At 55.8% G+C, this 143,264-nt stretch overlaps 3 long non-coding RNA genes across 3 annotated transcripts; all 3 read right to left on the bottom strand.

Annotated features, from left to right (window-relative positions):
• Positions 1 to 39,293: 39,293 nt before the first annotated feature.
• Positions 39,294 to 139,409, bottom strand: LOC142057008 (uncharacterized). The gene is made up of 23 exons (XR_012660517.1): positions 139,364 to 139,409; positions 131,951 to 132,044; positions 130,621 to 130,775; positions 125,729 to 125,879; positions 100,835 to 100,944; positions 96,099 to 96,290; positions 95,730 to 95,839; positions 90,991 to 91,182; positions 90,621 to 90,730; positions 85,876 to 86,067; positions 85,506 to 85,615; positions 80,393 to 80,502; positions 75,231 to 75,340; positions 70,483 to 70,674; positions 70,113 to 70,222; positions 65,308 to 65,499; positions 64,938 to 65,047; positions 59,765 to 60,326; positions 54,723 to 55,284; positions 49,746 to 50,307; positions 44,619 to 45,180; positions 39,863 to 40,054; positions 39,294 to 39,602 (listed from the first exon to the last, which is right to left on the bottom strand). It is a non-coding gene; the product is annotated as an uncharacterized LOC142057008 (long non-coding RNA).
• Positions 109,469 to 113,429, bottom strand: LOC142057010 (uncharacterized). Its single transcript, XR_012660519.1, has 2 exons — positions 112,567 to 113,429; positions 109,469 to 110,059 (listed from the first exon to the last, which is right to left on the bottom strand). It is a non-coding gene; the product is annotated as an uncharacterized LOC142057010 (long non-coding RNA).
• Positions 117,579 to 118,565, bottom strand: LOC142057009 (uncharacterized). Its single transcript, XR_012660518.1, has 2 exons — positions 118,245 to 118,565; positions 117,579 to 118,044 (listed from the first exon to the last, which is right to left on the bottom strand). It is a non-coding gene; the product is annotated as an uncharacterized LOC142057009 (long non-coding RNA).
• Positions 139,410 to 143,264: the final 3,855 nt, after the last annotated feature.

Genomic DNA, 143,264 nt, shown 5'->3' with positions numbered 1-143,264 from the left:
GGTGCCTTTTCAATCACCTAAACAAAAACAACAAAAATACACACACAGCAGCCCTCTCAGCCAGCATCCCATCACTCCACAAGGACCTACCCCCGCAACGTCCCCCACCTCACGCGCGCCCCGGCTGCTCCGCTCACCCGGCTGCTCCGTGCCCATTCCGGACGAGGACGAACGCCATCCCCTGCGGCCCCTAGAGATACCACAGGGCACACAAGTTACCGTCGCTCCGCCAGAAAAGGAGGAACGAACCACACCAGCCCCGGCGCCCCTCCCCTCTGCGACCCAGCTCACCTCAAACGCGCATCCAGGCCCAAAGGCAGCCGGCGCACAACCTGCAAAGCCAGAGACAAACGCTTCAACTGAGTGGCCGTACGACACCTTGCTCTCAACAGCCGCCTCGCCTTCAAGCCCCTCACCTCTCGGACCTCTCGTCGGCACGCGGCGTCTCCCTCCGAAGCCTGCGTGCAGCACCTGCAAGAACCCAAGCAAAAAAGGACCCGCTCACGTGCTGCGGGAGTCTCAGGATACCCGCACAACCCCCCCCCCCCCCCCCATCTCAGACACGCACCTTTTCCTCGACAGCTCACCTGCCCGGCCTCCAGCAGATCCGGTTGCCATCTTGAGGCTCGCCCACCCACCTGCAAGAGCCAAACGCACGTTGCTCGCAACCACCTGCAACGCGACCCCTCAGGACGAATCGCTACGCTTCAGCCCACCCGTCACCGCTCACCCCGTGCGGCTCCCCTCCGGTGCCCCAGATCCCGCTCGGCTCCTCGCATGCGCCCAGAGAAAAACACCATAATGGACTCATAGAGCCAACAGCCACATCTTCCCTCCAGATACACCGCACACCAACTCACCTGCTTACAGCGCCGTCCTCCATCACCCTGCACGACTCCTCCCTCGGCACCTGCCAAACCGATGCAAACAAGTCACCTGCATGCACAGCGACAGCTGAACCACGACGCAGGTCTCGATCGCACGTAGGAACACCCCTCGAGAGCCCAACTAGGGCGGCTCTTAAACATGAGCACAATACATCAAACATTAAGCCCAGCACACAGACAAGCCAGAACACCCTTGACATGCTACCTGCTCAGCTAAGACTCTAGCTCCCTCCCCCAGACACCTACGGTTGTTCCCTGGGGGCCCAACAAAACCCAACAGGAATTACTTCCCTCACCCACCGACAACAGCCAGTCGATCCAAGACGGCTGCAAAATTCCTTCCCCCCCTCCCCCCTCCCAAAAGCCCGGGCGCATCCCCAGATGCCAGCACCACCCACCTCGCCCTGACTCTACATCCCCGGGCAGGGCGGCTCCAAGACAAACACAGAACAACGCTACACAGAACGCTACAAGCAATGCGCCCCGAAGGATGAGAGGCAGCTCTCGGAGAGAACGACGACACCCAGACGGAAACCCCCCGTCCGGCAAGACCGCCTGCGGGACCCCGACGGTGACGTCGGCAGGCCCTACGACAACGCCAGAGAACGCCGTACAGCTTTGTGGCCCGTTGACAAGAGCTTCCTCTCACAACCGAGACGACAGACTCGCAACCAGCCCGGCCTCAAGAACCTAACCGCCTAAGGATGCAAGGAAGAAAATGCCAGTCCCAAAAAACTCACAGCGACAGAGCGGCGCTGCTCACGCAGCCGGGAACGACGATGCCCAAGACGACCGTCCGAGACGCCAAAACGATCCCACCGCCCGAAGCTTGCGACGCCAAAACAGAAGCGCCCGATGGGCGCCGAGCCCACGACTAGGGCCTCGCCGGGCCCTACTAACGCTGCCGACGCACCTGCCTGGCTCCTAAAGAACAAAGAGAGCAACCAAGACCCCGAGGAAGGTCGGAGACACCCAACACAAAACACACACACTGCACAATAACGCACACAGCCTGGAACCGCCCTGCCCGGCACACGTTCCCGTCACTTGAAGAGGAACCCGCTCCTTTTCCCTGCTCTCAAAGGGGGACCGCTTCCCGGACAGCCCGCTCCCGCTGCACCATCCTTAAAACCCCTCCCTCCCCCAACCCCTTCCTCGGCACCGTTGCCTCAACTTAGCTTTCAAGGGGCCGAGAGTCTCAGTCCACCCATCCTTCAGAAGAACAAGCGCACGGTCAGCCCACTGCATCGGTCCTCCAAGGGCCAGGTGCCTTTTCATCACCTAAACAAAAACAACAAAAATACACACACAGCAGCCCTCTCAGCCAGCATCCCATCACTCCACAAGGACCTACCCCCGCAACGTCCCCCCACCTCACGCGCGCCCGGCTGCTCCGCTCACCCGGCTGCTCCGTGCCCATTCCGGACGAGGACGAACGCCATCCCCTGCGGCCCCTAGAGATACCACAGGGCACACAAGTTACCGTCGCTCCGCCAGAAAAGGAGGAACGAACCACACCAGCCCCGCGCCCCTCCCCTCTGCGACCCAGCTCACCTCAAACGCGCATCCAGGCCCAAAGGCAGCCGGCGCACAACCTGCAAAGCCAGAGACAAACGCTTCAAACTGAGTGGCCGTACGACACCTTGCTCTCAAACAGCCGCCTCGCCTTCAAGCCCCTCACCTCTCGGACCTCTACGTCGGCACGCGGCGTCTCCCCTCCGAAGCCTGCGTGCAGCACCTGCAAGAACCCAAGCAAAAAAGGACCCGCTCACGTGCTGCGGGGAGTCTCAGGATACCCGCACAACCCCCCCCCCCCCCCCCCATCTCAGGACACGCACCTTTTCCTCGACAGCTCACCTGCCCGGCCTCCAGCAGATCCGGTTGCCATCTTGAGGCTCGCCCCACCACCTGCAAGAGCCAAACGCACGTTGCTCGCAACCACCTGCAACGCGACCCCTCAGGACGAATCGCTACGCTTCAGCCCACCCGTCACCGCTCACCCCGTGCGGCTCCCCTCCGGTGCCCAGATCCCGCTCGGCTCCTCGCATGCGCCCAGAGAAAAACACCATAATGGACTCATAGAGCCACAGCCACATCTTCCCTCCAGATACACCGCACACCAACTCACCTGCTTACAGCGCCGTCCTCCATCACCCTGCACGACTCCTCCCTCGGCACCTGCCCAAACCGATGCCAAACAAGTCACCTGCATGCACAGCGACAGCTGAACCACGACGCAGGTCTCGATCGCACGTAGGAACACCCCTCGAGAGCCCAACTAGGGCGGCTCTTAAACATGAGCACAATACATCAAACATTAAGCCAGCACACAGACAAGCCAGAACACCCTTGACATGCTACCTGCTCAGCTAAGACTCTAGCTCCCTCCCCCAGACACTACGGTTGTTCCCTGGGGGCCCACAAAACCCCAACAGGAATTACTTCCCTCACCCACCGACAACAGCCATCGATCCAAGACGGCTGCAAAATTCCTTCTCCCCCCTCCCCCTCCCCAAAAGCCCGGGCGCATCCCCAGATTGCCAGCACCACCCACCTCGCCCTGACTCTACATCCCCGGGCAGGGCGGCTCCAAGACAAACACAGAACAACGCTACACAGAACGCTACAAGCAATGCGCCCCGAAGGATGAGAGGCAGCTCTCGGAGAGAACGACGACAACCCAGACGGAAACCCCCCGTCCGGACAAGACCGCCTGCGGGACCCCGACGGTGACGTCGGCAGGCCCTACGACAACGCCAGAGAACGCCGACAGCTTTGTGGCCCGTGACAAGAGCTTCCTCTCACAACCGAGACGACAGACTCGCAACCAGCCCGGCCTCAAGACCTAACCGCCTAAGGATGCAAGGAGAAATGCCAGTCCCAAAAACTCACATGCGACAGAGCGGCGCTGCTCACGCAGCCGGGAACGACGATGCCCAAGACGACCGTCCGAGACGCCAAAACGATCCACGCCCGAAGCTTGCGACGCCAAAACAGAAGCGCCCGATGGGCCGCCGAGCCCACGACTAGGGCCTCGCCGGGCCCTACTAACGCTGCCGGACGCACCTGCCTGGGCTCCTAAAGAACAAAGAGAGCAACCAAGACCCGAGGAAGGTCGGAGACACCCAACACAAAACACACACACTGCACAATAACGCACACAGCCTGGAACCGCCCTGCCCGGCACACGTTCCCGTCACATTGAAGAGGAACCCGCTCCTTTTTCCCTGCTCTCAAAGGGGACCGCTTCCCGGACAGCCCGCTCCGCTGCACCATCCTTAAAACCCCTCCCTCCCCAACCCCTTCCTCGGCAACCGTTGCCTCAACTTAGCTTTCAAGGGGCCGAGAGTCTCAGTCCACCATCCTTCAGAAGAACAAGCGCACGGTCAGCCCACTGCATCGGTCCTCCAAGGGCCAGGTGCCTTTTCATCACCTAAACAAAAACAACAAAAATACACACACAGCAGCCCTGTCAGCCAGCATCCCATCACTCCACAAGGACCTACCCCCGCAACGTCCCCCACCTCACGCGCGCCCGGCTGCTCCGCTCACCCGGCTGCTCCGTGCCCATTCCGGACGAGGACGAACGCCATCCCCTGCGGCCCCTAGAGATACCACAGGGCACACAAAGTTACCGTCGCTCCGCCAGAAAAGGAGGAACGAACCACACCAGCCCCGCGCCCCTCCCCTCTGCGACCCAGCTCACCTCAAACGCGCATCCAGGCCCAAAGGCAGCCGGCGCACAAACCTGCAAAGCAGAGACAAACGCTTCAACTGAGTGGCCGTACGACACCTTGCTCTCAAACAGCCGCCTCGCCTTCAAGCCCCTCACCTCTCGGACCTCTCGTCGGCACGCGGCGTCTCCCCTCCGAAGCCTGCGTGCAGCACCTGCAAGAACCCAAGCAAAAAAGGACCCGCTCACGTGCTGCGGGAGTCTCAGGATACCCGCACAACCCCCCCCCCCCCCCCCCCCCCCATCTCAGACACGCACCTTTTCCTCGACAGCTCACCTGCCCGGCCTCCAGCAGATCCGGTTGCCATCTTGAGGCTCGCCCACCACCTGCAAGAGCCAAACGCACGTTGCTCGCAACCACCTGCAACGCGACCCCTCAGGACGAATCGCTACGCTTCAGCCCACCCGTCACCGCTCACCCCGTGCGGCTCCCCTCCGGTGCCCAGATCCCACTCGGCTCCTCGCATGCGCCCAGAGAAAAACACCATAATGGACTCATAGAGCCAACAGCCACATCTTCCCTCCAGATACACCACACACCAACTCACCTGCTTACAGCGCCGTCCTCCATCACCCTGCACGACTCCTCCCTCGGCACCTGCCAAACCGATGCCAAACAAGTCACCTGCATGCACAGCGACAGCTGAACCACGACGCAGGTCTCGATCGCACGTAGGAACACCCCTCGAGAGCCCAACTAGGGCGGCTCTTAAACATGAGCACAATACATCAAACATTAAGCCCAGCACACAGACAAGCCAGAACACCCTTGACATGCTACCTGCTCAGCTAAGACTCTAGCTCCCTCCCCCAGACACCTACGGTTGTTCCCTGGGGGCCCACAAAACCCAACAGGAATTACTTCCCTCACCCACCGACAACAGCCAGTCGATCCAAGACGGCTGCAAAATTCCTTCCCCCCCTCCCCCCTCCCAAAAGCCCGGGCGCATCCCCAGATGCCAGCACCACCCACCTCGCCCTGACTCTACATCCCCGGGCAGGGCGGCTCCAAGACAAACACAGAACAACGCTACACAGAACGCTACAAGCAATGCGCCCCGAAGGATGAGAGGCAGCTCTCGGAGGGAACGACGACACCCAGACGGAAACCCCCCGTCCGGCAAGACCGCCTGCGGGACCCCGACGGTGACGTCGGCAGGCCCTACGACAACGCCAGAGAACGCCGACAGCTTTGTGGCCCGTGACAAGAGCTTCCTCTCACAACCGAGACGACAGACTCGCAACCAGCCCGGCCTCAAGACCTAACCGCCTAAGGATGCAAGGAAGAAATGCCAGTCCCAAAAAACTCACAGCGACAGAGCGGCGCTGCTCACGCAGCCGGGAACGACGATGCCCAAGACGACCGTCCGAGACGCCAAAACGATCCACGCCCGAAGCTTGCGACGCCAAAACAGAAGCGCCCGATGGGCGCCGAGCCCACGACTAGGGCCTCGCCGGGCCCTACTAACGCTGCCGAGGCACCTGCCTGGCTCCTAAAGAACAAAGAGAGCAACCAAGACCCGAGGAAGGTCGGAGACACCCAACACAAAACACACACACTGCACAATAACGCACACAGCCTGGAACCGCCCTGCCCGGCACACGTTCCCGTCACATTGAAGAGGAACCCGCTCCTTTTCCCTGCTCTCAAAGGGGACCGCTTCCCGGACAGCCCGCTCCGCTGCACCATCCTTAAAACCCCTCCCTCCCCCAACCCCTTCCTCGGCACCGTTGCCTCAACTTAGCTTTCAAGGGGCCGAGAGTCTCAGTCCACCCATCCTTCAGAAGAACAAGCGCACGGTCAGCCCACTGCATCGGTCCTCCAAGTGCCAGGTGCCTTTTCATCACCTAAACAAAAACAACAAAAATACACACACAGCAGCCCTCTCAGCCAGCATCCCATCACTCCACAAGGACCTACCCCCGCAACGTCCCCCACCTCACGCGCGCCCGGCTGCTCCGCTCACCCGGCTGCTCCGTGCCCATTCCGGACGAGGACGAACGCCATCCCCTGCGGCCCCTAGAGATACCACAGGGCACACAAAGTTACCGTCGCTCCGCCAGAAAAGGAGGAACGAACCACACCAGCCCCGCGCCCCTCCCCTCTGCGACCCAGCTCACCTCAAACGCGCATCCAGGCCCAAAGGCAGCCGGCGCACAACCTGCAAAGCCAGAGACAAACGCTTCAACTGAGTGGCCGTACGACACCTTGCTCTCAAACAGCCGCCTCGCCTTCAAGCCCCTCACCTCTCGGACCTCTCGTCGGCACGCGGCGTCTCCCCTCCGAAGCCTGCGTGCAGCACCTGCAAGAACCCAAGCAAAAAAGGACCCGCTCACGTGCTGCGGGAGTCTCAGGATACCCGCACAACCCCCCCCCCCCCCCCCCCCCATCTCAGACACGCACCTTTTCCTCGACAGCTCACCTGCCCGGCCTCCAGCAGATCCGGTTGCCATCTTGAGGCTCGCCCACCACCTGCAAGAGCCAAACGCACGTTGCTCGCAACCACCTGCAACGCGACCCCTCAGGACGAATCGCTACGCTTCAGCCCACCCGTCACCGCTCACCCCGTGCGGCTCCCCTCCGGTGCCCAGATCCCGCTCGGCTCCTCGCATGCGCCCAGAGAAAAACACCATAATGGACTCATAGAGCCAACAGCCACATCTTCCCTCCAGATACACCGCACACCAACTCACCTGCTTACAGCGCCGTCCTCCATCACCCTGCACGACTCCTCCCTCGGCACCTGCCAAACCGATGCCAAACAAGTCACCTGCATGCACAGCGACAGCTGAACCACGACGCAGGTCTCGATCGCACGTAGGAACACCCCTCGAGAGCCCAACTAGGGCGGCTCTTAAACATGAGCACAATACATCAAACATTAAGCCCAGCACACAGACAAGCCAGAACACCCTTGACATGCTACCTGCTCAGCTAAGACTCTAGCTCCCTCCCCCAGACACCTACGGTTGTTCCCTGGGGGCCCACAAAACCCAACAGGAATTACTTCCCTCACCCACCGACAACAGCCAGTCGATCCAAGACGGCTGCAAAATTCCTTCCCCCCTTCCCCCCCTCCCCCCTCCCAAAAGCCCGGGCGCATCCCCAGATGCCAGCACCACCCACCTCGCCCTGACTCTACATCCCCGGGCAGGGCGGCTCCAAGACAAACACAGAACAACGCTACACAGAACGCTACAAGCAATGCGCCCCGAAGGATGAGAGGCAGCTCTCGGAGAGAACGACGACACCCAGACGGAAACCCCCCGTCCGGCAAGACCGCCTGCGGGACCCCGACGGTGACGTCGGCAGGCCCTACGACAACGCCAGAGAACGCCGACAGCTTTGTGGCCCGTGACAAGAGCTTCCTCTCACAACCGAGACGACAGACTCGCAACCAGCCCGGCCTCAACACCTAACCGCCTAAGGATGCAAGGAAGAAATGCCAGTCCCAAAAAACTCACAGCGACAGAGCGGCGCTGCTCACGCAGCCGGGAACGACGATGCCCAAGACGACCGTCCGAGACGCCAAAACGATCCACGCCCGAAGCTTGCGACGCCAAAACAGAAGCGCCCGATGGGCGCCGAGCCCACGACTAGGGCCTCGCCGGGCCCTACTAACGCTGCCGAGGCACCTGCCTGGCTCCTAAAGAACAAAGAGAGCAACCAAGACCCGAGGAAGGTCGGAGACACCCAACACAAAACACACACACTGCACAATAACGCACACAGCCTGGAACCGCCCTGCCCGGCACACGTTCCCGTCACATTGAAGAGGAACCCGCTCCTTTTCCCTGCTCTCAAAGGGGACCGCTTCCCGGACAGCCCGCTCCGCTGCACCATCCTTAAAACCCCTCCCTCCCCCAACCCCTTCCTCGGCACCGTTGCCTCAACTTAGCTTTCAAGGGGCCGAGAGTCTCAGTCCACCCATCCTTCAGAAGAACAAGCGCACGGTCAGCCCACTGCATCGGTCCTCCAAGGGCCAGGTGCCTTTTCATCACCTAAACAAAAACAACAAAAATACACACACAGCAGCCCTCTCAGCCAGCATCCCATCACTCCACAAGGACCTACCCCCGCAACGTCCCCCACCTCACGCGCGCCCGGCTGCTCCGCTCACCCGGCTGCTCCGTGCCCATTCCGGACGAGGACGAACGCCATCCCCTGCGGCCCCTAGAGATACCACAGGGCACACAAAGTTACCGTCGCTCCGCCAGAAAAGGAGGAACGAACCACACCAGCCCCGCGCCCCTCCCCTCTGCGACCCAGCTCACCTCAAACGCGCATCCAGGCCCAAAGGCAGCCGGCGCACAACCTGCAAAGCCAGAGACAAACGCTTCAACTGAGTGGCCGTACGACACCTTGCTCTCAAACAGCCGCCTCGCCTTCAAGCCCCTCACCTCTCGGACCTCTCGTCGGCACGCGGCGTCTCCCCTCCGAAGCCTGCGTGCAGCACCTGCAAGAACCCAAGCAAAAAAGGACCCGCTCACGTGCTGCGGGAGTCTCAGGATACCCGCACAACCCCCCCCCCCCCCCCCCCCCATCTCAGACACGCACCTTTTCCTCGACAGCTCACCTGCCCGGCCTCCAGCAGATCCGGTTGCCATCTTGAGGCTCGCCCACCACCTGCAAGAGCCAAACGCACGTTGCTCGCAACCACCTGCAACGCGACCCCTCAGGACGAATCGCTACGCTTCAGCCCACCCGTCACCGCTCACCCCGTGCGGCTCCCCTCCGGTGCCCAGATCCCGCTCGGCTCCTCGCATGCGCCCAGAGAAAAACACCATAATGGACTCATAGAGCCAACAGCCACATCTTCCCTCCAGATACACCGCACACCAACTCACCTGCTTACAGCGCCGTCCTCCATCACCCTGCACGACTCCTCCCTCGGCACCTGCCAAACCGATGCCAAACAAGTCACCTGCATGCACAGCGACAGCTGAACCACGACGCAGGTCTCGATCGCACGTAGGAACACCCCTCGAGAGCCCAACTAGGGCGGCTCTTAAACATGAGCACAATACATCAAACATTAAGCCCAGCACACAGACAAGCCAGAACACCCTTGACATGCTACCTGCTCAGCTAAGACTCTAGCTCCCTCCCCCAGACACCTACGGTTGTTCCCTGGGGGCCCACAAAACCCAACAGGAATTACTTCCCTCACCCACCGACAACAGCCAGTCGATCCAAGACGGCTGCAAAATTCCTTCCCCCCCTCCCCCCTCCCAAAAGCCCGGGCGCATCCCCAGATGCCAGCACCACCCACCTCGCCCTGACTCTACATCCCCGGGCAGGGCGGCTCCAAGACAAACACAGAACAACGCTACACAGAACGCTACAAGCAATGCGCCCCGAAGGATGAGAGGCAGCTCTCGGAGAGAACGACGACACCCAGACGGAAACCCCCCGTCCGGCAAGACCGCCTGCGGGACCCCGACGGTGACGTCGGCAGGCCCTACGACAACGCCAGAGAACGCCGACAGCTTTGTGGCCCGTGACAAGAGCTTCCTCTCACAACCGAGACGACAGACTCGCAACCAGCCCGGCCTCAAGACCTAACCGCCTAAGGATGCAAGGAAGAAATGCCAGTCCCAAAAAACTCACAGCGACAGAGCGGCGCTGCTCACGCAGCCGGGAACGACGATGCCCAAGACGACCGTCCGAGACGCCAAAACGATCCACGCCCGAAGCTTGCGACGCCAAAACAGAAGCGCCCGATGGGCGCCGAGCCCACGACTAGGGCCTCGCCGGGCCCTACTAACGCTGCCGACGCACCTGCCTGGCTCCTAAAGAACAAAGAGAGCAACCAAGACCCGAGGAAGGTCGGAGACACCCAACACAAAACACACACACTGCACAATAACGCACACAGCCTGGAACCGCCCTGCCCGGCACACGTTCCCGTCACATTGAAGAGGAACCCGCTCCTTTTCCCTGCTCTCAAAGGGGACCGCTTCCCGGACAGCCCGCTCCGCTGCACCATCCTTAAAACCCCTCCCTCCCCCAACCCCTTCCTCGGCACCGTTGCCTCAACTTAGCTTTCAAGGGGCCGAGAGTCTCAGTCCACCCATCCTTCAGAAGAACAAGCGCACGGTCAGCCCACTGCATCGGTCCTCCAAGGGCCAGGTGCCTTTTCATCACCTAAACAAAAACAACAAAAATACACACACAGCAGCCCTCTCAGCCAGCATCCCATCACTCCACAAGGACCTACCCCCGCAACGTCCCCCACCTCACGCGCGCCCGGCTGCTCCGCTCACCCGGCTGCTCCGTGCCCGTTCCGGACGAGGACGAACGCCATCCCCTGCGGCCCCTAGAGATACCACAGGGCACACAAAGTTACCGTCGCTCCGCCAGAAAAGGAGGAACGAACCACACCAGCCCCGCGCCCCTCCCCTCTGCGACCCAGCTCACCTCAAACGCGCATCCAGGCCCAAAGGCAGCCGGCGCACAACCTGCAAAGCCAGAGACAAACGCTTCAACTGAGTGGCCGTACGACACCTTGCTCTCAAACAGCCGCCTCGCCTTCAAGCCCCTCACCTCTCGGACCTCTCGTCGGCACGCGGCGTCTCCCCTCCGAAGCCTGCGTGCAGCACCTGCAAGAACCCAAGCAAAAAAGGACCCGCTCACGTGCTGCGGGGAGTCTCAGGATACCCGCACAACCCCCCCCCCCCCCCCCCCATCTCAGACACGCACCTTTTCCTCGACAGCTCACCTGCCCGGCCTCCAGCAGATCCGGTTGCCATCTTGAGGCTCGCCCACCACCTGCAAGAGCCAAACGCACGTTGCTCGCAACCACCTGCAACGCGACCCCTCAGGACGAATCGCTACGCTTCAGCCCACCCGTCACCGCTCACCCCGTGCGGCTCCCCTCCGGTGCCCAGATCCCGCTCGGCTCCTCGCATGCGCCCAGAGAAAAACACCATAATGGACTCATAGAGCCAACAGCCACATCTTCCCTCCAGATACACCGCACACCAACTCACCTGCTTACAGCGCCGTCCTCCATCACCCTGCACGACTCCTCCCTCGGCACCTGCCAAACCGATGCCAAACAAGTCACCTGCATGCACAGCGACAGCTGAACCACGACGCAGGTCTCGATCGCACGTAGGAACACCCCTCGAGAGCCCAACTAGGGCGGCTCTTAAACATGAGCACAATACATCAAACATTAAGCCCAGCACACAGACAAGCCAGAACACCCTTGACATGCTACCTGCTCAGCTAAGACTCTAGCTCCCTCCCCCAGACACCTACGGTTGTTCCCTGGGGGCCCACAAAACCCAACAGGAATTACTTCCCTCACCCACCGACAACAGCCAGTCGATCCAAGACGGCTGCAAAATTCCTTCCCCCCCTCCCCCCTCCCAAAAGCCCGGGCGCATCCCCAGATGCCAGCACCACCCACCTCGCCCTGACTCTACATCCCCGGGCAGGGCGGCTCCAAGACAAACACAGAACAACGCTACACAGAACGCTACAAGCAATGCGCCCCGAAGGATGAGAGGCAGCTCTCGGAGAGAACGACGACACCCAGACGGAAACCCCCCGTCCGGCAAGACCGCCTGCGGGACCCCGACGGTGACGTCGGCAGGCCCTACGACAACGCCAGAGAACGCCGACAGCTTTGTGGCCCGTGACAAGAGCTTCCTCTCACAACCGAGACGACAGACTCGCAACCAGCCCGGCCTCAAGACCTAACCGCCTAAGGATGCAAGGAAGAAATGCCAGTCCCAAAAAACTCACAGCGACAGAGCGGCGCTGCTCACGCAGCCGGGAACGACGATGCCCAAGACGACCGTCCGAGACGCCAAAACGATCCACGCCCGAAGCTTGCGACGCCAAAACAGAAGCGCCCGATGGGCGCCGAGCCCACGACTAGGGCCTCGCCGGGCCCTACTAACGCTGCCGACGCACCTGCCTGGCTCCTAAAGAACAAAGAGAGCAACCAAGACCCGAGGAAGGTCGGAGACACCCAACACAAAACACACACACTGCACAATAACGCACACAGCCTGGAACCGCCCTGCCCGGCACACGTTCCCGTCACATTGAAGAGGAACCCGCTCCTTTTCCCTGCTCTCAAAGGGGACCGCTTCCCGGACAGCCCGCTCCGCTGCACCATCCTTAAAACCCCTCCCTCCCCCAACCCCTTCCTCGGCACCGTTGCCTCAACTTAGCTTTCAAGGGGCCGAGAGTCTCAGTCCACCCATCCTTCAGAAGAACAAGCGCACGGTCAGCCCACTGCATCGGTCCTCCAAGGGCCAGGTGCCTTTTCATCACCTAAACAAAAACAACAAAAATACACACACAGCAGCCCTCTCAGCCAGCATCCCATCACTCCACAAGGACCTACCCCCGCAACGTCCCCCACCTCACGCGCGCCCGGCTGCTCCGCTCACCCGGCTGCTCCGTGCCCATTCCGGACGAGGACGAACGCCATCCCCTGCGGCCCCTAGAGATACCACAGGGCACACAAAGTTACCGTCGCTCCGCCAGAAAAGGAGGAACGAACCACACCAGCCCCGCGCCCCTCCCCTCTGCGACCCAGCTCACCTCAAACGCGCATCCAGGCCCAAAGGCAGCCGGCGCACAACCTGCAAAGCCAGAGACAAACGCTTCAACTGAGTGGCCGTACGACACCTTGCTCTCAAACAGCCGCCTCGCCTTCAAGCCCCTCACCTCTCGGACCTCTCGTCGGCACGCGGCGTCTCCCCTCCGAAGCCTGCGTGCAGCACCTGCAAGAACCCAAGCAAAAAAGGACCCGCTCACGTGCTGCGGGAGTCTCAGGATACCCGCACAACCCCCCCCCCCCCCCACGCCCATCTCAGACACGCACCTTTTCCTCGACAGCTCACCTGCCCGGCCTCCAGCAGATCCGGTTGCCATCTTGAGGCTCGCCCACCACCTGCAAGAGCCAAACGCACGTTGCTCGCAACCACCTGCAACGCGACCCCTCAGGACGAATCGCTACGCTTCAGCCCACCCGTCACCGCTCACCCCGTGCGGCTCCCCTCCGGTGCCCAGATCCCGCTCGGCTCCTCGCATGCGCCCAGAGAAAAACACCATAATGGACTCATAGAGCCAACAGCCACATCTTCCCTCCAGATACACCGCACACCAACTCACCTGCTTACAGCGCCGTCCTCCATCACCCTGCACGACTCCTCCCTCGGCACCTGCCAAACCGATGCCAAACAAGTCACCTGCATGCACAGCGACAGCTGAACCACGACGCAGGTCTCGATCGCACGTAGGAACACCCCTCGAGAGCCCAACTAGGGCGGCTCTTAAACATGAGCACAATACATCAAACATTAAGCCCAGCACACAGACAAGCCAGAACACCCTTGACATGCTACCTGCTCAGCTAAGACTCTAGCTCCCTCCCCCAGACACCTACGGTTGTTCCCTGGGGGCCCACAAAACCCAACAGGAATTACTTCCCTCACCCACCGACAACAGCCAGTCGATCCAAGACGGCTGCAAAATTCCTTCCCCCCTTCCCCCCCTCCCCCCTCCCAAAAGCCCGGGCGCATCCCCAGATGCCAGCACCACCCACCTCGCCCTGACTCTACATCCCCGGGCAGGGCGGCTCCAAGACAAACACAGAACAACGCTACACAGAACGCTACAGGCCACGCGCCCCGAAGGATGAGAGGCAGCTCTCGGAGAGAACGACGACACCCAGACGGAAACCCCCCGTCCGGCAAGACCGCCTGCGGGACCCCGACGGTGACGTCGGCAGGCCCTACGACAACGCCAGAGAACGCCGACAGCTTTGTGGCCCGTGACAAGAGCTTCCTCTCACAACCGAGACGACAGACTCGCAACCAGCCCGGCCTCAACACCTAACCGCCTAAGGATGCAAGGAAGAAATGCCAGTCCCAAAAAACTCACAGCGACAGAGCGGCGCTGCTCACGCAGCCGGGAACGACGATGCCCAAGACGACCGTCCGAGACGCCAAAACGATCCACGCCCGAAGCTTGCGACGCCAAAACAGAAGCGCCCGATGGGCGCCGAGCCCACGACTAGGGCCTCGCCGGGCCCTACTAACGCTGCCGACGCACCTGCCTGGCTCCTAAAGAACAAAGAGAGCAACCAAGACCCGAGGAAGGTCGGAGACACCCAACACAAAACACACACACTGCACAATAACGCACACAGCCTGGAACCGCCCTGCCCGGCACACGTTCCCGTCACATTGAAGAGGAACCCGCTCCTTTTCCCTGCTCTCAAAGGGGACCGCTTCCCGGACAGCCCGCTCCGCTGCACCATCCTTAAAACCCCTCCCTCCCCCAACCCCTTCCTCGGCACCGTTGCCTCAACTTAGCTTTCAAGGGGCCGAGAGTCTCAGTCCACCCATCCTTCAGAAGAACAAGCGCACGGTCAGCCCACTGCATCGGTCCTCCAAGGGCCAGGTGCCTTTTCATCACCTAAACAAAAACAACAAAAATACACACACAGCAGCCCTCTCAGCCAGCATCCCATCACTCCACAAGGACCTACCCCCGCAACGTCCCCCACCTCACGCGCGCCCGGCTGCTCCGCTCACCCGGCTGCTCCGTGCCCATTCCGGACGAGGACGAACGCCATCCCCTGCGGCCCCTAGAGATACCACAGGGCACACAAAGTTACCGTCGCTCCGCCAGAAAAGGAGGAACGAACCACACCAGCCCCGCGCCCCTCCCCTCTGCGACCCAGCTCACCTCAAACGCGCATCCAGGCCCAAAGGCAGCCGGCGCACAACCTGCAAAGCCAGAGACAAACGCTTCAACTGAGTGGCCGTACGACACCTTGCTCTCAAACAGCCGCCTCGCCTTCAAGCCCCTCACCTCTCGGACCTCTCGTCGGCACGCGGCGTCTCCCCTCCGAAGCCTGCGTGCAGCACCTGCAAGAACCCAAGCAAAAAAGGACCCGCTCACGTGCTGCGGGAGTCTCAGGATACCCGCACAACCCCCCCCCCCCCCCCCCCCCCATCTCAGACACGCACCTTTTCCTCGACAGCTCACCTGCCCGGCCTCCAGCAGATCCGGTTGCCATCTTGAGGCTCGCCCACCACCTGCAAGAGCCAAACGCACGTTGCTCGCAACCACCTGCAACGCGACCCCTCAGGACGAATCGCTACGCTTCAGCCCACCCGTCACCGCTCACCCCGTGCGGCTCCCCTCCGGTGCCCAGATCCCGCTCGGCTCCTCGCATGCGCCCAGAGAAAAACACCATAATGGACTCATAGAGCCAACAGCCACATCTTCCCTCCAGATACACCGCACACCAACTCACCTGCTTACAGCGCCGTCCTCCATCACCCTGCACGACTCCTCCCTCGGCACCTGCCAAACCGATGCCAAACAAGTCACCTGCATGCACAGCGACAGCTGAACCACGACGCAGGTCTCGATCGCACGTAGGAACACCCCTCGAGAGCCCAACTAGGGCGGCTCTTAAACATGAGCACAATACATCAAACATTAAGCCCAGCACACAGACAAGCCAGAACACCCTTGACATGCTACCTGCTCAGCTAAGACTCTAGCTCCCTCCCCCAGACACCTACGGTTGTTCCCTGGGGGCCCACAAAACCCAACAGGAATTACTTCCCTCACCCACCGACAACAGCCAGTCGATCCAAGACGGCTGCAAAATTCCTTCCCCCCCTCCCCCCTCCCAAAAGCCCGGGCGCATCCCCAGATGCCAGCACCACCCACCTCGCCCTGACTCTACATCCCCGGGCAGGGCGGCTCCAAGACAAACACAGAACAACGCTACACAGAACGCTACAAGCAATGCGCCCCGAAGGATGAGAGGCAGCTCTCGGAGAGAACGACGACACCCAGACGGAAACCCCCCGTCCGGCAAGACCGCCTGCGGGACCCCGACGGTGACGTCGGCAGGCCCTACGACAACGCCAGAGAACGCCGACAGCTTTGTGGCCCGTGACAAGAGCTTCCTCTCACAACCGAGACGACAGACTCGCAACCAGCCCGGCCTCAAGACCTAACCGCCTAAGGATGCAAGGAAGAAATGCCAGTCCCAAAAAACTCACAGCGACAGAGCGGCGCTGCTCACGCAGCCGGGAACGACGATGCCCAAGACGACCGTCCGAGACGCCAAAACGATCCACGCCCGAAGCTTGCGACGCCAAAACAGAAGCGCCCGATGGGCGCCGAGCCCACGACTAGGGCCTCGCCGGGCCCTACTAACGCTGCCGACGCACCTGCCTGGCTCCTAAAGAACAAAGAGAGCAACCAAGACCCGAGGAAGGTCGGAGACACCCAACACAAAACACACACACTGCACAATAACGCACACAGCCTGGAACCGCCCTGCCCGGCACACGTTCCCGTCACATTGAAGAGGAACCCGCTCCTTTTCCCTGCTCTCAAAGGGGACCGCTTCCCGGACAGCCCGCTCCGCTGCACCATCCTTAAAACCCCTCCCTCCCCCAACCCCTTCCTCGGCACCGTTGCCTCAACTTAGCTTTCAAGGGGCCGAGAGTCTCAGTCCACCCATCCTTCAGAAGAACAAGCGCACGGTCAGCCCACTGCATCGGTCCTCCAAGGGCCAGGTGCCTTTTCATCACCTAAACAAAAACAACAAAAATACACACACAGCAGCCCTCTCAGCCAGCATCCCATCACTCCACAAGGACCTACCCCCGCAACGTCCCCCACCTCACGCGCGCCCGGCTGCTCCGCTCACCCGGCTGCTCCGTGCCCATTCCGGACGAGGACGAACGCCATCCCCTGCGGCCCCTAGAGATACCACAGGGCACACAAAGTTACCGTCGCTCCGCCAGAAAAGGAGGAACGAACCACACCAGCCCCGCGCCCCTCCCCTCTGCGACCCAGCTCACCTCAAACGCGCATCCAGGCCCAAAGGCAGCCGGCGCACAACCTGCAAAGCCAGAGACAAACGCTTCAACTGAGTGGCCGTACGACACCTTGCTCTCAAACAGCCGCCTGGCCTTCAAGCCCCTCACCTCTCGGACCTCTCGTCGGCACGCGGCGTCTCCCCTCCGAAGCCTGCGTGCAGCACCTGCAAGAACCCAAGCAAAAAAGGACCCGCTCACGTGCTGCGGGGAGTCTCAGGATACCCGCACAACCCCCCCCCCCCCCCCCCCATCTCAGACACGCACCTTTTCCTCGACAGCTCACCTGCCCGGCCTCCAGCAGATCCGGTTGCCATCTTGAGGCTCGCCCACCACCTGCAAGAGCCAAACGCACGTTGCTCGCAACCACCTGCAACGCGACCCCTCAGGACGAATCGCTACGCTTCAGCCCACCCGTCACCGCTCACCCCGTGCGGCTCCCCTCCGGTGCCCAGATCCCGCTCGGCTCCTCGCATGCGCCCAGAGAAAAACACCATAATGGACTCATAGAGCCAACAGCCACATCTTCCCTCCAGATACACCGCACACCAACTCACCTGCTTACAGCGCCGTCCTCCATCACCCTGCACGACTCCTCCCTCGGCACCTGCCAAACCGATGCCAAACAAGTCACCTGCATGCACAGCGACAGCTGAACCACGACGCAGGTCTCGATCGCACGTAGGAACACCCCTCGAGAGCCCAACTAGGGCGGCTCTTAAACATGAGCACAATACATCAAACATTAAGCCCAGCACACAGACAAGCCAGAACACCCTTGACATGCTACCTGCTCAGCTAAGACTCTAGCTCCCTCCCCCAGACACCTACGGTTGTTCCCTGGGGGCCCACAAAACCCAACAGGAATTACTTCCCTCACCCACCGACAACAGCCAGTCGATCCAAGACGGCTGCAAAATTCCTTCCCCCCCTCCCCCCTCCCAAAAGCCCGGGCGCATCCCCAGATGCCAGCACCACCCACCTCGCCCTGACTCTACATCCCCGGGCAGGGCGGCTCCAAGACAAACACAGAACAACGCTACACAGAACGCTACAAGCAATGCGCCCCGAAGGATGAGAGGCAGCTCTCGGAGAGAACGACGACACCCAGACGGAAACCCCCCGTCCGGCAAGACCGCCTGCGGGACCCCGACGGTGACGTCGGCAGGCCCTACGACAACGCCAGAGAACGCCGACAGCTTTGTGGCCCGTGACAAGAGCTTCCTCTCACAACCGAGACGACAGACTCGCAACCAGCCCGGCCTCAAGACCTAACCGCCTAAGGATGCAAGGAAGAAATGCCAGTCCCAAAAAACTCACAGCGACAGAGCGGCGCTGCTCACGCAGCCGGGAACGACGATGCCCAAGACGACCGTCCGAGACGCCAAAACGATCCACGCCCGAAGCTTGCGACGCCAAAACAGAAGCGCCCGATGGGCGCCGAGCCCACGACTAGGGCCTCGCCGGGCCCTACTAACGCTGCCGACGCACCTGCCTGGCTCCTAAAGAACAAAGAGAGCAACCAAGACCCGAGGAAGGTCGGAGACACCCAACACAAAACACACACACTGCACAATAACGCACACAGCCTGGAACCGCCCTGCCCGGCACACGTTCCCGTCACATTGAAGAGGAACCCGCTCCTTTTCCCTGCTCTCAAAGGGGACCGCTTCCCGGACAGCCCGCTCCGCTGCACCATCCTTAAAACCCCTCCCTCCCCCAACCCCTTCCTCGGCACCGTTGCCTCAACTTAGCTTTCAAGGGGCCGAGAGTCTCAGTCCACCCATCCTTCAGAAGAACAAGCGCACGGTCAGCCCACTGCATCGGTCCTCCAAGGGCCAGGTGCCTTTTCATCACCTAAACAAAAACAACAAAAATACACACACAGCAGCCCTCTCAGCCAGCATCCCATCACTCCACAAGGACCTACCCCCGCAACGTCCCCCACCTCACGCGCGCCCGGCTGCTCCGCTCACCCGGCTGCTCCGTGCCCATTCCGGACGAGGACGAACGCCATCCCCTGCGGCCCCTAGAGATACCACAGGGCACACAAAGTTACCGTCGCTCCGCCAGAAAAGGAGGAACGAACCACACCAGCCCCGCGCCCCTCCCCTCTGCGACCCAGCTCACCTCAAACGCGCATCCAGGCCCAAAGGCAGCCGGCGCACAACCTGCAAAGCCAGAGACAAACGCTTCAACTGAGTGGCCGTACGACACCTTGCTCTCAAACAGCCGCCTCGCCTTCAAGCCCCTCACCTCTCGGACCTCTCGTCGGCACGCGGCGTCTCCCCTCCGAAGCCTGCGTGCAGCACCTGCAAGAACCCAAGCAAAAAAGGACCCGCTCACGTGCTGCGGGGAGTCTCAGGATACCCGCACAACCCCCCCCCCCCCCCCCATCTCAGACACGCACCTTTTCCTCGACAGCTCACCTGCCCGGCCTCCAGCAGATCCGGTTGCCATCTTGAGGCTCGCCCACCACCTGCAAGAGCCAAACGCACGTTGCTCGCAACCACCTGCAACGCGACCCCTCAGGACGAATCGCTACGCTTCAGCCCACCCGTCACCGCTCACCCCGTGCGGCTCCCCTCCGGTGCCCAGATCCCGCTCGGCTCCTCGCATGCGCCCAGAGAAAAACACCATAATGGACTCATAGAGCCAACAGCCACATCTTCCCTCCAGATACACCGCACACCAACTCACCTGCTTACAGCGCCGTCCTCCATCACCCTGCACGACTCCTCCCTCGGCACCTGCCAAACCGATGCCAAACAAGTCACCTGCATGCACAGCGACAGCTGAACCACGACGCAGGTCTCGATCGCACGTAGGAACACCCCTCGAGAGCCCAACTAGGGCGGCTCTTAAACATGAGCACAATACATCAAACATTAAGCCCAGCACACAGACAAGCCAGAACACCCTTGACATGCTACCTGCTCAGCTAAGACTCTAGCTCCCTCCCCCAGACACCTACGGTTGTTCCCTGGGGGCCCACAAAACCCAACAGGAATTACTTCCCTCACCCACCGACAACAGCCAGTCGATCCAAGACGGCTGCAAAATTCCTTCCCCCCCTCCCCCCTCCCAAAAGCCCGGGCGCATCCCCAGATGCCAGCACCACCCACCTCGCCCTGACTCTACATCCCCGGGCAGGGCGGCTCCAAGACAAACACAGAACAACGCTACACAGAACGCTACAAGCAATGCGCCCCGAAGGATGAGAGGCAGCTCTCGGAGAGAACGACGACACCCAGACGGAAACCCCCCGTCCGGCAAGACCGCCTGCGGGACCCCGACGGTGACGTCGGCAGGCCCTACGACAACGCCAGAGAACGCCGACAGCTTTGTGGCCCGTGACAAGAGCTTCCTCTCACAACCGAGACGACAGACTCGCAACCAGCCCGGCCTCAAGACCTAACCGCCTAAGGATGCAAGGAAGAAATGCCAGTCCCAAAAAACTCACAGCGACAGAGCGGCGCTGCTCACGCAGCCGGGAACGACGATGCCCAAGACGACCGTCCGAGACGCCAAAACGATCCACGCCCGAAGCTTGCGACGCCAAAACAGAAGCGCCCGATGGGCGCCGAGCCCACGACTAGGGCCTCGCCGGGCCCTACTAACGCTGCCGAGGCACCTGCCTGGCTCCTAAAGAACAAAGAGAGCAACCAAGACCCGAGGAAGGTCGGAGACACCCAACACAAAACACACACACTGCACAATAACGCACACAGCCTGGAACCGCCCTGCCCGGCACACGTTCCCGTCACATTGAAGAGGAACCCGCTCCTTTTCCCTGCTCTCAAAGGGGACCGCTTCCCGGACAGCCCGCTCCGCTGCACCATCCTTAAAACCCCTCCCTCCCCCAACCCCTTCCTCGGCACCGTTGCCTCAACTTAGCTTTCAAGGGGCCGAGAGTCTCAGTCCACCCATCCTTCAGAAGAACAAGCGCACGGTCAGCCCACTGCATCGGTCCTCCAAGGGCCAGGTGCCTTTTCATCACCTAAACAAAAACAACAAAAATACACACACAGCAGCCCTCTCAGCCAGCATCCCATCACTCCACAAGGACCTACCCCCGCAACGTCCCCCACCTCACGCGCGCCCGGCTGCTCCGCTCACCCGGCTGCTCCGTGCCCATTCCGGACGAGGACGAACGCCATCCCCTGCGGCCCCTAGAGATACCACAGGGCACACAAAGTTACCGTCGCTCCGCCAGAAAAGGAGGAACGAACCACACCAGCCCCGCGCCCCTCCCCTCTGCGACCCAGCTCACCTCAAACGCGCATCCAGGCCCAAAGGCAGCCGGCGCACAACCTGCAAAGCCAGAGACAAACGCTTCAACTGAGTGGCCGTACGACACCTTGCTCTCAAACAGCCGCCTCGCCTTCAAGCCCCTCACCTCTCGGACCTCTCGTCGGCACGCGGCGTCTCCCCTCCGAAGCCTGCGTGCAGCACCTGCAAGAACCCAAGCAAAAAAGGACCCGCTCACGTGCTGCGGGAGTCTCAGGATACCCGCACAAACCACCCCCCCCCCCCCCCATCTCAGACACGCACCTTTTCCTCGACAGCTCACCTGCCCGGCCTCCAGCAGATCCGGTTGCCATCTTGAGGCTCGCCCACCACCTGCAAGAGCCAAACGCACGTTGCTCGCAACCACCTGCAACGCGACCCCTCAGGACGAATCGCTACGCTTCAGCCCACCTGTCACCGCTCACCATAGCCTTCTCTGAAGTCTCATCACCACATTGTGTCTCTCCCGCAAAGCCTACATGGAACGTGCAAAAACTTAAGAAAGAAGATACATGCTACGATATTACCCAGAACAGCAACCTACCCACGCCGAATCCCATTCTCACACATCTTTTCTTTGACAGCTTGCCTGCCCAGCCTCTGTCAGTTCCAGCTGCCACTTTGAGGCTCACCCATTATCTGTAACACACAAGTAACAGAGGTCACTTTTACCTTCGCTATCAACACAACACCTCAGAAAGAACTGCTACTTCAGCACACCAATCACCTAGCTCAACTCCCCTCCTGTGTCCAGCTCACACTTGGCTCATTCCTTACTGCCTTCTAACTCCCCAAAACACACTGCAGAGTCATTCAGCCATCAGTCACATCTTCCTTCTATATACCACACACCGTCCTACCTTCTTACAGGATTTCCTCGGCTTTCCTATGTCACCCTGAACAACTCCTCCTCTGCCTCTGGAAAAAAAGGACATGGTAGAAGTCACCTGGATGCACAGAAATAGCTTAAACGATCCATAGGTCTTGCTGTCATGTAGGAATACCATGTAGAGCCCAACTACCACCTGCCATTAAAGGACATACGTTAACTCAAGCATTACACCCTATACACGTACAAACCTGAAGACCGTTAGCATGTACTCTCAGCTAGCACTCTAGCTGCCAGCTACAGTCATCTTCTTAACATCTACAAAATACTACTAAAGTTACTGACCTTTCCCATTGCTTTTGGCTATTGGCTCTGCACAAGCCTACACAGGGTTTTACAGAAGTCTATTGATATTAACTATACACTTGTATTGCTCTTCTTTTCTTAAAGAAACTGCATATATAGATTCCCATACATAAATGCATACAGAACACTCACCCTAACCCCTACCACATCTTATCAATACCCTTAACAGTTAATGTCAACACCTTCTAGATTACGCAAGAGAGTTTATGAAAATAATTTTGATTCAATAAAGTTGAGAATTTCAATAATAAAAAGAAACATACTCAAAACTAAAAAGAAAAAAATAACAGAACAACATACTATCAAGCCATCTTACCACACCTGAACCTCCAATGCAGTATTAGATAAGGAAAAACATATAAGTTTAGACACAAATGATCTTTCAAATTTAAATGCCACCAACCCTTATTGAGTTCTAAAAGCCTTACCTCTCACAAGCATCTGCATGGCTTTAAATATCAAAACATACCTATCCAAAAATATTTAAACAGCTCAAAACTTACAATTAAGTACAGGAACACCAAAGCACCCACACTGGAGAAACCCAGGAGGGAAGGGAGCTCCCTCACCAGAGGCTGTGGCTCTTATACCCCGGGCCCCGCCCACCAACCTTCCCACAATCACCTGGGAAAGGGGAGGGGTGAACCACCACAGGGTATAAAGGCAGCTGAAGGAACAGCAGGGAGTTTTCTCAAGTGCTTTATATTAACAGCATAGAAGAAGACAAAAAGAGTGGTTCTTACTGTAATTGTACTACTATTTGTTTTTCTTCACCTACATGTATTGCATCAGCAATGTGGCCAGGTAAGAAATTAAACTTCATTTTCCTGGGATGTATACAGGGGAAAAACCATGTCTTACTAATTTATATAGAAGAGCAGCTCCTGGATTATAATAGCACTATTATGACCATTAGTTCTATGTTTTACTTTTCTGTAAAACAGAAGAGTTATACCATTATGGTTCATTTCTAGCAAAACCACACATACTATCTACATACTAGCAGAGCTATAGTCTAGATATGACTGAATGGCAAAGTGAATTAAATCTCTGGTTCAAATGAAATTATTTTCTATAAATCACTGATAATTCAGAGTAATTTTGACACTCTGATTTCCTTAAGAGACTGATAGCAGTCTCAAAGGACAAAAATTTAAAAAGGGAAATACAGGAATGGTATCAAAAGTTATATGAAGTGTCCTAATGAGCATATAAGCAGCTAAATAAAGAATAAATGGGGAAGTGCAATAAAAACTCATTGAGACATGTGTTGCTAAAAATAGATCCAGGCTATTGATTCTCCAAGAATCTCAAGAGAAGATCAGAGCCACCCGTAGATATTTTTGGGGTACCAGATAGCAAAGAGAAACATACTATAAGACAGAAAACAAATTAATTACTGCGGAGTACAAAGATGGCTTTAGGAAAGGTTCTGGCAGAACAAGAGGCGTTGTCACAGGGATAGGAATAGTTTCTAATGGACCAGAGAAACTAAAGCAGTGGTGAGAATGCAGGAAGCTCAAAAGGGAATTGACCAAACTAACAGATATTCTTGGGGGAGCTGGAACAGGGGGCAGCAAAGAATTGAGGAAAGAAAAAAGTGATCGGGGTAACAGATACCGACTCAGGAATAGAGCTGGAGGGTAAAGAGGAGTGAAAAGTGCCCTTCTGAGCTAGAACAGGGCCCTGGGCTATCTCTATGAGGGGATGTCTCGTGGGAACTCAGCAAACGGAGCAGAGGAGTCCCGAGGGAGCCCAAGACACCAAAGAAGCCTTGGAGCGGGAGCCTGAGGAGAGTCTAGGAAAGGACTGTGACTAGGATAGAAGATGTCCTGAGGAAGGCAGAGAGACAGAAAAGTATTTGGGGATGTGACAATTACATCCAGAGGGCATCTGAGCTCAGTAAACACAACATGAGAAAGCCAGGGAACAAATAGAGGCACAAACAGAAGGAAGAAAGGACAGAATGACTGCTGTGCGCAGCATATACAGACTCAGGAAATCTTCAGATGGTGAGAGAGGGGTGTGAGTGCCACGGCAAAGCTAAAAGCGCGCAGAATGTGACCTCAAAGGGGCCGGTAGGTGTTGCGGTGCCCTGAGGGGTCCTGGGTGAGGCGCAGAGACAAAAGAATGCTCTGGGAAACGAGGATACAGTCTGGAGGGGTGTGACCAGATTACAGATCTTCTCAGGAGCTGGGGACCGGCTGGAGGTACCGTAGTCAGCAGACGGTATGCTAAGAGTGCTCCGAGGCACAAGCAAACCCGACGACTGGGTTCAGAGATAACAAGGGAAGACCAAAGTCTGCTACTGAGCTAAAACAGGGTTGTGGGACAAAAAGGGGCTCTCTGGACACACGGTGACTGGGAGCGGAGGGGTCACGAAAGGCTCGCGGGATAAGAGATTGAAAAGGAGAGTAAATGCTACCAAAATGCTGTGGAGCACAGGGAAGGTCTCAGGAGGCATCCTAGATGGCATAGAAAAGAAAAAGATTGCTCTTTTTTGGGAACAGATGTCTTGGAGAGGTGCGATTGTGACAACAATGTGCTGCTGGGGAACGTCTAAGACGGTGAGGTAAAAGGCCTATGAGGTAAAAGATGACATTTTAAAAGCTGCGACACTAACAAAAGACAAGAAATTATTCAAGTGTTAATACAGCCAATGGATAACATTAGGCAGAGGAGTTAAAAACTGATAGTAAAGAAATAGGGAAAAACATAAAACACCAAAGGCCAAGTGACTTGGAGATGTAGGGGAAAAAAAAAATCAAGTGCGGGATGTTAGAAAAACAAAGAGAAAAATGAAAAGATGGACAGGAAACTGAAACGGGAGCGGAAAGAAAGTTAAAATGCAGCAGTACTAATGAAAGACAAGAAATAATTCTGAGAAACAGCAAAGGGAATAAAAGTAGACAGAACATTTAGGAAGCAAGAGATTAGGAAAAGGAAGGGCAAAAATAGATAGGGACAGCCATCTAAAAGAGACAGCAAATTTTAAAAGCTGTGACGCTAAGGGAAGAGAAGAAATAATTTTAAAAAGACAGCAAAGGGAGAAAAATTGGCATAGAAAAGGTTTAAAAAGCAAGGGGGATTATGGAACTAAAGATAAAATTTAAAACATAGGGACAGCAAACAGATGGATGAAGAAAACTGGTGAAGTGATGGTGTTAAGGGAAGACATATACTTGAAAGAAAACAGAGCAAAATAAGCACAGGAAACGGGCTAAAGGAAGAAATCTAAAAAGTGACAGGGATTAGGGAAACCTAGAGCAAACTATTAATAATAGGGATGGAAAATAGAAAAATATTATAACAGCAAAGGTACTGCTACTAAGGACAAGAAATAACTAAAACAAAGACACCAGATAAAATTGTACAAAATTTTAGAGGAAAATACGATTCAAGAAATGAGGGAAAAAATTAAAAATAGCAACGGTCAAGTAAAATGGAAATGTAGAAAGTAAGTGGAAAAAGCAAGGTCATTAGTGAAATAGAAGAAATAACTTTTTAAACTTCCAAAGGAATGAGAGTTAACTTATAAATAACATTTAAAAAGGAAGGGCTTATAGGGAAATAAAAGAAAAAATTTAAACAGAGACTGTAACCTAGAAGGGAGGTAGAAAGGAAATGGAAAAAGCGAGGCCGCTAAAGAGAGATGAGAAATAATTTTGCAAAGACAGCAAAGAGAACTGAGGTTGCTGTAGAAAGAAAGCCTAGCCAGCAGTGCGTATTAGGAAATAAAGACAATCTTATGCAATAAGGACAGTGACCCAAAACAGATGTGAAAAGGAAATGTAAAAAGCGAGAGCGCTATGAAAAATAATTGAGAAGTAACACCGGCGAACGAGACAAAAGTAGGAAAGTTTAAAAGCCGAGGGATTAAGAGACAATAACAACTAAAAAATAGTAATAGAAATAAAACACAGACATAAAATTTTAAAAGTGATGGTGCTAAGGAAAGAGCTGAAAATGAACAAATGACCACAGTAAAGGTGATAATAGTACACAAAAAGAACACAATAAATGCAAGGGTGGTTAGGGTACCACTGGAAAAAAATTAAAAGGGATTGAATAAGGAGTTCATCTATCTCAAAGGGGGAAAAGCATTCTTCCTTGGGAATTTGCAGGGCTTAGGGAGGTGGCTTTAAGGGAGACTTGGAGGGGAAGGGATATAGCCAGGCTCGCTAAAGAAGAGCCTAGGGGCGGCATGCCGAGCTCGAGGGTGAAATCAATATCCCACCTTGAGCAGGTCTACCCCGATGCACACAGCATAGATGCCGTAAGGCAGGAGATAGAAGCTGTTGTGCAGCGGGATAGCTTTGATTTTCTTGCCATCGCAGACATCGCAGAATCGTAGAACGTTCTGGGTCAGAGGGGACCCACGAGGATTAGAGTCCAACTCCTTTCCCTGCACAGGACAGCCCCAAATTCACCCCATGCCTCTGATGGTGTTGCCCTAGTGCTACTTAATTATTGTCAGGCTTGGCGCTGTGCCTGCTTCCCTGGGGAGCCTGTTCCGTGGCCCTCTGAGTGAAAAAACTTTTCCTAATACCCACCCTAAACCTCCCCTGGACCATCCTCCTGCCGTTCCCTCAGGTCCTATTGTTGGTCACCGGAGAAAAATGATCGGCGCCTGCGCCTCCTCCACCCCTTGTGAGGAAGCTGCAGAGGGATATGAGGTCTCCCTGTCTCTAGGCTTAATAAACCAAGTGACTTTAGCTGCTCCTAGTACGGTTTCTCACCAGATGCGGTGGGATGCCTCGTACAATTCGAGTGCTGCGATGGATGGCTCTAATCTCTTACGAAGGGTTAGGCAAGGAAGGAGATGTGGTGGGGTGGCTCTGTACGTTAGGTAGTGTTTTGGTTGTAGAGAGCTCAATGACTGGGAGGATGAGGTTGACGGCTTATGGGTAAGGATGAGGGGAAAGGCCAATGAGGCAGATATCCAGCTGGGGGTCTGCTGTAGACCACCTGACTGCAATGAAGAAGTAGCTGAAGAATTCTACAGGCAGCTGGCAGAACTCTCCCAGTTGCTATCCCTTATTCTCATGGGGCACTTGAACTTACCAGATGTCTGCTGGAAAGAAAACGCAGCAGAGGAAACTGTCTAGGAGGTTCATGGAGCACGTGGAAGGTAACTTCCTGATGCAGCTGGTAAATGAGCCTACTGGGGAGGTGCCTCGACTGACCTGCTCTTTAGAAACAGAAGGACCGGTGGGAGATGTGGGGGTTGGAAGCCATTTTGCGCCTAGCGACTGCACCCTGATAGAATTCCTGATGCCTGGCAAAATAAGGAAGGGGGGGGCTGGCAAAATATATACTGTGGACTTGCGGAGGGCAGGCTTTGGACTCTTTGGGACACTGGTTGAAAGGGTTCCTTGGGAGGAAGTCCTGAAGGGCTAAGGGGTCCTGGAAGGCTGGACGTTGAAGAAGGAAATCTGGAAGGTGCAGAACCAGGTTGTCCCTGTGTGCAGTAAGACAAACGGGCAGGAAGATGACAGGCCTGGCTGAACAGAGAGCTTTTGCGGTGGCTCGGGGGGGCAGGGAAAGGAGAGTTTACTGCTTTTGAAGAATGGGTAGGCAAGTCAGGAACAGAACACAGAGCTTGTTATGCAAACCAGGAAGGCAAAAGCCCAGCTAGAACTCAACTGGCCACTGTTATTAGAGATGGCAAAACATGCTTTTACATATATGCTAACAGAAAGAGAGCCAAAGAGACTCCCCAGGCTCTACTGGGGGCCGGGGTGGGGAATGCTGCCACTGAGGACTAGACTGAGGTACTTGATGCCTTCTTGGCCTCAGTCTCTAGTAGACTGGCTGTTTATCACCAGGGTAGTAATGGTTCACCTTCAGTGCGCTCACCAGGCATGTACAGGATGACCAGGGGATCAGGCCCAGACACCGCAGGTTCTGCCTGACCAACCCAGTCTCCTTCTATGACCAGGTGACCCACCTAGTGGATGAGGGAAGGGCTGTGGATGTTATCTACCTGTACTTCAGTAAAGCCTTTGACACTGTCTCCCACAGCATTCTCCTGGAGAGGCTGGTGGTTCCTAGCTTGGACAGGTGTACTCCTTGAGTACAAAACTAGCTGGATGGCTGAGCCCAAAGAGTAGTGGTGACAGAGGTTAAACCAAATTTGTGGCTGGTCATGAGCGCTGTTCCCCAGGGGTCAACTTTAGGACTAGTCTTGTTCCATGTCTATATCAATGCTCTGAATGAGGGGACAGTGTGCCTTCAGTAAGTTTGCAGATGATACCAAGTTCGGCGGGAGTGTTCATCTGCTCGAGGGTAGGAAGGCTCTGCAGAGGAATCTGGACAGGCTGGACCCATGGCCTGACGTCAACTCTATGAGAATTAACAAGGCTGAGTGCCGGGTCCTGTGCTCGGGTCACAACGACCCCATGCAATGCTACAGGCTTGGGGAAGAGCGACTGGAAAACTGTGCGGCAGAGAAGGACCCGGGGGTGCCGGTTGACAGCCGGCTGAACGTGAGGCGGCGGTCTGCCTGGGTTGGCAAGGAGGCCGATGGGGTCCTGCCTTGTATCAGAAATAGCGTGGCCAGCAGGAGTAGGGAAGTGATCGTACCCCTGACTTGGCACTGGTGAGGCCGCACCTTGAGTATTGTGTTCCCTTTCGGGCCCTTCAGTACAAAAACGACATTGAGTAGTTGGAGTATGTCCAGAGAAGGGCAACAAAGCTTGGGGAAGGGTCTGGAAAACAAGTCTTATGAAGAGCAGCTGAGGGAACTGGGGTTGTTTAAGTCTGCAGAAGAGGAGGCTCAGAGGAGGTTGTAGTAAACTGGGTGTAGGTTCCTTTTCCCAAAGAGCTAGCGATTGGACAAGAGGAAATGGTGTCGAGTTCCATCAGGGAATGATCAGATAGGGTATTAGGAAAAATTTCTTTACCCAAAGAGTCGTCAGGTATTGGAACAGGCTGTCCAGAGAGGTGGGGCAGTTGCCCTCCCTGGAGGCGTTCAAAAGATGCGTATACGTGGCGCTGTAGGAGGCACGGTAGTGTTGGGTTGATGATTGGACTCAATGATACCACAGGCCTTTTCCAACCTTATTAACTCTATTAAAAAAAAAAGTCACCTTGATAAAATATTTTAAAAGCAATGGGGTGCATGACCAACAAATAACCCTTAAAATTAGGGATTGGCAGCTTCGTAAAACTAAACCTAGAAAAAGAATTTTAAAAGCAATGGAGTAAGGGTCAGACAGGAAAAAGTAAGAAATAGGGACCGCAAACTAAATCAATGAAGACAAACAAAATTGAAAAAGTGATTTAGTTGAGGACAGGCAGGAAGAAACAAACGTGGACGCGGAACTGAACGTAGACAGACAGCGCAAATGTAAAAATCAACGGGGTTCTGGCCATGTGGGTAGAAGTTAAATATCAAGAGAGGGAGACAGATAGATGGCCACAGAGAAAGGATGTAGGAAAAGCAAGCCGGGGCAGAGCAGAAGGAGTCACTGAAATGGAGATAGGTCGCTGGGTAGAGGCAGACCTAGAAATGCAATTTTTACAAGTAATAGGGAAGAAAAAAATAATAGCAGGTGTGGAGCCAGAAAAGGAGAGGTATAGAAAGGACACATAGAAGGTGATGGGGTGCAGGGCAGTGTTGGCAGAAGACCAAAAAGCTTTGGTGAGCTGTGCAGCCTGAGAAGGAGACAGAGGCAGGGACAGGCAAGGAGGCAGGCAGACACTGGGAAAAGCATAGCAGGGATAGGCCCAGATGCATGGGAGGAGCTGTGCGACTCACTGCAGCTCCTGTTGTGGGCAGGACAGCTTCACAGCCCTGAGGTTTCTCTCTCTCCCTCTGCCCCTTCCCCCTCCACAGTGCTGGCTGCCCAAACCATGCCCCTCCTGGAGCAGGAGGCGGGTACCCCGAGACTCCTCTCCGACCATGTTTCCTGGACACACAGGGGCCAACGCACATAGCCAGCAGAGCTGCTGATATCCTGTTACCTTGTGCTGGTGGCGTGCTCTGGCCGGGATGGATCCTTCCTTGCTCAATGACACGCTGTTCCTTGCTGGAGGCACCTGCCTGTGCAACACCCTTCCTTTCACTCCTCAGCCAGCTCCTGCAGGCAGGAGTGTCCAGGCAGCCCTCTCCCCAGCTAGAGCCCCTTGGCACAGCAGGGCCAGCCCTGTCCTCGGACTCACCGGCTGCATCCAACAGCACATCATCTTCTCCCTTGGACCCAGCTGCAGCCACTCACCCCGAAGCCCAGGGGCTGCAAACGCATCTGGGAATGCGCAGGAAGCAGCAAAGCCTTGTCCCTTCACGCGCGTCAGATATGGTTGCAGTGAGCTGGCTACCAGGGTCAGCACCCAAAAGCAGTGTGACAGAGGAAAAAGAATAAACAGGGAGGAAGGACAGAGGAAAGAGCTGGAACAAGGCACATGGAACAAGAAACAAAGAGGTGAAGCGTACAGGGCAGAACTGGCAAAAGAGCAACAACTTTTGGGGCACCAGAGAGGTAGGTGGACCAGAATCGGGGATTTGGGGGTGTATTAGTGCTGTGGTAGCAGCTCTCGCTCTGCGAGCGCAGCCCTGCAGGAGCAAGTCACCAACTGGGAGGATGGGCCTTGACTTGGAGCGGAAAAGGAAAAGGGATAAGGGGCAGCTTTAGAAAGCGCTTTTATAACTTCAGTACGTATGAAGGGGGGGGTTGAGCTTCTGAAACCGTTCTATAAATAGTGTTTTTCTTAGTGTTGTAAAAATCCTATATAGCAGAGATATTTACACTGAAGTATCTACTTAAATATATGTATATTTAGGGAATACATAGATGTTTTATAACTTAATATCTGTTTACACTAGCTATTGTGACTATATCTATATACATCTATAGAATATTTATGCATCTATTTAGACATACCGATCAACACTTTTATCAGAACTTCTATTTAGCTATCTGTTTAAACTTACATATATTGTCACTAATGTTACACTTCTCTATTAAGACTGAGATATCTACTTATCTCTATACCTGTTTATGCTTATTTTATTATCTTTATTTAGATTACATAGGATATCTAACAGAAGGGTTGGACTAGATGATCCCTGAGAACCTTCCAACCTGTGACCCTGCGGTAGGCTTATTATAGAACACACACTAAATTCAGATAGCTTTATCCAGGCAGACAACTTCTTATATATTTTGAAAACCAATATTAACTTATAAATAAAGAAAAAACCTTAAAAAAAACCTTTTACCTACTGTATAGTACAAAGAACTTTAAATTTTTTATATTCCAATTAGAAACATGTACAGGCTCTTAAAAATATAAAAAACTCGTATAGACATAAAATAATCTTTTTGTGCATTTTAAACTCTATAGAGGAAGGAATTCAAAATAGGAAAAAAAACCCTTTTCCTTTATTGCAATGTCACACACCCATACTTATAGTTTATAATATTTAATAATCCCCCCACGACTCTTTGGGGAGGGACCCCCCATTACACCCCCATCTGTAACAGGTTAGCAGGATTCCTATGCACAAAATTCACCCAACATATGATATTTCAAAAGCACAACAGTATTTATTGCTCTGTTAGAGCCTTGCAGAAGCAGTTACTAGCATATTGTTTTCCCCTCATCAGAGTCTGACCAACCCGACTATACCCGAGACACCGCCGAGCAGGACGGTGACTGTGAGCAAGGTCATCGTGGAGAAGGGAGGTAGGCGTGGCACCTTCAGGGTGTCCCCTGTGGTTCCCAGAGTGTGGTCTGTCTCCCCCCCCCCCCCCTCTGCTTTGAGCCACCCCTTTTTATACCCTCAGCAGATTCAAGGCAAAAGTACTGCCTAGACGTTGCTGCACGCGTGGCCGGCACATGCAACAAGGCCTGCCAGGTACGTGCTCTGCCAGCTAACGGCGGTTCTGGGGTTGCAACAACATATTGTGCAATGCCAATCCTCCTGCTTCCCCCCTTCAAGGTTGCGTTCTCACAGCTGTGTTCAGCTTGTGATTCTTCCACTGTGGCCCTACACTGACCACCATCTAAAATCCCTCACACACCATCCCCCCTCACCTGCTCCTCTGCTGCATCATTTCCCCCACACATAGGTGACATTAGTGTGCCCCGAGTAACAGGAAGCAAGCATGGGTGGGGACGTATTTACTGAGCATACCGAGATGCTTTCATCAAGATGTTGGAAAAAAAAATCTAACTATATGTCACCATATTAAAAAAATGGGAGCAGATGAAAATACAAACTGTTGTCAGCCTAAGGCATAGTATATTAGTTCAGTCAAAGGAGGTTTCTAAGTAAATGGATCAGCTTGAAACACAACATATCCTTTACAGCTTAAGTGAGTAGAACACTTAAACACTATTAACAGCTATTTATACTAAAAATCTGATCAAAATGGTACCACACTAAACATTCTTGCTGGTGTTAGAAAAAGCCTCATCCCTTCCTTACGGCACTGCCGCAGGGAGATAACCCTATGAGACTGCAGGGCAATGCTACAGTGTAACAAGAATCTATGCTTACCGATTCACCACCACAGCTACAGCTCTTCCGCTGCTGCTGCACATCATGCTTACTCAATGAAGCCCAAAGTGTCAAACCTAAAGGAATAAAATCAGGGGAACACAGCTGCCCTTCTGAAGGCAGGCTGCCTGGGGTGATGGGGGCAGCTGTGCGTCAGGGCGCAGGGCAGCCAGGCAGACCAGATGCCAGTGGCTGACCTGCAAAGGAGTTTTACACTGCTGATCCTTGGGCTTCATTGGCTCGTCAGCACCTCGCCTCTGCACTGCCAGGACCCTGCTCTGCTCATCCAGCATAAGCACAAGGCTTCAGCGAGCACACAACAGGAGAGCAGGGTAAGTGAGGGCATGTCACCAAGAAAAAACCCACACAGGAGAAAATCTCATGCAGGAGGCCCATTTCAGTGGAAGGGAGGGCACAGACACATGCAGAGGAAGGGTGGGGGAGGAGACAGACACTGCTGGACCGGGGCATGTCTGGGCAGACATGCCATGGGGAACGTGCATGGGGATGACTGACACCAGGGGGTCCCCCCAGGATAATCCACAACAGGCAACTCACCTGGGATAACGATCCGCTCCAGATAACTGACCCACTGCAGGAAACCCATTCCAGACAAGCCCCAGAAATGCCCTTCCAAATGCAGGTCTTTCACACCTAGTAATCCCCAAATTAGGATTTTCATGGTGTTTTTTTTTTTATAGGGTTGGGTTGGTCAATTATTGCTTTGGGGTTTTTTTTTTTGTTATCTTTGGGTTGTGTTGTTTTTGATTTTGCTGGGTTTCTTGGGGATTTGTGTTTTGCGTCCTTTTTCTTTTCCCCATAATATAAAACTTGGGGTTGTTCTTCAAAAATATTGTATAAAGTGGGGGTGTGTGTGTTTTTGAACCACAAAAATTGGTGATTGTCAGTTTGTTTTGTGGATGAGAGTGGCTGGTCCATGGGTTTCTTCATTTGGAGTTTTTTGTAGTTTTTTTTTGTGGTGTGTGTTTGTTTTGTCACTCCCCAGCCCACCTACCTGATGTGCAGAAAGCAGACTCCACAATCTGTAAGATTGTGAAGTAGGTATGTTTATTCAGCATGGGGGGTAGTCCCACCAAAGTCATGCGCACCTGTGTGATAGTTTGTCTTCCATTTATATAGTAAAGCATTACAGATACATACAATTTCCCAATACGCCTATAGATATGCATGACCTTTCCCCACGTCATATTAAAATTAGCCAAACAAGTAGTTTCCATAAATCTTTCCCAACTGAGCTTGCACAGTGCCTCCTCGTGGTGGTGATCAGGGGTAGTAAAGATGAAGGCTGCTGGCTCCTCTTCATCACCGCTAGTAACCTTTTGGTTTTGCGCAGACTCAGTTATCTCTTGACACTTGTCCAAACTACTGTTTTTACCTGGTTCTTTAGACAATTTTCTATCCTTCTCAGGAATTTGTCCTTCGCAAGTGGATTCCAGGCCTCCTTGCTAATTATTTTACACAGCAGCTAGATAAGCGTTCCGCAACAATTAACCTTCAGCTGGATAAGCATTCAGAGATAGAACAGTTAACGTCTGGTTTTGCATCTTAAGAGCCCCTTCCCCCTTTCATACCCCCCAGCCATTTTCTTTCTTTCCAGCTGCACAAATCCACCTGGAGTTGACTCTTCCAGTTTTCTTTCCCCCAAAACTGTTTGGGTTTTTGTTTAGTTTTTTCTGTTTGCTTCGGTTCCACCACCCCCCACCACTGCAGACCCAGACTCAAAAGGTTTGGGGTTCTTTTGTGCCCTGGCAGCAGCTCCCACTCTGCATGTGCGGCCCCATAGGGGAAAATCCCCATTTGGGGGAATCAGGCCCACACTGGGATAGGAAAAGGAGAAGGCGAGAGGGGCAACATTTGAAAGTGCATTTGTATCTTCAATTGATGGGGGGAGTTGAGGGGGGTTGTCAAATTTATAAATCCTGTGTATAAATAGGGTTTCTTGGCATTTTAAAAACCTTATATAGCATAGACATTTACACTTATGTGGTCTACTTACACATCCATATGCTTATGGAATACATATATTTTACACATATCTATTTAGATATGCTTAGACTTGGCTATATTTACACTTACACAGAATAGCTATTTACACATACCTGTTTAGACTTACATATCAATACATATATAGAACACCTATTTAGACTAGCTATCTGCTTACTTATACTTTTCTGACACTTTCATCTTTTTCAACTTCTCTATTTAGACATCTACTTACAATTACATGTATTTAGACTTATTTATTTCACTATATATATAATCTCTATTTAGATTAGACATCTACTTAGACTATGTAACACACAGTAAGTGTAGATGCTCACTCTAGTCAGACTTCCTTCTGACTTCCTGAGGTCCCTTCCAACCTGAGATTCTGTGATTCACCCCAAGAAGGGCACTAAACAAGGGAATCTGCTCCAACCTGCAGCTCATTAATAGTGCCATTTACAAAGGTACACACACCCACCCCCCAAAAAAAGGGGAGCTCTGCTAAAATCTAAAAGGTGGGGCAGCCCCCCCAGCCCCTGTCCGCAGGCTAGCGGCCACCCCACGGCAAAGCAGGAGCGTGCCAGAGGACGGTGTCACGTCTCTCTCGGGCTCTGCTCGGCCATGTTCCCGCACTGGGACAGGCTCCCCGGGGCGCCAAACAGCCCCGGTCCCTGGGGGCCCCGATTCTCCCCACCAGGCAGCCCTCGCGGCCGCACCTGCAGGGCACCCGCTGGAGACAGAGCCAGGAGCCTCCAGGCAGAGGGATGGCCCCTTACCTTCACCACGCTTAATGACCGGCAGGCAAACCCAGGCCAGGGGGCATCTCTTGAGCATCACGAGACACTTAGAAGACATCTGAAAAACAGAAATCCCAAACTATATTTCAGCACGTTAATAAAATAGCACAGAAGAAAATGGAGGAGCTCAGTCAACATAAGGGATAGGAAGGAAATTGAGCCGCAGCAAGATTCTAGGTAAACGGGTCATGTCAAAACACAACACATCCTTTAGAAGCTAGAGTGATTGGAACACTTGAAAATGGTATTAAGACTAACCGATACCATTTTGAACAGATTCTTCGCGTAACACTGAACGCTCTGGCTGGTGCTGGAAAATGTCTCATCCCTTCCTTATGGCACCGCTGCGGGGAGATAACCCCGTGAGGCTGCGGGGCAAAGTTGTACCGTAACCGGAACCTCCGCTTACAGATCCACCGCAGCAGCTACAGCCCTCACCCTGCTGCCGCACGTCTTGCTGCCTGGCTCCATGAAGCCTGAAGTGAAGCGTGTCAAACTTGAAAGAGTAACGTAAAAAATTAAGAATAAGTCTCAGTAATTCACTTTGTGCTGAGAAGGCAGGCACGTGTTTATGCACATCCAATATGAATGTCTATGCTATAAAAGCTTTTTATTTTCCTTCTGTGTTCATTTAACTCGCACAGCCGTTCACGCGCGCCATTCCATTATCTATCTCCAAAATACACAGTAGTAATGTGACTAGGGGGTTTTGACGTGTTATGGAGTCAGGAGGGACATCCGCCCAGCTGCCCTGCCCAAGAGATGCTGCTGAACTGCCAGGGAAACGCGCATCGAAAGCGAGACTGAAATAAAATACTTAAGAGCGCTCCCTCAAAATACTGGCAGGAAAAACACCCCCCACAACATTCAGTCGCCCCTCATTAAATATTTACAACAAATACCTACCTGCTTAAGCACACCTAAGAGCAGGACACAGACCAACAAAGGAGGAAGAGGAGCAGGCTGGAGACGCACAAAGAACCTGGGGCAGGCAGCACGACAGCGAGGGAGGAAAGAAGAATAGGGGCAGGAAGCTGGACCGAGCGCGATGGAGAAAGACAAGATAAGCGACAAGAACAGGGCAGAAAGGGAAGAATGAAGCCACGGGGACAGGGAGCCGAGACAGCCAACGACGGAGGGAAGGGGCCGGGGAGGGAACACCACAAAACAAACCACGGGGCTACGTGGTACAGAGCATGAGAAGGCAGAGAATTAAGAATTAGGGACAGGGAGCCAGAAAAACAACAACAAAACAACACCCAAAACAAAGGGAGATGGGGAGCAAAAGGAATCGCAATGCGTACAGAAAGAAGAGAGAAACAATTCTAAAAGAGGGTCACGGGGAAGCCAGAGACAGCAAGATGGAGAAAGGACAAAAGAATAGACACAGAGAGCTGGGCAGAAAGAGATGGAGAAAGGCTGAAGATCACACGGCCGACAGGGAAGAGAGAAGAGAGGGAGGAATTTTAAAAACAGGGGCAAGAAGCCAGAGAGAGGGAGAGGGAGGCAACACTAAAATGGGGACAAGCACAGGGCGGCGAGGAGGGAACCGATGAATAAGAACAGGAGACCAAAGAGAACACAACGTAGAATGGAAAAAAGGAACAGCGGCCCAACAGGGAAGGAGGAATTAAAGATCAGGCACCGGGAGGCAGACAGAGACAAATGAAGAAACAAGTGGGGGGGGGGGGAAAGAAAAAAAAAAAACAAAACCACAACAACAGCAATGGGCTACAAAGACAGACAGAGAGGGAAGAAATAAAACATAGCAGCAAGGAGCTGGACAGAGAGAGATGAGGACAAACAAATAGCACGGGTCTACGTGACAGAGAACGTGGAATTAGAACACAGAGAGAGGGAGCCGGACAGAGAGAGAGGCCGAGAGAAAAATCTAGACGGGCTACAGCGGGCAGAGGCAGGAATTAAAACCTAGGGACAGGGAGCTGGACAGAGAGAGACGGAGATCACAGGGAACAGCGGCGGGTGCAGGAAGAACAGGAATTCATGAATAGGGAAAGGGAGCTGGACAGAGAAGAACTCAGAAAGGCAAGAACAGTAGCAGGGTACAGAGCAGAGCAGACGAATTAAAAAGCGCGGCGGGAGCGTTGAGGCAGACAGAGAGAGATTAAGAAAAAAGTCACGGGCTACGTGGCAAAGCAGGAGGAATTCAGAAACGGGGATGGCAACCAAGGGAGAGTGAGCTGGTGAAGGATAACGGGCATTCAAAGTGAGGGACGGGGAGCTGGGAAAAGCAAGGCAGAGAAAAACAGAATCACAGAGAGAATCAAACAAAGCCAAAAAGAAGAAACTGAACAACAGGAACAGGTGTAACCAAAGCGATGACATCAACCAACCAGAGACGGTGTTCCATTACGGGAACATGGAGCGTACGAATCAGTGTATCTGTCGATCTGCATTTTAGTCACTAGGCGATCGTTAACGTCAACAGAACAACAGACAACGTGCTTCTGTCAGAAAAGGATGACAAAACGCGCTTTCGTGGAGCGGACTGAGAAAACTAGCCAAGACTGCCAAGATTAAGAGCCAAGAAGGCAAAAGGCAATTCTGGCAGGGGGAGATCGCGACCACCGACTCACGGACCACCACCGAGCCTGCGCAGTAATTTACATACGGAACGAGCAAGTTTGTACCGATCAGTAGACAGGACCATAATGAATGTGTACGAATACCTACAATTTTGATCTACAAATTGAACGGGAAAGGTGTGTGAGGTACGCACGCCACGAGGAGCGATCCCCCGTGCGTCTGGCGCCGTGAATAAACAACGCCTGCTCTTTAATACTAAATTGGCGTTGAGGAGTTGTTTCCGATTTTACCGCCTTTTTCGGTAACGCAGGGAGTCAGACCAAGAGGGCCAGAGAAAGACACAATACCGACAGGCTACAGGACAGAGCAGGAGGAATAAAAAATAAAAACGGAGCCAGAGCCAGGCAGAGAGAGGCGGAGAAAGAAAAAGTAGCCACAGGCTACAGGACAGAGAGAGGGAGGACTGAAAAGACGGGGAGGCAGGGAGCCACTCAGAGCGAGATGGAGAAAGAAGGTGCGGGGAGCGCAAAAAAAAAAATAAAAAAAAATTTTGCAGCAGGTAAGGAAAGAGAGGGGGCCAGGGGAGAGACAGGGAGGGCCCAGGATGCACAAGAGAGGCAACGGGGCCCCAGTGGCCCAGGACTCACCGCGACTCTCGCTCTCAGCGCTGCTGGCACAATTTAGCCGTTCAGATGCTTCTTTCCCCTCCTCTCCTCCCTGCCTCTTCTGCAGCTCCAGACTCTAGGCCGACCTCCACCTAAAGAGGATACATGGGTGTCTTACCGCTCTTACGAGATGAGGCTTCCTAGGCACGTAGCCTAGCTCGCTCGTGCCCTACACGCCCGTACCCAACTCCGGGTTACGCGTACAGACCCTGCGGTGCACGTTGGTGGCCTGTCCCGCTGCGGACTATGAAGGGGGATCCTTCCTCCCTCACCTGCAGGGACAGGCTCTCTCTTGCCTGCAGCAGGAAGGCAGCTGGCAGCCAGAGCGCGCCTTCAGTTTCTTCTGCTTTACCTTTCGTTGGCGTCTCCAGCTTCAGCCGAGGCAGCTCCTGTCCACAGCCGGGAAGGGCTCTGTGTGTCCCTTTTTGCCCCGGCGCTGCGAGGATGGCAAAGCCGGGCAGAGAGAAGCCACGCAAGCCTGAGACGGCCGCAGTCAACGGCATCCCCGGGGGAAGGACAGACAACCACGTCCTCAGCACGGTCTCTGGGAGAGGGAAAGAAGAAACAGCGACCGTCGTTACCGTCGATCGACCCTGACCAAAGCCTCTCCTTGCGCAGGGGCTTCTGGACACAGCGCCCCTTCCCCGCGCTACTGCTAAGGGCCCCTGCGCCGAGGGGGAATCCAGTGCGCTTGAGGGCCGGCTCGCTGCCTTCACGACAGGGCCTGGGGGCGGCCAAGGGCTACGCAGCACGCTTCAGGGGAGGGGCCGGGGCTGGGGGCAGGCGCACGGGGCAAGGGGGGGCCAGGGGAGGCTGAGCGGGAGCTCCGGCGAGCCGGGGAGGCGGCCATCATCTGCGCCCTGGGCAGGGGGAAAAGGTCCTCCTCCTTTCCCTCTTCCCTTCTGTCAGCTCCCGGGGAACTCACCGCTTCTCGGGGAGCGGCCGCACCTGGAAGCCCCCAGAAATCAACACGAATCCAACCCCAAAAATACACCGCGCGTCCCGTACGCGGCACGGCCGCCCGGCACCCGAGCACCGGAAGACCGCGCCTCCAGACACGCCCCGGCGAACCACGTGACAGGGCCGGCAGCCACTGCGCCAGGACTACGCCTCCCGGCACGCTCTGCGCCACAACACGGCCGCCCGCCAGCCACTGCGCCCCGCAAGGACTACACCTCCCGGCACGCTCTGCGGCACAACGCGGCCGCCCGCCAGCCACTGCGCCCCACAAGGACTACACCTCCCGGCACGCTCTGCGGCACAACGCGGCCGCACGGCCAGCCGGCAGGCACACCACCACAGCTCCCGGCACGCCGCCAGCCCGCCCTCCCCGCTCTCGGACCCTGCGGGGCACCGTCCCTCCCGCCGATGCACCCGGAAGCCCCACCGAGCCCTCAGCACAGCCTCGCTCTCCCCACCGCCCGCTCCGACCCGGCGCTGCCCCGCCGCAGCCCTCCTCGGGGCTTTACCCGGGACGCAGCGGTCCACCACCCAGCCCCCGCTCACCTCCTCCCTCGCTACAGTCGCAGCCCGCTGACGCTCGGCCACAGCTCCGCTCCGCTCCGCCCTCGGCTCACACTGGCGCCCCGGAGCCGGGCACCACCCCTTTTCCAGGGAGGAGCCGGCACCGTCAGCCCCACTGCCCGCACCTGGGGCCCCTCCATCCAGACCCCGCCCACAGCTGAGGCGCAGCAGCAACGGGGGGCCCCCTCCCCTCACCCCCACAGTGCACCACCTCCTCCCCTGGGCTCCATCACAGCCCCTTGCCCCACGCAAAGGCAGCGCAAACGCAGCCCTGAGGGCAAAGGAGAGGGCAGGTGTTTGTGCAGGCGCGCACGTAACAAGTCCCAGGAGCCATTCGTGGCTCAGGGTCCCCAACGCTCCCCCCCTGCCCCAAGGCCACCTCGGCCGCCGTTGCCGCAGCCGCACGGAGCTGGTGTTGGCTGGGATAGTGCTCATTTTCTCCACAGTAGCTAGGAAGGGATACGTTTTGGATTTATGCTCAAAACACCGTTAATAATGTAGAGATGTTTTGGTTCTTGCTGAGCACTGCTTCCACAGTCAGCGCCTCTTCTGGTTCTCTCAGTGCCTCACCAGCAAGTAGGCTGGGAGAGGACACAGCTGGGAAAGCTTTCCCAGCTAACTGACCAAAGGGATATTCCATACCATTTGACATCATGCTCAGCACACGCAGCTGGGGGAAGAAGGGGGAGTCCTTGGGGGGCGCGGGGGGGGGGGGGCTACGGCATTTCTCTCCCTACGTAACCGTTACACATGACAGAGCCCTGCTTTCCCAGAGGTGGCTCAACACCTGCCCGCCGAAAAGGAGGAGTGAATTAATTCCTTGCTTTGCTTCCACGCACAGCTTTTGCTTTACCTATTAAACAGTCTTGATCTCAACCCATGATTTTTCTCACTCTTACCCTTCCAGCTCTCTCCCCCAGCCCACTGAGGGTGGAGCGAGCAAAGCAGCTCCCTGGTGCAGAGTTGCCAGCTGGGGCTAAGCCACGGCACGCGCTTGTCCTGGTTTGGCAGGGAACGGACCGTCCGTCGCCTGGCTCCTGGAGCGACGGGCTGCTGGGCAGAGGGGGAGGCCACCAAAGGTGAGGAGCAGGGCACAGGACAGTAGGAGGAGAGAAGAGAAGAGCGGCATCCGGCTGGACGGGGGCGGGGGGGCGTGTGTGCGTGTAGCGAGAAGGCACGAGGCAGGGAACAGGACGGCCAGAGAAGGACAGGGAGCCTGACGGAGCTGGAGATAAAAGCAGCAGAGAGAGGGGAAGAGAGGCAGCAGAAAGAGGGAAGAGCAGGACACAGACCAACAAAGGAGGAAGAGGAGCAGGCTGGAGACGCACAAAGAACCTGGGGCAGGCAGCACGACAGCGAGGGAGGAAAGAAGAATAGGGGCAGGAAGCTGGACCGAGCGCGATGGAGAAAGACAAGATAAGCGACAAGAACAGGGCAGAAAGGGAAGAATGAAGCCACGGGGACAGGGAGCCGAGACAGCCAACGACGGAGGGAAGGGGCCGGGGAGGGAACACCACAAAACAAACCACGGGGCTACGTGGTACAGAGCATGAGAAGGCAGAGAATTAAGAATTAGGGACAGGGAGCCAGAAAAACAACAACAAAACAACACCCAAAACAAAGGGAGATGGGGAGCAAAAGGAATCGCAATGCGTACAGAAAGAAGAGAGAAACAATTCTAAAAGAGGGTCACGGGGAAGCCAGAGACAGCAAGATGGAGAAAGGACAAAAGCTACAGGCTACAGGGCAGAGAGGGAAGAATTAATGAATAGACACAGAGAGCTGGGCAGAAAGAGATGGAGAAAGGCTGAAGATCACACGGCCGACAGGGAAGAGAGAAGAGAGGGAGGAATTTTAAAAACAGGGGCAAGAAGCCAGAGAGAGGGAGAGGGAGGCAACACTAAAATGGGGACAAGCCACAGGGCGGCGAGGAGGGAACCGATGAATAAGAACAGGAGACCAAAGAGAACACAACGTAGAATGGAAAAAAGGAACAGCGGCCCAACAGGGAAGGAGGAATTAAAGATCAGGCACCGGGAGGCAGACAGAGACAAATGAAGAAACAAGTGGGGGGGGGGGGAAAGAAAAAAAAAAACAAAACCACAACAACAGCAATGGGCTACAAAGACAGACAGAGAGGGAAGAAATAAAACATAGCAGCAAGGAGCTGGACAGAGAGAGATGAGGACAAACAAATAGCACGGGTCTACGTGACAGAGAACGTGGAATTAGAACACAGAGAGAGGGAGCCGGACAGAGAGAGAGGCCGAGAGAAAAATCTAGACGGGCTACAGCGGGCAGAGGCAGGAATTAAAACCTAGGGACAGGGAGCTGGACAGAGAGAGACGGAGATCACAGGGAACAGCGGCGGGTGCAGGAAGAACAGGAATTCATGAATAGGGAAAGGGAGCTGGACAGAGAAGAACTCAGAAAGGCAAGAACAGTAGCAGGGTACAGAGCAGAGCAGACGAATTAAAAAGCGCGGCGGGAGCGTTGAGGCAGACAGAGAGAGATTAAGAAAAAAGTCACGGGCTACGTGGCAAAGCAGGAGGAATTCAGAAACGGGGATGGCAACCAAGGGAGAGTGAGCTGGTGAAGGATAACGGGCATTCAAAGTGAGGGACGGGGAGCTGGGAAAAGCAAGGCAGAGAAAAACAGAATCACAGAGAGAATCAAACAAAGCCAAAAAAGAAGAAACTGAACAACAGGAACAGGTGTAACCAAAGCGATGACATCAACCAACCAGAGACGGTGTTCCATTACGGGAACATGGAGCGTACGAATCAGTGTATCTGTCGATCTGCATTTTAGTCACTAGGCGATCGTTAACGTCAACAGAACAACAGACAACGTGCTTCTGTCAGAAAAGGATGACAAAACGCGCTTTCGTGGAGCGGACTGAGAAAACTAGCCAAGACTGCCAAGATTAAGAGCCAAGAAGGCAAAAGGCAATTCTGGCAGGGGGAGATCGCGACCACCGACTCACGGACCACCACCGAGCCTGCGCAGTAATTTACATACGGAACGAGCAAGTTTGTACCGATCAGTAGACAGGACCATAATGAATGTGTACGAATACCTACAATTTTGATCTACAAATTGAACGGGAAAGGTGTGTGAGGTACGCACGCCACGAGGAGCGATCCCCCGTGCGTCTGGCGCCGTGAATAAACAACGCCTGCTCTTTAATACTAAATTGGCGTTGAGGAGTTGTTTCCGATTTTACCGCCTTTTTCGGTAACGCAGGGAGTCAGACCAAGAGGGCCAGAGAAAGACACAATACCGACAGGCTACAGGACAGAGCAGGAGGAATAAAAAATAAAAACGGAGCCAGAGCCAGGCAGAGAGAGGCGGAGAAAGAAAAAGTAGCCACAGGCTACAGGACAGAGAGAGGGAGGACTGAAAAGACGGGGAGGCAGGGAGCCACTCAGAGCGAGATGGAGAAAGAAGGTGCGGGGAGCGCAAAAAAAAAAATAAAAAAAAATTTTGCAGCAGGTAAGGAAAGAGAGGGGGCCAGGGGAGAGACAGGGAGGGCCCCAGGATGCACAAGAGAGGCAACGGGGCCCCAGTGGCCCAGGACTCACCGCGACTCTCGCTCTCAGCGCTGCTGGCACAATTTAGCCGTTCAGATGCTTCTTTCCCCTCCTCTCCTCCCTGCCTCTTCTGCAGCTCCAGACTCTAGGCCGACCTCCAGCTAAAGAGGATACATGGGTGTCTTACCGCTCTTACGAGATGAGGCTTCCTAGGCACGTAGCCTAGCTCGCTCGTGCCCTACACGCCCGTACCCAACTCCGGGTTACGCGTACAGACCCTGCGGTGCACGTTGGTGGCCTGTCCCGCTGCGGACTATGAAGGGGGATCCTTCCTCCCTCACCTGCAGGGACAGGCTCTCTCTTGCCTGCAGCAGGAAGGCAGCTGGCAGCCAGAGCGCGCCTTCAGTTTCTTCTGCTTTACCTTTCGTTGGCGTCTCCAGCTTCAGCCGAGGCAGCTCCTGTCCACAGCCGGGAAGGGCTCTGTGTGTCCCTTTTTGCCCCGGCGCTGCGAGGATGGCAAAGCCGGGCAGAGAGAAGCCACGCAAGCCTGAGACGGCCGCAGTCAACGGCATCCCCGGGGGAAGGACAGACAACCACGTCCTCAGCACGGTCTCTGGGAGAGGGAAAGAAGAAACAGCGACCGTCGTTACCGTCGATCGACCCTGACCAAAGCCTCTCCTTGCGCAGGGGCTTCTGGACACAGCGCCCCTTCCCCGCGCTACTGCTAAGGGCCCCTGCGCCGAGGGGGAATCCAGTGCGCTTGAGGGCCGGCTCGCTGCCTTCACGACAGGGCCTGGGGGCGGCCAAGGGCTACGCAGCACGCTTCAGGGGAGGGGCCGGGGCTGGGGGCAGGCGCACGGGGCAAGGGGGGGCCAGGGGAGGCTGAGCGGGAGCTCCGGCGAGCCGGGGAGGCGGCCATCATCTGCGCCCTGGGCAGGGGGAAAAGGTCCTCCTCCTTTCCCTCTTCCCTTCTGTCAGCTCCCGGGGAACTCACCGCTTCTCGGGGAGCGGCCGCACCTGGAAGCCCCCAGAAATCAACACGAATCCAACCCCAAAAATACACCGCGCGTCCCGTACGCGGCACGGCCGCCCGGCACCCGAGCACCGGAAGACCGCGCCTCCAGACACGCCCCGGCGAACCACGTGACAGGGCCGGCAGCCACTGCGCCAGGACTACGCCTCCCGGCACGCTCTGCGCCACAACACGGCCGCCCGCCAGCCACTGCGCCCCGCAAGGACTACACCTCCCGGCACGCTCTGCGGCACAACGCGGCCGCCCGCCAGCCACTGCGCCCCACAAGGACTACACCTCCCGGCACGCTCTGCGGCACAACGCGGCCGCACGGCCAGCCGGCAGGCACGCCACCACAGCTCCCGGCACGCCGCCAGCCCGCCCTCCCCGCTCTCGGACCCTGCGGGGCACCGTCCCTCCCGCCGATGCACCCGGAAGCCCCACCGAGCCCTCAGCACAGCCTCGCTCTCCCCACCGCCCGCTCCGACCCGGCGCTGCCCCGCCGCAGCCCTCCTCGGGGCTTTACCCGGGACGCAGCGGTCCACCACCCAGCCCCCGCTCACCTCCTCCCTCGCTACAGTCGCAGCCCGCTGACGCTCGGCCACAGCTCCGCTCCGCTCCGCCCTCGGCTCACACTGGCGCCCCGGAGCCGGGCACCACCCCTTTTCCAGGGAGGAGCCGGCACCGTCAGCCCCACTGCCCGCACCTGGGGCCCCTCCATCCAGACCCCGCCCACAGCTGAGGCGCAGCAGCAACGGGGGGCCCCCTCCCCTCACCCCCACAGTGCACCACCTCCTCCCCTGGGCTCCATCACAGCCCCTTGCCCCACGCAAAGGGAGCGCAAACGCAGCCCTGAGGGCAAAGGAGAGGGCAGGTGTTTGTGCAGGCGCGCACGTAACAAGTCCCAGGAGCCATTCGTGGCTCAGGGTCCCCAACGCTCCCCCCCTGCCCCAAGGCCACCTCGGCCGCCGTTGCCGCAGCCGCACGGAGCTGGTGTTGGCTGGGATAGTGCTCATTTTCTCCACAGTAGCTAGGAAGGGATACGTTTTGGATTTATGCTCAAAACACCGTTAATAATGTAGAGATGTTTTGGTTCTTGCTGAGCACTGCTTCCACAGTCAGCGCCTCTTCTGGTTCTCTCAGTGCCCCACCAGCAAGTAGGCTGGGAGAGGACACAGCTGGGAAAGCTTTCCCAGCTAACTGACCAAAGGGATATTCCATACCATTTGACATCATGCTCAGCACACGCAGCTGGGGGAAGAAGGGGGAGTCCTTGGGGGGCGCGGGGGGGGGGGGGGCTACGGCATTTCTCTCCCTACGTAACCGTTACACATGACAGAGCCCTGCTTTCCCAGAGGTGGCTCAACACCTGCCCGCCGAAAAGGAGGAGTGAATTAATTCCTTGCTTTGCTTCCACGCACAGCTTTTGCTTTACCTATTAAACAGTCTTGATCTCAACCCATGATTTTTCTCACTCTTACCCTTCCAGCTCTCTCCCCCAGCCCACTGAGGGTGGAGCGAGCAAAGCAGCTCCCTGGTGCAGAGTTGCCAGCTGGGGCTAAGCCACGGCACGCGCTTGTCCTGGTTTGGCAGGGAACGGACCGTCCGTCGCCTGGCTCCTGGAGCGACGGGCTGCTGGGCAGAGGGGGAGGCCACCAAAGGTGAGGAGCAGGGCACAGGACAGTAGGAAGAGAGAAGAGAAGAGCGGCATCCGGCTGGACGGGGGCGGGGGGGCGTGTGTGCGTGTAGCGAGAAGGCACGAGGCAGGGAACAGGACGGCCAGAGAAGGACAGGGAGCCTGACGGAGCTGGAGATAAAAGCAGCAGAGAGAGGGGAAGAGAGGCAGCAGAAAGAGGGAAGAGCAGGACACAGACCAACAAAGGAGGAAGAGGAGCAGGCTGGAGACGCACAAAGAACCTGGGGCAGGCAGCACGACAGCGAGGGAGGAAAGAAGAATAGGGGCAGGAAGCTGGACCGAGCGCGATGGAGAAAGACAAGATAAGCGACAAGAACAGGGCAGAAAGGGAAGAATGAAGCCACGGGGACAGGGAGCCGAGACAGCCAACGACGGAGGGAAGGGGCCGGGGAGGGAACACCACAAAACAAACCACGGGGCTACGTGGTACAGAGCATGAGAAGGCAGAGAATTAAGAATTAGGGACAGGGAGCCAGAAAAACAACAACAAAACAACACCCAAAACAAAGGGAGATGGGGAGCAAAAGGAATCGCAATGCGTACAGAAAGAAGAGAGAAACAATTCTAAAAGAGGGTCACGGGGAAGCCAGAGACAGCAAGATGGAGAAAGGACAAAAGCTACAGGCTACAGGGCAGAGAGGGAAGAATTAATGAATAGACACAGAGAGCTGGGCAGAAAGAGATGGAGAAAGGCTGAAGATCACACGGCCGACAGGGAAGAGAGAAGAGAGGGAGGAATTTTAAAAACAGGGGCAAGAAGCCAGAGAGAGGGAGAGGGAGGCAACACTAAAATGGGGACAAGCCACAGGGCGGCGAGGAGGGAACCGATGAATAAGAACAGGAGACCAAAGAGAACACAACGTAGAATGGAAAAAAGGAACAGCGGCCCAACAGGGAAGGAGGAATTAAAGATCAGGCACCGGGAGGCAGACAGAGACAAATGAAGAAACAAGTGGGGGGGGGGGGAAAGAAAAAAAAAAACAAAACCACAACAACAGCAATGGGCTACAAAGACAGACAGAGAGGGAAGAAATAAAACATAGCAGCAAGGAGCTGGACAGAGAGAGATGAGGACAAACAAATAGCACGGGTCTACGTGACAGAGAACGTGGAATTAGAACACAGAGAGAGGGAGCCGGACAGAGAGAGAGGCCGAGAGAAAAATCTAGACGGGCTACAGCGGGCAGAGGCAGGAATTAAAACCTAGGGACAGGGAGCTGGACAGAGAGAGACGGAGATCACAGGGAACAGCGGCGGGTGCAGGAAGAACAGGAATTCATGAATAGGGAAAGGGAGCTGGACAGAGAAGAACTCAGAAAGGCAAGAACAGTAGCAGGGTACAGAGCAGAGCAGACGAATTAAAAAGCGCGGCGGGAGCGTTGAGGCAGACAGAGAGAGATTAAGAAAAAAGTCACGGGCTACGTGGCAAAGCAGGAGGAATTCAGAAACGGGGATGGCAACCAAGGGAGAGTGAGCTGGTGAAGGATAACGGGCATTCAAAGTGAGGGACGGGGAGCTGGGAAAAGCAAGGCAGAGAAAAACAGAATCACAGAGAGAATCAAACAAAGCCAAAAAAGAAGAAACTGAACAACAGGAACAGGTGTAACCAAAGCGATGACATCAACCAACCAGAGACGGTGTTCCATTACGGGAACATGGAGCGTACGAATCAGTGTATCTGTCGATCTGCATTTTAGTCACTAGGCGATCGTTAACGTCAACAGAACAACAGACAACGTGCTTCTGTCAGAAAAGGATGACAAAACGCGCTTTCGTGGAGCGGACTGAGAAAACTAGCCAAGACTGCCAAGATTAAGAGCCAAGAAGGCAAAAGGCAATTCTGGCAGGGGGAGATCGCGACCACCGACTCACGGACCACCACCGAGCCTGCGCAGTAATTTACATACGGAACGAGCAAGTTTGTACCGATCAGTAGACAGGACCATAATGAATGTGTACGAATACCTACAATTTTGATCTACAAATTGAACGGGAAAGGTGTGTGAGGTACGCACGCCACGAGGAGCGATCCCCCGTGCGTCTGGCGCCGTGAATAAACAACGCCTGCTCTTTAATACTAAATTGGCGTTGAGGAGTTGTTTCCGATTTTACCGCCTTTTTCGGTAACGCAGGGAGTCAGACCAAGAGGGCCAGAGAAAGACACAATACCGACAGGCTACAGGACAGAGCAGGAGGAATAAAAAATAAAAACGGAGCCAGAGCCAGGCAGAGAGAGGCGGAGAAAGAAAAAGTAGCCACAGGCTACAGGACAGAGAGAGGGAGGACTGAAAAGACGGGGAGGCAGGGAGCCACTCAGAGCGAGATGGAGAAAGAAGGTGCGGGGAGCGCAAAAAAAAAAATAAAAAAAAATTTTGCAGCAGGTAAGGAAAGAGAGGGGGCCAGGGGAGAGACAGGGAGGGCCCCAGGATGCACAAGAGAGGCAACGGGGCCCCAGTGGCCCAGGACTCACCGCGACTCTCGCTCTCAGCGCTGCTGGCACAATTTAGCCGTTCAGATGCTTCTTTCCCCTCCTCTCCTCCCTGCCTCTTCTGCAGCTCCAGACTCTAGGCCGACCTCCAGCTAAAGAGGATACATGGGTGTCTTACCGCTCTTACGAGATGAGGCTTCCTAGGCACGTAGCCTAGCTCGCTCGTGCCCTACACGCCCGTACCCAACTCCGGGTTACGCGTACAGACCCTGCGGTGCACGTTGGTGGCCTGTCCCGCTGCGGACTATGAAGGGGGATCCTTCCTCCCTCACCTGCAGGGACAGGCTCTCTCTTGCCTGCAGCAGGAAGGCAGCTGGCAGCCAGAGCGCGCCTTCAGTTTCTTCTGCTTTACCTTTCGTTGGCGTCTCCAGCTTCAGCCGAGGCAGCTCCTGTCCACAGCCGGGAAGGGCTCTGTGTGTCCCTTTTTGCCCCGGCGCTGCGAGGATGGCAAAGCCGGGCAGAGAGAAGCCACGCAAGCCTGAGACGGCCGCAGTCAACGGCATCCCCGGGGGAAGGACAGACAACCACGTCCTCAGCACGGTCTCTGGGAGAGGGAAAGAAGAAACAGCGACCGTCGTTACCGTCGATCGACCCTGACCAAAGCCTCTCCTTGCGCAGGGGCTTCTGGACACAGCGCCCCTTCCCCGCGCTACTGCTAAGGGCCCCTGCGCCGAGGGGGAATCCAGTGCGCTTGAGGGCCGGCTCGCTGCCTTCACGACAGGGCCTGGGGGCGGCCAAGGGCTACGCAGCACGCTTCAGGGGAGGGGCCGGGGCTGGGGGCAGGCGCACGGGGCAAGGGGGGGCCAGGGGAGGCTGAGCGGGAGCTCCGGCGAGCCGGGGAGGCGGCCATCATCTGCGCCCTGGCCAGGGGGAAAAGGTCCTCCTCCTTTCCCTCTTCCCTTCTGTCAGCTCCCGGGGAACTCACCGCTTCTCGGGGAGCGGCCGCACCTGGAAGCCCCCAGAAATCAACACGAATCCAACCCCAAAAATACACCGCGCGGCACGGCCGCCCGGCACCCGAGCACCGGAAGACCGCGCCTCCAGACACGCCCCGGCGAACCACGTGACAGGGCCGGCAGCCACTGCGCCAGGACTACGCCTCCCGGCACGCTCTGCGGCACAACACGGCCGCCCGCCAGCCACTGCGCCCCACAAGGACTACACCTCCCGGCACGCCGCCAGCCCGCCCTCCCCGCTCTCGGACCCTGCGGGGCACCGTCCCTCCCGCCGATGCACCCGGAAGCCCCACCGAGCCCTCAGCACAGCCTCGCTCTCCCCACCGCCCGCTCCGACCCGGCGCTGCCCCGCCGCAGCCCTCCTCGGGGCTTTACCCGGGACGCAGCGCTCCACCACCCAAGCCCCCGCTCACCTCCTCCCTCGCTACAGTCGCAGCCCGCTGACGCTCGGCCACAGCTCCGCTCCGCTCCGCTCCGCCCTCGGCTCACACTGGCCCCCCGGAGCCGGGCACCACCCCTTTTCCAGGGAGGAGCCGGCACCGTCAGCCCCACTGCCCGCACCTGGGGCCCCTCCATCCAGACCCCGCCCACAGCTGAGGCGCAGCAGCAACGGGGGGCCCCCTCCCCTCACCCCCACAGTGCACCACCTCCTCCCCTGGGCTCCATCACAGCCCCTTGCCCCACGCAAAGGCAGCGCAAACGCAGCCCTGAGGGCAAAGGAGAGGGCAGGTGTTTGTGCAGGCGCGCACGTAACAAGTCCCAGGAGCCATTCGTGGCTCAGGGTCCCCAACGCTCCCCCCCTGCCCCAAGGCCACCTCGGCCGCCGTTGCCGCAGCCGCACGGAGCTGGTGTTGGCTGGGATAGTGCTCATTTTCTCCACAGTAGCTAGGAAGGGATACGTTTTGGATTTATGCTCAAAACACCGTTAATAATGTAGAGATGTTTTGGTTCTTGCTGAGCACTGCTTCCACAGTCAGCGCCTCTTCTGGTTCTCTCAGTGCCCCACCAGCAAGTAGGCTGGGAGAGGACACAGCTGGGAAAGCTTTCCCAGCTAACTGACCAAAGGGATATTCCATACCATTTGACATCATGCTCAGCACACGCAGCTGGGGGAAGAAGGGGGAGTCCTTGGGGGGCGCGGGGGGGGGGGGCTACGGCATTTCTCTCCCTAAGTAACCGTTACACATGACAGAGCCCTGCTTTCCCAGAGGTGGCTCAACACCTGCCCGCCGAAAAGGAGGAGTGAATTAATTCCTTGCTTTGCTTCCACGCACAGCTTTTGCTTTACCTATTAAACAGTCTTGATCTCAACCCATGATTTTTCTCACTCTTACCCTTCCAGCTCTCTCCCCCAGCCCACTGAGGGTGGAGCGAGCAAAGCAGCTCCCTGGTGCAGAGTTGCCAGCTGGGGCTAAGCCACGGCACGCGCTTGTCCTGGTTTGGCAGGGAACGGACCGTCCGTCGCCTGGCTGCTGGGCAGAGGGGGAGGCCACCAAAGGTGAGGAGCAGGGCACAGGACAGTAGGAAGAGAGAAGAGAAGAGCGGCATCCGGCTGGACGGGGGCGGGGGGGCGTGTGTGCGTGTAGCGAGAAGGCACGAGGCAGGGAACAGGACGGCCAGAGAAGGACAGGGAGCCTGACGGAGCTGGAGATAAAAGCAGCAGAGAGAGGGGAAGAGAGGCAGCAGAAAGAGGGAAGAGCAGGACACAGACCAACGAAGGAGGAAGAGGAGCAGGCTGGAGACGCACAAAGAACCTGGGGCAGGCAGCACGACAGCGAGGGAGGAAAGAAGAATAGGGGCAGGAAGCTGGACCGAGCGCGATGGAGAAAGACAAGATAAGCGACAAGAACAGGGCAGAAAGGGAAGAATGAAGCCACGGGGACAGGGAGCCGAGACAGCCAACGACGGAGGGAAGGGGCCGGGGAGGGAACACCACAAAACAAACCACGGGGCTACGTGGTACAGAGCATGAGAAGGCAGAGAATTAAGAATTAGGGACAGGGAGCCAGAAAAACAACAACAAAACAACACCCAAAACAAAGGGAGATGGGGAGCAAAAGGAATCGCAATGCGTACAGAAAGAAGAGAGAAACAATTCTAAAAGAGGGTCACGGGGAAGCCAGAGACAGCAAGATGGAGAAAGGACAAAAGCTACAGGCTACAGGGCAGAGAGGGAAGAATTAATGAATAGACACAGAGAGCTGGGCAGAAAGAGATGGAGAAAGGCTGAAGATCACACGGCCGACAGGGAAGAGAGAAGAGAGGGAGGAATTTTAAAAACAGGGGCAAGAAGCCAGAGAGAGGGAGAGGGAGGCAACACTAAAATGGGGACAAGCCACAGGGCGGCGAGGAGGGAACCGATGAATAAGAACAGGAGACCAAAGAGAACACAACGTAGAATGGAAAAAAGGAACAGCGGCCCAACAGGGAAGGAGGAATTAAAGATCAGGCACCGGGAGGCAGACAGAGACAAATGAAGAAACAAGTGGGGGGGGGGGGAAAGAAAAAAAAAAACAAAACCACAACAACAGCAATGGGCTACAAAGACAGACAGAGAGGGAAGAAATAAAACATAGCAGCAAGGAGCTGGACAGAGAGAGATGAGGACAAACAAATAGCACGGGTCTACGTGACAGAGAACGTGGAATTAGAACACAGAGAGAGGGAGCCGGACAGAGAGAGAGGCCGAGAGAAAAATCTAGACGGGCTACAGCGGGCAGAGGCAGGAATTAAAACCTAGGGACAGGGAGCTGGACAGAGAGAGACGGAGATCACAGGGAACAGCGGCGGGTGCAGGAAGAACAGGAATTCATGAATAGGGAAAGGGAGCTGGACAGAGAAGAACTCAGAAAGGCAAGAACAGTAGCAGGGTACAGAGCAGAGCAGACGAATTAAAAAGCGCGGCGGGAGCGTTGAGGCAGACAGAGAGAGATTAAGAAAAAAGTCACGGGCTACGTGGCAAAGCAGGAGGAATTCAGAAACGGGGATGGCAACCAAGGGAGAGTGAGCTGGTGAAGGATAACGGGCATTCAAAGTGAGGGACGGGGAGCTGGGAAAAGCAAGGCAGAGAAAAACAGAATCACAGAGAGAATCAAACAAAGCCAAAAAAGAAGAAACTGAACAACAGGAACAGGTGTAACCAAAGCGATGACATCAACCAACCAGAGACGGTGTTCCATTACGGGAACATGGAGCGTACGAATCAGTGTATCTGTCGATCTGCATTTTAGTCACTAGGCGATCGTTAACGTCAACAGAACAACAGACAACGTGCTTCTGTCAGAAAAGGATGACAAAACGCGCTTTCGTGGAGCGGACTGAGAAAACTAGCCAAGACTGCCAAGATTAAGAGCCAAGAAGGCAAAAGGCAATTCTGGCAGGGGGAGATCGCGACCACCGACTCACGGACCACCACCGAGCCTGCGCAGTAATTTACATACGGAACGAGCAAGTTTGTACCGATCAGTAGACAGGACCATAATGAATGTGTACGAATACCTACAATTTTGATCTACAAATTGAACGGGAAAGGTGTGTGAGGTACGCACGCCACGAGGAGCGATCCCCCGTGCGTCTGGCGCCGTGAATAAACAACGCCTGCTCTTTAATACTAAATTGGCGTTGAGGAGTTGTTTCCGATTTTACCGCCTTTTTCGGTAACGCAGGGAGTCAGACCAAGAGGGCCAGAGAAAGACACAATACCGACAGGCTACAGGACAGAGCAGGAGGAATAAAAAATAAAAACGGAGCCAGAGCCAGGCAGAGAGAGGCGGAGAAAGAAAAAGTAGCCACAGGCTACAGGACAGAGAGAGGGAGGACTGAAAAGACGGGGAGGCAGGGAGCCACTCAGAGCGAGATGGAGAAAGAAGGTGCGGGGAGCGCAAAAAAAAAAATAAAAAAAAATTTTGCAGCAGGTAAGGAAAGAGAGGGGGCCAGGGGAGAGACAGGGAGGGCCCCAGGATGCACAAGAGAGGCAACGGGGCCCCAGTGGCCCAGGACTCACCGCGACTCTCGCTCTCAGCGCTGCTGGCACAATTTAGCCGTTCAGATGCTTCTTTCCCCTCCTCTCCTCCCTGCCTCTTCTGCAGCTCCAGACTCTAGGCCGACCTCCAGCTAAAGAGGATACATGGGTGTCTTACCGCTCTTACGAGATGAGGCTTCCTAGGCACGTAGCCTAGCTCGCTCGTGCCCTACACGCCCGTACCCAACTCCGGGTTACGCGTACAGACCCTGCGGTGCACGTTGGTGGCCTGTCCCGCTGCGGACTATGAAGGGGGATCCTTCCTCCCTCACCTGCAGGGACAGGCTCTCTCTTGCCTGCAGCAGGAAGGCAGCTGGCAGCCAGAGCGCGCCTTCAGTTTCTTCTGCTTTACCTTTCGTTGGCGTCTCCAGCTTCAGCCGAGGCAGCTCCTGTCCACAGCCGGGAAGGGCTCTGTGTGTCCCTTTTTGCCCCGGCGCTGCGAGGATGGCAAAGCCGGGCAGAGAGAAGCCACGCAAGCCTGAGACGGCCGCAGTCAACGGCATCCCCGGGGGAAGGACAGACAACCACGTCCTCAGCACGGTCTCTGGGAGAGGGAAAGAAGAAACAGCGACCGTCGTTACCGTCGATCGACCCTGACCAAAGCCTCTCCTTGCGCAGGGGCTTCTGGACACAGCGCCCCTTCCCCGCGCTACTGCTAAGGGCCCCTGCGCCGAGGGGGAATCCAGTGCGCTTGAGGGCCGGCTCGCTGCCTTCACGACAGGGCCTGGGGGCGGCCAAGGGCTACGCAGCACGCTTCAGGGGAGGGGCCGGGGCTGGGGGCAGGCGCACGGGGCAAGGGGGGGCCAGGGGAGGCTGAGCGGGAGCTCCGGCGAGCCGGGGAGGCGGCCATCATCTGCGCCCTGGCCAGGGGGAAAAGGTCCTCCTCCTTTCCCTCTTCCCTTCTGTCAGCTCCCGGGGAACTCACCGCTTCTCGGGGAGCGGCCGCACCTGGAAGCCCCCAGAAATCAACACGAATCCAACCCCAAAAATACACCGCGCGGCACGGCCGCCCGGCACCCGAGCACCGGAAGACCGCGCCTCCAGACACGCCCCGGCGAACCACGTGACAGGGCCGGCAGCCACTGCGCCAGGACTACGCCTCCCGGCACGCTCTGCGGCACAACACGGCCGCCCGCCAGCCACTGCGCCCCACAAGGACTACACCTCCCGGCACGCTCTGCGGCACAACACGGCCGCCCGCCAGCCACTGCGCCCCACAAGGACTACACCTCCCGGCACGCCGCCAGCCCGCCCTCCCCGCTCTCGGACCCTGCGGGGCACCGTCCCTCCCGCCGATGCACCCGGAAGCCCCACCGAGCCCTCAGCACAGCCTCGCTCTCCCCACCGCCCGCTCCGACCCGGCGCTGCCCCGCCGCAGCCCTCCTCGGGGCTTTACCCGGGACGCAGCGCTCCACCACCCAAGCCCCCGCTCACCTCCTCCCTCGCTACAGTCGCAGCCCGCTGACGCTCGGCCACAGCTCCGCTCCGCTCCGCTCCGCCCTCGGCTCACACTGGCCCCCCGGAGCCGGGCACCACCCCTTTTCCAGGGAGGAGCCGGCACCGTCAGCCCCACTGCCCGCACCTGGGGCCCCTCCATCCAGACCCCGCCCACAGCTGAGGCGCAGCAGCAACGGGGGGCCCCCTCCCCTCACCCCCACAGTGCACCACCTCCTCCCCTGGGCTCCATCACAGCCCCTTGCCCCACGCAAAGGCAGCGCAAACGCAGCCCTGAGGGCAAAGGAGAGGGCAGGTGTTTGTGCAGGCGCGCACGTAACAAGTCCCAGGAGCCATTCGTGGCTCAGGGTCCCCAACGCTCCCCCCCTGCCCCAAGGCCACCTCGGCCGCCGTTGCCGCAGCCGCACGGAGCTGGTGTTGGCTGGGATAGTGCTCATTTTCTCCACAGTAGCTAGGAAGGGATACGTTTTGGATTTATGCTCAAAACACCGTTAATAATGTAGAGATGTTTTGGTTCTTGCTGAGCACTGCTTCCACAGTCAGCGCCTCTTCTGGTTCTCTCAGTGCCCCACCAGCAAGTAGGCTGGGAGAGGACACAGCTGGGAAAGCTTTCCCAGCTAACTGACCAAAGGGATATTCCATACCATTTGACATCATGCTCAGCACACGCAGCTGGGGGAAGAAGGGGGAGTCCTTGGGGGGCGCGGGGGGGGGGGGCTACGGCATTTCTCTCCCTAAGTAACCGTTACACATGACAGAGCCCTGCTTTCCCAGAGGTGGCTCAACACCTGCCCGCCGAAAAGGAGGAGTGAATTAATTCCTTGCTTTGCTTCCACGCACAGCTTTTGCTTTACCTATTAAACAGTCTTGATCTCAACCCATGATTTTTCTCACTCTTACCCTTCCAGCTCTCTCCCCCAGCCCACTGAGGGTGGAGCGAGCAAAGCAGCTCCCTGGTGCAGAGTTGCCAGCTGGGGCTAAGCCACGGCACGCGCTTGTCCTGGTTTGGCAGGGAACGGACCGTCCGTCGCCTGGCTGCTGGGCAGAGGGGGAGGCCACCAAAGGTGAGGAGCAGGGCACAGGACAGTAGGAAGAGAGAAGAGAAGAGCGGCATCCGGCTGGACGGGGGCGGGGGGGCGTGTGTGCGTGTAGCGAGAAGGCACGAGGCAGGGAACAGGACGGCCAGAGAAGGACAGGGAGCCTGACGGAGCTGGAGATAAAAGCAGCAGAGAGAGGGGAAGAGAGGCAGCAGAAAGAGGGAAGAGCAGGACACAGACCAACGAAGGAGGAAGAGGAGCAGGCTGGAGACGCACAAAGAACCTGGGGCAGGCAGCACGACAGCGAGGGAGGAAAGAAGAATAGGGGCAGGAAGCTGGACCGAGCGCGATGGAGAAAGACAAGATAAGCGACAAGAACAGGGCAGAAAGGGAAGAATGAAGCCACGGGGACAGGGAGCCGAGACAGCCAACGACGGAGGGAAGGGGCCGGGGAGGGAACACCACAAAACAAACCACGGGGCTACGTGGTACAGAGCATGAGAAGGCAGAGAATTAAGAATTAGGGACAGGGAGCCAGAAAAACAACAACAAAACAACACCCAAAACAAAGGGAGATGGGGAGCAAAAGGAATCGCAATGCGTACAGAAAGAAGAGAGAAACAATTCTAAAAGAGGGTCACGGGGAAGCCAGAGACAGCAAGATGGAGAAAGGACAAAAGCTACAGGCTACAGGGCAGAGAGGGAAGAATTAATGAATAGACACAGAGAGCTGGGCAGAAAGAGATGGAGAAAGGCTGAAGATCACACGGCCGACAGGGAAGAGAGAAGAGAGGGAGGAATTTTAAAAACAGGGGCAAGAAGCCAGAGAGAGGGAGAGGGAGGCAACACTAAAATGGGGACAAGCCACAGGGCGGCGAGGAGGGAACCGATGAATAAGAACAGGAGACCAAAGAGAACACAACGTAGAATGGAAAAAAGGAACAGCGGCCCAACAGGGAAGGAGGAATTAAAGATCAGGCACCGGGAGGCAGACAGAGACAAATGAAGAAACAAGTGGGGGGGGGGGGAAAGAAAAAAAAAAACAAAACCACAACAACAGCAATGGGCTACAAAGACAGACAGAGAGGGAAGAAATAAAACATAGCAGCAAGGAGCTGGACAGAGAGAGATGAGGACAAACAAATAGCACGGGTCTACGTGACAGAGAACGTGGAATTAGAACACAGAGAGAGGGAGCCGGACAGAGAGAGAGGCCGAGAGAAAAATCTAGACGGGCTACAGCGGGCAGAGGCAGGAATTAAAACCTAGGGACAGGGAGCTGGACAGAGAGAGACGGAGATCACAGGGAACAGCGGCGGGTGCAGGAAGAACAGGAATTCATGAATAGGGAAAGGGAGCTGGACAGAGAAGAACTCAGAAAGGCAAGAACAGTAGCAGGGTACAGAGCAGAGCAGACGAATTAAAAAGCGCGGCGGGAGCGTTGAGGCAGACAGAGAGAGATTAAGAAAAAAGTCACGGGCTACGTGGCAAAGCAGGAGGAATTCAGAAACGGGGATGGCAACCAAGGGAGAGTGAGCTGGTGAAGGATAACGGGCATTCAAAGTGAGGGACGGGGAGCTGGGAAAAGCAAGGCAGAGAAAAACAGAATCACAGAGAGAATCAAACAAAGCCAAAAAAGAAGAAACTGAACAACAGGAACAGGTGTAACCAAAGCGATGACATCAACCAACCAGAGACGGTGTTCCATTACGGGAACATGGAGCGTACGAATCAGTGTATCTGTCGATCTGCATTTTAGTCACTAGGCGATCGTTAACGTCAACAGAACAACAGACAACGTGCTTCTGTCAGAAAAGGATGACAAAACGCGCTTTCGTGGAGCGGACTGAGAAAACTAGCCAAGACTGCCAAGATTAAGAGCCAAGAAGGCAAAAGGCAATTCTGGCAGGGGGAGATCGCGACCACCGACTCACGGACCACCACCGAGCCTGCGCAGTAATTTACATACGGAACGAGCAAGTTTGTACCGATCAGTAGACAGGACCATAATGAATGTGTACGAATACCTACAATTTTGATCTACAAATTGAACGGGAAAGGTGTGTGAGGTACGCACGCCACGAGGAGCGATCCCCCGTGCGTCTGGCGCCGTGAATAAACAACGCCTGCTCTTTAATACTAAATTGGCGTTGAGGAGTTGTTTCCGATTTTACCGCCTTTTTCGGTAACGCAGGGAGTCAGACCAAGAGGGCCAGAGAAAGACACAATACCGACAGGCTACAGGACAGAGCAGGAGGAATAAAAAATAAAAACGGAGCCAGAGCCAGGCAGAGAGAGGCGGAGAAAGAAAAAGTAGCCACAGGCTACAGGACAGAGAGAGGGAGGACTGAAAAGACGGGGAGGCAGGGAGCCACTCAGAGCGAGATGGAGAAAGAAGGTGCGGGGAGCGCAAAAAAAAAAATAAAAAAAAATTTTGCAGCAGGTAAGGAAAGAGAGGGGGCCAGGGGAGAGACAGGGAGGGCCCCAGGATGCACAAGAGAGGCAACGGGGCCCCAGTGGCCCAGGACTCACCGCGACTCTCGCTCTCAGCGCTGCTGGCACAATTTAGCCGTTCAGATGCTTCTTTCCCCTCCTCTCCTCCCTGCCTCTTCTGCAGCTCCAGACTCTAGGCCGACCTCCAGCTAAAGAGGATACATGGGTGTCTTACCGCTCTTACGAGATGAGGCTTCCTAGGCACGTAGCCTAGCTCGCTCGTGCCCTACACGCCCGTACCCAACTCCGGGTTACGCGTACAGACCCTGCGGTGCACGTTGGTGGCCTGTCCCGCTGCGGACTATGAAGGGGGATCCTTCCTCCCTCACCTGCAGGGACAGGCTCTCTCTTGCCTGCAGCAGGAAGGCAGCTGGCAGCCAGAGCGCGCCTTCAGTTTCTTCTGCTTTACCTTTCGTTGGCGTCTCCAGCTTCAGCCGAGGCAGCTCCTGTCCACAGCCGGGAAGGGCTCTGTGTGTCCCTTTTTGCCCCGGCGCTGCGAGGATGGCAAAGCCGGGCAGAGAGAAGCCACGCAAGCCTGAGACGGCCGCAGTCAACGGCATCCCCGGGGGAAGGACAGACAACCACGTCCTCAGCACGGTCTCTGGGAGAGGGAAAGAAGAAACAGCGACCGTCGTTACCGTCGATCGACCCTGACCAAAGCCTCTCCTTGCGCAGGGGCTTCTGGACACAGCGCCCCTTCCCCGCGCTACTGCTAAGGGCCCCTGCGCCGAGGGGGAATCCAGTGCGCTTGAGGGCCGGCTCGCTGCCTTCACGACAGGGCCTGGGGGCGGCCAAGGGCTACGCAGCACGCTTCAGGGGAGGGGCCGGGGCTGGGGGCAGGCGCACGGGGCAAGGGGGGGCCAGGGGAGGCTGAGCGGGAGCTCCGGCGAGCCGGGGAGGCGGCCATCATCTGCGCCCTGGGCAGGGGGAAAAGGTCCTCCTCCTTTCCCTCTTCCCTTCTGTCAGCTCCCGGGGAACTCACCGCTTCTCGGGGAGCGGCCGCACCTGGAAGCCCCCAGAAATCAACACGAATCCAACCCCAAAAATACACCGCGCGTCCCGTACGCGGCACGGCCGCCCGGCACCCGAGCACCGGAAGACCGCGCCTCCAGACACGCCCCGGCGAACCACGTGACAGGGCCGGCAGCCACTGCGCCAGGACTACGCCTCCCGGCATGCTCTGCGCCACAACACGGCCGCCCGCCAGCCACTGCGCCCCGCAAGGACTACACCTCCCGGCACGCTCTGCGGCACAACGCGGCCGCCCGCCAGCCACTGCGCCCCACAAGGACTACACCTCCCGGCACGCTCTGCGGCACAACGCGGCCGCCCGCCAGCCAATGCGCCCCACAAGGACTACACCTCCCGGCACGCTCTGCGGCACAACGCGGCCGCACGGCCAGCCGCCAGGCACACCACCACAGCTCCCGGCACGCCGCCAGCCCGCCCTCCCCGCTCTCGGACCCTGCGGGGCACCGTCCCTCCCGCCGATGCACCCGGAAGCCCCACCGAGCCCTCAGCACAGCCTCGCTCTCCCCACCGCCCGCTCCGACCCGGCGCTGCCCCGCCGCAGCCCTCCTCGGGGCTTTACCCGGGACGCAGCGGTCCACCACCCAAGCCCCCGCTCACCTCCTCCCTCGCTACAGTCGCAGCCCGCTGACGCTCGGCCACAGCTCCGCTCCGCTCCGCCCTCGGCTCACACTGGCCCCCCGGAGCCGGGCACCACCCCTTTTCCAGGGAGGAGCCGGCACCGTCAGCCCCACTGCCAGCACCTGGGGCCCCTCCATCCAGACCCCGCCCACAGCTGAGGCGCAGCAGCAACGGGGGGCCCCCTCCCCTCACCCCCACAGTGCACCACCTCCTCCCCTGGGCTCCATCACAGCCCCTTGCCCCACGCAAAGGCAGCGCAAACGCAGCCCTGAGGGCAAAGGAGAGGGCAGGTGTTTGTGCAGGCACGCACGTTACAAGTCCCAGGAGCCATTCGTGGCTCAGGGTCCCCAACGCTCCCCCCCTGCCCCAAGGCCACCTCGGCCGCCGTTGCCGCAGCCGCACGGAGCTGGTGTTGGCTGGGATAGTGCTCATTTTCTCCACAGTAGCTAGGAAGGGATACGTTTTGGATTTATGCTCAAAACACCGTTAATAATGTAGAGATGTTTTGGTTCTTGCTGAGCACTGCTTCCACAGTCAGCGCCTCTTCTGGTTCTCTCAGTGCCTCACCAGCAAGTAGGCTGGGAGAGGACACAGCTGGGAAAGCTTTCCCAGCTAACTGACCAAAGGGATATTCCATACCATTTGACATCATGCTCAGCACACGCAGCTGGGGGAAGAAGGGGGAGTCCTTGGGGGGCGCGGGTGGGGGGGGCTACGGCATTTCTCTCCCTAAGTAACCGTTACACATGACAGAGCCCTGCTTTCCCAGAGGTGGCTCAACACCTGCCCGCCGAAAAGGAGGAGTGAATTAATTCCTTGCTTTGCTTCCACGCACAGCTTTTGCTTTACCTATTAAACAGTCTTGATCTCAACCCATGATTTTTCTCACTCTTACCCTTCCAGCTCTCTCCCCCAGCCCACTGAGGGTGGAGCGAGCAAGCAGCTCCCTGGTGCAGAGTTGCCAGCTGGGGCTAAGCCACGGCACGCGCTTGTCCTGGTTTGGCAGGGAACGGACCGTCCGTCGCCTGGCTCCTGGGCAGAGGGGGAGGCCACCAAAGGTGAGGAGCAGGGCACAGGACAGTAGGAAGAGAGAAGAGAAGAGCGGCATCCGGCTGGACGGGGGCGGGGGGGCGTGTGTGCGTGTAGCGAGAAGGCACGAGGCAGGGAACAGGACGGCCAGAGAAGGACAGGGAGCCTGACGGAGCTGGAGATAAAAGCAGCAGAGAGAGGGGAAGAGAGGCAGCAGAAAGAGGGAAGAGCAGGACACAGACCAACAAAGGAGGAAGAGGAGCAGGCTGGAGACGCACAAAGAACCTGGGGCAGGCAGCACGACAGCGAGGGAGGAAAGAAGAATAGGGGCAGGAAGCTGGACCGAGCGCGATGGAGAAAGACAAGATAAGCGACAAGAACAGGGCAGAAAGGGAAGAATGAAGCCACGGGGACAGGGAGCCGAGACAGCCAACGACGGAGGGAAGGGGCCGGGGAGGGAACACCACAAAACAAACCACGGGGCTACGTGGTACAGAGCATGAGAAGGCAGAGAATTAAGAATTAGGGACAGGGAGCCAGAAAAACAACAACAAAACAACACCCAAAACAAAGGGAGATGGGGAGCAAAAGGAATCGCAATGCGTACAGAAAGAAGAGAGAAACAATTCTAAGAGAGGGTCACGGGGAAGCCAGAGACAGCAAGATGGAGAAAGGACAAAAGCTACAGGCTACAGGGCAGAGAGGGAAGAATTAATGAATAGACACAGAGAGCTGGGCAGAAAGAGATGGAGAAAGGCTGAAGATCACACGGCCGACAGGGAAGAGAGAAGAGAGGGAGGAATTTTAAAAACAGGGGCAAGAAGCCAGAGAGAGGGAGAGGGAGGCAACACTAAAATGGGGACAAGCCACAGGGCGGCGAGGAGGGAACCGATGAATAAGAACAGGAGACCAAAGAGAACACAACGTAGAATGGAAAAAAGGAACAGCGGCCCAACAGGGAAGGAGGAATTAAAGATCAGGCACCGGGAGGCAGACAGAGACAAATGAAGAAACAAGTGGGGGGGGGGGGAAAGAAAAAAAAAAACAAAACCACAACAACAGCAATGGGCTACAAAGACAGACAGAGAGGGAAGAAATAAAACATAGCAGCAAGGAGCTGGACAGAGAGAGATGAGGACAAACAAATAGCACGGGTCTACGTGACAGAGAACGTGGAATTAGAACACAGAGAGAGGGAGCCGGACAGAGAGAGAGGCCGAGAGAAAAATCTAGACGGGCTACAGCGGGCAGAGGCAGGAATTAAAACCTAGGGACAGGGAGCTGGACAGAGAGAGACGGAGATCACAGGGAACAGCGGCGGGTGCAGGAAGAACAGGAATTCATGAATAGGGAAAGGGAGCTGGACAGAGAAGAACTCAGAAAGGCAAGAACAGTAGCAGGGTACAGAGCAGAGCAGACGAATTAAAAAGCGCGGCGGGAGCGTTGAGGCAGACAGAGAGAGATTAAGAAAAAAGTCACGGGCTACGTGGCAAAGCAGGAGGAATTCAGAAACGGGGATGGCAACCAAGGGAGAGTGAGCTGGTGAAGGATAACGGGCATTCAAAGTGAGGGACGGGGAGCTGGGAAAAGCAAGGCAGAGAAAAACAGAATCACAGAGAGAATCAAACAAAGCCAAAAAAGAAGAAACTGAACAACAGGAACAGGTGTAACCAAAGCGATGACATCAACCAACCAGAGACGGTGTTCCATTACGGGAACATGGAGCGTACGAATCAGTGTATCTGTCGATCTGCATTTTAGTCACTAGGCGATCGTTAACGTCAACAGAACAACAGACAACGTGCTTCTGTCAGAAAAGGATGACAAAACGCGCTTTCGTGGAGCGGACTGAGAAAACTAGCCAAGACTGCCAAGATTAAGAGCCAAGAAGGCAAAAGGCAATTCTGGCAGGGGGAGATCGCGACCACCGACTCACGGACCACCACCGAGCCTGCGCAGTAATTTACATACGGAACGAGCAAGTTTGTACCGATCAGTAGACAGGACCATAATGAATGTGTACGAATACCTACAATTTTGATCTACAAATTGAACGGGAAAGGTGTGTGAGGTACGCACGCCACGAGGAGCGATCCCCCGTGCGTCTGGCGCCGTGAATAAACAACGCCTGCTCTTTAATACTAAATTGGCGTTGAGGAGTTGTTTCCGATTTTACCGCCTTTTTCGGTAACGCAGGGAGTCAGACCAAGAGGGCCAGAGAAAGACACAATACCGACAGGCTACAGGACAGAGCAGGAGGAATAAAAAATAAAAACGGAGCCAGAGCCAGGCAGAGAGAGGCGGAGAAAGAAAAAGTAGCCACAGGCTACAGGACAGAGAGAGGGAGGACTGAAAAGACGGGGAGGCAGGGAGCCACTCAGAGCGAGATGGAGAAAGAAGGTGCGGGGAGCGCAAAAAAAAAAATAAAAAAAAATTTTGCAGCAGGTAAGGAAAGAGAGGGGGCCAGGGGAGAGACAGGGAGGGCCCAGGATGCACAAGAGAGGCAACGGGGCCCCAGTGGCCCAGGACTCACCGCGACTCTCGCTCTCAGCGCTGCTGGCACAATTTAGCCGTTCAGATGCTTCTTTCCCCTCCTCTCCTCCCTGCCTCTTCTGCAGCTCCAGACTCTAGGCCGACCTCCACCTAAAGAGGATACATGGGTGTCTTACCGCTCTTACGAGATGAGGCTTCCTAGGCACGTAGCCTAGCTCGCTCGTGCCCTACACGCCCGTACCCAACTCCGGGTTACGCGTACAGACCCTGCGGTGCACGTTGGTGGCCTGTCCCGCTGCGGACTATGAAGGGGGATCCTTCCTCCCTCACCTGCAGGGACAGGCTCTCTCTTGCCTGCAGCAGGAAGGCAGCTGGCAGCCAGAGCGCGCCTTCAGTTTCTTCTGCTTTACCTTTCGTTGGCGTCTCCAGCTTCAGCCGAGGCAGCTCCTGTCCACAGCCGGGAAGGGCTCTGTGTGTCCCTTTTTGCCCCGGCGCTGCGAGGATGGCAAAGCCGGGCAGAGAGAAGCCACGCAAGCCTGAGACGGCCGCAGTCAACGGCATCCCCGGGGGAAGGACAGACAACCACGTCCTCAGCACGGTCTCTGGGAGAGGGAAAGAAGAAACAGCGACCGTCGTTACCGTCGATCGACCCTGACCAAAGCCTCTCCTTGCGCAGGGGCTTCTGGACACAGCGCCCCTTCCCCGCGCTACTGCTAAGGGCCCCTGCGCCGAGGGGGAATCCAGTGCGCTTGAGGGCCGGCTCGCTGCCTTCACGACAGGGCCTGGGGGCGGCCAAGGGCTACGCAGCACGCTTCAGGGGAGGGGCCGGGGCTGGGGGCAGGCGCACGGGGCAAGGGGGGGCCAGGGGAGGCTGAGCGGGAGCTCCGGCGAGCCGGGGAGGCGGCCATCATCTGCGCCCTGGGCAGGGGGAAAAGGTCCTCCTCCTTTCCCTCTTCCCTTCTGTCAGCTCCCGGGGAACTCACCGCTTCTCGGGGAGCGGCCGCACCTGGAAGCCCCCAGAAATCAACACGAATCCAACCCCAAAAATACACCGCGCGTCCCGTACGCGGCACGGCCGCCCGGCACCCGAGCACCGGAAGACCGCGCCTCCAGACACGCCCCGGCGAACCACGTGACAGGGCCGGCAGCCACTGCGCCAGGACTACGCCTCCCGGCATGCTCTGCGCCACAACACGGCCGCCCGCCAGCCACTGCGCCCCGCAAGGACTACACCTCCCGGCACGCTCTGCGGCACAACGCGGCCGCCCGCCAGCCACTGCGCCCCACAAGGACTACACCTCCCGGCACGCTCTGCGGCACAACGCGGCCGCCCGCCAGCCAATGCGCCCCACAAGGACTACACCTCCCGGCACGCTCTGCGGCACAACGCGGCCGCACGGCCAGCCGCCAGGCACACCACCACAGCTCCCGGCACGCCGCCAGCCCGCCCTCCCCGCTCTCGGACCCTGCGGGGCACCGTCCCTCCCGCCGATGCACCCGGAAGCCCCACCGAGCCCTCAGCACAGCCTCGCTCTCCCCACCGCCCGCTCCGACCCGGCGCTGCCCCGCCGCAGCCCTCCTCGGGGCTTTACCCGGGACGCAGCGGTCCACCACCCAAGCCCCCGCTCACCTCCTCCCTCGCTACAGTCGCAGCCCGCTGACGCTCGGCCACAGCTCCGCTCCGCTCCGCCCTCGGCTCACACTGGCCCCCCGGAGCCGGGCACCACCCCTTTTCCAGGGAGGAGCCGGCACCGTCAGCCCCACTGCCAGCACCTGGGGCCCCTCCATCCAGACCCCGCCCACAGCTGAGGCGCAGCAGCAACGGGGGGCCCCCTCCCCTCACCCCCACAGTGCACCACCTCCTCCCCTGGGCTCCATCACAGCCCCTTGCCCCACGCAAAGGCAGCGCAAACGCAGCCCTGAGGGCAAAGGAGAGGGCAGGTGTTTGTGCAGGCACGCACGTTACAAGTCCCAGGAGCCATTCGTGGCTCAGGGTCCCCAACGCTCCCCCCCTGCCCCAAGGCCACCTCGGCCGCCGTTGCCGCAGCCGCACGGAGCTGGTGTTGGCTGGGATAGTGCTCATTTTCTCCACAGTAGCTAGGAAGGGATACGTTTTGGATTTATGCTCAAAACACCGTTAATAATGTAGAGATGTTTTGGTTCTTGCTGAGCACTGCTTCCACAGTCAGCGCCTCTTCTGGTTCTCTCAGTGCCTCACCAGCAAGTAGGCTGGGAGAGGACACAGCTGGGAAAGCTTTCCCAGCTAACTGACCAAAGGGATATTCCATACCATTTGACATCATGCTCAGCACACGCAGCTGGGGGAAGAAGGGGGAGTCCTTGGGGGGCGCGGGTGGGGGGGGCTACGGCATTTCTCTCCCTAAGTAACCGTTACACATGACAGAGCCCTGCTTTCCCAGAGGTGGCTCAACACCTGCCCGCCGAAAAGGAGGAGTGAATTAATTCCTTGCTTTGCTTCCACGCACAGCTTTTGCTTTACCTATTAAACAGTCTTGATCTCAACCCATGATTTTTCTCACTCTTACCCTTCCAGCTCTCTCCCCCAGCCCACTGAGGGTGGAGCGAGCAAGCAGCTCCCTGGTGCAGAGTTGCCAGCTGGGGCTAAGCCACGGCACGCGCTTGTCCTGGTTTGGCAGGGAACGGACCGTCCGTCGCCTGGCTCCTGGGCAGAGGGGGAGGCCACCAAAGGTGAGGAGCAGGGCACAGGACAGTAGGAAGAGAGAAGAGAAGAGCGGCATCCGGCTGGACGGGGGCGGGGGGGCGTGTGTGCGTGTAGCGAGAAGGCACGAGGCAGGGAACAGGACGGCCAGAGAAGGACAGGGAGCCTGACGGAGCTGGAGATAAAAGCAGCAGAGAGAGGGGAAGAGAGGCAGCAGAAAGAGGGAAGAGCAGGACACAGACCAACAAAGGAGGAAGAGGAGCAGGCTGGAGACGCACAAAGAACCTGGGGCAGGCAGCACGACAGCGAGGGAGGAAAGAAGAATAGGGGCAGGAAGCTGGACCGAGCGCGATGGAGAAAGACAAGATAAGCGACAAGAACAGGGCAGAAAGGGAAGAATGAAGCCACGGGGACAGGGAGCCGAGACAGCCAACGACGGAGGGAAGGGGCCGGGGAGGGAACACCACAAAACAAACCACGGGGCTACGTGGTACAGAGCATGAGAAGGCAGAGAATTAAGAATTAGGGACAGGGAGCCAGAAAAACAACAACAAAACAACACCCAAAACAAAGGGAGATGGGGAGCAAAAGGAATCGCAATGCGTACAGAAAGAAGAGAGAAACAATTCTAAGAGAGGGTCACGGGGAAGCCAGAGACAGCAAGATGGAGAAAGGACAAAAGCTACAGGCTACAGGGCAGAGAGGGAAGAATTAATGAATAGACACAGAGAGCTGGGCAGAAAGAGATGGAGAAAGGCTGAAGATCACACGGCCGACAGGGAAGAGAGAAGAGAGGGAGGAATTTTAAAAACAGGGGCAAGAAGCCAGAGAGAGGGAGAGGGAGGCAACACTAAAATGGGGACAAGCCACAGGGCGGCGAGGAGGGAACCGATGAATAAGAACAGGAGACCAAAGAGAACACAACGTAGAATGGAAAAAAGGAACAGCGGCCCAACAGGGAAGGAGGAATTAAAGATCAGGCACCGGGAGGCAGACAGAGACAAATGAAGAAACAAGTGGGGGGGGGGGAAAAGAAAAAAAAAAAACAAAACCACAACAACAGCAATGGGCTACAAAGACAGACAGAGAGGGAAGAAATAAAACATAGCAGCAAGGAGCTGGACAGAGAGAGATGAGGACAAACAAATAGCACGGGTCTACGTGACAGAGAACATGGAATTAGAACACAGAGAGAGGGAGCCGGACAGAGAGAGAGGCCGAGAGAAAAATCTAGACGGGCTACAGCGGGCAGAGGCAGGAATTAAAACCTAGGGACAGGGAGCTGGACAGAGAGAGACGGAGATCACAGGGAACAGCGGCGGGTGCAGGAAGAACAGGAATTCATGAATAGGGAAAGGGAGCTGGACAGAGAAGAACTCAGAAAGGCAAGAACAGTAGCAGGGTACAGAGCAGAGCAGACGAATTAAAAAGCGCGGCGGGAGCGTTGAGGCAGACAGAGAGAGATTAAGAAAAAAGTCACGGGCTACGTGGCAAAGCAGGAGGAATTCAGAAACGGGGATGGCAACCAAGGGAGAGTGAGCTGGTGAAGGATAACGGGCATTCAAAGTGAGGGACGGGGAGCTGGGAAAAGCAAGGCAGAGAAAAACAGAATCACAGAGAGAATCAAACAAAGCCAAAAAAGAAGAAACTGAACAACAGGAACAGGTGTAACCAAAGCGATGACATCAACCAACCAGAGACGGTGTTCCATTACGGGAACATGGAGCGTACGAATCAGTGTATCTGTCGATCTGCATTTTAGTCACTAGGCGATCGTTAACGTCAACAGAACAACAGACAACGTGCTTCTGTCAGAAAAGGATGACAAAACGCGCTTTCGTGGAGCGGACTGAGAAAACTAGCCAAGACTGCCAAGATTAAGAGCCAAGAAGGCAAAAGGCAATTCTGGCAGGGGGAGATCGCGACCACCGACTCACGGACCACCACCGAGCCTGCGCAGTAATTTACATACGGAACGAGCAAGTTTGTACCGATCAGTAGACAGGACCATAATGAATGTGTACGAATACCTACAATTTTGATCTACAAATTGAACGGGAAAGGTGTGTGAGGTACGCACGCCACGAGGAGCGATCCCCCGTGCGTCTGGCGCCGTGAATAAACAACGCCTGCTCTTTAATACTAAATTGGCGTTGAGGAGTTGTTTCCGATTTTACCGCCTTTTTCGGTAACGCAGGGAGTCAGACCAAGAGGGCCAGAGAAAGACACAATACCGACAGGCTACAGGACAGAGCAGGAGGAATAAAAAATAAAAACGGAGCCAGAGCCAGGCAGAGAGAGGCGGAGAAAGAAAAAGTAGCCACAGGCTACAGGACAGAGAGAGGGAGGACTGAAAAGACGGGGAGGCAGGGAGCCACTCAGAGCGAGATGGAGAAAGAAGGTGCGGGGAGCGCAAAAAAAAAAATAAAAAAAAATTTTGCAGCAGGTAAGGAAAGAGAGGGGGCCAGGGGAGAGACAGGGAGGGCCCCAGGATGCACAAGAGAGGCAACGGGGCCCCAGTGGCCCAGGACTCACCGCGACTCTCGCTCTCAGCGCTGCTGGCACAATTTAGCCGTTCAGATGCTTCTTTCCCCTCCTCTCCTCCCTGCCTCTTCTGCAGCTCCAGACTCTAGGCCGACCTCCACCTAAAGAGGATACATGGGTGTCTTACCGCTCTTACGAGATGAGGCTTCCTAGGCACGTAGCCTAGCTCGCTCGTGCCCTACACGCCCGTACCCAACTCCGGGTTACGCGTACAGACCCTGCGGTGCACGTTGGTGGCCTGTCCCGCTGCGGACTATGAAGGGGGATCCTTCCTCCCTCACCTGCAGGGACAGGCTCTCTCTTGCCTGCAGCAGGAAGGCAGCTGGCAGCCAGAGCGCGCCTTCAGTTTCTTCTGCTTTACCTTTCGTTGGCGTCTCCAGCTTCAGCCGAGGCAGCTCCTGTCCACAGCCGGGAAGGGCTCTGTGTGTCCCTTTTTGCCCCGGCGCTGCGAGGATGGCAAAGCCGGGCAGAGAGAAGCCACGCAAGCCTGAGACGGCCGCAGTCAACGGCATCCCCGGGGGAAGGACAGACAACCACGTCCTCAGCACGGTCTCTGGGAGAGGGAAAGAAGAAACAGCGACCGTCGTTACCGTCGATCGACCCTGACCAAAGCCTCTCCTTGCGCAGGGGCTTCTGGACACAGCGCCCCTTCCCCGCGCTACTGCTAAGGGCCCCTGCGCCGAGGGGGAATCCAGTGCGCTTGAGGGCCGGCTCGCTGCCTTCACGACAGGGCCTGGGGGCGGCCAAGGGCTACGCAGCACGCTTCAGGGGAGGGGCCGGGGCTGGGGGCAGGCGCACGGGGCAAGGGGGGGCCAGGGGAGGCTGAGCGGGAGCTCCGGCGAGCCGGGGAGGCGGCCATCATCTGCGCCCTGGCCAGGGGGAAAAGGTCCTCCTCCTTTCCCTCTTCCCTTCTGTCAGCTCCCGGGGAACTCACCGCTTCTCGGGGAGCGGCCGCACCTGGAAGCCCCCAGAAATCAACACGAATCCAACCCCAAAAATACACCGCGCGTCCCGTACGCGGCACGGCCGCCCGGCACCCGAGCACCGGAAGACCGCGCCTCCAGACACGCCCCGGCGAACCACGTGACAGGGCCGGCAGCCACTGCGCCAGGACTACGCCTCCCGGCATGCTCTGCGCCACAACACGGCCGCCCGCCAGCCACTGCGCCCCGCAAGGACTACACCTCCCGGCACGCTCTGCGGCACAACGCGGCCGCCCGCCAGCCACTGCGCCCCACAAGGACTACACCTCCCGGCATGCTCTGCGCCACAACGCGGCCGCACGGCCAGCCGGCAGGCACACCACCACAGCTCCCGGCACGCCGCCAGCCCGCCCTCCCCGCTCTCGGACCCTGCGGGGCACCGTCCCTCCCGCCGATGCACCCGGAAGCCCCACCGAGCCCTCAGCACAGCCTCGCTCTCCCCACCGCCCGCTCCGACCCGGCGCTGCCCCGCCGCAGCCCTCCTCGGGGCTTTACCCGGGACGCAGCGCTCCACCACCCAAGCCCCCGCTCACCTCCTCCCTCGCTACAGTCGCAGCCCGCTGACGCTCGGCCACAGCTCCGCTCCGCTCCGCCCTCGGCTCACACTGGCCCCCCGGAGCCGGGCACCACCCCTTTTCCAGGGAGGAGCCGGCACCGTCAGCCCCACTGCCCGCACCTGGGGCCCCTCCATCCAGACCCCGCCCACAGCTGAGGCGCAGCAGCAACGGGGGGCCCCCTCCCCTCACCCCCACAGTGCACCACCTCCTCCCCTGGGCTCCATCACAGCCCCTTGCCCCACGCAAAGGCAGCGCAAACGCAGCCCTGAGGGCAAAGGAGAGGGCAGGTGTTTGTGCAGGCGCGCACGTAACAAGTCCCAGGAGCCATTCGTGGCTCAGGGTCCCCAACGCTCCCCCCCTGCCCCAAGGCCACCTCGGCCGCCGTTGCCGCAGCCGCACGGAGCTGGTGTTGGCTGGGATAGTGCTCATTTTCTCCACAGTAGCTAGGAAGGGATACGTTTTGGATTTATGCTCAAAACACCGTTAATAATGTAGAGATGTTTTGGTTCTTGCTGAGCACTGCTTCCACAGTCAGGGCCTCTTCTGGTTCTCTCAGTGCCCCACCAGCAAGTAGGCTGGGAGAGGACACAGCTGGGAAAGCTTTCCCAGCTAACTGACCAAAGGGATATTCCATACCATTTGACATCATGCTCAGCGCACGCAGCTGGGGGAAGAAGGGGGAGTCCTTGGGGGGCGCGGGGGGGGGGGGCTACGGCATTTCTCTCCCTACGTAACCGTTACACATGACAGAGCCCTGCTTTCCCAGAGGTGGCTCAACACCTGCCCGCCGAAAAGGAGGAGTGAATTAATTCCTTGCTTTGCTTCCACGCACAGCTTTTGCTTTACCTATTAAACAGTCTTGATCTCAACCCATGATTTTTCTCACTCTTACCCTTCCAGCTCTCTCCCCCAGCCCACTGAGGGTGGAGCGAGCAAAGCAGCTCCCTGGTGCAGAGTTGCCAGCTGGGGCTAAGCCACAGCACGCGCTTGTCCTGGTTTGGCAGGGAACGGACCGTCCGTCGCCTGGCTCCTGGAGCGACGGGCTGCTGGGCAGAGGGGGAGGCCACCAAAGGTGAGGAGCAGGGCACAGGACAGTAGGAAGAGAGAAGAGAAGAGCGGCATCCGGCTGGACGGGGGCGGGGGGGCGTGTGTGCGTGTAGCGAGAAGGCACGAGGCAGGGAACAGGACGGCCAGAGAAGGACAGGGAGCCTGACGGAGATAAAAGCAGCAGAGAGAGGGGAAGAGAGGCAGCAGAAAGAGGGAAGAGCAGGACACAGACCAACGAAGGAGGAAGAGGAGCAGGCTGGAGACGCACAAAGAACCTGGGGCAGGCAGCACGACAGCGAGGGAGGAAAGAAGAATAGGGGCAGGAAGCTGGACCGAGCGCGATGGAGAAAGACAAGATAAGCGACAAGAACAGGGCAGAAAGGGAAGAATGAAGCCACGGGGACAGGGAGCCGAGACAGCCAACGACGGAGGGAAGGGGCCGGGGAGGGAACACCACAAAACAAACCACGGGGCTACGTGGTACAGAGCATGAGAAGGCAGAGAATTAAGAATTAGGGACAGGGAGCCAGAAAAACAACAACAAAACAACACCCAAAACAAAGGGAGATGGGGAGCAAAAGGAATCGCAATGCGTACAGAAAGAAGAGAGAAACAATTCTAAAAGAGGGTCACGGGGAAGCCAGAGACAGCAAGATGGAGAAAGGACAAAAGCTACAGGCTACAGGGCAGAGAGGGAAGAATTAATGAATAGACACAGAGAGCTGGGCAGAAAGAGATGGAGAAAGGCTGAAGATCACACGGCCGACAGGGAAGAGAGAAGAGAGGGAGGAATTTTAAAAACAGGGGCAAGAAGCCAGAGAGAGGGAGAGGGAGGCAACACTAAAATGGGGACAAGCCACAGGGCGGCGAGGAGGGAACCGATGAATAAGAACAGGAGACCAAAGAGAACACAACGTAGAATGGAAAAAAGGAACAGCGGCCCAACAGGGAAGGAGGAATTAAAGATCAGGCACCGGGAGGCAGACAGAGACAAATGAAGAAACAAGTGGGGGGGGGGGGAAGAAAAAAAAAAACAAAACCACAACAACAGCAATGGGCTACAAAGACAGACAGAGAGGGAAGAAATAAAACATAGCAGCAAGGAGCTGGACAGAGAGAGATGAGGACAAACAAATAGCACGGGTCTACGTGACAGAGAACGTGGAATTAGAACACAGAGAGAGGGAGCCGGACAGAGAGAGAGGCCGAGAGAAAAATCTAGACGGGCTACAGCGGGCAGAGGCAGGAATTAAAACCTAGGGACAGGGAGCTGGACAGAGAGAGACGGAGATCACAGGGAACAGCGGCGGGTGCAGGAAGAACAGGAATTCATGAATAGGGAAAGGGAGCTGGACAGAGAAGAACTCAGAAAGGCAAGAACAGTAGCAGGGTACAGAGCAGAGCAGACGAATTAAAAAGCGCGGCGGGAGCGTTGAGGCAGACAGAGAGAGATTAAGAAAAAAGTCACGGGCTACGTGGCAAAGCAGGAGGAATTCAGAAACGGGGATGGCAACCAAGGGAGAGTGAGCTGGTGAAGGATAACGGGCATTCAAAGTGAGGGACGGGGAGCTGGGAAAAGCAAGGCAGAGAAAAACAGAATCACAGAGAGAATCAAACAAAGCCAAAAAAGAAGAAACTGAACAACAGGAACAGGTGTAACCAAAGCGATGACATCAACCAACCAGAGACGGTGTTCCATTACGGGAACATGGAGCGTACGAATCAGTGTATCTGTCGATCTGCATTTTAGTCACTAGGCGATCGTTAACGTCAACAGAACAACAGACAACGTGCTTCTGTCAGAAAAGGATGACAAAACGCGCTTTCGTGGAGCGGACTGAGAAAACTAGCCAAGACTGCCAAGATTAAGAGCCAAGAAGGCAAAAGGCAATTCTGGCAGGGGGAGATCGCGACCACCGACTCACGGACCACCACCGAGCCTGCGCAGTAATTTACATACGGAACGAGCAAGTTTGTACCGATCAGTAGACAGGACCATAATGAATGTGTACGAATACCTACAATTTTGATCTACAAATTGAACGGGAAAGGTGTGTGAGGTACGCACGCCACGAGGAGCGATCCCCCGTGCGTCTGGCGCCGTGAATAAACAACGCCTGCTCTTTAATACTAAATTGGCGTTGAGGAGTTGTTTCCGATTTTACCGCCTTTTTCGGTAACGCAGGGAGTCAGACCAAGAGGGCCAGAGAAAGACACAATACCGACAGGCTACAGGACAGAGCAGGAGGAATAAAAAATAAAAACGGAGCCAGAGCCAGGCAGAGAGAGGCGGAGAAAGAAAAAGTAGCCACAGGCTACAGGACAGAGAGAGGGAGGACTGAAAAGACGGGGAGGCAGGGAGCCACTCAGAGCGAGATGGAGAAAGAAGGTGCGGGGAGCGCAAAAAAAAAAATAAAAAAAAATTTTGCAGCAGGTAAGGAAAGAGAGGGGGCCAGGGGAGAGACAGGGAGGGCCCAGGATGCACAAGAGAGGCAACGGGGCCCCAGTGGCCCAGGACTCACCGCGACTCTCGCTCTCAGCGCTGCTGGCACAATTTAGCCGTTCAGATGCTTCTTTCCCCTCCTCTCCTCCCTGCCTCTTCTGCAGCTCCAGACTCTAGGCCGACCTCCACCTAAAGAGGATACATGGGTGTCTTACCGCTCTTACGAGATGAGGCTTCCTAGGCACGTAGCCTAGCTCGCTCGTGCCCTACACGCCCGTACCCAACTCCGGGTTACGCGTACAGACCCTGCGGTGCACGTTGGTGGCCTGTCCCGCTGCGGACTATGAAGGGGGATCCTTCCTCCCTCACCTGCAGGGACAGGCTCTCTCTTGCCTGCAGCAGGAAGGCAGCTGGCAGCCAGAGCGCGCCTTCAGTTTCTTCTGCTTTACCTTTCGTTGGCGTCTCCAGCTTCAGCCGAGGCAGCTCCTGTCCACAGCCGGGAAGGGCTCTGTGTGTCCTTTTTGCCCCGGCGCTGCGAGGATGGCAAAGCCGGGCAGAGAGAAGCCACGCAAGCCTGAGACGGCCGCAGTCAACGGCATCCCCGGGGGAAGGACAGACAACCACGTCCCTCAGCACGGTCTCTGGGAGAGGGAAAGAAGAAACAGCGACCGTCGTTACCGTCGATCGACCCTGACCAAAGCCTCTCCTTGCGCAGGGGCTTCCGGACACAGCGCCCCTTCCCCCGCGCTACTGCTAAGGGCCCCCTGCGCCGAGGGGGAATCCAGTGCGCTTGAGGGCCGGCTCGCTGCCTTCACGACAGGGCCTGGGGGCGGCCAAGGGCTACGCAGCACGCTTCAGGGGAGGGGCCGGGGCTGGGGGCAGGCGCACGGGGCAAGGGGGGGCCAGGGGAGGCTGAGCGGGAGCTCCGGCGAGCCGGGGAGGCGGCCATCATCTGCGCCCTGGGCAGGGGGAAAAGGTCCCTCCTCCTTTCCCTCTTCCCTTCTGTCAGCTCCCGGGGAACTCACCGCTTCTCGGGGAGCGGCCGCACCTGGAAGCCCCCAGAAATCAACACGAATCCAACCCCAAAAATACACCGCGCGTCCCGTACGCGGCACGGCCGCCCGGCACCCGAGCACCGGAAAGACCGCGCCTCCAGACACGCCCCGGCGAACCACGTGACAGGGCCGGCAGCCACTGCGCCAGGACTACGCCTCCCGGCATGCTCTGCGCCACAACACGAGGCCGCCCGCCAGCCACTGCGCCCCACAAGGACTACACCTCCCGGCACGCTCTGCGGCACAACGCGGCCGCCCGCCAGCCACTGCGCCCCACAAGGACTACACCTCCCGGCACGCTCTGCGGCACAACGCGGCCGCCCGCCAGCCAATGCGCCCCACAAGGACTACACCTCCCGGCACGCTCTGCGGCACAACGCGGCCGCACGGCCCAGCCGGCAGGCACACCACCACAGCTCCCGGCACGCCGCCAGCCCGCCCTCCCCGCTCTCGGACCCTGCGGGGCACCGTCCCTCCCGCCGATGCACCCGGAAGCCCCACCGAGCCCTCAGCACAGCCTCGCTCTCCCCACCGCCCGCTCCGACCCGGCGCTGCCCCGCCGCAGCCCTCCTCGGGGCTTTACCCGGGACGCAGCGGTCCACCACCAAGCCCCCGCTCACCTCCTCCCTCGCTACAGTCGCCAGCCCGCTGACGCTCGGCCACAGCTCCGCTCCGCTCCGCCCTCGGCTCACACTGGCCCCCCGGAGCCGGGCACCACCCCTTTTCCAGGGAGGAGCCGGCACCGTCAGCCCCACTGCCAGCACCTGGGGCCCTCCATCCAGACCCCGCCCCACAGCTGAGGCGCAGCAGCAACGGGGGGCCCCCTCCCTCTCACCCCCACAGTGCACCACCTCCTCCCTGGGCTCCATCACAGCCCCTTGCCCCACGCAAAGGCAGCGCAAACGCAGCCCTGAGGGCAAAGGAGAGGGCAGGTGTTTGTGCAGGCACGCACGTAACAAGTCCCAGGAGCCATTCGTGGCTCAGGGTCCCCAACGCTCCCCCCCTGCCCCAAGGCCACCTCGGCCGCCGTTGCCGCAGCCGCACGGAGCTGGTGTTGGCTGGGATAGTGCTCATTTTCTCCACAGTAGCTAGGAAGGGATACGTTTTGGATTTATGCTCAAAACACCGTTAATAATGTAGAGATGTTTTGGTTCTTGCTGAGCACTGCTTCCACAGTCAGCGCCTCTTCTGGTTCTCTCAGTGCCTCACCAGCAAGTAGGCTGGGAGAGGACACAGCTGGGAAAGCTTTCCCAGCTAACTGACCAAAGGGATATTCCATACCATTTGACATCATGCTCAGCACACGCAGCTGGGGGAAGAAGGGGGAGTCCTTGGGGGCGCGGGGGGGGCTACGGCATTTCTCTCCCTAAGTAACCGTTACACATGACAGAGCCCTGCTTTCCCAGAGGTGGCTCAACACCTGCCCGCCGAAAAGGAGGAGTGAATTAATTCCTTGCTTTGCTTCCACGCACAAGCTTTTGCTTTACCTATTAAACAGTCTTGATCTCAACCCATGATTTTTCTCACTCTTACCCTTCCAGCTCTCTCCCCCAGCCCACTGAGGGTGGAGCGAGCAAGCAGCTCCCTGGTGCAGAGTTGCCAGCTGGGGCTAAGCCACGGCACGCGCTTGTCCTGGTTTGGCAGGGAACGGACCGCCCATCGCCTGGCTCCTGGGCAGAGGGGGAGGCCACCAAAGGTGAGGAGCAGGGCACAGGACAGTAGGAAAGAGAGAAGAGAAGAGCGGCATCCGGCTGGACGGGGGCGGGGGGGCGTGTGTGCGTGTAGCGAGAAGGCACGAGGCAGGGAACAGGACGGCCAGAGAAGGACAGGGAGCCTGACGGAGCTGGAGATAAAAGCAGCAGAGAGAGGGGAAGAGAGGCAGCAGAAAGAGGGAAGAGCAGGACACAGACCAACAAAGGAGGAAGAGGAGCAGGCTGGAGACGCACAAAGAACCTGGGCAGGCAGCACGACAGCGAGGGAGAAAGAAGAATAGGGGCAGGAAGCTGGACCGAGCACGATGGAGAAAGACAAGATAAGCGACAAGAACAGGGCAGAAAGGGAAGAATGAAGCCACGGGGACAGGGAGCCGAGACAGCCAACGACGGAGGGAAGGGGCCGGGGAGGGAACACCACAAAACAAACCACGGGGCTACGTGGTACAGAGCATGAGAAGGCAGAGAATTAAGAATTAGGGACAGGGAGCCAGAAAAAACAACAACAAAACAACACCCAAAACAAAGGGAGATGGGGAGCAAAAGGAATCGCAATGCGTACAGAAAGAAGAGAGAAACAATTCTAAAAGAGGGTCACGGGGAAGCCAGAGACAGCAAGATGGAGAAAGGACAAAAGCTACAGGCTACAGGCAGAGAGGGAAGAATTAATGAATAGACACAGAGAGCTGGGCAGAAAGAGATGGAGAAAGGCTGAAGATCACACGGCCGACAGGGAAGAGAGAAGAGAGGAGGAATTTTAAAAACAGGGGCAAGAAGCCAGAGAGAGGGAGAGGGAGGCAACACTAAAATGGGGACAAGCCACAGGGCGGCGAGGAGGGAACCGATGAATAAGAACAGGAGACCAAAGAGAACACAACGTAGAATGGAAAAAAGGAACAGCGGCCAACAGGGAAGGAGGAATTAAAGATCAGGCACCGGGAGGCAGACAGAGACAAATGAAGAAACAAGTGGGGGGGGGGGGGGAAACAAAACCACAACAACAGCAATGGGCTACAAAGACAGACAGAGAGGGAAGAAATAAAACATAGCAGCAAGAGCTGACAGAGAGAGATGAGGACAAACAAATAGCACGGGTCTACGTGACAGAGAACGTGGAATTAGAACACAGAGAGAGGGAGCCGGGACAGAGAGAGAGGCCGAGAGAAAAATCTAGACGGGCTACAGCGGGCAGAGGCAGGAATTAAAACCTAGGGACAGGGAGCTGGACAGAGAGAGACGGAGATCACAGGGAACAGCGGCGGGTGCAGGAAGAACAGGAATTCATGAATAGGGAAAGGGAGCTGGACAGAGAAGAACTCAGAAAGGCAAGAACAGTAGCAGGGTACAGAGCAGAGCAGACGAATTAAAAAGCGCGGCGGGAGCGTTGAGGCAGACAGAGAGAGATTAAGAAAAAAGTCACGGCTACGTGGCAAAGCAGGAGGAATTCAGAAACGGGGGATGGCAACCAAGGGAGAGTGAGCTGGTGAAGGATAACGGGCATTCAAAGTGAGGGACGGGGAGCTGGGAAAAGCAAGGCAGAGAAAAACAGAATCACAGAGAGAATCAAACAAAGCCAAAAAAGAAGAAACTGAACAACAGGAACAGGTGTAACCAAAGCGATGACATCAACCAACCAGAGACGGTGTTCCATTACGGGAACATGGAGCGTACGAATCAGTGTATCTGTCGATCTGCATTTTAGTCACTAGGCGATCGTTAACGTCAACAGAACAACAGACAACGTGCTTCTGTCAGAAAAGGATGACAAAACGCGCTTTCGTGGAGCGGACTGAGAAACTAGCCAAGACTGCCAAGATTAAGAGCCAAGAAGGCAAAAGGCAATTCTGGCAGGGGGAGATCGCGACCACCGACTCACGGACCACCACCGAGCCTGCGCAGTAATTTACATACGGAACGAGCAAGTTTGTACCGATCAGTAGACAGGACCATAATGAATGTGTACGAATACCTACAATTTTGATCTACAAATTGAACGGGAAAGGTGTGTGAGGTACGCACGCCACGAGGAGCGATCCCCGTGCGTCTGGCGCCGTGAATAAACAACGCCTGCTCTTTAATACTAAATTGGCGTTGAGGAGTTGTTTCCGATTTTACCGGCCTTTTTCGGTAACGCAGGGGAGTCAGACCAAGAGGGCCAGAGAAAGACACAATACCGACAGGCTACAGGACAGAGCAGGAGGAATAAAAAATAAAAACGGAGCCAGAGCCAGGCAGAGAGAGGCGGAGAAAGAAAAAGTAGCCACAGGCTACAGGACAGAGAGAGGGAGGACTGAAAAGATGGGGAGGCAGGGAGCCACTCAGAGCGAGATGGAGAAAGAAGGTGCGGGGAGCGCAAAAAAAAAAAATAAAAAAAAATTTTGCAGCAGGTAAGGAAAGAGAGGGGGCCAGGGAGAGACAGGGAGGGCCCAGGATGCACAAGAGAGGCAACGGGACCCCAGTGGCCCAGGACTCACCGCGACTCTCGCTCTCAGCGCTGCTGGCACAATTTAGCCGTTCAGATGCTTCTTTCCCCTCCTCTCCTCCCTGCCTCTTCTGCAGCTCCAGACTCTAGGCCGACCTCCACCTAAAGAGGATACATGGGTGTCTTACCGCTCTTACGAGATGAGGCTTCCTAGGCACGTAGCCTAGCTCGCTCGTGCCCTACACGCCCGTACCCAACTCCGGGTTACGCGTACAGACCCTGCGGTGCACGTTGGTGGCCTGTCCGCTGCGGACTATGAAGGGGGATCCTTCCTCCCTCACCTGCAGGGACAGGCTCTCTCTTGCCTGCAGCAGGAAGGCAGCTGGCAGCCAGAGCGCGCCTTCAGTTTCTTCTGCTTTACCTTTCGTTGGCGTCTCCAGCTTCAGCCGAGGCAGCTCCTGTCCACAGCCGGGAAGGGCTCTGTGTGTCCCTTTTTGCCCCGGCGCTGCGAGGATGGCAAAGCCGGGCAGAGAGAAGCCACGCAAGCCTGAGACGGCCGCAAGTCAACGGCATCCCCGGGGGAAGGACAGACAACCACGTCCTCAGCACGGTCTCTGGGAGAGGGAAAGAAGAAACAGCGACCGTCGTTACCGTCGATCGACCCTGACCAAAGCCTCTCCTTGCGCAGGGGCTTCTGGACACAGCGCCCCCTTCCCCGCGCTACTGCTAAGGGCCCCTGCGCCGAGGGGGAATCCAGTGCGCTTGAGGGCCGGCTCGCTGCCTTCACGACAGGGCCTGGGGGCGGCCAAGGGCTACGCAGCACGCTTCAGGGGAGGGGCCGGGGCTGGGGGCAGGCGCACGGGGCAAGGGGGGGCCAGGGGAGGCTGAGCGGGAGCTCCGGCGAGCCGGGGAGGCGGCCATCATCTGCGCCCTGGCCAGGGGGAAAAGGTCCTCCTCCTTTCCCTCTTCCCTTCTGTCAGCTCCCGGGGAACTCACCGCTTCTCGGGGAGCGGCCGCACCTGGAAGCCCCCAGAAATCAACACGAATCCAACCCCAAAAATACACCGCGCGTCCCGTACGCGGCACGGCCGCCCGGCACCCGAGCACCGGAAGACCGCGCCTCCAGACACGCCCCGGCGAACCACGTGACAGGGCCGGCAGCCACTGCGCCAGGACTACGCCTCCCGGCATGCTCTGCGCCACAACACGGCCGCCCGCCAGCCACTGCGCCCCACAAGGACTACACCTCCCGGCACGCTCTGCGGCACAACGCGGCCGCCCGCCAGCCAATGCGCCCCACAAGGACTACACCTCCCGGCACGCTCTGCGGCACAACGCGGCCGCACGGCCAGCCGGCAGGCACACCACCACAGCTCCCGGCACGCCGCCAGCCCGCCCTCCCCGCTCTCGGACCCTGCGGGGCACCGTCCCCTCCCGCCGATGCACCCGGAAGCCCCACCGAGCCCTCAGCACAGCCTCGCTCTCCCCACCGCCCGCTCCGACCCGGCGCTGCCCCGCCGCAGCCCTCCTCGGGGCTTTACCCGGGACGCAGCGGTCCACCACCCAGCCCCCGCTCACCTCCTCCCTCGCTACAGTCGCAGCCCGCTGACGCTCGGCCACAGCTCCGCTCCGCTCCGCCCTCGGCTCACACTGGCCCCCCGGAGCCGGGCACCACCCCTTTTCCAGGGAGGAGCCGGCACCGTCAGCCCCACTGCCAGCACCTGGGGGCCCCTCCATCCAGACCCCGCCCACAGCTGAGGCGCAGCAGCAACGGGGGGCCCCCTCCCCTCACCCCCACAGTGCACCACCTCCTCCCCTGGGCTCCATCACAGCCCCTTGCCCCACGCAAAGGCAGCGCAAACGCAGCCCTGAGGGCAAAGGAGAGGGCAGGTGTTTGTGCAGGCGCGCACGTAACAAGTCCCAGGAGCCATTCGTGGCTCAGGGTCCCCAACGCTCCCCCCCTGCCCCAAGGCCACCTCGGCCACCGTTGCCGCAGCTGCACGGAGCTGGTGTTGGCTGGGATAGTGCTCATTTTCTCCACAGTAGCTAGGAAGGGATACGTTTTGGATTTATGCTCAAAACACCGTTAATAATGTAGAGATGTTTTGGTTCTTGCTGAGCACTGCTTCCACAGTCAGCGCCTCTTCTGGTTCTCTCAGTGCCCCACCAGCAAGTAGGCAGGCTGGGAGAGGACACAGCTGGGAAAGCTTTCCCAGCTAACTGACCAAAGGGATATTCCATACCATTTGACATCATGCTCAGCACACGCAGCTGGGGGAAGAAGGGGGAGTCCTTGGGGGCGGGGGGGGGGGCGGGGGGGGGCTACGGCATTTCTCTCCCTACGTAACCATTACACATGACAGAGCCCTGCTTTCCCAGAGGTGGCTCAACACCTGCCCGCCGAAAAGGAGGAGTGAATTAATTCCTTGCTTTGCTTCCACGCACAGCTTTTGCTTTACCTATTAAACAGTCTTGATCTCAACCCATGATTTTTCTCACTCTTACCCTTCCAGCTCTCTCCCCCAGCCCACTGAGGGTGGAGCGAGCAAAGCAGCTCCCTGGTGCAGAGTTGCCAGCTGGGGCTAAGCCACGGCACGCGCTTGTCCTGGTTTGGCAGGGAACGGACCGTCCGTCGCCTGGCTGCTGGGCAGAGGGGGAGGCCACCAAAGGTGAGGAGCAGGGCACAGGACAGTAGGAAGAGAGAAGAGAAGAGCGGCATCCGGCTGGACGGGGGCGGGGGGGCGTGTGTGCGTGTAGCGAGAAGGCACGAGGCAGGGAACAGGACGGCCAGAGAAGGACAGGGAGCCTGACGGAGCTGGAGATAAAAGCAGCAGAGAGAGGGGAAGAGAGGCAGCAGAAAGAGGGAAGAGCAGGACACAGACCAACAAAGAAGGAAGAGGAGCAGGCTGGAGACGCACAAAGAACCTGGGGCAGGCAGCACGACAGCGAGGGAGGAAAGAAGAATAGGGGCAGGAAGCTGGACCGAGCGCGATGGAGAAAGACAAGATAAGCGACAAGAACAGAGCAGAAAGGGAAGAATGAAGCCACGGGGACAGGGAGCCGAGACAGCCAACGACGGAGGGAAGGGGCCGGGGAGGGAACACCACAAAACAAACCACGGGGCTACGTGGTACAGAGCATGAGAAGGCAGAGAATTAAGAATTAGGGACAGGGAGCCAGAAAAACAACAACAAAACAACACCCAAAACAAAGGGAGATGGGGAGCAAAAGGAATCGCAATGCGTACAGAAAGAAGAGAGAAACAATTCTAAAAGAGGGTCACGGGGAAGCCAGAGACAGCAAGATGGAGAAAGGACAAAAGCTACAGGCTACAGGGCAGAGAGGGAAGAATTAATGAATAGACACAGAGAGCTGGGCAGAAAGAGATGGAGAAAGGCTGAAGATCACACGGCCGACAGGGAAGAGAGAAGAGAGGGAGGAATTTTAAAAACAGGGGCAAGAAGCCAGAGAGAGGGAGAGGGAGGCAACACTAAAATGGGGACAAGCCACAGGGCGGCGAGGAGGGAACCGATGAATAAGAACAGGAGACCAAAGAGAACACAACGTAGAATGGAAAAAAGGAACAGCGGCCCAACAGGGAAGGAGGAATTAAAGATCAGGCACCGGGAGGCAGACAGAGACAAATGAAGAAACAAGTGGGGGGGGGGGAAAAGAAAAAAAAAAACAAAACCACAACAACAGCAATGGGCTACAAAGACAGACAGAGAGGGAAGAAATAAAACATAGCAGCAAGGAGCTGGACAGAGAGAGATGAGGACAAACAAATAGCACGGGTCTACGTGACAGAGAACGTGGAATTAGAACACAGAGAGAGGGAGCCGGACAGAGAGAGAGGCCGAGAGAAAAATCTAGACGGGCTACAGCGGGCAGAGGCAGGAATTAAAACCTAGGGACAGGGAGCTGGACAGAGAGAGACGGAGATCACAGGGAACAGCGGCGGGTGCAGGAAGAACAGGAATTCATGAATAGGGAAAGGGAGCTGGACAGAGAACTCAGAAAGGCAAGAACAGTAGCAGGGTACAGAGCAGAGCAGACGAATTAAAAAGCGCGGCGGGAGCGTTGAGGCAGACAGAGAGAGATTAAGAAAAAAGTCACGGGCTACGTGGCAAAGCAGGAGGAATTCAGAAACGGGGATGGCAACCAAGGGAGAGTGAGCTGGTGAAGGATAACGGGCATTCAAAGTGAGGGACGGGGAGCTGGGAAAAGCGAGGCAGAGAAAAACAGAATCACAGAGAGAATCAAACAAAGCCAAAAAAGAAGAAACTGAACAACAGGAACAGGTGTAACCAAAGCGATGACATCAACCAACCAGAGACGGTGTTCCATTACGGGAACATGGAGCGTACGAATCAGTGTATCTGTCGATCATTTTATTAGTCACTAGGCGATCGTTAACGTCAACAGAACAACAGACAACGTGCTTCTGTCAGAAAAGGATGACAAAACGCGCTTTCGTGGAGCGGACTGAGAAAACTAGCCAAGACTGCCAAGATTAAGAGCCAAGAAGGCAAAAGGCAATTCTGGCAGGGGGAGATCGCGACCACCGACTCACGGACCACCACCGAGCCTGCGCAGTAATTTACATACGGAACGAGCAAGTTTGTACCGATCAGTAGACAGGACCATAATGAATGTGTATGAATACCTACAATTTTGATCTACAAATTGAACGGGAAAGGTGTGTGAGGTACGCACGCCACGAGGAGCGATCCCCCGTGCGTCTGGCGCCGTGAATAAACAACGCCTGCTCTTTAATACTAAATTGGCGTTGAGGAGTTGTTTCCGATTTTACCGCCTTTTTCGGTAACGCAGGGAGTCAGACCAAGAGGGCCAGAGAAAGACACAATACCGACAGGCTACAGGACAGCGCAGGAGGAATAAAAAATAAAAACGGAGCCAGAGCCAGGCAGAGAGAGGCGGAGAAAGAAAAAGTAGCCACAGGCTACAGGACAGAGAGAGGGAGGACTGAAAAGACGGGGAGGCAGGGAGACACTCAGAGCGAGATGGAGAAAGAAGGTGCGGGGAGCGCCAAAAAAAAAAAAAAATTTTGCAGCAGGTAAGGAAAGAGAGGGGGCCAGGGGAGAGACAGGGAGGGCCCAGGATGCACAGGAGAGGCAACGGGGCCCCAGTGGCCCAGGACTCACCGCGACTCTCGCTCTCAGCGCTGCTGGCACAATTTAGCCGTTCAGATGCTTCTTTCCCCTCCTCTCCTCCCTGCCTCTTCTGCAGCTCCAGACTCTAGGCCGACCTCCACCTAAAGAGGATACATGGGTGTCTTACCGCTCTTACGAGATGAGGCTTCCTAGGCACGTAGCCTAGCTCGCTCGTGCCCTACACGCCCGTACCCAACTCCGGGTTACGCGTACAGACCCTGCGGTGCACGTTGGTGGCCTGTCCCGCTGCGGACTATGAAGGGGGATCCTTCCTCCCTCACCTGCAGGGACAGGCTCTCTCTTGCCTGCAGCAGGAAGGCAGCTGGCAGCCAGAGCGCGCCTTCAGTTTCTTCTGCTTTACCTTTCGTTGGCGTCTCCAGCTTCAGCCGAGGCAGCTCCTGTCCACAGCCGGGAAGGGCTCTGTGTGTCCCTTTTTGCCCCGGCGCTGCGAGGATGGCAAAGCCGGGCAGAGAGAAGCCACGCAAGCCTGAGACGGCCGCAGTCAACGGCATCCCCGGGGGAAGGACAGACAACCACGTCCTCAGCACGGTCTCTGGGAGAGGGAAAGAAGAAACAGCGACCGTCGTTACCGTCGATCGACCCTGACCAAAGCCTCTCCTTGCGCAGGGGCTTCTGGACACAGCGCCCCTTCCCCGCGCTACTGCTAAGGGCCCCTGCGCCGAGGGGGAATCCAGTGCGCTTGAGGGCCGGCTCGCTGCCTTCACGACAGGGCCTGGGGGCGGCCAACAAGGGCTACGCAGCACGCTTCAGGGGAGGGGCCGGGGCTGGGGGCAGGCGCACGGGGCAAGGGGGGGCCAGGGGAGGCTGAGCGGGAGCTCCAGCGAGCCGGGGAGGCGGCCATCATCTGCGCCCTGGGCAGGGGGAAAAGGGTCCTCCTCCTTTCCCTCTTCCCTTCTGTCAGCTCCCGGGGAACTCACCGCTTCTCGGGGAGCGGCCGCACCTGGAAGCCCCCAGAAATCAACACGAATCCAACCCCAAAAATACACCGCGCGTCCGTACGCGGCACGGCCGCCCGGCACCCGAGCACCGGAAGACCGCGCCTCCAGACACGCCCCGGCGAACCACGTGACAGGGCCGGCAGCCACTGCGCCAGGACTACACCTCCCGGCATGCTCTGCGCCACAACACGGCCGCCCGCCAGCCACTGCGCCCCACAAGGACTACACCTCCCGGCACGCTCTGCGGCACAACGCGGCCGCCCGCCAGCCAATGCGCCCCACAAGGACTACACCTCCCGGCACGCTCTGCGGCACAACGCGGCCGCACGGCCAGCCGGCAGGCACACCACCACAGCTCCCGGCACGCCGCCAGCCCGCCCTCCCCGCTCTCGGACCCTGCGGGGCACCGTCCCTCCCGCCGATGCACCCGGAAGCCCCACCGAGCCCTCAGCACAGCCTCGCGCTCCCCACCGCCCGCTCCGACCCGGCGCTGCCCCGCCGCAGCCCTCCTCGGGGCTTTACCCGGGACGCAGCGGTCCACCACCCAAGCCCCCGCTCACCTCCTCCCTCGCTACAGTCGCGGCCCGCTGACGCTCGGCCACAGCTCCGCTCCGCTCCGCCCTCGGCTCACACTGGCCCCCCGGAGCCGGGCACCACCCCTTTTCCAGGGAGGAGCCGGCACCGTCAGCCCCACTGCCAGCACCTGGGGCCCCTCCATCCAGACCCCGCCCACAGCTGAGGCGCAGCAGCAACGGGGGGGCCCCCTCCCCTCACCCCCACAGTGCACCACCTCCTCCCCTGGGCTCCATCACAGCCCCTTGCCCCACGCAAAGGCAGCGCAAACGCAGCCCTGAGGGCAAAGGAGAGGGCAGGTGTTTGTGCAGGCACGCACGTAACAAGTCCCAGGAGCCATTCGTGGCTCAGGGTCCCCAACGCTCCCCCCCTGCCCCAAGGCCACCTCGGCCACCGTTGCCGCAGCCGCACGGAGCTGGTGTTGGCTGGGATAGTGCTCATTTTCTCCACAGTAGCTAGGAAGGGATACGTTTTGGATTTATGCTCAAAACACCGTTAATAATGTAGAGATGTTTTGGTTCTTGCTGAGGCACTGCTTCCCACAGTCAGGGCCTCTTCTGGTTCTCTCAGTGCCTCACCAGCAAGTAGGCTGGGAGAGGACACAGCTGGGAAAGCTTTCCCAGCTAACTGACCAAAGGGATATTCCATACCATTTGACATCATGCTCAGCACACGCAGCTGGGGGAAGAAGGGGGAGTCCTTGGGGGGCGGGGGGGGGGGCGGGGGGGCTACAGCATTTCTCTCCCTAAGTAACCATTACACATGACAGAGCCCTGCTTTCCCAGAGGTGGCTCAACACCTGCCCGCCGAAAAGGAGGAGTGAATTAATTCCTTGCTTTGCTTCCACGCACAGCTTTTGCTTTACCTATTAAACAGTCTTGATCTCAACCCATGATTTTTCTCACTCTTACCCTTCCAGCTCTCTCCCCAGCCCACTGAGGGTGGAGCGAGCAAAGCAGCTCCTGGTGCAGAGTTGCCAGCTGGGGCTAAGCCACGGCACGCGCTTGTCCTGGTTTGGCAGGGAACGGACCGTCCGTCGCCTGGCTGCTGGGCAGAGGGGGAGGCCACCAAAGGTGAGGAGCAGGGCACAGGACAGTAGGAAGAGAGAAGAGAAGAGCGGCATCCGGCTGGACGGGGGCGGGGGGGCGTGTGTGCGTGTAGCGAGAAGGCACGAGGCAGGGAACAGGACGGCCAGAGAAGGACAGGGAGCCTGACGGAGCTGGAGATAAAAGCAGCAGAGAGAGGGGAAGAGAGGCAGCAGAAAGAGGGAAGAGCAGGACACAGACCAACAAAGAAGGAAGAGGAGCAGGCTGGAGACGCACAAAGAACCTGGGGCAGGCAGCACGACAGCGAGGGAGGAAAGAAGAATAGGGGCAGGAAGCTGGACCGGAGCGCGATGGAGAAAGACAAGATAAGCGACAAGAACAGGGCAGAAAGGGAAGAATGAAGCCACGGGGACAGGGAGCCGAGACAGCCAACGACGGAGGGAAGGGGCCGGGGAGGGAACACCACAAAACAAAGCCACGGGGCTACGTGGTACAGAGCATGAGAAGGCAGAGAATTAAGAATTAGGGACAGGGAGCCAGAAAAACAACAACAAAACAACACCCAAAACAAAGGGAGATGGGGAGCAAAAGGAATCGCAATGCGTACAGAAAGAAGAGAGAAACAATTCTAAAAGAGGGTCACGGGGAAGCCAGAGACAGCAAGATGGAGAAAGGACAAAAGCTACAGGCTACAGGGCAGAGAGGGAAGAATTAATGAATAGACACAGAGAGCTGGGCAGAAAGAGATGGAGAAAGGCTGAAGATCACACGGCCGACAGGGAAGAGAGAAGAGAGGGAGGAATTTTAAAAACAGGGGCAAGAAGCCAGAGAGAGGGAGAGGGAGGCAACACTAAAATGGGGACAAGCCACAGGGCGGCGAGGAGGGAACCGATGAATAAGAACAGGAGACCAAAGAGAACACAACGTAGAATGGAAAAAAGGAACAGCGGCCCAACAGGGAAGGAGGAATTAAAGATCAGGCACCGGGAGGCAGACAGAGACAAATGAAGAAACAAGTGGGGGGGGGGGGGAAGAAAAAAAAAAACAAAACCACAACAACAGCAATGGGCTACAAAGACAGACAGAGAGGGAAGAAATAAAACATAGCAGCAAGGAGCTGGACAGAGAGAGATGAGGACAAACAAATAGCACGGGTCTACGTGACAGAGAACGTGGAATTAGAACACAGAGAGAGGGAGCCGGACAGAGAGAGAGGCCGAGAGAAAAATCTAGACGGGCTACAGCGGGCAGAGGCAGGAATTAAAACCTAGGGACAGGGAGCTGGACAGAGAGAGACGGAGATCACAGGGAACAGCGGCGGGTGCAGGAAGAACAGGAATTCATGAATAGGGAAAGGGAGCTGGACAGAGAAGAACTCAGAAAGGCAAGAACAGTAGCAGGGTACAGAGCAGAGCAGACGAATTAAAAAGCGCGGCGGGAGCGTTGAGGCAGACAGAGAGAGATTAAGAAAAAAGTCACGGGCTACGTGGCAAAGCAGGAGGAATTCAGAAACGGGGATGGCAACCAAGGGAGAGTGAGCTGGTGAAGGATAACGGGCATTCAAAGTGAGGGACGGGGAGCTGGGAAAAGCAAGGCAGAGAAAAACAGAATCACAGAGAGAATCAAACAAAGCCAAAAAAGAAGAAACTGAACAACAGGAACAGGTGTAACCAAAGCGATAACATCAACCAACCAGAGACGGTGTTCCATTACGGGAACATGGAGCGTACGAATCAGTGTATCTGTCGATCTGCATTTTAGTCACTAGGCGATCGTTAACGTCAACAGAACAACAGACAACGTGCTTCTGTCAGAAAAGGATGACAAAACGCGCTTTCGTGGAGCGGACTGAGAAAACTAGCCAAGACTGCCAAGATTAAGAGCCAAGAAGGCAAAAGGCAATTCTGGCAGGGGGAGATCGCGACCACCGACTCACGGACCACCACCGAGCCTGCGCAGTAATTTACATACGGAACGAGCAAGTTTGTACCGATCAGTAGACAGGACCATAATGAATGTGTATGAATACCTACAATTTTGATCTACAAATTGAACGGGAAAGGTGTGTGAGGTACGCACGCCACGAGGAGCGATCCCCCGTGCGTCTGGCGCCGTGAATAAACAACGCCTGCTCTTTAATACTAAATTGGCGTTGAGGAGTTGTTTCCGATTTTACCGCCTTTTTCGGTAACGCAGGGAGTCAGACCAAGAGGGCCAGAGAAAGACACAATACCGACAGGCTACAGGACAGAGCAGGAGGAATAAAAAATAAAAACGGAGCCAGAGCCAGGCAGAGAGAGGCGGAGAAAGAAAAAGGAGCCACAGGCTACAGGACAGAGAGAGGGAGGACTGAAAAGACGGGGAGGCAGGGAGACACTCAGAGCGAGATGGAGAAAGAAGGTGCGGGGAGCGCCAAAAAAAAAAAAAATTTTTGCAGCAGGTAAGGAAAGAGAGGGGGCCAGGGGAGAGACAGGGAGGGCCCAGGATGCACAAGAGAGGCAACGGGGCCCCAGTGGCCCAGGACTCACCGCGACTCTCGCTCTCAGCGCTGCTGGCACAATTTAGCCGTTCAGATGCTTCTTTCCCCTCCTCTCCTCCCTGCCTCTTCTGCAGCTCCAGACTCTAGGCCGACCTCCACCTAAAGAGGATACATGGGTGTCTTACCGCTCTTACGAGATGAGGCTTCCTAGGCACGTAGCCTAGCTCGCTCGTGCCCTACACGCCCGTACCCAACTCCGGGTTACGCGTACAGACCCTGCGGTGCACGTTGGTGGCCTGTCCCGCTGCGGACTATGAAGGGGGATCCTTCCTCCCTCACCTGCAGGGACAGGCTCTCTCTTGCCTGCAGCAGGAAGGCAGCTGGCAGCCAGAGCGCGCCTTCAGTTTCTTCTGCTTTACCTTTCGTTGGCGTCTCCAGCTTCAGCCGAGGCAGCTCCTGTCCACAGCCGGGAAGGGCTCTGTGTGTCCCTTTTTGCCCCGGCGCTGCGAGGATGGCAAAGCCGGGCAGAGAGAAGCCACGCAAGCCTGAGACGGCCGCAGTCAACGGCATCCCCGGGGGAAGGACAGACAACCACGTCCTCAGCACGGTCTCTGGGAGAGGGAAAGAAGAAACAGCGACCGTCGTTACCGTCGATCGACCCTGACCAAAGCCTCTCCTTGCGCAGGGGCTTCTGGACACAGCGCCCCTTCCCCGCGCTACTGCTAAGGGCCCCTGCGCCGAGGGGGAATCCAGTGCGCTTGAGGGCCGGCTCGCTGCCTTCACGACAGGGCCTGGGGGCGGCCAAGGGCTACGCAGCACGCTTCAGGGGAGGGGCCGGGGCTGGGGGCAGGCGCACGGGGCAAGGGGGGGCCAGGGGAGGCTGAGCGGGAGCTCCAGCGAGCCGGGGAGGCGGCCATCATCTGCGCCCTGGGCAGGGGGAAAAGGTCCTCCTCCTTTCCCTCTTCCCTTCTGTCAGCTCCCGGGGAACTCACCGCTTCTCGGGGAGCGGCCGCACCTGGAAGCCCCCAGAAATCAACACGAATCCAACCCCAAAAATACACCGCGCGTCCCGTACGCGGCACGGCCGCCCGGCACCCGAGCACCGGAAGACCGCGCCTCCAGACACGCCCCGGCGAACCACGTGACAGGGCCGGCAGCCACTGCGCCAGGACTACACCTCCCGGCATGCTCTGCGCCACAACACGGCCGCCCGCCAGCCACTGCGCCCCACAAGGACTACACCTCCCGGCACGCTCTGCGGCACAACGCGGCCGCACGGCCAGCCAATGCGCCCCACAAGGACTACACCTCCCGGCACGCTCTGCGGCACAACGCGGCCGCACGGCCAGCCGGCAGGCACACCACCACAGCTCCCGGCACGCCGCCAGCCCGCCCTCCCCGCTCTCGGACCCTGCGGGGCACCGTCCCTCCCGCCGATGCACCCGGAAGCCCCACCGAGCCCTCAGCACAGCCTCGCTCTCCCCACCGCCCGCTCCGACCCGGCGCTGCCCCGCCGCAGCCCTCCTCGGGGCTTTACCCGGGACGCAGCGGTCCACCACCCAAGCCCCCGCTCACCTCCTCCCTCGCTACAGTCGCGGCCCGCTGACGCTCGGCCACAGCTCCGCTCCGCTCCGCCCTCGGCTCACACTGGCCCCCCCGGAGCCGGGCACCACCCCTTTTCCAGGGAGGAGCCGGCACCGTCAGCCCCACTGCCAGCACCTGGGGCCCCTCCATCCAGACCCCGCCCACAGCTGAGGCGCAGCAGCAACGGGGGGCCCCCTCCCCTCACCCCCACAGTGCACCACCTCCTCCCCTGGGCTCCATCACAGCCCCTTGCCCCACGCAAAGGCAGCGCAAACACAGCCCTGAGGGCAAAGGAGAGGGCAGGTGTTTGTGCAGGCACGCACGTAACAAGTCCCAGGAGCCATTCGTGGCTCAGGGTCCCCAACGCTCCCCCCCTGCCCCAAGGCCACCTCGGCCACCGTTGCCGCAGCCGCACGGAGCTGGTGTTGGCTGGGATAGTGCTCATTTTCTCCACAGTAGCTAGGAAGGGATACGTTTTGGATTTATGCTCAAAACACCGTTAATAATGTAGAGATGTTTTGGTTCTTGCTGAGCACTGCTTCCACAGTCAGGGCCTCTTCTGGTTCTCTCAGTGCCTCACCAGCAAGTAGGCTGGGAGAGGACACAGCTGGGAAAGCTTTCCCAGCTAACTGACCAAAGGGATATTCCATACCATTTGACATCATGCTCAGCACACGCAGCTGGGGGAAGAAGGGGGAGTCCTTGGGGGGCGGGGGGGGGGGGCGGGGGGGCTACAGCATTTCTCTCCCTAAGTAACCATTACACATGACAGAGCCCTGCTTTCCCAGAGGTGGCTCAACACCTGCCCGCCGAAAAGGAGGAGTGAATTAATTCCTTGCTTTGCTTCCACGCACAGCTTTTGCTTTACCTATTAAACAGTCTTGATCTCAACCCATGATTTTTCTCACTCTTACCCTTCCAGCTCTCTCCCCCAGCCCACTGAGGGTGGAGCGAGCAAAGCAGCTCCCTGGTGCAGAGTTGCCAGCTGGGGCTAAGCCACGGCACGCGCTTGTCCTGGTTTGGCAGGGAACGGACCGTCCGTCGCCTGGCTGCTGGGCAGAGGGGGAGGCCACCAAAGGTGAGGAGCAGGGCACAGGACAGTAGGAAGAGAGAAGAGAAGAGCGGCATCCGGCTGGACGGGGGCGGGGGGGCGTGTGTGCGTGTAGCGAGAAGGCACGAGGCAGGGAACAGGACGGCCAGAGAAGGACAGGGAGCCTGACGGAGCTGGAGATAAAAGCAGCAGAGAGAGGGGAAGAGAGGCAGCAGAAAGAGGGAAGAGCAGGACACAGACCAACAAAGAAGGAAGAGGAGCAGGCTGGAGACGCACAAAGAACCTGGGGCAGGCAGCACGACAGCGAGGGAGGAAAGAAGAATAGGGGCAGGAAGCTGGACCGAGCGCGATGGAGAAAGACAAGATAAGCGACAAGAACAGGGCAGAAAGGGAAGAATGAAGCCACGGGGACAGGGAGCCGAGACAGCCAACGACGGAGGGAAGGGGCCGGGGAGGGAACACCACAAAACAAACCACGGGGCTACGTGGTACAGAGCATGAGAAGGCAGAGAATTAAGAATTAGGGACAGGGAGCCAGAAAAACAACAACAAAACAACACCCAAAACAAAGGGAGATGGGGAGCAAAAGGAATCGCAATGCGTACAGAAAGAAGAGAGAAACAATTCTAAAAGAGGGTCACGGGGAAGCCAGAGACAGCAAGATGGAGAAAGGACAAAAGCTACAGGCTACAGGGCAGAGAGGGAAGAATTAATGAATAGACACAGAGAGCTGGGCAGAAAGAGATGGAGAAAGGCTGAAGATCACACGGCCGACAGGGAAGAGAGAAGAGAGGGAGGAATTTTAAAAACAGGGGCAAGAAGCCAGAGAGAGGGAGAGGGAGGCAACACTAAAATGGGGACAAGCCACAGGGCGGCGAGGAGGGAACCGATGAATAAGAACAGGAGACCAAAGAGAACACAACGTAGAATGGAAAAAAGGAACAGCGGCCCAACAGGGAAGGAGGAATTAAAGATCAGGCACCGGGAGGCAGACAGAGACAAATGAAGAAACAAGTGGGGGGGGGGGGGAAGAAAAAAAAAAACAAAACCACAACAACAGCAATGGGCTACAAAGACAGACAGAGAGGGAAGAAATAAAACATAGCAGCAAGGAGCTGGACAGAGAGAGATGAGGACAAACAAATAGCACGGGTCTACGTGACAGAGAACGTGGAATTAGAACACAGAGAGAGGGAGCCGGACAGAGAGAGAGGCCGAGAGAAAAATCTAGACGGGCTACAGCGGGCAGAGGCAGGAATTAAAACCTAGGGACAGGGAGCTGGACAGAGAGAGATGGAGATCACAGGGAACAGCGGCGGGTGCAGGAAGAACAGGAATTCATGAATAGGGAAAGGGAGCTGGACAGAGAAGAACTCAGAAAGGCAAGAACAGTAGCAGGGTACAGAGCAGAGCAGACGAATTAAAAAGCGCGGCGGGAGCATTGAGGCAGACAGAGAGAGATTAAGAAAAAAGTCACGGGCTACGTGGCAAAGCAGGAGGAATTCAGAAACGGGGATGGCAACCAAGGGAGAGTGAGCTGGTGAAGGATAACGGGCATTCAAAGTGAGGGACGGGGAGCTGGGAAAAGCAAGGCAGAGAAAAACAGAATCACAGAGAGAATCAAACAAAGCCAAAAAGAAGAAACTGAACAACAGGAACAGGTGTAACCAAAGCGATGACATCAACCAACCAGAGACGGTGTTCCATTACGGGAACATGGAGCGTACGAATCAGTGTATCTGTCGATCTGCATTTTAGTCACTAGGCGATCGTTACAGTCAACAGAACAACAGACAACGTGCTTCTGTCAGAAAAGGATGACAAAACGCGCTTTCGTGGAGCGGACTGAGAAAACTAGCCAAGACTGCCAAGATTAAGAGCCAAGAAGGCAAAAGGCAATTCTGGCAGGGGGAGATCGCGACCACCGACTCACGGACCACCACCGAGCTCTGCCGCAGTAATTTACATACGGAACGAGCAAGTTTGTACCGATCAGTAGACAGGACCATAATGAATGTGTACGAATACCTACAATTTTGATCTACAAATTGAACGGGAAAGGTGTGTGAGGTACGCACGCCACGAGGAGCGATCCCCCGTGCGTCTGGCGCCGTGAATAAACAACGCCTGCTCTTTAATACTAAATTGGCGTTGAGGAGTTGTTTCCGATTTTACCGCCTTTTTCGGTAACGCAGGGAGTCAGACCAAGAGGGCCAGAGAAAGACACAATACCGACAGGCTACAGGACAGAGCAGGAGGAATAAAAAATAAAAACGGAGCCAGAGCCAGGCAGAGAGAGGCGGAGAAGAAAAAGGAGCCACAGGCTACAGGACAGAGAGAGGGAGGACTGAAAAGACGGGGAGGCAGGGAGCCACTCAGAGCGAGATGGAGAAAGAAGGTGCGGGGAGCGCCAAAAAAAAAAAAATTTTGCAGCAGGTAAGGAAAGAGAGGGGGCCAGGGGAGAGACAGGGAGGGCCCAGGATGCACAAGAGAGCAACGGGGCCCCAGTGGCCCAGGACTCACCGCGACTCTCGCTCTCAGCGCTGCTGGCACAATTTAGCCGTTCAGATGCTTCTTTCCCCTCCTCTCCTCCCTGCCTCTTCTGCAGCTCCAGACTCTAGGCCGACCTCCACCTAAGAGGATACATGGGTGTCTTACCGCTCTTACGAGATGAGGCTTCCTAGGCACGTAGCCTAGCTCGCTCGTGCCCTACACGCCCGTACCCAACTCCGGGTTACGCGTACAGACCCTGCGGTGCACGTTGGTGGCCTGTCCCGCTGCGGACTATGAAGGGGGATCCTTCCTCCCTCACCTGCAGGGACAGGCTCTCTCTTGCCTGCAGCAGGAAGGCAGCTGGCAGCCAGAGCGCGCCTTCAGTTTCTTCTGCTTTACCTTTCGTTGGCGTCTCCAGCTTCAGCCGAGGCAGCTCCTGTCCACAGCCGGGAAGGGCTCTGTGTGTCCCTTTTTGCCCCGGCGCTGCGAGGATGGCAAAGCCGGGCAGAGAGAAGCCACGCAAGCCTGAGACGGCCGCAGTCAACGGCATCCCCGGGGGAAGGACAGACAACCACGTCCTCAGCACGGTCTCTGGGAGAGGGAAAGAAGAAACAGCGACCGTCGTTACCGTCGATCGACCCTGACAAAGCCTCTCCTTGCGCAGGGGCTTCTGGACACAGCGCCCCTTCCTCGCGCTACTGCTAAGGGCCCCTGCGCCGAGGGGGAATCCAGTGCGCTTGAGGGCCGGCTCGCTGCCTTCACGACAGGGCCTGGGGGCGGCCAAGGCTACGCAGCACGCTTCAGGGGAGGGGCCGGGGCTGGGGGCAGGCGCACGGGGCAAGGGGGGGCCAGGGGAGGCTGAGCGGGAGCTCCAGCGAGCCGGGGAGGCGGCCATCATCTGCGCCCTGGCAGGGGGAAAAGGTCCTCCTCCTTTCCCTCTTCCCTTCTGTCAGCTCCCGGGGAACTCACCGCTTCTCGGGGAGCGGCCGCACCTGGAAGCCCCCAGAAATCAACACGAATCCAACCCCAAAAATACACCGCGCGTCCCGTACGCGGCACGGCCGCCCGGCACCCGAGCACCGGAAGACCGCGCCTCCAGACACGCCCCGGCGAACCACGTGACAGGGCCGGCAGCCACTGCGCCAGGACTACACCTCCCGGCATGCTCTGCGCCACAACACGGCCGCCCGCCAGCCACTGCGCCCCACAAGGACTACACCTCCCGGCACGCTCTGCGGCACAACGCGGCCGCCCGCCAGCCAATGCGCCCCACAAGGACTACACCTCCCGGCACGCTCTGCGGCACAACGCGGCCGCACGGCCAGCCGGCAGGCACACCACCACAGCTCCCGGCACGCCGCCAGCCCCGCCCTCCCCGCTCTCGGACCCTGCGGGGCACCGTCCCTCCCGCCGATGCACCCGGAAGCCCCACCGAGCCCTCAGCACAGCCTCGCTCTCCCCACCGCCCGCTCCGACCCGGCGCTGCCCGCCGCCAGCCCTCCTCGGGGCTTTACCGGGACGCAGCGGTCCACCACCCAAGCCCCCGCTCACCTCCTCCCTCGCTACAGTCGCGGCCCGCTGACGCTCGGCCACAGCTCCGCTCCGCTCCGCCCTCGGCTCACACTGGCCCCCCGGAGCCGGGCACCACCCCTTTTCCAGGGAGGAGCCGGCACCGTCAGCCCCACTGCCAGCACCTGGGGCCCCTCCATCCAGACCCCGCCCACAGCTGAGGCGCAGCAGCAACGGGGGGCCCCCTCCCTCACCCCCCACAGTGCACCACCTCCTCCCCTGGGCTCCATCACAGCCCCTTGCCCCACGCAAAGGCAGCGCAAACGCAGCCCTGAGGGCAAAGGAGAGGGCAGGTGTTTGTGCAGGCACGCACGTAACAAGTCCCAGGAGCCATTCGTGGCTCAGGGTCCCAACGCTCCCCCCTGCCCCAAGGCCACCTCGGCCACCGTTGCCGCAGCCGCACGGAGCTGGTGTTGGCTGGGATAGTGCTCATTTTCTCCACAGTAGCTAGGAAGGGATACGTTTGGATTTATGCTCAAAACACCGTTAATAATGTAGAGATGTTTTGGTTCTTGCTGAGCACTGCTTCCACAGTCAGGGCCTCTTCTGGTTCTCTCAGTGCCTCACCAGCAAGTAGGCTGGGAGAGGACACAGCTGGGAAAGCTTTCCCAGCTAACTGACCAAAGGGATATTCCATACCATTTGACATCATGCTCAGCACACGCAGCTGGGGGAAGAAGGGGGAGTCCTTGGGGGGCGGGGGGGGGGCGGGGGGGGCTACGGCATTTCTCTCCCTAAGTAACCATTACACATGACAGAGCCCTGCTTTCCAGAGGTGGCTCAACACCTGCCCGCGAAAAGGAGGAGTGAATTAATTCCTTGCTTTGCTTCCACGCACAGCTTTTGCTTTTACCTATTAAACAGTCTTGATCTCAACCCATGATTTTTCTCACTCTTACCCTTCAGCTCTCTCCCCCAGCCCACTGAGGGTGAGCGAGCAAGCCAGCTCCCTGGTGCAGAGTTGCCAGCTGGGGCTAAGCCACAGGCACGCACTTGTCCTGGTTTGGCAGGGAACGGGACCGTCCGTCGCCTGGCTGCTGGGCAGAGGGGGAGGCCACCAAAGGTGAGGAGCAGGGCACAGGACAGTAGGAAGAGAGAAGAGAAGAGCGGCATCCGGCTGGACGGGGGCGGGGGGGCGTGTGTGCGTTGTAGCGAGAAGGCACGAGGCAGGGAACAGGACGGCCAGAGAAGGACAGGGAGCTGACGGAGCTGGAGATAAAAGCAGCAGAGAGAGGGGAAGAGAGGCAGCAGAAAGAGGGAAGAGCAGGACACAGACCAACAAAGAAGGAAGAGGAGCAGGCTGGAGACGCACAAAGAACCTGGGGCAGGCAGCACGACAGCGAGGGAGGAAAGAAGAATAGGGCAGAAGCTGGACCGAGCGCGATGGAGAAAGACAAGATAAGCGACAAGAACAGGGGCAGAAAGGGAAGAATGAAGCCACGGGGACAGGGAGCCGAGACAGCCAACGACGGGAGGGAAGGGGGGCCGGGGAGGGAACACCACAAAACAAACCACGGGGCTACGTGGTACAGAGCATGAGAAGGCAGAGAATTAAGAATTAGGGACAGGGAGCCAGAAAAACAACAACAAAACAACACCCAAAACAAAGGGAGATGGGGAGCAAAAGGGAATCGCAATGCGTACAAAAGAAGAGAGAAACAATTCTAAAAGAGGGTCACGGGGAAGCCAGAGACAGCAAGATGGAGAAAGACAAAAGCTACAGGCTACAGGGCAGAGAGGGAAGAATTAATGAATAGACACAGAGAGCTGGGCAGAAAGAGATGGAGAAAGGCTGAAGATCACACGGCCGACAGGGAAGAGAGAAGAGAGGAGGAATTTTAAAAACAGGGGCAAGAAGCCAGAGAGAGGGAGAGGGAGGCAACACTAAAATGGGGACAAGCCACAGGGCGGCGAGGAGGGAACCGATGAATAAGAACAGGAGACCAAAGAGAACACAACGTAGAATGGAAAAAAGGAACAGCGGCCCAACAGGGAAGGAGGAATTAAAGATCAGAGGCACCGGGAGGCAGACAGAGACAAATGAAGAAACAAGTGGGGGGGGGGGGGGAAGAAAAAAAAAACAAAACCACAACAACAGCAATGGGCTACAAAGACAGACAGAGAGGGAAGAAATAAAACATAGCAGCAAGGAGCTGGACAGAGAGAGATGAGGACAAACAAATAGCACGGGTCTACGTGACAGAGAACGTGGAATTAGAACACAGAGAGAGGGAGCCGGACAGAGAGAGAGGCCGAGAGAAAAATCTAGACGGGCTACAGCGGGCAGAGGCAGGAATTAAAACCTAGGGACAGGGAGCTGGACAGAGAGAGACGGAGATCACAGGGAACAGCGGCGGGTGCAGGAAGAACAGGAATTCATGAATAGGGAAAGGGAGCTGGACAGAGAAGAACTCAGAAAGGCAAGAACAGTAGCAGGGTACAGAGCAGAGCAGACGAATTAAAAAGCGCGGCGGGAGCGTTGAGGCAGACAGAGAGAGATTAAGAAAAAAGTCACGGGCTACGTGGCAAAGCAGGAGGAATTCAGAAACGGGGATGGCAACCAAGGGAGAGTGAGCTGGTGAAGGATAACGGGCATTCAAAGTGAGGGACGGGGAGCTGGGAAAAGCGAGGCAGAGAAAAACAGAATCACAGAGAGAATCAAACAAAGCCAAAAAAGAAGAAACTGAACAACAGGAACAGGTGTAACCAAAGCGATGACATCAACCAACCAGAGACGGTGTTCCATTACGGGAACATGGAGCGTACGAATCAGTGTATCTGTCGATCTGCATTTTAGTCACTAGGCGATCGTTAACGTCAACAGAACAACAGACAACGTGCTTCTGTCAGAAAAGGATGACAAAACGCGCTTTCGTGGAGCGGACTGAGAAAACTAGCCAAGACTGCCAAGATTAAGAGCCAAGAAGGCAAAAGGCAATTCTGGCAGGGGGAGATCGCGACCACCGACTCACGGACCACCACCGAGCCTGCGCAGTAATTTACATACGGAACGAGCAAGTTTGTACCGATCAGTAGACAGGACAATAATGACTATGTATGAATACCTAAAATTTTGATCTACAAATTGTACGGGAAAGGTGTGTGAGGTACGCACGCCACGAGGAGCGATCCCCCATGCGTCTGGCGCCGTGAATAAAGAATGCCTGCTCTTTAATACTAAATTGGCGTTGAGGAGTTGCTTCCAATTTTACCGCGTTTTTCGGTAACACAGGGAGTCAGACCAAGAGAGCCAGAGAAAGACAAAATACCTACAGGCTACAGGACAGAGCAGGAGGAATAAAAAATAAAAACGGAGCCAGAGCCAGGCAGAGAGAGGCAGAGAAAGAAAAAGTAGCCACAGGCTACAGGACAGAGAGAGGGAGGACTGAAAAGATGGGGAGGCAGGGAGCCACTCAGAGCGAGATGGAGAAAGAAGGTGCGGGGGGGGGGCGGTAATCTTTGAATCTTTTGCAGCAGCTAAGGAAAAAAGAGGGGGCCGGGGGAGAGACAGGGAGGGCCCAGGACGCACAAGAGAGGCAACGGGGCCCCAGTGGCCCAGGACTCACCGTGACTCTCGCTCTCAGCGCTGCTGGCACAATTTAGCCGTTCAGATGCTTCTTTCCCCTCCTCTCCTCCCTGCCTCTTCTGCAGCTCCAGACTCTAGGCCGTCCTCCACCTAAAGAGGATACATGGGTGTCTTACCGCTCTTACGAGATGAGGCTTCCTAGGCACGTGGCCTAGCTTGCTCGTGCTGGAGCTAGGGGCAGGTGCACGGGGCAAGGGGGACCGGGGAGGCTGAGGGGGAGCTCTGGTGAGCTGGGGAGTCGGCTATCTTCTGCGCCCTGGGCAGGGGGAAAAGGCTCCTTTCCCTCTTCCCTTCTATCAGCTCCCGGGCAACTCCTGGGGCTGCCCTCACCCACTCGCCTTTAGCATACCAGAAGCCTGCCTCGGCGGGTGGTTTGAAGCTTCCCATCCCACCAGCCCCAGTAGTGCAGGCACACAAGCAGACACCCCTGCACCCACCAAAGGGGCTCGCTCACCTCGCCGGCAGCCCTAGGCCTCACCCGACACAGGGAATCGTGTCCGACACACCACCACGCTGCAGCAGGAGCAGAGGAGGCCTTTCCTTACCAGGAAGCAGCAACGAGCACGGCGGCATCACCTCGCTGGCACCGCAGCATCGCAGGGCTGTTACCTGCGGAGAGAGCAATGTGGCTCACAGGACGCCACCGTGCGTGCGCGGCTCCCGGGCTCAGTGCCCAATTCTGGTCGCTGGGCAGCAGCATTATCTGAATTACTCTTCTCAATTAATACTATCCAGAAACCGTAACTTGGCTGCATGCACAGAGCTTCTACTCCTCTGCACCTTTCCCCCTCGCAGCCCCAGCAGCACTGTTCATTGCCTCTGCACCAAACAGCAAAGCGTCTCGAGCATTTCAGTCCTTTCCTCTCGACTGCTTAAAAAAATCTGGTGCTTGCTACTGTCCATGCCACTGCCCCCCCCATGCCCGAGGGAGGAGAAGCAGCACAGCAAACCTGGGGAGCAAGGTTGGGTTCCCCACCCCTGCAGAATAAGCCCCAGGAACTGCTTGTAGGCATGTGGCATCAGGGTTGTGACAGAAAACCAAAAACAAAACCCTTTTTTTCCCCCGCCTTCTTTACATAAAGTAATAATTGGGGTTGCTTTTCCAAACTACTGAGTTCTGTGGGGACTTTTTGTGCTTTTACCCTACAAAAAAACGGTCATTTTCACTTTCAGTTTTGTGCATGAGAATGGTTGGTGGGTGCTTTTAGGTTGTTGTTCCTTCCCCACCATCACCCTTTTTTTTCCTTTCCAGCTGCACAAATCCAGCTGGAGTTGGCTTTCCCAGAAGCCCCAAGTTTTTTTCTTTCCACCAGAATTCTTTCTGTTTTTTCACCCCCCATTGCAGACCCAGAGTCAGGGGGTTTGAGGTATTTTTGTGCCCAGGCAGCAGCTCCCAGGCTGCATAAGCAGCCCCACAGGGGGAAGTCCCCGTTTGAGGGAATCGGCCCCAAATTGGGATGGGAAAGTAAAGAGAAGGAGAAAAAAACCTGAATAACCTGAAAAAGAACACCTACTCCAGCCCACCAAGCACCAGTCACCTTGCCTGACTCACCTCCAGGGCCCAGATCACTCTCGGCTCATCGCTTAGCACCCTCAGATCACAAAAAAAAAAAAAGAGTAAAACCCATAATGGAGCCCTATAGCCATCAGTCACATCTTCCCTCCAGTACTACACAGACTCACCTTCTTACAGCGCTCCCCTCCTTTGCCCTGCACGACTCATCCATCTGCACCTGGAAAAACAGTGTTACTGAACAAGTCACCTGAAGGCACAGCAACAGCTTAACCATTCCACAGCTCTTGCGCCCACGTAGGAATACCATCTAGAGCCCAACTACAGCCTGCCGTTAAAGGAAATGCATTAAATCAAACGTTAAGCCCTCACACATACAAGCCGGAACAGCAAAAACACGGCACGCTCGCGCACCCAGGGCGCAGCCCGACGGAGGTCCACGCGCACCTCGCCGTTTTGATGTGAGGCCACCCAGCATCCCTGCGAGCACAGCTGCAGGCGCAACAGCAGTTTCACCTACACCCGTTTCAGCTCACAGCGCTTCTGCAGCTTTAAACTGAAAGCCCTACCTTGATGCTTGGCCACACTAGAAGTGAGCCGTAGCTAGAACTCCACAGAAACACAGCAACACAAATTGCACACCCACAGCGGCGACAGCTTCGCAGCTATTTAGACCAGGAACAACAGAGAAAAGTAAAACAGCTTCATCACCCGCACAGGAAAAGCAGCAGATGGAGACAAAGGGTCAGCATTCATAGTCCTTACAGAACACAGGCATTCTCTCTCCTTCCATTCCTAAACCCATCCCTACTTAGGTCTAAATATCGCAGCCCTGCTGTGGCAATATCGAGAGCGGGTAACAAGAGCCCTGCCACCGGCCGTTTGTGTGGCAGGACACAAAAACAGAGGGACATGTTTTGCCACACACAACCCTGAATCTCCTGAAAATTTATGTTTACCAAAAATAGCCATTTGGAACATATTGCCAAAAGCATTCGGCAATGAAACTTTTATGTGTTTGACACCCGCACGTTTTTTGGGAACTTGCTATTTGCTTCCTGGTTTTGCTGGTCTTCCCTCAGAAGTTCTACCTGCAGCCAAGTTATTCCCACCCGCCCGACCGGTTCAAGCATTCACCTTCCTGGTATTACCAGCACATTGACACAGGCGAGGAACTTAACTGGTCTTCTAAAACTATCCAAATAACAATTACAGCCCTGAAAGAGGAGTGGAAGAGAAGAAAAGGAGAGATCAGGCAGCAAAAACGCTCTGCAGGCTGCTGCCAGCCAACACTGCACTCTTTTGTTAAAGCCACCCCGCCCCCATCAACCACAAAAAAAAAAACCATGACTTTGTGGAGTGCGTTTTTTTTCTTTTCAGTAGTCCTTTTGGAGCTCATCCCTGTCTCAGCATCTTGTCTTGTCAGAGCATGAAGTGCAGATGATCTGTATCCCGATGACATTTGCATGGGATGAATACATTTTCAGAACTAGACCCGATCCGTGAGACTCCTGTCACCTTTGTGGTTTTAATAATCATACCTCAATTTTATTGACTGACACACTTGTAAGAAAACTAATTAACTTTGAAATGTATCCTCTCCTTGGGGAAAAAAAATGTTAGACACCAAATGAAACTGATTCAGAGCTCCAAACCACGATGGAGCCGATAGAGCTGTTGTGACTTAGTTTGTATGTTTAATTAATTGGTTAATAACTATCCTAAACAGCACAGAAAGAAGAGCTGGACCCAAAGAGGGTGCGCTGCGCTGGATCCAAAAAGCACCCTTCCTCCAGAGACCCGCCTCAGGTGGCGAGTTCGCTCTGGTGCATGCCGGCCTCCCAAACTTCGGGGTCCGATGTGACCGGACCCCCACCTCCGGGGAGGGTCCTCGTACCCTGCTCAACCCCTGCTTTCCCCTGCAGCCCCCAATGCCCCCACACCACCCCCACTCCCCAGCCTGCACAAGCAGCCAAACCGGCTTCTGCTTTTGGCCCCCAAACCAGCTCACTTTGGGACCATTTCTGAGCCAAAAAGCCCAGCTGCTGAGCCTGTTGGCAAGTCCCAAAAATGCAGCACTTGACCTCTGCTCCTCAGCCCAAAACCACATGACTTAGTCCCCTCGGTCAGGCCCTCAAAACACACGACTCGATCTGTTTCAGGGCCCCGGTGTCAGCCACAGAAGCCTGCTCTCAAGGCCCAGGAACAGAAGAGCTGTGCTCTCCCCGTTTAGGGACCAAACCAGCTGAGCCTGGCTGCGTCCCGGCCCCCTCCGCAGTCCCCACGGGCAACGCTCAGGGGCGCAGAGAGCACAGCCACCCCACAGCCCTGCACCCCCCATGGCCCACGCAGGCACTGTCAGGAACTGAACTGCGAGGGCCCGGCCCCGCACCCCGGCGGGGCAGCCCAGCACCAGCCCGGCAGCACTTTCTTCCTGCTCTCGCAGGCCTCGTTTCCCCGGCACCACCGGCACCGCCGGGCCCAGCCCGCCTCCAGCAAACCGCGGCGGCAGCAGCCGGGGTCCTTGCCTGCCTCGCGGGCAAGGGGGGACCCGCCCGGCACTGCAGAAGCCCCCGCCGGGGTCTCCGCCGCCGCCCGACCCCGACGAGGAGCAGCCGAAAGCCGGGTGGGGCTGCCCCTACTCCCCGGGGCCGGGCACGGACTCGGCCCCAAAACCCAACCACCGATCCACGACAGCGCTCGGCCCGGGGCCGCTGCTGCCCACACACCCACCCCAGGGACTCCGCGGACTGGGAGACCCCACAGCCGAAACCCGCCAACCCACAGCGCGCCCGGCCACGCGGCTCCTCACCTGCCCCCCGGTGCGGCTCCGGCTGCCCCACAGCCCGGCACGGAGCCGAACCCGGCCACCGGACCATCCGCCGCCCCCGCCCCACCCCCACCCCCGGACGTTCCGGGCCGGTTCTCGTCCCTTGTCGCTCTGACGCCTCGAGCCGAGTCGGCCCCGGTCCTCCGAGCTACCAGCGGTGCCCGCTCTGCTGCTCGGGGCCGGGCCCTGTTCTTGCCTGGATGTGAGAAGCCACCCCGGGGTCTCCTCGGTGCGTCCAGCCCCGTGCCGTGCCGGAGAGGGGAGAGCCGGGTACGAGCGCGGAGCCCTGGGGCAGGGGTTGCCCCAGTGCCGCCGACGGTGTGGGGGGGTGTGTCGTCCCCCTCTGCCCCACACACGGTACACCCACGGGTAGGGGCAACCCCGGGGAGCCGTGGGGCCGGGCTGCGCCGTAGGAGGGAAAGGTGATGTTGGTTTCCCATTTTCCCCGCAGCCTGATCCTCCCCCCTCCCCCGTACTGAGTTGCCCCCCCCCGGCCCCCCTTTCCCGCGCGTTACAGCCCGCGAAAAAGCTTTTAACAACCCGATTGACAACACTCCCTTTATCCCTCTTCCAGCAGCAGCAGCGAGAGATTAAGCCAACTGCAGCAGAGAGGAGGAAGGCAAGGAGAGCCTTTTCAAGCAAGGGCAGGACAAAAATGCACGGCGTGGACAGGCACAGGAGAGGCTGCATTATCTGGAAAGCACAATGCCTGCCCAAGGGCAGAAAATAAGGAACGAATCGTTTCCAAGGAGCTGCAGCAGACGAATCACTTTTTCTTTATTGCTCTGCTGCCCTTTGTTATCCAAAGCGATAGGCTTCACCACCGGGCAGAAAATATCTGCCTAGATTTACACGGACAACCAGAAACAATCTAGCCACCCAGGAAGAAGTTCACAGCAGAGGTATAACACATCAGCAGCTAAAGCATTTGTTACGCAGACACAACTAGGCACTAAACAAAGGCTTTCCAACACTGGAGGTCTAGAACAGGTAGACATTAGCACAGAAGCACAAGGGGCTCTGTCACCCTGCACAAATCTCCCCGTGCCTACACACGCACACGTTCAGAAGTTATTTATCAGAAAACGCCCAACCAGGCCATTTGCCACAGTCACCAGACTCACAACATAACACGACACGACACACGAGGTGGGCTCAGACTTTTAAGGCAAGAAATACCTCCCCCGCGCCCCACCACGGATCTTTCAGGCTCCAGACCTGCCATCCCCCCTCACCAAACCTATCCGGCCAAAGGGTTTAAGGTGGCCCAAAACACAGTACACAGACAATAAACAGGGGAAGCCCTACATTGTGGAAAAGCGAACAATGCCCGACCAGGGCTTCCGCGCAGCACCCCCCCGGGCCGCACGGAGCCTCCACCGCTGCCCGAACTCACCCGCCAGCGCTCTCCGGCCCCTGGCGACGGCCGCGCTGCTCTCCCAGATGGCTGCCGCAGGCGAGGGTCGGGCACCGCCAGGCCTCCAGGAGTCCCGAGGGACTGCTGGCCACCGCAGGGGATGGCTGCTTGTGGCCGGACTGCCGCAGTGCTCCCCGCCCAGCTCCGAGCAGGCTCCGCCGGCCACGGGCTTCCCACGCCGGGCCGCAGAGGGGCCCCGGCACCGCACAGTGACGCCTCGCGACCCGGCCGCCCCACGCACCGGTGCTTCGGCCTCCACACGCACCGCTCCCACCCCCGCTCCGCCGCGCCGCGCTGCGCCACCGGAAGCTCGAGCCCCGCGGGGTGGCCCTTAAAGGGCGGCCGGAAGGACCGGCCCCCACCGGCCCCTCCCCATGCCGGACCGCCCCCGCGCCCAGCCGTTGAGCGCCAGCGCCCCCTGCTGGCCGGGCCGCGCTCAGCTCGCGAGGGCGCCGAGGGCCGGGCGGGGGGGACGCGCTGGCTCGGGGCCAGCTCCTTATCGGGGCGAGCGGGCGAGCGGGAAACCCCTGCGGGCCCCGGTCACGGCCGGGCAGAGCCGCGCGCCCTCCGAGAGCTGCTGAACGGGGCTGCCGCTCGTGACACATACCGAGCCATCCGCGATGGGAGCGAGCAGAGGAGGAAGGGGCCGGCGGCTGCGGGGCCCTGGCCGCAGGCGGGGGTGGGCTGGGGCCCATGGGGCCGCCCTGCTGGGTCACTGCCCTGAGCCGCACCGCGCTGGGGGCTGGGGCCCAACCGGCGCCGGGGGACCGGGGGCATCCACAAGCAGGGGGCCTGAGCTTAGCCACGGCCTGCAAAACACCCCAAAGCGTGAGACGCTGCAAGGCCAAGGTGGTCCTTGGCAATGGGGGTGTCTGGGCTTGGCCTCTGCCTTACCTGTCCTGGGTCTGCGTGGCGTTCTAGGGAAATGGTGTTTTCCTTGTGCGGAAGGTGGGCTGGCCGTTCGGCCGTGCCCCAGCCATTACCAATACTGCCAAAGGCACTCAGACGCTCTGGCCGATTACTGCTGTGGTACCGCACTGTAGCAGAAAGAAGAGGTGTTGTGTTTTCTCACAAAAAGCCTCCTATGGTCAGTTGAAGAAATAACCTCTCTCCATGGCACTGACTCTTTTCGTACAGTCCATAGCCGGCTTTCGGCTTTCATCTTTACAGCATTCAGTTTGCTTTCTGCCAAGCTTTCTACCTGCTGTGAAACATTTGGATGGTTTTTTCACCTTTTTTTTTCCCCCTACTTGCTCCACAACTCCCACACCAACCACCCAGCGCAGCGCGCCTTTCAGCCCCCAGACCCAGGAGCCTTGCCCTGGGACGGCCCTTACATGTCAGCAGAGTTGTTCCAGCTCTCACCCTGTCCCTACCCAGCTGAGGACGACTGTGTCCATGGGAGACACCCAGACACTCCCCCTGCAGCGTGGCAGTCCCCTGCCCCATCAGTGAAAACTGTGGCAATATCGGCTAAGTTTAAAAGCGTCGGCAGGAGGTGCAGAATATGTAAATAAAGCGGCAGTTGGCTGCCGGGTATGGGTGCAATATAAATACATTTTGTTTACAGGCCTTCGTGCTTATTCAGCGTTGAACGACACCTCAGCGCACCCACCCTGGGGCTCGGCGAAGGGTCTTTCCAAGGGCACAACCTAAGGCAGCGCAGGAAGCCCAGCTGCCACGCTCCCAGTCGCTACGGGATGCTTGCTTACAGTTACACCGACGAGGGTACGGATGAGGCTGGAACTAGCAGAAATGCTGACTCTTCTGGCCTTTTATTTGTGGAAGGTACAGCGCGCGAGCCTCGGCAGCTCACAGGAGAAGCGTGCAGTGCTGCCGGACTCTCATTCTCAGCTCACGTACTACTGCCAAAGCTCCTGCCCTGTGCTGTGCCAGATGCTGGCTGGCGTGAGCACCTGGGTTCCTGAGGGACTCCCTTGTCCTGAGAGCCAGAAGTACTCACTTCCCTTTGCATGAGGCTTGTAGGAGATATACTTTAGGAGATATATTTTAAAAATCTCTATCAAATGTGGCAGACTCAAAAGGGGGCATTTTTAAAAAGGCAGGTTTGTTTTCTTTTTTAACTTTACAATCTACAGCCTAGCAAAGAGCTCCCTTTCAGTGTCAGTCTCTTGGCTTTCTTCCCTACTGACGAGGTCCCAGCCTCCCGGTGAGATCTCGCTGGAGATATTCTCAGTTTCCCTCAAGTACGGGGCTGCCCTGGCCCGAGGCCAGCAAAGAAGCTGACTTTGCCCGTGTCTGAATCAGCAACACGTCCAGCAGGTGACTTGCAGATCACAGGGAACCCTCGTAAAGAGGTTTGGGGGTGGGGCGCACCACATCTGTGGCATCGGCCGTGGGAAAGGACCAGCGCAGTAAAACAGGTGGGTGAAACCGCGGTCCACGCCAATACGTGCTGCTGCCTGGGGCATCACTTTGCTGTGGGTCACGTCAGATGCTCTCTGTAAGAGTCAGTCAGAGTAAAGGCAGTAGAAGATTTTTTTTCTGCTCATTTTAACAAAGGCTGGACGGAGCCCATAGAGGAAGGCACTACGCGTCTTGCTGGGTTTGTTTCCCTGCCTTCTCGTAAGCTGTCGTGGAAACTTGCACGAGCAAAGCCTGTGCAAGCTGATGACAGCCACACACGGTTGAAGAGGGAGCAGACGGTGAGAGCAGAGGCGCGCTCAGGCTGTGCACTGGAAGCTGATGCTAATGCTGCAAAATAAAGAGTGGATTTTCTTTTTTGGGTTTAGGTGAGCGCTAAACATTGCATGTGCATATGTGCGTGTGTCTCTCGCAGGTTTTTGTCATACACCCCACCCTCCCACCCCAAAAAAACAACCCACACATGCCATGCGTTAAACAGTGGTTTTCCATTGTACTTAGAAGTGCTTACATAGGTGTGTTGGCTTTTTTTTTTTTTTTAATACAGAAACAGCAATATGATAGAGTTAATACAGCTAGCAATTAGATGGGTGTAGCTTTAGAGCATCGGCTGTTTACAAAGCAACTGCACACCTTCTTTAACTCACAGTTTAAACAAATAAACTTGCAGTGCATCACATGTGCTTTGTACAATCACGTTCCACACGGCAGGCCAGATGCTTCACCCTGCTTTGTCCTTGTTCCCCCGACTCCGACAGGACCGCCGAGGCCATCCTGGGGACAGCGCTGCTTTCTAGCAGCTGGGTTGCTTGCCTGGACACCCCACAGACAAACAATCATTTCCCCACTGAACCTCTTCTCAAATATTTTCCTACCCCTGCAGGCCCCACGTCCTTTGGTTCATGTTTCCTTTTTTCTGGGCTTTATGCACAGGACCGATGATTTCCAGAAATAGAAACAGAGGCTGATTCAGTCCAAGCTCAACATTCTGTGACCTAAACCAAACTGTCTTCGAAGAGATAGCTGTACCGTAGGCACCACCTCGGGAACAGAAGTTGCCCTGCCATAAAAAAAAAAAAAAAGAAGGAAAACAAGGCATTTCAGGCTGAGGAGACTGAACAGTGTGCTGGGGGTGGTGGGGGGTTGGAAAGAAACAGTTCAGACGATTAGAGCAAGCTTAGCGTTGCAAAGCGTGTCATTATTTTTAATTTGGCAGTCAGAAGAAAATAGATTCTGGCACTGATTTCCTGTGTGCTGCGGGAGTTCTCTCCTCAGCGTTCCTGTGCACCATTTTACTTTTGTGTCCCGTCCGCTTTGCTTTTGCGTTGTAGCTCTCTGGTTCTATCTACGCTTCCCACCACCCCCATAACTCTTTGACAAGCCCAGCTCTCACTGTGCTTCCCTTCCCTTCCCTTCCCTTCCCTTCCCGTATGCGCGTGCAGGGAAAAGCCCGCGCGTCTGCCACTACAGGACACGCTCTGGGAGGCAGGAGAGATGACGACGCTGACAGAAGACACAGTTGAGGGGGCGGTCCGCCGGGGCTGGGGAGATGGCAGCACCTTCCCTCAGCTGCCCCATCCGAGCACGGGTGCAGGTGAGCACTGAGGAGAGACAAGCAGGCAGGAGCCGCAGAGCGAGAGAGAAAATAAAATTCATGGGTGGGTGCTACTTGCGTCTCATTTTTAGCGCAAGGGATGAATTCTCAGCACATTCTTGGAGCTGCCCCTTTGGGACTCACGGAGAAGAGGGAGGTTGGCCACGCGGTGCAGCCCAGCTCTGCTTCCCCTAAATGATTTTACTGTTCAGGTGTTGCCCTAATCTGGCCGGTACCCCTGCAAAGAGTTTGGGATTTCTGCTGCCTCTCCGGGCCAGCCACAGACCCTGACTTCATCGCAGCGAATGACCCTGCGCTCGTCAGAGCGGTTGCTGAGTCACATCCCGCTGCCTTCCTGCAGAACTGGAGACCCTTTTTCAGCCCTTGCCCCCTCTTCTCTCAGCTCGTTGCCCATCCCTTTATCAGTGCCGGCACCGATCCTGCCTCCAGCTCACCCTGTCTCCACCTGCGAGTGCCCAACAGGAGCTAAATGTCTCCTCAAGGATGCACGGAAGAGACGCGCAGGTAACCCAGCACAGACCTCCTGCAAACATCTTCTTTCCATTTTCTTTCCTCTCCTGACACGAAGAGATGACTTAGGAAAAAGTGTACTGCTCGCATTTCACCTGCACTGCTTCTACTTTCACTTTCGCTCTCCTTGGCAGTAATTAATAGCGGTGGCTGGGGGGGCTGGGGCATTCCCCCAAAGCGGCTGCAGTTACATCCGGGCGGTTGTGGCACTCCATTAGCTTTGTAGTTTTAAATCTAAATCTTCTGGAATTGTTAGTTCTGGTCAGGAATCACCCGCACCTGCAAATTTTCTTAATACCTACGCTTGACCCCAGCCACTGTTTAACAGCTCACCTTTATTTCTCTTCATTTAAGAATCTAAAGCTTCGTTTACTGTTTGGGTTGGAAGCAGGAGCTGTCGCTGCCTCTGAACTTTCTAACAGCCCTGTTACAATTTCAGTACTACCCGCCCCCAATTTAGCTTTCCAGTTCGATTTTCATTCTAGAATCTAATATGTCCTTATTTTGTTTCTGATCAGGAGTCATTAATGCCTGCAGTTGATTTAATAACGGCTGTATTCAGATTGAGCTATTAATGACTCGCAACTCTATTTATGGCATAAAAAAGGACTGCCTTTATTTTTTTTTAATTACAGATTAGGAATAATGACTGCCTGGTTTGTTCAGTAATAGGTGCGATTAAATTTAGTCACGACTCATCCCTAAATAATATGTATTTATTTGCACTCTAACAATTTAACCTTCCCTTTACCGGCCAGGGGCACCGACAAGTGCCCGTGCGTACCTCCGCTCCCCCTGCGCCGGCTCCCCAGGGAACAGCCTCTTACCCTGACCAGAGTCTGCAGCGGCCCGTTGTCATCCCAGCTCCTCGCCCTTGAGAAAGCAGCTGCCTGAAGCGGCGGCGGATCCGCTGCTGCCCAAAGGGGACAGAAATGGCACAGGGTAAAGCCCTCTGGGCCACCTGCATCCCGCGCGGAGGTGGTGACCTCAGCAGCCTGTACGCTGTTGGGGCCGAGCCAACAACCTGAGGAGGAGTCGCAGGGCGTAGCTGTTTCTGCAACAACCACGCTTTCCCGCCTGGCTGGACAAGAAAGCGGGTCTTGCGGGGGCCTTGGAGAGGCAGCATCGCTGTAGGTTGTGCCACGGCTGTTGAGAGGCCAAGTCAACACCTGAAACAGTGAACAGCACAACTAGTGAAAAACCCCAAGGTTCTGGGTTCAGTAAAGACAGGAATTGCAGCAGCACAATAAAACGATCTCACAAGGGGGAAGAAAACCAGCAAAGCAAAAAACAAACCCCAAACAGAACACCATACCACTAAACCGTCTCACCGCCCCCTCAGCGCCCAAAACAACATCCCGGGAGGAAAAAAGCCAAGCAGGCCACAAGGGACCTTTCTAGTACAGATGCCGCCAAAGAGTGCCAAGCTCTGAAATCCTTACCTCAGGCAACGCCTCCGCTTCTCTAAACACCAGAGCACACCTGCCCGGGGAGCTGAGACAGCCCCAAAGCTGCAACCACCCGAGGGAACACGGGAGCACCAACGCCAGAGAAGCCCAGGGGCAGCAACACCTGCCCAAGCCCAGGCTGGGGCTCTTCGACCCCCGGGCCCCGCCACCGCCCTTCCCACAGTGCCCCACGAAAGGGGCGGGCCGAGCCCCCAGAGGGGTGAAGGCCCTGGGAGTTGTACGAGAGCCGCCTGAAGTTCCCGGCACGGGAGGGAGGGGGGAGAGAAAACACCCAAACCGAGCCCCCCCGAGCGGAGCAAACACAGGCTCGGGCTGTTGCCGGGGGGCGGGGCCTGTCGCTAAGGGGAGAGAGCCGGCACCGCCCCCCGGGCCGTTGCCAGGGGGTGGGGCCTGTCACCGGCACCACCCCCTGACCATCACCAGGGGGCGGTTCCTGTCGCTAAGGGGGTGTGTCCAAAGGGACACTGGTAATGCCCCTGGAACCATCACCACGGGCAGGCCCTGTTGCTATGGAGGGTGGGGCCAGGCAGCACCAGCAACACCCCCAGGCTGTCACCAGGGGGTGGGACCTGTTGCTAACTGGGGGTGCTGGGGAGCACAGGAGCACGGCCCCGCCCCCCCAGGCCCTCGCCAGGGGGCGGGGCCTGTCGCAAAGGTGGGTGGGGCCAGGGGGGTCAGACATCAGCCCGCCCACCCACCCATCGCCAGGGGTGGGGCCAGTTGCTAAGAGCGTGGCTAGGAGTATCAGCACCACCCTCAATGGGCTATCGCAAGGGGTCAACACCTGTCGCTAAGGGCTGTGCCTACACGGTTCCGGCCCCCATGGTGCCGTCACCAGGTAGCGGGGGGGGGGGGGGGGTGTCACTAAGTGGCGTGGAGAAGTGAGCGCAGCAAAATGTCGCTACAGCCCGTGCACGGCTGCTGGCTGCAGTACCGCAGTTTGGTCGCACGGTGGCAGCAGAGAGCTAAAAGGTCGCCACTGCGCATGCGCGGCTACCCACCTGCAGTACGAGCGTTTGGGCGCTCGGTGGAAGTTAGGGGCAGAAAATAAAGCGCCACTGCACATACGGAACTGCCTGGCTGCAGTACCGGAATCTGCTTGCACGGTGGCAGCACCGACCAGAGGAAACCTTCACCCTCGGGAACGGGCGGCTTCCCGCCTGCAGTACCCGGTTTTGATCGACCGGTGACTGCCGCGACCGGGTAAGGGGCGGGTGGAAATCTCTACCAGGACAGCGCAGGTCCCACCTGCAGTCCCGGGGTTTGGTCGCTCGGTGGAAGCAGCGAGCAGAAAACAAAAGGTGGCCACTGCGCATGCGCGGCTGCCCACCGGCAGTACCGCGGTTTGTTCGCACGGTGGCAGCAGAGAGCCGGAAAAGGCGTGCTGCGCATGCGCGGCGGCACACCTACAGTACCGCGGTTTGGTCGCATGGTGGCAGCAGACAGCAGAAAAAAGATGGCTACTGCGCATGCGCGGTTGCCCGCCTGCAGTACCGCGGTTTGATCGCACGGTGGCAGCAGAGAGCAGAAAAAGGTGCCACTGCACATGCACGGCTGCCCACCTGCAGTACCGATGTTTGATCGCACGGTGACAGCAGAGAGCAGAAAGGGCGTCACTGCGCATGCGCGGCTGCCCACATGCAGTACCGCGGTTTGATCGCACGGTAGCAGCAGAGAGCACGAAAAAGGCGCCACTACGCATGCGCGGCTGCACGCCTGCAGAACCGCTGTTTGATCGCACGGTGGCAGCAGATAGCAGAAAAGGCGCCACTGCGCATGCGCTGCTGCCCACATGCACTACGAGGGTTTGGGAGCTCGGTGGAAGTAGGGGGCAGAAAATAAAGTGCCACCGCGCATACGGAACTGCCTGGCTGCAGTACCGGAATCTGCTTGCACGGTGGCAGCAGCAACCAGCGGAGAAAACCTCACCGTCGGGAACGGGCAGCTCCCCGTCTGCAGGAGCCGGTTTTGCTCGATCAGTGACTGCCGCGAGCGGGTAAAGGGGCGAGGCAGGGGAATCTACCAGGGCAGCGCAGCTCCCGCCTGCAGTACCGCAGTGTGGGCGCACGGTGGCAGGAGAGAGCAGGAAAAAAGCGCCACTGCGCATGCGCGGCTGCCCGCCTGCAGTACGAGGGTTTGGGCGCTCAGTGGACGTAGGGGGCAGAAAATAAAGCGCCACCGCGCATACGGAACTGCCTGGCTGCAGTACCGGCATCTGCTTGCACGGTGGCAGCAGCGACCAGCGGAAAAAACCTCACCCTCGGGAACGGGCGGCTCCCTGTCTGCAGTAGCCGGTTTTGCTCGATCAGTGACTGCTGCGAGCGGGGGAGGAAATCTCTAGCAGGGTAGCGCAGCCCCCCCCGCTGTTCCGCGGTTCGGTCGCTCGGTGGCAGCAGGGACAGACCACCACCGCGCATGCGCGATTCCCGGCTGCAGTAGCCGAGCCCGGCGGCAGCGCGATTACATCCGTGACACTTCTCTGGGGCAAGACCCGCGCCGGCTCTGGGTGACGTTCGCCGGGATAACGGAACTGTTACTGCGTGCGCAGAGCTCATGTTTCTCTGCACCTTCCCCACTCCCGCAGCCCCAGCAGTGTCAGTCGTTGCCTCCGCACCGCCCACCACCAAAGTGCCTCGAGCATTTTAGTCCTTCCGTCTCGACTGCTTTAAAAATCAGGTGGCCGTTACTGTCCTCCCTCCTGCCCCACTCACCCCCACCCCACGCCCTAGGGAGGAGAAGCAGCACAAACAACCTGGGGAGAAAGGTCCCCTTTCCCACCTCCCACCCCCCGGAGTGAGCCCCGTCAGTTGCTGTAGGCCTGCGGCATCAGGGCTGTGACAGGGAGAGCAGCAAGTCAACAGGTCCTAGAGGGTTAAAGAAGAAAATCAATCAGGGGAACACAGCTGCCCTTCCGAAGGCAGGCTGCCTGGGGTGAGGGGGGCAGCTGTGCGTCAGGGCACGGGGCAGCCAGGCAGACCAGGTGCCAGTGGCTGACCTGCAAAGGAGTTGTGCACTGCTGAGCCTTGGGCTTCGTTGGCTTGGCAGCGCCTCGCCTCTGCACTGCCAGGACCCTGCTCTGCTCATCCTGCGTAAGCACAAGGCTTCAGCGAGCACAGAACAGGAGGCCAGGGGAAGTGGGGGGGGGGGGATGTCACCAGGGAAAAAAAGTCATGCGGGGGGGGGCCATTTCAGGGGAAAGCGTTTGGGAGGGCACAGACACACGCAGAGGGAGGGCGGGGGAGGAGGCGGACACTGCCGGACGGGGGCATGTCTGGGCAGACATGCCATGGGGAACATGCATGGGGATGACTGACACCAGGGGGGTCCCCCCAGGATAATCCACAACGGGCAACTCACCTGGGCTAACCTGCAGCAGATGACCCGCTCCAGATAACTGACCCACTCTGGAGAATCCATTCCAGATAAGCCCCAGAAATGCCCCTCAAACTGCCAGTGTTTCACCCCAAATTTTCCCCAGTTTGGGGTTTTTGGGGCGTTCATTTGGTGTTGGTGATTTCTGTTTGGATGGCTTGGCTTTTTTTGTTGTTGGGGTTTTTTGGGGTTTGTTCCTTTGGCTTTTTTTGCTTTTCCATAAGGTAAAAGTTGGGATTGCTTTTCCAAAGGGTTCACTTCTGGGTCTCTTTGGCCCTTTCCACAACACAGAAATCGGTGATTTTTGCTCCTGGTTTTGTGCATGAGAATGGTTAGCGGGGTTCCGCCCCCCGCCCCCGCTTTTTTTTTCCCCCCTCCTTTCCAGCTGCACAAACCCAGCAGGAGTGGGCTTTCCCAGGAGCCCCAGATTGTTTTCTTTCCCCCAAACCTGTTTGGGTGTTTTGTCTGTTTGGGGTTTTTCACCCCCCACTGCAGACCCAGACTGAGGGGCTTTGGGGTGTTTGTCTGCCCTGGCAGCAACTCCCAGGCTGCCTACACAGCCCCAGAGGGGGAAGTCCCCATTTGGGGGGAATCGGCCCCAGATCAGGATGGGAGAAGGAGAACGGGGAAGGGGCAGCATTTGAAAGCGCTTTTGTGCCTTCAGTTGATTGGGGGGTGGGGGTGGGGTGTGTGTCTAATTTTTAAATCCTCTTTATAAACATCTCTATCAACATGGTTTCTTTGCATTTTAAAACCTTATATAGCATAGACATTTGCACTTATGTGTCTACTTACACATCCTTACGGAGTACATCTATATTTTATATATACTATCTATTTTACATTTACATACAATACCTGTTTAGACTTAGCTATTATATTTACACTTACACCTATTTAGGCTATTTACACTTACACAGAATATCTATTTACACATACCTGTTTAGACTTCCATATTAACACGTATATAAAACACCTATTTAGACTAGCTATCTGCTTACTTACACTTTGACACTTCAATCTTTTTCGACTTCTCTATTTAGACATCTACTTACAGTTATGCCTAGACTTACTTCACTCTATATAACCTCTATTTAGATTACACATCTACTTAGACTATGTAACACACACTAAGCGTAGATGCTCGCTCTAGTCAGACTTTCTTCTGCTTTGAATTCCTTCATCTATCCTTTTTCTTCACTTTAAACTCCTTTATTTTTTGATCTAGATATATAGACAGTCGAGTTACTTTTGTGTTTTAAAACCTTGTATCTCAATGTAGAATTTTTGTATCCTGAAATCCGTTATACAATATAGGAGAGATAAGTTCTTATTTTAAAATCCCATTATACATCTATAAATTAATATTACATTTCAATATATATTAAGAGGTTTTTGTAATAGCCCCCCTGAATTTTCAGGCATTTGGGGGCTGCAACCCCCCTTTTTGGGGGGAAACCCCTACATGATGCCCCCACTCACCTGTTCCTCTGACGCATTATCAGCTCCCCCAGTGACACCGGGGCGCCCCCCATGACATCATCACACACCCCCAGGACTCCCCCAATTTTATTCACCCCCAAGAAGGGCACTAAACAAGGGAATCTGCTCCAACCTGCAGCTCATTACTTTAATAGTGCCATTTACAAAGGTACACACACACTCACCCCACACCCCCCAGAAAAGGGGGAGCTCTGCTAAAATCTAAAAGGTGGGGCAGCCCCCCAAACAGCTGCAGACCCCCAGCCCCGTCCGCAGGCTGGCGGCCACCCCACGGCGGAGCGGGAGCGTGCCAGAGGACGGTGTCACGTCGCTCTCGGGCTCTGCTCGGCCACGCTCCCGGCTCTGTTCCCGTGCTGGGACGGGCTCCCCGGGGCGACAAACAGCCCTGGTCCCTGGGGGCCCTGACTATCCCCACCAGGCAGCCCGCGCGGCCGCACCTGCAGGGCACCCGCTGGAGACAGAGCCAGGAGCCTCCAGGCAGAGGGATGGCCCCTTACCTTCACCGCGCTTAACGACCGGCAGGCAAACCCGGGCTGGGGGGCATCTCTTGAGCATCACGAGACACTTAGAAGACATCTGAAAAACAGAAATCCCAAACTATATTTCAGCACGTTAATAAAATAGCACAGAATAAAATGGAGGAGCTCAGTCAGCATAAGGGGTAGGAAGGAAATTGAGCCGCAGCAAGATTCTAGGCAAACAGGTCATGTCAAAACACAACACATCCTTTAAAAGTTAGAGTGATTGGAACACTTGAAAACGGTATTAAGACTAACCGATACCATTTTGAACAGATTCTTCGCGTAACACTGAACGCTCTGGCTGGTGCTGGAAAACGTCTCATCCCTTCCTTACGGCACCGCTGCGGGGAGATAACCCCGTGAGGCTGCGGGGCAAAGTTGTACCGGAACCGGAACCTCCGCTTACAGACCCACCGCAGCAGCTACAGCCCTCGCCCTGCTGCCGCACGTCTTGCTGCCTGGCTCAATGAAGCCTGAAGTGAAGCGTGGCAAACTTGAAAGAGGAATGTAAAAAATTAAGAATAAGTCTCAGTAATTCACTTTGTGCTGAGAAGGCGGGCGCGTGTTTATGCACATCCAATATGAATATCTACGCTATAAAAGCTTTTTATTTTCCTTCTGCATTCATTTAACTCGCACAGCCGTTCACGCACGCCATTCCATTATCTATCTCCAAAATACACAGCAGCAACGTGACTGGGGGGTTTTGGCGTGTTACGGAGTCGGGAGGGACGTCCGCCCGGCTGCCCCGCCCAAGAGATGCTGCTGAACTGCCAGGGAAATGCGCGTCGAAAGCGAGACTGAAATAAAATACTTAAGAGCGCTCCCTCAAAATACTGGCAGGAAACACCCCCCCACAACATTCAGTCGCCCCTCATTAAATATTTACAACAAATACCTACCTGCTTAAGCACACCTAACAAATCGTACCCTACATCTGCTTGGCAGTTACAGCTGAAACAGCGCAAGTCACGTCGTAAATCAGACAATGTTAGCTTTTTTTAAACTTTCATTTATGACAGAAGAATCAGTGAGTGAAGAGATCCCCGATACAGTTTTACTTTTTTGGGGGAAAAAAAAATACCACAACAAAAAACCACGCAAATCAAATCCCCAGTGTTGCAATACACGGGGCTACCAAGAAGGACCGGCAGATATGCTAATGCGTTTGGCTGTACCAAAGCATGCAGGGGAACCGTATTTTATGGTATCTCGACTGTTACAACTGAGAACCCAAGCACTACCAATGCCATCAACCTTTGGAGTATGTGCTGTGCTTGGATCTCCGCAAGGACCATTGATTTTTTTATCTTTTTAAAAAAAAAAGCAATACTTTGCAAGTCTTGTGCTGATGAGTTCTACTGACAAAGACATCGTCTCTAAGATGCACTCTGATGGCAAGTTCATAGAATGCAACCTCACTGAATAAGAAATATCTCAATTTTTCAAAATCTCTTTCTAACCAAAGTCACACTGTGGGGCTTTCAGATGGGCCAGATTATGAATCCTTTCACAACAAGAAACATACCAGCTAACCAGGATATTCTTGCAGTGGCCAGGTGCCTCTTCATCATGTGAAAAAGAAAAAAACCCAGAGCCAGCAATAAGTATCACACGGGTCAACACAGATCTCTTCCAGAGCACCCCCCTCATCAAAACGAACATGCCCATCGGCTCACCTGCTCTGCAGAGATTCCAGCATCACCCCCCGCTTCCGTCATCGCTTGGGGCACCAAATGTATCAACACACAGTAAACTACCGTTACGCTCGTGAGAAATCACCGCCCCGTGACTTCCTCATTACTACCCAGCTCACTTCTAATGCTCATACGCCGTTCCAAAGACGGCCCACGTGTTACCTACAAACTGAAGAGCTCGACGACGGACCACAGCATTCTCTGATCTTAGATGCTGACCGCTGCCCCACCTTCTCAGACCTCTCATAGGCGTGCGGCAGCACCACTCCGAGCCTGCCACCAGCACCTGCAAAAAGCCAAGCAAAAAGGCACCTCCTGAGATGCTGCCCGATGCCACAGCCTGCCCGCACCGATCCCTGTCTCGCACTCCTTTCCCTCAACAGCCTCCCACCCGGCCTACGTCACTTCCAGGTGCCGTGTTCAGCTCGCCCACCGTCCGTAACACCCAAACGACACACATTGCTTATAACTTCACCAGCAACACAACACCTCAGAAAAGAGCTGCTACTTCAGCCCACCAATCACCACTTGCCTTGCTCGACTTGCCTCCTTTGCTCATTGCTACGCTACTTCAAACCCAAAATGAAAGACAAACGCAAGGAGCAACGGAGTCATAGAGCCATCGGTCACATCTTCCCTCTATATACACCACGCACCAACTCACCCGCTTACATCGGTCCCCTCAGTTCCCCTCCATTGCCCTGCACGACTCGTCCCTCGGCATCTCCAAAACCAATACCAAACAAGTCGCCTGGTTGCACAGCAGTACCTTAACGGTTTCTGAAGACCGACTATAACCTGCCAGTAAAACAAATATATGACATCAAACATGAAGCCCTACGCACGTACAAGCTCGAACACCCTGCAGAGGTAATCTGCTCAGCTGAACTCTAGCTGCCTCTCCCAGATAGCCACGGTCACGGCCTCCGAGCCCACAAAATGTCACAGTGATTATGGTCCTCGCCCGCTGAGGACGGCCACTCCATCCGAGATGACGGTACCACCTTTCCCCCAACAGCCTTAGCATAGCAACAGATGAACCCTAAGCTCTCATCGCTGTGCCACCTACCCGACTCTACACGGCCAGCAAGGCGGCTCCGAGCCAAACTCACAAACGCACACACCAACACTATGAGAAACACTACAAACTGCGCGCCTCCGAGACGAGAGAACGCTCTCGGCAAACACAGAGACAACTGGACGGAAGAGCTCGTCCAGCAACAAGACCTGCAGAACCCTGACAGGGATGCAAGGAGGCCCTAACGCAATCCAAAAAGATTAGAAGAGCGTCAGGGCCCGTGACAAGAAGTTCCTCTCAAAACTGAGAGGGAGGAGGCACAAGAAGCCCAGCTACAAGACCTAAGGATGTAAGGATGCAGGGAAGAAATCATGCTCCCTGAAAACGGACAGCAACAGAGCAGAGCTCTTCACGCATCTGGGAACGACGCCGCAGACGACAACTGCCCAGAAACTCCTCAAACACCAGAGCGATCCACACTTTAAACTGTAACGCAAAAAAAGAAGCACCCGATGGGTGCCAGCCCCACAATTAGAACCTTGCCAGCCCCTAGGGATAGCGCTGTGCTCCTGAGAGCAAAGAGAACAAAGTCACCAGCCCCATGCACCTCCTCACTGCTACCCGCCTCGCCTGAAATGCTCCTCAAATAGCCTTCAGTCGCATCTTCCCTTTAATCCTGCACACAGACCCGCCGCCTTAGTGTGCTCTACTCAGCTCTGCTCTATCACCCTGCACAGCTCCATCTTCATCCTCTGCAAGAACAGCATGACAGAACAAGTCACCTGGACGCACAGCAACAGCTTAACCATTCCACAGGTCTTGCTTCCACGTAGGAATACCATCTAGAGCCCAACTACTGCATGCCGTTAAAGGAAATACCTTCAATTAAATGTTAAGCCCCACGCACGTACAAGCTTGAACAGCTGAGAGATGCCCACTGCTCAGCTAGCGCTCTAGCTGCCTCTCCCAGACAGCTACGGTCATCCCCTCGGCACCCACAAAACGCCCCGGAAATTACCGTCCTCGCCTGCTGCCAACGGCCACTTGCTCCGACGAGGGTTGTACGGGCGTTGCCAAAAGAGTCTATGCATATTAACATTAACCACATACTCTTATTGCTATTCTTTCCCCTGCTCTACCATTGCTACACCCCCAGGCAGAGCAGCTCTGACACAGGCATCAACGTGCACGGACCGACACTGCTCACAAATACTACAAGCGATGTGATCGAGGCACCTAAGAAAATTCTCACCAAGATGACGGACTTCTGGCCCAGAGATGCCACCGGGCCAGAAGATCTGTAGGGCAGCGAGGAAGAAGCTATAGCATCCGCAGAGAAGTCACGTACCATCACCACCTGCGAAAAAAACATATACCCACAACTAGGACGATGCACGAGCGACAAGCCACTCTTAAAGACCTCAGAACGTACAGGTGCAGGGAACAGGTCCCAGAAAAGGGCTCTGGGTATTCAGACTGCTCTTCAGCAGCAGTACTGAGGCCGCCTTAATCACCGCCGCAAAAAGATGGCCTTCTATAAAGGTGTAATATTTAAGACACAAGACAAATCTAAGCAGTAGACTTAAAATGTGGGAACGGAAGCTCTCGGTTACCATTATGCCGATGAGCCAGGGCTTGCAAAACCCTCAATATTGCTACCTAGGTGCCTGCTCAGCACGGAGAACAACAGACACATCAAGACCCAAGTACAGTAAGGAACAGACAGACTACAAAATCCACACAACACCACAAGCACAGGCAGGAACTCCCCTGCCTGGCAGATGCTTCTGTTTTGCAGAAAGGACACCACAACCTCTCTCGGCCCAAATGTGTCCGGTCTCTGAACGGTACCCTCCGCTGATTTTACAACCCCTGCCTGCCCCACCTGTGCTTCCCCCAACCGACTGGCCACCCGCACAAAGACTGCATCGGCCCCTCAGCTTCCCTTCCAAATCCAGGGGCTCAAAAGCCATCCTTTAAAAAGGCCACACAGGCTACGTAGGATGGGGCTGCGGTCACACGGATACTCTTCATCTCCAAACGTGCGGTGCCATCACTCAGCGTCACACCACTCAACGCCGGCCACTTCTGCAACGACAGCCTCCTCGGAAGCGCCGTGAACTTCCGCTCCCCCACGCTCTAATGAGGCTGGATGTCGTGGCCGCCGCCACCTGCGGTGCCTAGAGAACCAGGGAGACAAGGCAACCGCTGCCCCTGGAAGCAGCCGCCCACTCACAAACAATTCCACACCTCAAAAATAACCGCTGCTACGGTTTCCTGTTCATCGCTCACCTGGCCCGACGAGCTCGGGGCAGACATCCCGCTTTGCATATAGTTTTGAGAGTCCCTTCATTAACTAGTCACATAGGTGCTCACACTGCACGACCCCTCCGTTGTCACGTGCTGACCTACCTTCTCACGATGCTGTGTTCGCCCCCTCCCTCCCGTGTCCGGCTCCCTACCGTGCATCTGCACCAACAGCCACATTCCAGACTCAGCCTTTCCCCTACCATGCCAACACGGCTCCGCTCACCTCCCAGTCCGTGCCTCCTGGGTCAGTGGCCGCGTCAGGCGCCTGCTCGCATACTCGGTCCGTCCCCAATGGCTGGGGAACTGTTACCTTCAATGCCGGGCCCACTTCTGGGGAAATACGGAGAGGCACACAGATGTTGGACACTGCTTTCCAAAAGCAAGAGCTCACCACACAAAACAAACTAACAAATCCTTTTCACTGACTTGTTCGGCAACACAGAGACCCCAAAGGCCGAAATCCCAGACGAGTGACCTCACAGCCTGCCCCGTCACAGCACACGACGCCATCTGCTCGCCTTTGCTGTCATGCCTCGCTCAACTGTCCTGCTTAACCCTCGACCTATTACTTAAACTGCAAGAAAAAGTCAAACCACGCAACACACAAAAACTACAGTTCGTGTCAGATGACTCAAGCACAGGCGGACACTGATAGGCCAAACACCAAAAGCAGTACGGGAAGCAAACAGGCGTAGCTGGTGTAGTGACACACTCTCCCTTTGTAGGTAACTCACTCCTGAGCGACTCCATGAACAGCCGCGTGGAGAACCTCTCGGCAGACAGCACGCTCGAGTGGCCACGCTGACACATACGGGGAAGGAGACTGGGCTACCGGAGGCTGCTTGCACACAGAACACGACCATTAGCTAACACTAAAACACCCCTTTCCCAACCATCCCCCAGTATCAAGACTTCAAAAACCCCTCCTCTCCTCCTGAACTGTCAGGGAAGGAACCTCAGTATGTGAGCAGGCATTACTTAAGATGGTGCAGTGGTTCTGCCGGGTCCGTCCAACCTGAGCAACGGGTTCTAATGCCTGTCCAGCAGCGTCCATGATCTCTCTCACGGCCTCCCATGTCATAGACACCTCCCCTGCCCGGGACCGCATTTTCCATGTCCCACCCCTCCCCATCCCCGCAATGAAAATCAAACACAACAAATAAGCACTCCATCTTCTTGGCCTCCAAAAGAAGCTTCCTTCCTCTGCTGAGCGTCGACGCCGACATCCTCATGCTGTTCCTCAAAAGCAGGCTGGCCCTCGGGTGCCCGTACTGCCAAAGGAAGAGAAAATGATTATGCTCTTATAACGAGCTCCATCATCCTCTCCTCCTTCAGGAAATCGAATCCCGATCGCTACATACCAGAAGTTTGTGCAGGAGATGGCCGAGGCCAGCCCCGTAAATGAAGCACTCTGTGACCCTGCTTTCTCTTTTGGCCACAGCACCCGCCACCGGGGAGCCACAAACCCCTTTGTGACTCTCTAGGAAATCCAGATACAACTAGTTCAAAATATCTGGCAGGTGAGAGATGACCAACAAACACGTATAGTCCACCTCAAACCAGCCAGAGAGCTGATTTCCTCCCCCACTAAACTCTCATCTTCGACAAATACACCAAACAGAACAATGTTTACACTGAACAGAACAAAACCCTTACCCTCTGACACTCTGAAAAGGATTTGTGCACCCACAAAATATATATATTCATGCTATCGACCCACATACCACGCTTCCTCAGGGTCAGCCCCGCAAAGACAGGAGGACTCCCGATGCTCTCTCCACGGATACCCTGATGCTCCGCTCCCTTCTTTGCTGCTCCTGTCACGGGAAAACGCTGGGAATAAAAAAAAGGTTCAGAGAAGCAAAACAATAAACAATAGGGAGAGGGACCAGTGCAAAGGAATAAAGAGAGGAAGAGATGAACAGGAAGGACAGACAACCCCATCCTCAGCACAGCCTCTAGGAGAGGGAAAGAGGAAACAGCAACCGTTATTACCGCAGATCGACCCTGACCAAAGCCTCTCCTTCTGCAGGGGCTTCTGGACACACCGCTCCTTCCCTGCACTACTGCTAAGGGCCCCTGCGCTGAGGGGGAATCCACTGCAGGCAGAGAGAGGTTGAGAAAGGAAAAGTAGCCACAGGCTACAGGACAGAGAGAGGGAGGACTGAAAAGACGGGGAGGCAGGGAGACACTCAGAGCGAGATGGAGAAAGAAGGTGCGGGGAGCGCCAAAAAAAAAAAAAAAATTTTGCAGCAGGTAAGGAAAGAGAGGGGGCCAGGGGAGAGACAGGGAGGGCCCAGGATGCACAAGAGAGGCAACGGGGCCCCAGTGGCCCAGGACTCACCGCGACTCTCGCTCTCAGCGCTGCTGGCACAATTTAGCCGTTCAGATGCTTCTTTCCCCTCCTCTCCTCCCTGCCTCTTCTGCAGCTCCAGACTCTAGGCCGACCTCCACCTAAAGAGGATACGTGGGTGTCTTACCGCTCTTACGAGATGAGGCTTCCTAGGCACGTAGCCTAGCTCGCTCGTGCCCTACACGCCCGTACCCAACTCCGGGTTACGCGTACAGACCCTGCGGTGCACGTTGGTGGCCTGGCCCGCTGCGGGCTATGAAGGGGGATCCTTCCTCCCCCACCTGCAGGGACAGGCTCTCTCTTGCCTGCAGCAGGAAGGCAGCTGGCAGCCAGAGTGCGCCTTCAGTTTCTTCTGCTTTACCTTTCGTTGGCGTCTCCAGCTTCAGCCGAGGCAGCTCCTGTCCACAGCCGGGAAGGGCTTTGTCTGTCCCTTTTCGCCCCTGCGCTGCGAGGACGGCGAGGCCGGGCAGAGCGAAGCCACTTCTAAAACTATCCAAATGACAATTAGAGCCCTGAAAGAGGAGTGGAAGAGAAGAACAGGAGAGATCAGGCAGCAAAAATGCTCTGCAGGCTGCTGCCAGCCAACACTGCACTCTTTTGTTAGACCCACCCTGCCCCCCCACCCCCCCCAAATGCAAACAAAAGAAAACCATGACTTTGTGGAGTGGGTTTTTTTTTTCTTTTCAGTAGTTCTTTTGGAGCTCATCCCTGTCTCAGTATCTTGTCTTGTCAGAGCATGAAGTGCAGATGATCTGTATCCCGAGGACATTTGCATGGGATGAATACATTTTCAGAAACAGTCCAGACCTGTGAGACTCCTGTCACCTTTGTGGTTTTAATAATCGTAACTCAATTTTATCGACTGACACACTTGCGAGAAAACCAATTAACTTTGAAACGTAGCCTCTCCCTGGGGAAAAAACGTGTTAGACACCAAATGAAACTGATTCAGAGCTCCGAACCACAATGGAGCCGATAGACCTGTTGTGACTAAAACTAGTTGCTTTGGGGGAGTCAGAAAGGCTTCAAGGCAGGAAGCACCTCAACATTTACAACGCAGATGACCAGAACCATAAAGATAAGGACACTGCAGAACTACCAAACTCCTGCCAGAAGACCTCCTTTGCGTTACTGCAATGTCACCAAACTCCTGCCTGGAAACCACCTCGTGATCCCTGAGGCTCCACTCGGAAGCACCCAGGACAAACAGGCAACAGCCTCACCACTGCCACTGTTGTAAGGGGCCTCAGGCAAGGAGGCACTCAAGGACATCATCTCTGCAAGCCTGATGGGGAACCTCCTGGAGGGATGCAGACAACCTAGCAGCAGGCACCAGTTCAAACCAAGACAAAAGGAACTAAGGACACCTCCATCTAGAGAGGAGTCAGAACACTACCTGAAACCAACACACCTCACCCGCACAAGATTACTCCATGGGCCACCTCACAACCATATATGGAAGAAGGACTCAGCATTCAAGGAAAGGACACAAAAAACCCCACCCCTCCAACAAACCACTAGGGACCACCGGAGACCACCTGGTACCTCTGCAGGTGCTCCTAAGGGACTTAAAAACGCATGGGTAATTAAGATGCAAGTATTATAATTAGGTCCAGGAAACCTAATGCGTATGTACAGAACTGAGCAATATAAGCTTTGTCCATCACAACAGCATCAGTTGCCATCGTGTTTCACTCATTACATTTCTAATGGCACCTATGTGCTCAAAAGTTAACTATACTGATGCCACAGATCACTAGAAATTTAGTTATGCCTATGAAAATAAAAGGCTATTTCCAACTTGCCCATAGGATTAGTAGGAACAAAGAGAAACACTTGACCCTAAAGAAGGTTAACAGGCAGCTCTTAATTTATCACAGGTGAGATTTCTTTCTTTTACCTGAAAGGAAAAAATTTGTAATGACTGAGGGACCAGTCCAAGAACATGCTCTGCCGACTGCAATTTTTCAGCCGCAGCAGATTTGCCTTTTCTCTGCGTTTGATATTGACCACCTGTAGTGTCCTTGAACTCACGAGCATTTCTCCCTGCTGCCCGAGCCCCATACGTGCAATGACCTGAGCGGCAAGCGGAATCAGGCACCCAGGATTTTCTTCACACGATGGAGAAGGTGACACTAGGAAAAGAGGCGGCAAAAAATGAACCCGTCTGTCACACCCAGCCAACGGTGAGAACACAGGGACGATTCTGCCAGAGGGGTCGCGTGGGGCCACGCCAGGCACCCCAGGAGTTCCCACCATCCAGTTTCTCTCCCCTTAGCCAGGTACTGGGGAGACACCGCTGCCTCGTGCTGCTGCCTCTGCCATGCCCCCTCGCAGCGGGGCTGCCCCAGGAGAGCTGGGGCACCCCCACACCTCACTTCTGCCCTCAGAAACAGGACGAGGAGAGACCCTCCACGCAGAGAAAGGTGCGTGGCGTGGACTTAGTCCCCCAGGGAAGAGGCCAGGCTCCCCACTGGCAGGATGACTTGCCTCCCTGCTGCTCACAGCCACTTGCTGGGGACAGCCCTGCCTATGCCTGGCCACTCTTCAGCCATGCTGGGCATGCCTGCTGTCCAGCCGAAGGATGCTCCAGCTTAACCACAGACCCTGCTTGGTTACAGCTGCAGGCAGTTTTGTCTCTGGCTAATGCATGCTCCAGACAGTGGACACCCCATCTCATTCCAGCTCCTGCTTACTACAGTTGCAGCTAATTGAAGTCCAGCACTGCATTGAAGCTCCAGTTGATTTTAGCTCCTCCTTATAACCTCCAGCTACCTGCAACAGTCTGGGCTTTTGACAAGGTCCTAAATCTATTGCTGTCATAACTTGGATATTGCTATTAAACATTATAGCTGTACATCTGTCATGGTTTAACCCCAGCTGGCAACCAAGCAGCGCACAGCCGCTCACTTGCTCCCCCCCAGTGGAACGGGGAAGAGAATCAGAAAAGTAAAAGTGAGGAACCTCTTGGGTTGAGATGAGGACAGTTTAATAGGTAAAGCAAAAGCCACACATGCAAGCAAAGCAAAACAAGGAATCCATTCACTCCTTCCCATTGGCAGGCAGGTGTTAAGCCATCTCCAGGGAAGCAGGGATCTGTCATGGGTAACTTACTTGGGAAGACAAACACCATCACTCCCAACATCCCCCCCTTCCTCCTCCTTCCCCCAGCTCTATATGCTGAGCATGACACCATATGGTATGTAACATACCTTGGGTCAGTTTGGGTTGGCTGTCCCTGCTGTGTCCCCTCCCAGCTTCTTGTGCACCCAGCAGGTCATGGGAAGCTGAAGAAGTCCTTCACTAGTGTAAGCACTATGTAGCAACAACTAAAACATCTCTGCATGATCAACACTGTTTTCAGCACAAATCCAAAATAAAGTCCCCTGCTAGCTACTATGAAGAAAATTAACTCTATCCCAGCTGAAACCAGGACACACAGGAAAAGCAAAGCAAACCATTGATGTGTTGAAGCCCCCACGCACACCAGGTAGGGAACTTCCAGGATCTAGTCACAATTATAATCAACATGATACACACAGTAACTGGAGATTTGTACTTAATCTCTCTCCAAACCTGCCAGTAGCCCTACAGAGCAGAATCTTCTTTTCCGTTTGGACCCTTTTAACAGGATGTCAAAACACACTGTCCTTTCCTCAATGTCACTGCAACCACAAAGTTGCACTGCAATGCATGTACATATATTATACCTAGAATGCCTCACCTGAGGGAAAATTAGGTCAAGGCCATAATGAGCATGGACACAGGCAGTTTGTAGTAACTTCCCAGAAGTTCTGAGCATACAGGACACTTACGCCCACCTGCTCTATAAAAACAGCACATCTGCAAATAATTCTGACAGAAAACTGGCCTGTTTAGGTGGTTGAAATAGCCAAGACTCACAGATTTGTTTATTCTTCCTCTTTCCCCAATAAAAAAAATGAAACTTAAAAGGACTAATCACCAGCAGTTAGCCTTAATAGGATATGATTTGACCTGCTGCCTATTTAATTTTAATGTTATTGCTACAGTCTAAAACTTAATTCAGGATCACACTGTGTGGAAGTCTCTCAGGAACTCTCTTTACAACTCTACATGAAAGAGATTAGACCATCATCTGCAATAATCACTTTCACTCAGGTATTCTCTTTCTACCAAGTCCTTTCATGTTAACTGATGGGTTTTAAAGGCACCGGGGGTGGGGCAGTGAATAACCCTGCCAGAACTCACAGAGAAAGTTACTTTCTGGGTTCTTGTACATTACGCTTTCTGCTCTGGAACAGATTTTCTTCTGAAATAGCTTGCCTGAGGCACCAGAAGTCACAAATGGACAGTAAGGGGCTTTTCTGATGGGATGGGAGACCTGCATTCAACTAGAAGTTACAGCTGGCTGTTCAGTCTGCCTGAATACTGTGTATTATTATAGAACCACCTCCTTTGTACAGAATCCCTCCTGCAGCAATTCCATCTCACCAGATGTAAGAAGACTTCACATCTCCCGTCTCTCGTTTTTTCAGCCTTTCATCAAAAACCTTTTTCATTCCTCTTAAACAGACATAAGGACTATCACTTTCAATGTCTCATTTGAGCTTGCCAAATGTTATGGTTTAAATGCTAGAAACGAAATGACACGTGCTTCAAAACTCCCTTCCTAGAGATCCCTGCCTTCGATATACAGAGGTGCTTTTGGGAGACCTTTTTCAACAAGAAGCATCTCAGTGGGCTTTTAGTCTCTGTTTACTAACTCCTGTTGAAACCTAATACCTTCTGAAATTGAGGTGATGTTTTATACAAATATTTTTTGTATATATTGTATGTATTTGTATGTCTACTGTTTATATTATTATATTGTATAAATATTTTTTTGTTTCCACTGCCCACGGTTGTTACATAGGTTAATCTTCCCCAACATATCTTTTCAGTGTAAGCATGCAAAGCGCCAAAATAAATGCTTGCACTGATTCTTCAGTTCAGCCACCATTTGTTTTGGTCATGATTTAGAGATGTATGCCACTAGTAAATCCTGTAGTGCAGCTCCGAACCCACACAATAAGGCTATGACTAATGATTCAGGCAGTTTATCTTCAAAATAGTTCGGCACTGTCTAGAAATACTATCAGGCTCTTGGACTATAAATTCCACAAAGCCTTCTTCTTGCCCTTCCTTCACCTTCTTCCTTTGTCTTCAGCAATTACTTTCCTTGATTACATATATCATCTTGAGACCTCCTAAGGTCCGAAGAGAGAGACTCACCTCTAGCCAGGGAACTGTATGCCTTTGGAGAATTTTTTTGTGTTCTTTTTACTAAACACTCTTGAGATTACCACACTAGGAAGATTGAGTTAATGTGTCAGCTGACAACTCCTTCATGACATGAAGATGTGCATTAAGCTCTTCTCCAACAGACACTGTATTCACAGAAAAAATATTCAGATTTGATGTACTACACATAATTTATGAACTCAGCTTTTTTCCCCAGGGACCACATTTTCAGAAGTATTCAGTAGCCTAAGATGTTATACATGCATTTTAACAGGACTCTCTAATCATCTAGGAAACCCCGCACCTTCTAAAATCTGGTCCTGATACCATTAAGGCCACGTGACTTTGGCACTCTGTCTTCCCAGCTGTAAAATTCTCACATCGCTGCCTAGAAGGACTTGCATTACAAACCTCTTGTGGAGACCATTCATGCTTTACAGAGATGCCATTCACATGGCTTTGAAGGTTTTTTTTGCCTACAACTTTATCACTTCATTTTGATCATTCCTAAGATGAGTTTTCCTCATTTGGGTTGGGGAAAAGTAGCAGCTGAGAGCAGTTTCTTGTCATATTTGGTTACTGCTGTACAGACTGAAAACAAAATGCTCTGCAAACACTGGGGAGCTAAGATTTAAAGCGTGCCTTTCAGACCAACTTCATTAGACATTACTAAATGCATCAACCCCACGCCCCCATCCCTTTTTTTGCATTCTAAAACTAATGGGATTGTTAAGAAAATGCAAACAGCTCCAGACACCTCCAGTGCAACTGGTAAGGCAATTAACATAATGAGGGAGATCTGGAATCCAATTCACACTGTACACAAAATGATGGCCCCTTCACTTTTTCCTGGACAGAATTATATTGCAGTTGCCAGTGCTCATATGACACCAGCTCCTAATTCCTTATTTGTCCAGGGCTCACTGTGTTGGGGTTTTGGTTAAAAAAAAAAAAAAAAGTCTTTCCTTCTTTCTTTCCTTCTTGCTTAAGAAACAGGCAAACTGTTACATATGGAAGTTGACAGCCTCCTTTGAAAATGGTTTGCGTCACAAAAATGCTGCGGTACCCCTACAGTGTTAAGGGATTACAACACTAAAGTATCAAAGTTGGATTTGAAAAAGTTAATCATATTACCCCTCTCCTTTTATTATAATCATTTCACCATTGCGCTAAAGCATATAAGCATTTGGGTCATACTGATATGTAAGACCATCATTCATTTCTCAGTCAGGTAATACTGGTTTTATAAAGAGAGGTCTGTTTTATCTAGGAACTAGCTGTAGCTGTCAATATTATCAAACTACAGGGAAACAGCCTGTACCTTTGTCCTGCTAGAAATGGAGAGAAAACTGCAAGAAACATGCCGTCTGTAATCCAGTCATGGTACTCTGTGGTGCTGAGCACAACTTCAGCATCTGCTGGTGCAAAAGGAATAAATACAGCATCTGTCAGGATCTCCCAGCATCAGGGAATGAACATAAAGGATTCCACAACAAATACGCAACACTGGACTGACAAGGTTTTCATCCCAAAACAAGTACTTGGGTAACAGCGTGTGAAATGCCAATGGGAACGTCATGGTACTTGATGCTCTGACCATGCTTGAGCGGTGAGGAAATTGCAGAGTTACTGTGGCTCCACGAAGGACTCTTTCAGCAGCAACACTGAGCAACTCAAAGGACTCCCTTGCCCCTGAGTTTAGGGGAGGCTGGAGACTGCTTTAAACTCTGTCCTAGCTGATTACAAACAACGGTCTGTGCAGTTCTACTCACTGCATTTTCTGGTATCTGTGAGAGCTATCCCCCAGCACAATCTAGTTCACAGTGGACATCTGAAAATTCACTTTGGCCTAGGCAGCCCTTTAATTCCTGGGAGAAAATGTCCTCCACCAGCAAAAAACCAGGAAGAAACCTTTCCAAGAGCATTCTCCCCAGTATGGCAGAAAACGCTCTCCTTTTTGTTACAGTGGCATTTAGGAGCACACTAGCAAGGCTGCCACAGAATGTGTGTATTTTAACTAGAGACAAACCACAGTAAGCTGGTAAGTCAGCCAAGTGCCTCTCCTCACAGGAGAGGAGAGACTTTCAGACACCAGTCTCCAAGTGGCCCAAGGGGACAACTAATTTGTGCTCCCATTTCCCATCACACAACACTCTCATTTTCCAGACACCGCTACCAGAGGAGAATTTCTGGTACACAACTCTCAGTGCACTTCTGTTCTGTTGTCCTCAGAATGTCTATTTCTCCTACATTTTTGTTAACAGCTTTATAAAAATCACAAGGCATCCTCATCGAAATGGCCCTTTAGGAAACCAAACTGGAAAAGCTGAACAACGGCTGCATCTGAAACCGTATCTCTCTCTTGTGTCCTTCTCCCAGCGTGTACCCAGATGGACCCCTCTAAGGAACAGCAACCAGCTCCTTCCCAAAGCAGCAGCTGGTGACAAGGTTTCCTGGCTGCGTTCCTGTGATCAGTTGAATGGATTGAGTCTGTGGTTCTGACTTTATGGCTTATGCTTAATTTTCTTGTCTTCTGCTCTATGTTGCTCACTGGCCTTAACCACGCCCTCACCTCTAACAAGTGAGCAACATTTTCATAGCCAAAGTGCTCTGAACTCTGCATATCAACTTTCAAATATGCCAAAACTTGCCATTTGTATTATTTTCATTAAAGGCTACCTGCTTATCCAACTGTTCTATTAGAAAGTCAAGATTTGACAGAAACTTCAGCAATTAGGTAAAAGCTCTAACCAAACAATTGACTTTTCAACCTTCTACTTCTGAAAGATACGGAAAAAAAACCTAGTCTGAGCCTTAATAAGTTAAGCAAACAAAGATTTCACCTGGAGGAGTGTAATGGTGTATTTCAGCTCCAACAAGGAAATCACCCACCTGAGCCCAGAGAGAACCCAATGCTCACCTGTCGGCTCTACCACTCTCCTTCCGCAGGGGCTTCTGGACACACCACTCCTTCCCTGCTGTTGTGGTTTAGCGGCAGCTCAGCCCCACACAGTCGCTCGCTCACTCCCCCACCGGTAGATGGGGGAGAGAATCAGAAGAGTAACGCTCGTGGGTTGGGATAAGAACAGTTTAATAATTAAAATTAAAAGAAACAACAGTAGAAATGCAATGTAAAGGAGAACGACGAGAGGCGCAAAGCCCCGGGGGAGGGGGAAGGGAGGGGAGAGGGGGAGGGGGAACGAACCACCGAAACAAACCGCACGTGCCGCAGCCGCTCACCGCCCGCCGACCCGACGCCGCGCCGCCTCCGCGCTGCCACTGCCCCCCCTCAATATATTGGCCATGGTGTCCCATGGTATGGAATGAACCTGCCATTGGCCAGTCGGCGTCAGCCACCCCCACCATGGCCCTGCCCCTCCCAGCCCCCCCTGCCACGCCACGTGGCAGAGCGCGGGAAGCTGGAAAGGTAGCCGACCCCCACAGTGAGGAGAATTAACCCCTTCTCAGCCAAAACCAGCACATTCTCCGCCCCTTATTCCATACCATTTATACCATGCCCAGGTCCCATATGATGCAATACAACCGTACCAACCACCACCCCTCCCCTTCCCATCCTTTAACATAATACACAGACATCATTCCCTTAGTTCATGGATCTTCCCTGTAAAATGTCCATTAAAATGTCCATTGAGTTCACCCAGTCCATGACTCTGGGCTCCATCTGTTGTATCAGTCTTTCCGGGTGGGAGAGATGGTGTGTGGCGGTGGGTTGCTGCATACCGAGTCAGTCATCGTTCCATCACTGCTGCACGGCTTGTTTCATAGTTGATCTTCCATGGGTTGGGAGGCTCGTACTCTGATATCATTGATACAACACAGAGGTGACACACAGTATTATATAGCAGTTCACATTGTGCCATTTCAGTTCATTGACTGTTTTCACCCAAAATCAAATCCCCTTGAGGCACACATCGGATTTCTCCATCCTCCCGCATCACCCACCAAGTGCACCCAGGTCCTCGAGCAAAAGCAATCCCACGAATGGGTTTGCCTTTGCCGGAGGCAGGAAGAACCCAGACTGTTTTGCCCAGCATACTTTTTGTGTGCACTACAGGGACTCTATCCCCTTCCACAGTATGTAGGATTTCTGACTGGGCAGGGCCAGCTCGACTGGCAGATCCCCTCGTGTTGACTAACCACGTGGCTTTTGCTAAATGTGTATCCCAGTGCTTGAATGTCCCACCCCCCATTGCTCTCAGTGTAGTTTTTAACAGTCCATTGTACCGTTCAATTTTCCCAGAGGCTGGTGCATGATAGGGGATGTGATACACCCACTCAATGCCGTGCTCTTTGGCCCAGGTGTCTATGAGGCTATTTCGGAAATGAGTCCCGTTGTCTGACTCAATTCTCTCTGGGGTGCCATGTCGCCATAGGACTTGTTTCTCAAGACCCAGGACAGTGTTCCGGGCAGTGGCGTGGGGGACAGGATACGTTTCCAGCCAGCCAGTCGTTGTTTCTACCATTGTAAGCACATGGCGCTTGCCTTGGCGGGTCTGTGGGAGTGTGATATAGTCAATTTGCCAGGCCTCCCCATATTTATATTTCAGCCATCATCCCCCATACCACAGAGGCTTTACCCGCTTCGCTTGCTTGATTGCAGCGCATGTGTCACATTCGTGGATAACCTGTGCAATAATATCCATGGTCAAGTCCACCCCTCGATCACGAGCCCACCTGTATGTTGCATCTCTCCCTTGATGGCCTGAGGTGTCATGGGCCCACCGAGCTAGAAATAGTTCACCCTTATGCTGCCAGTCCAGATCCACCTTAGCCACTTCAATCGTGGCAGCCTGATCTACCTCCTGGTTGTTTCGATGTTCTTCAGTGGCCCGACTCTTGGGGACGTGAGCATCCACATGCCATACCTTTACAACCAGTTTCTCTACCCGGGCAGCAATATCTTGCCACAATGTGGCAGCCCAGATGGGTTTGCCTCTGCGCTGCCAGTTGCTTTGCTTCCATTGCTGCAGCCAGCCCCACAGGGCATTTGCCACCATCCAGGAGTCAGTATAGAGATAGAGCACTGGCCACTTTTCCCGTTCAGCGATGTCTAAGGCCAGCTGGATGGCCTTTACCTCTGCAAACTGGCTCGATTCACCTTCTCCTTCAGCAGTTTCTGCTACTTGTCGTGTAGGACTCCATACAGCAGCCTTCCATCTCCGGTGCTTTCCCACAAGGCGGCAGGACCCATCAGTGAACAGGGCATATTGCTTCTCATCTTCTGGCAGTTTGTTATACAGTGGGGCTTCTTCAGCACGTGTCACCTCCTCCTCTGGTGATAATCCAAAATCTTTACCTTCTGGCCAGTCCATAATCACTTCCAAGATTCCTGGGCGACTGGGGTTTCCTACTCGAGCCCGCTGGGTGATCAGTGCAACCCATTTACTCCACGTAGCATCAGTTGCATGGTGTGTAGAGGGGATGTTTCCTTTGAACATCCAGCCCAGCACTGGCAGTCGGGGTGCCAGGAGCAACTGTGCTTCAGTACCAACCACTTCTGAAGCAGCTCGAACCCCTTCATATGCTGCCAATATCTCTTTTTCAGTTGGAGTATAGCGGGCTTCAGACCCTCTGTATCCCCGACTCCAAAACCCTAGGGGTCGACCCCGGGTCTCCCCAGGTGCTTTCTGCCAGAGGCTCCAGGTAGGGCCATTCTCCCTGGCTGCAGTGTAGAGCACATTTTTTACATCTTGTCCTGCCCGGGCTGGCCCAAGAGCTACTGCATGGACTATTTCTCGTTTAATCTGTTCAAAGGCTTGTCGTTGCTCAGGGCCCCATTTGAAATCATTCTTTTTCCGGGTCACTTGATAGAGAGGGCTCACGATCAGACTGTAATTTGGAATATGCATTCTCCAAAAACCCACAACGCCCAAGAAAGCTTGTGTTTCCTTTTTGCTAGTTGGTGGAGACATGGCTGCTATTTTGTTGATCACATCCATTGGAATCTGACGACGACCGTCTTGCCATTTGATTCCTAAGAACTGGATTTCTCGTGCAGGTCCCTTCACCTTACTTTGTTTTACGGCAAAACCAGCCTTCAGAAGGATTTGGACTATTTTCTCACCTTTCTCAAAACTTCTTCCGCTGTGTTGCCCCACACAATGATGTCATCAATGTATTGAAGGTGTTCTGGAGCTTCTCCCTGTTCCAGTACAGTCTGAATCAGTCCATGGCAAATGGTAGGACTGTGTTTCCACCCCTGGGGCAGTCGATTCCAGGTGTACTGGACGCCCCTCCATGTGAAAGCAAACTGTGGCCTGCACTCTGCTGCCAGAGGAATTGAGAAGAACGCATTAGCAATATCAATTGTGGCATACCACTTGGCTGCCTTTGACTCCAGTTCGTATTGAAGTTCTAGCATGTCTGGCACAGCAGCACTCAACGGTGGAGTGACTTCATTCAGGCCACGATAGTCTAGTTTTTCAGCTACTCCGAGGGGATCATCCAATAGGGTCCCCATTTCTTTCTTAAAGTTCCTTACATCTGTGGTATTTAATGGGACTGCCACAAACCCGATGCCTCCCTGATTGCCTCCGAGGGGTACTTCTCGTAAAGGATATAGAGAAGCCCTCTCAGATATAGCAGTCCTACTTCTCGTACATGCAGCCGGCGGTTGATCTAATTCCGGTGTTGTTGGTGGGGGAGGCAGGGATAACGGTGGGACTGGTGGAGGTACTATGGCCACTGGAGGGGAAGCCGCTACCGGAGGTGGATTATTAAGATATGGGGGCGGCAGGTTATCCAGTGGTTCCCATTTATCATCTTTTTCCCTTTCTTTTTCATCTTCATCTCCTTCTTCTTCCTCAAAGTTTTCATCTCTTTTCTTTAATGTAAGTATTGAGGCTGGAAAAGGACGTGAAGTCCTGAGCCACAATTCTGCATAATCACTTTCCTCCTGACTAAAAGGTTCCTTTGAATTAACATATATATTCAAGACCTGGCAAATCCAGTCTTCAAAAGATCCAAAAACAGGCCAAAAGACAAGTGGTCTTAAAGGTTTCTTCGGCCATTCAACCATACAATATTGAACCAATTTTAATTTACTTTTTCCTTTTCTGGGGCCCCTTTCATTCCAATTTCTAATCATTATTCCTAATGGACTTTCTGATGGTATGTCTGGTAATTTGCTCCCTTTCTCCTGGTCCTGGGTCCTCAAATTTGTCTGACCCGTCTAGGAATTTTACTGTGGCAATTCCTACAGCCCTTGGTTACCGGTAAGAGTGTCTTGCAGGGGGCTTAGGACCTATCACCCACCCACGAATCCTATAGGAATCACTTCGGTCCTTCACCAGCCAAGTCCCTCGCGGGAGATTGGAACCGCGGTTAGAAGACCTCCACAATCACTTCAGAACTAGGTTCTGTCTCAGTCACACTCTTACACACAGAGGCAACCGAATCCCACCCAACCAAACGGTATACAGCCTAAATACTTACGACTCCGTCGTCTTCGTTTGGATCTTCGCGCGCAGAATTACGGGCAAAACAAACTGCTGCAGCCGGCAAGGGAGCTTATAAAAATTAAATTCCTTGCTTGTCCCTGTTCGGGTTCAGGATGGCGTTAGCCCTGACCCAACCTGACCAGGAGCCACCAAATGGTGGGGCGCCACTCCTAGATCAAGTCAGAATTCAGGAACCAAGACCATCCCGGACGAGCCCCCAATTGTTATAACTAATTTAGCCTTCAACGGAATTTCAATCAAAGTTTACAATTTATTGAATAGAGACAAGCAAGCAGCGCTGGATGCACGGGGGATCCTTCCGCCTAACGTGCATACCGTCATACAAAATTACAGGGTTTATATAACAATTAGTAAAAACACGCCTAAGTTTACACTCATTGGTCAGTGATAAGCATCCCACTTGCCGTTGGTCAGCCGTAGTTAAATTAGCCACACTTGCCATGTAGATTAGCCCGCATGCTCTTTACGGGTGTGGGGGGGCAAGTCTTTTTGGTCACTCTCCTTTGTAGCAGGGTGTTTCCACTGTTAGTCCTTGAAGTTCTACTGAATTGTATCTTTTTAGGAAGCTTCTTGTCAATGCAGCATTCATTGCTAACGCCCTCTTGACTGGCCTAAGCAGGTGTTAGTTTCTACTCCTAACTAAAATTCTTTCTTAACAGTTAACTTAAATCGCCAATCAACATTCCAACTATTAAGACAATTGAACGGCCCTCAGTTACACAAGCACAAACCCATTAAGACAGTTAACGGCCCTCGGTTACACAAGCACAAACCCATTACGACAGTTAACAAGTCAACTGAACGGCCCTCGGTTACACAAGCACAAACAGAACGGTCAAATGCTAGAGGGTCACACTTCACCGTGTGACTCTAGCATTGTTCCATATTGACACGAATCAGATGAACACATTTTACAGCAGCACGCTTCAGGGGAGGTGCCGGGGCTGGGGGCAGGCTCACGGGGCAAGGGGGCCAGGGGAGGCTGAGCGGGAGCTCCGGTGAGCCGGGGAGGCGGCCATCATCTGCGCCCTGGGCAGGGGGAAGAGGTCCTCCTCCTTTCCCTCTTCCCTTCTGTCAGCTCCCGGGGAACTCCTGGGGCTGCCCTGACCCGCTCGCCTTCCGCAAGCTAGGAGCCTGCCTCGGCGGGTGGTTTAAAGCTTCCCATCCTCCACCCCCAGACAGCCAGCGGACAGGAGACACCCCTGCACCCACCAAAAGAGCTCGCTCGCCCCACCGGCGACCCCGGCCCTTACCCGCCGCCGGGAACCCCGCCCGGCGCGCCGTCACGCTGCTCCCGCGCACCGCGCATGCGCCGAAGGCCGACGGGGCGCCGGAGGGGCCAGAGCCGGGGCACGGACGCCGGCCTGCAGCACCGCGCTTCGGCCACCAGGCGGCGGCAGCGGCGAGAACCCGCGCGCACCCGGGGAGCACGTGGGTGGGGGGGGCAGCGGCGTTTCCTTTCGGGGAGGCAGCAACGAGCGCGGCGGCATCACCTCGCAGGCACCGCAGCATCGCATTGCCGTTATCGGCGGACGGCACCGGGGAGCAGGGCGGCGCCTCCGCGGCGCCCCGCCTGCAGTACCGGGTCTTGGTCGCCGGGCGGCAGCAGCGCCTTGCCTGGGGTTTCTGCTGGCACAAAGGCCTTCCTGCTCCCGGAGACTGAGGTCCCGCTTTGGGGAAGCCTGCACGCTCCAATCCTCCTGCTTGGTGAGGCAGGGAACAGCTGTGCGTGACCTGGGAGCCCGCGGGGATGGGCAGGGTCCCAGCAGGGAAATCCAGAGGGGCTTGGCTGTCCGTGTGCTCGCGTCGTGTGAGGCAGCCCCGGAGTACTACTGCAGGGCCAGTCCTCTCACCCGATCAGCAAGCTCAGGTCTGGGGAAACCACTGCGGAATAGAGCTACTTCCCCATGCTCCAAAAACACTGAGGGAGAAAAAGCACGTATGATATGCAACAAGAAGTAATGCTGTTGACTACCTCACTGAGAAAAATATAGTTTTTGATCAACATGAAGAAAAGTGAAATACCCTGGGCAGAATTATCCAATATTGATTACACACCCATAATAACAGGGTTCAGGAACTAAGCAAGTCTGGCCTCGTGGGTGGCAGAATCACACAGTGATGCCTGCCTAGTTTCTCTTTCCTTCTCCAAATCTGGGAAAGCCCCTGCAGAGCCAAATAAGCAAACGTATAGGAACAGTCACAGTCAATACCTTTTCAAGAAACACTCTCCAAAAGAGCATGCTGGAGGTATCTGTGCTTCTCACCTGCCACAGGTGCCTCCAGCAACTACATCACCCCACCCCACAGAGCTGACACAGAGAGGATGCTGTGGGATGACAGAGTTACAGGGCCCGTTAAATGATGGCACTCATCTGCAGTTAGACTCCCTGGGAAATGTCCTCATGAAGTGGATAATTAGCATGCCCCTAATTGCCCCCATTCCCTCTGGCGCCGTAAGGGTACTGTGGAAAAAAAAAGTAGTTTTACTCTACCCAGGAAGAAGATGGCCTGTAAGTGCTTAAAGACTGGTTTTTTTACACCTTCAGTGCCAGAGGTTGCACAAACAACATGGCACAGAAAGAGGGAAAAAAACAAGGGACTTAAATGATGTCAATTTAAGAGCAACGTCAAGCACTGGTGGGGCAGGGAACAGAAACAGTCAGCGCTGACTTTGGGTGCATAGAGGTCAGGTGAGACATGCTTACTCCTCCTGTCTGGCCATGCCATCCTCAAGTGCGTGGTGGCTGTTGCCAGTCCCAGTGGCAGGAAGAAGCTGTCCCCAGGGGCTTCCTGGGGTCCTCACTGCATTTGCAGCTCTCTGCTGGGGAATGACCTGAGCCTGTGGAAATGGTCTACAGAGCCCTAAAATTTTCAGATCACTTATAGAAAAACAAGTTGCTGCTGACTTTCAGGAGAAAGGGCCTTTCTGCCTGAAGGTGCCTTGAGTTTGGGTCTCCCCAGGAGGCAGGTCTTAACACTGGATCAAGTCACTGTCTCAATGCAGAGACGTTAATTAAAACAAGCAGCCAGGACCATGCTTACAAGGACTCAAGTTATACCTGCGTCTGCATGGCCCAAGTTCCCACTTTGTCTTCTTCATTTACCAGCACACATGCCAGGCACAGAGCTCACAAAATTGCTCAGTCCCGCTTTCTCCACAGAAATCCACAAATTGGGCCACCTCCTCTACCAGCTACTAATAGTGACAGCCAGAAAACGGAACAAAACTGAAAAAACCCACATGGTTCATTTTGATGGCTTTTGAACTCACGTTTATCTGCTTCTTCTTGTGGCAAGATTGTCCAAGCTTTGCCTAAAAATAAAACATCAATGAGGACAAAAGGGTTGTTTCTTGTAAAAGTAACCCCTCCCCTTTCAGGTTTCTGCATAGCTAAGAAAAGCTTAAGTATCCATATGGGTGGCTGTGCATATATAGACTCTCTACTTATTGACATGATATATACAGTTTTTCAGCAGTCCTAAGCCATTTCCATGCTTCAGTGCTGAGCAGCAATCCAAGCCAGCAACAAACCGCTGGCTGACACAAGCCCTAGTGGCTGTAGGGTAACTCATGCTTTTCTGGTTTAACATCAGTCTTGGGTGATCTCCGCAAGCACTTCGGCTCATATTGCTCAGTGGTTACAATCTGTGGTTTTTCTGTTCACTGAATAACAATCTCTAATTCCTACCACCAGGAACTTTACTGCAAACTGATATATTTATTACTAGCCCTTGGGCATTTTTCTAAGGCCACCTGCTTTTTACAGCCAGAGCACTGAACTGCACTGTCCTACCAGCCTAATTTATTCTTAGCTTCCCAGTGCTGGGAATGAGCAGCAGGATGAGGCTATATGATGCACCACTGCAGGGAATCCCAGCCCACAGGAAGCCCCGGTATGATGACAATGCATGAGTCTGGTATGCCAGGGCACCATGTCATTAGGGCTGGGACCCAGGTGGCCAAGGGGCCACACCAGACCCAGCGCTGGGACCAGAATTCAGACCTGGCAAAGAAGGAGAGACCATTTGGATTTTTGGGAGGCTAGGCAGGCACAGAGCCCCAGTGTTGGTGTAGCTGTGCCAGAAGTGGCACCAAAAAGGTTTTCCATTGCCTCCATCCATCCCAGGCCCTGCTGATTTGGGTTGCATCAGCACTGTGGCTTGCCCTGAGCAGCATGTCCCACCTCTTGCCCCTGCCCCAAGCATTTAACAGCTCTGGTGTTATCAGGGGCAGGTCCAAACCACATTTCCCCCTCCTGCTCCAGCACCTGCGGTTCTGCTGGTGGCCATCCTCCCTCATTTCCCCTTCCTCACCCTCTGGACCATGGCAGCAACCCTGCCCAGGGCTCTGTCTCCCCTCCCAGTGCCCACCAACTGGTGAGTGTGGCTTGCTCTCCCGCTTTGGTGTTTGCTCATTCCCCATGGGGTCAGGAAGGAAGTTGTTTTTTTTTTTTAACCCCCCAGCTGGGTGTGGTGGATGGGTTTTGCCTTGCTCTGCTGCATCTCAGTCACCACAGGATGAGATGGCTCACAGCAGGAGACACAGCACAGAGAAGCCCTGTTTTCCATTTGGGAGTTGCTCCTGCATGGTGGAGAGACAAAGCAGCTCCTCTCTACCCCGCAGGACTTCTCTCCTTCCTCCAATTCCAGGGGCCACAATCATCGATGGCAGTGGCTCTCCGCTGGGGGCCACTGCTTGGGCTGTGAAGTTTGGTGGTAGTGAAACCCATGGCTAGATTTTAGGTGAGGTGACCTCACAGCCCAGTCTGAAATGCAGATGGCTCCAGGTTGGTGTGGGAGCCTCCAACAAGGGGCTCCCCACACCAGGGTTTTCCAGCTACTTTGGGGTCCAAGCCCCATAGTGGGGCCAGCAAGGCCATCCCTGATGGCATTCCTGTTGTCCATTCCCCCAGTCCTGGCAATATCATGGCAAAAGCACACACGCACCTACAGTCTCCCTGCCCCTGCCTCCATCTCAGCGCTCACTTCAGCCTTGTCCCATGCCAGAACTGTCCCGGGAAGAGGAACTAACCAGCAAAAATAGGGGAAGTGAGCCTGTCTATATGGAAAGAGTCACAGCTTTCACAGTAGAAGCTGCTTTAACTGTTTATTGCCCAAAACGTGCAGCAGCTGCCCTGTGCCACTGAAACC

This window comes from Phalacrocorax aristotelis, chromosome 5 (genome assembly GCF_949628215.1).
Source record: "Phalacrocorax aristotelis chromosome 5, bGulAri2.1, whole genome shotgun sequence".
Classification (NCBI taxonomy): domain Eukaryota; kingdom Metazoa; phylum Chordata; class Aves; order Suliformes; family Phalacrocoracidae; genus Phalacrocorax; species Phalacrocorax aristotelis.
The sequence above is the reverse complement of the archived record's forward strand: the minus strand, read 5'-3'. Positions and strand labels throughout refer to the sequence as shown.